The sequence below is a fragment of the Acomys minous genome (assembly GCF_964271855.1).
Source record: "Acomys minous genome assembly, chromosome: 7".
Classification (NCBI taxonomy): domain Eukaryota; kingdom Metazoa; phylum Chordata; class Mammalia; order Rodentia; family Muridae; genus Acomys; species Acomys minous.
Window position 1 is genome coordinate 123,315,982 of NC_140488.1, and position 144,179 is coordinate 123,460,160.

At 40.9% G+C, this 144,179-nt stretch overlaps 3 protein-coding genes and 2 pseudogenes across 8 annotated transcripts; 1 reads left to right on the forward strand and 4 right to left on the reverse strand.

Annotated features, from left to right (window-relative positions):
* Positions 1 to 2,846: 2,846 nt before the first annotated feature.
* Positions 2,847 to 3,211, reverse strand: LOC311601459 (large ribosomal subunit protein eL43-like; annotated as a pseudogene). The gene has a single exon. The product of its transcript is annotated as a large ribosomal subunit protein eL43-like (transcript).
* A 21,254-nt stretch (positions 3,212 to 24,465) lies between these two features.
* On the reverse strand, positions 24,466 to 75,356 carry MBTPS2 (membrane bound transcription factor peptidase, site 2). Of its 3 annotated transcripts, none has more exons than XM_084791129.1 (11): positions 75,217 to 75,356; positions 70,354 to 70,502; positions 67,725 to 67,935; positions 57,470 to 57,573; positions 53,011 to 53,138; positions 41,948 to 42,024; positions 37,296 to 37,476; positions 34,649 to 34,743; positions 33,808 to 34,003; positions 32,501 to 32,576; positions 24,466 to 27,734 (listed from the first exon to the last, which is right to left on the reverse strand). In XM_084791129.1, the coding sequence occupies exons 1-11, from the start codon at positions 75,289 to 75,291 to the stop codon at positions 27,512 to 27,514; spliced, it is 1,515 nt and encodes a 504-aa protein (XP_084647255.1). In that variant the 5' UTR covers positions 75,292 to 75,356; the 3' UTR covers positions 24,466 to 27,511. The 3 variants fall into 3 exon arrangements, with proteins under 3 accessions (XP_084647255.1, XP_084647254.1, XP_084647256.1); XM_084791128.1 differs by having other exon boundaries at positions 41,948 to 42,066; XM_084791130.1 differs by lacking the exon at positions 70,354 to 70,502 and having other exon boundaries at positions 41,948 to 42,066; positions 75,217 to 75,353.
* Positions 47,525 to 53,135, reverse strand: YY2 (YY2 transcription factor). 2 transcript variants are annotated; one of them, XM_084791136.1, is made up of 2 exons: positions 53,011 to 53,135; positions 47,525 to 50,523 (listed from the first exon to the last, which is right to left on the reverse strand). In XM_084791136.1, exon 2 carries the CDS (start codon positions 50,473 to 50,475, stop codon positions 49,351 to 49,353), a length of 1,125 nt encoding a protein of 374 aa, XP_084647262.1. In that variant the 5' UTR covers positions 50,476 to 50,523; positions 53,011 to 53,135; the 3' UTR covers positions 47,525 to 49,350. The 2 variants fall into 2 exon arrangements, with proteins under 2 accessions (XP_084647262.1, XP_084647263.1); XM_084791137.1 differs by lacking the exon at positions 53,011 to 53,135 and adding an exon at positions 50,645 to 50,817.
* Positions 75,357 to 75,480: 124 nt separating the features above from the next.
* Positions 75,481 to 76,182, forward strand: LOC311602707 (translation machinery-associated protein 7-like; the record flags this gene model as incomplete). The annotated part of the gene is made up of 2 exons (XM_084791148.1): positions 75,481 to 75,617; positions 75,952 to 76,182. The coding sequence occupies exon 2, from the start codon at positions 75,988 to 75,990 to the stop codon at positions 76,180 to 76,182; it is 195 nt and encodes a 64-aa protein (XP_084647274.1). The 5' UTR covers positions 75,481 to 75,617; positions 75,952 to 75,987.
* A 36,981-nt stretch (positions 76,183 to 113,163) lies between these two features.
* On the reverse strand, positions 113,164 to 114,530 carry LOC311601286 (NADH dehydrogenase [ubiquinone] 1 alpha subcomplex assembly factor 4-like; annotated as a pseudogene). The gene is made up of 2 exons: positions 114,315 to 114,530; positions 113,164 to 114,049 (listed from the first exon to the last, which is right to left on the reverse strand). The product of its transcript is annotated as an NADH dehydrogenase [ubiquinone] 1 alpha subcomplex assembly factor 4-like (transcript).
* Positions 114,531 to 144,179: the final 29,649 nt, after the last annotated feature.

Sequence of the window (144,179 nt, forward strand, 5' to 3'; positions counted from 1 at the left end):
ACAAAAAACAAAAACAAAACAAACAAAAACAAAAACAAAGAAGCTAAGGTATGGGAAGTTAAAGAATTTTTTTTGTAAAGTTTTATATCTAGATTTGAGGAAATAACATTCTAGCATCTGTGATTTATCTTGGCCAAAAGGAAAGATAATTTTTAAATTTTATTTAATTTATTCATATTACATCTCAATTGTTATCCCATCCCTTGTATCCTCCCATTCCTCCCTCCCTCCTACTTTGACCCTATTCCTCGCCCTATGTCTGTGACTGAAGGGGACCTCCTCCCCCTGTATATGCTCATAGGGTATCAAGTCATTTCTTGGTAACCTGCTATCCTTCCTCTAAGTGCCACTAGGCCTCCCCATCAAGGGGGCGTGGTCAAATATGGGGCACCAGAGTTCAGGTGAAAGTCAGTCCCCACTCTCCACTCAACTGTGGAGAATGTCCTGTCCATTGACAAGATCTGGGTAGGGCTTCGAAATTTACAGCACATACTGTCCTTGGCTGGTGCCATAGTTTGAGCAGGAGCCCCAGGCCCAGATCTGCCTGTCATAATGTTCTTCTAGGTTTCTAGGACTCTCTGGATCCTTCTATTTCCCTATTCTCCCATGCTTCTCTCACCTAGAGGCCCAATAGGATATCCTCCCCTTTGTCTCACTTTCCTGGTTCATGAAGACTTTCATGGGACATGCCCCTTGGCTAGTATCTAGTTATAAGTGAGTATATACCATTTGACTCTTTCTGCTTCTGGGTTAACTCACTCATTATGATCCTTTCTAGTTCCATTCATTTGTCAACAAATTTCCTTGTTTTTAATAGCTGAGTAGTATTCTATAGTGTAAATGTACCACAGTTTCTTTATCCATTCTTTGGAAAGATAATTTATCTGGCTTGCTCCAGGGAAAAAAATAAAGGATAAGACAGGTAGTTGGGGGAGGTCAGAAAGAGAATTTTCCTGTAAAGCTAGTTCAGAGGTTTCACATCTGGGGTATGGCTTCTGACCATGAACATGTCTACAGCCATATCTGTTCAAAATTTTATCAACTCACTAATCTGTGTTAGCTCACTACTATTCACTTTGTAGTCAAAGGTATATTTCATGAGTGGTGAACAATTCCAAATTTATCAACTTTCTCTTCCTAGTTCTAGCCGATAATTTGATAATGGTGGTTATTTATTAAAACTTTCAGAATATTTTATTCTGGCTAGAAAATGCACAAGACTATTAGTATTGATTTGTGTTTCCAAAAATGATTAAGTTCATATAAATATGTAGACCTGGCTAGTTAAGTCAGGAATAAGCTTTTTGTTTTATTGGAGCTGCAAATTATCTTGCTCATAAATCCTGTTGCTATATTTGCTTTGATTATTGGGTATTTTTTCAGTGTACATTCTTTGTTTCAAGAAAATCTTGCACTGGAGTTAATAGCCCAGTAAAACCTTGTAAAACTCTTTGTGGCTCAGCAAACAAGCATTGGCAATGAACACAGGATTAAGTTCATTGTCTATTTCTTTCAACAGTTCCATAAACTGGTGATGAGTTACATCATTTGCACATATGCTGAGCTATTTTAACGATGATGTCCATGATGCTTTTCATAGAGGCTGCGGCAGGGTACTTAAGTCAACTATTTTCAGTATGTATTACGCAGTGATATGAAGTCACCAGAAAAATACCACCCACAATAAAAGTAAAACTGTCAGCTTAATCTGGAGCACCACACATTTTCCATTATATCTAATGGAAGGTTTTGTTTGGTCAATGTAAAAGACTTTAAAATATCTATGCTATAGGATTTTAAGGCTATGACTTAGCATTCTTTGTGAATAGGGACATTCCTTTGAATCAAAACATACCCAGATTATTAATTCAACAATCGCATTTTTTTGTTTTGTTTTGTTTTTTTCGCCACAGCATTTCTCTGTGTAGCCTCGGCTGTCCTGGACTCACTTTGTAAACCAGGCTGGCCTCAAACTCACAGCGATCCACCTGCCTCTGCCTCTGGAGTGCTGGGATTAAAGGCGTTAGCTACCACCATGCCTGGCCTTATTTATTTATTTATTTATTTATTTATTTATTTATTTATTTATTGTTTTTCAAGACAGGGTTTCTCTGTGCAGCCTTGGCTGTTCTGGACTTGCTTTGTAGACCAGGCTGACCTCCAACTCACAGAGATCTGCCTGCCTCTGCCTCCTGAGTGCTGGGATTAAAGGCATGCATCACCACTGCCCGGTTTTAACAATCTCATATATCACATGAATCATCTATAACTCAGAGAAAAGTATTAGAATTAAAAACAAATGCTGAGTATGGTAGCGCACACCTGTAATCCCAGCACACTGGAAGGCAGAGGCAGGTGGATCTCTTTGAGTTCAAGGCCAGCCTGGTCTACAAAGTGAGTCCAGGACAGCCAAGGCTACACAGAGAAACCCTGTCTCGAAAAAAAATTATTCATTTATTATTTTAAGAGTTTTTTTGGGCCTGGAGAGATAGCTCAGAGGTTAAGAGCACTAACTGCTCTTCCAAAGGTCCTGAGTTCAATTCCCAGCAACTACATGGTAGCTCACAACCATCTGCACTGTGATCTGATGCCCTCTTCTGGCCTGCAGGTGTACATGCAGGTACAACACTGTATACATATTAATAAATGAATCTTTTTTTAAAAAAGAATATTTTATCTGTGTATTTGAGTATCATGTACATGCAGCACCCCCAGATGCCAGGAGGGTGTCCGATCCCCTGATAATGGAGATACAGATAGTTGTGAGGCAAGTTGTGGGTGCTGGCAATTAAACCTCAGTCCTCTGGAAGAGCAGCCAGTGCTCTTAACTACTGAGCCATCTCCCCAGCCCCTGTATTGGCAATCTTTTTTTTTACGTTAATTAATCCATTTCTTGCAGGCTAGGCAAGTCTCAAACGGTAGCGCTTCTACTGGTCTTTCAGTTCCTTGAGTCTTCTGATGGCAGACTTCACTGTGACGGCAGAAGTGGTGTTGTAGGTCCAGGCCCCATCAGCCACTATTTTCATGCAGGAACCACACTGCCAGATGCCAACGGCTCATCTCTTCATCTTGATCTTGCCGCAGGAGGAGCAAGTGTACTTGGCATCCTAGATGATTTCAATTTTCTTCACCATTTTCCGGAGGGAGACACCAAAGCGTGTCCTGTCTCTTTTTCCCTGAGGATCCCGACCTTCTTGGTGCGTTTAGCCATCTCGCCGGAACCAAAGCCAGAGCCCGAGGAGCTGCATGGGCAACTTTTAAAATGTTGAATCAGTTCGTCTTAGATCCTATAGAAAATTATTTGGAGGTTCAATTAAAAAATCTTTTGTTTTTGTAAAATATTACACAGTAGGGTGTTTAAAGAATTACATTACTGATAAAACTAGAAGCAGTGCCCTTATTTAAAAAAAAGATGTTCTCAGCAGGCATCCCATTCCAGCGCAGCAAAAAAAACGGAATGTAAGATTGCACTTTTTTTTCCTTTTTCCAAATCTTGCAATTTGAGATCAGAATCTGAAGTTGGTGAACCTGCATACAATTTGTTTCATTCTACTTTAAGGGTAGACTCCATAGAATCAAGTGTTTTCATCACAGCTGGATTCCCACCTTGCCTGCCAGTTGTGAAATCCACTCAGTGAATCATCACTAAATAGATACTTTTCTCTCTGTTCCTATCAAATTCAGGTGGGCATTTCCACAGAAAAGACATAAACCCGAAGTGGAACATTTCAGCTGTGAGGTCCTGCTGGTCCTTACTCTGATATAGAAAAAGAAGTAGCCGAGTGGCGGCAGCGCGCACACCTGTAATCCCAGCACTCGGGAGGCAGAGGCAGGCGGATCGCTGTGAGTTCGAGGCCAGCCTGGTATACAAAGTGCGTTCAGGACAGCCAAAGCTACACAGAGAAACACTGTCTCGAAAAGAAAAAAAGAAAAAAAAACTTTCTAGTAATCAGAACTCAGGAGATCTCAGAGCACAGCCATTGGTGCTGTATATTGGAAATATGTAATATGTTTTTTGTTTTTGCTTTTACGTGGGGTTACACTTAACAGATTGCCTTGAGTCTCAGAAGAAACTTTGGTCTTTTAAACAATCTTGAGATTGATAGGGACTTTTGAAGTTACATTAAATGCATTTTGCATTATGATATGGCTATAAGCCTATGGGGGCCAGGGAGTGGAATGTGGCATTTTTACTAAGAATGGTTCTCATAGGCTCATATTTGAATGATTGGTTCCTTTAGGGCAGATTAGGAGATGTACCCTCACTGATTGGAGGAGGTGTGTCACTGGGGCGGGGCTTTGAGCTTTCTTTCTTTCTTTCTTTCTTTCTTTCTTTCTTTCTTTCTTTCTTTGATATATTTTAGGGGCTGGGGAGATGGCTCAGCAGCTAAGAGCACATAGTGATCTTATTACCTGGAACTCAGTTTTGGGGTAACTCCAACTCCATAGGATCTGTCACTGTCTTCTGGTCTCCCAGAGCTCTGCATTCACACATATATACAGACATACATAACTGAAAATGAAACAGAAAAATTTAACAAAAAATCATTTATACCCCCAAGTGGATAAAGACTTGCTATTGATGTGTGCTTAGTTTGGAATTCAGTTGATTTTCTCTAAATTATACTGAGCTTGCTTTGATTATAGTGAAACACTTTAAGGTTTTTTGTTTTGTTTTTGTTTGGGGGTATTGTTTTATTTGTTTATTGGTTTTTTTTTTTTTTGAGACAGGGTTTCTCTCTGTAGCCTTGGCTGTCCTGCACTCACTTTAATACTTTAAGTTTTATACCTTGTATAAAGACTGATTCTGCCATGTTAAGTAACCCTCCTGATGACAAAACAAACATTAACAGGGGATTTTATTCCTAGGGTTTCTAGAACAAAATCATGTTACTCACACTATGATTATCTGTTATTAAGTTTCTAAAGCAGTAAGTGCAGATTTTCATTGTGTTGATCTCATAATTAGGCTGAGATTGTTTTTCTCAAGAAGGAGAAAATGCAAAGTTCTTTCTCTTCATTGTGGAGCTCAGGGTTAACTTGCATGGGGAGGAGCATGGCTCGATTTGATATGCTCTCTGCCATGTAAGATGCTGTGTTAGGTTATATCTGCTTACTTGCTGTGCTGGGAAAATCCCTTTTTAGTGACAGCCCTACAGATGGCTCTTAACTTTATCCCACTGGAATACATAGGACATGCATAGTGACTAAATTAACAAATAAAGTTGTTTATTAAACAAAAATATTTTCATATCATATAAGAACTGGCAGCCAGCCAGGTGGTGGTGGCGCACGCCTTTAATCCCAGCACTTGGGAGGCAGAGGCAGGCGGGTCGCTGTAAATTCGAGGCCAGCCTGGTCTACAAAGGGAGTCCAGGACAGCCAAGGCTACACAGAGAGACCTTGTCTCAAAAAACAAAACAAAACAAAAATAATTGGCAGCCGGGCTGTGGTGGCACACGCCTTTGATCCCAGGACTCAGGAGGCAAAGGCAATCGGATCACTGTGAGTTCGAGGCCAGCCTGTGCGACAAAGTGAGTCCAGGACAGCCAAGGCTAACACAGAGAAACACTGTCTCAAAAAACAAAAAACAAAAAGAAAAAGAAGAAAGATGAAGAAGAAGAAGAAGAAGAAGAAGAAGAAGAAGAAGATGAAGAAGAAGAAGAAGAATTGTTATAAGTGTGTTGAATACTATTTCTGCTTACTGCTGCTTCAAAATTAGACTCCTACCAGATATTTTTGTAGTTCTGGGGATCAAACCCAGGGCTTTCTATATGGCAGGCAAATACTCTAACAAAGAACAGTGCCTCTAGCCCTCCTCAAGATTCATGTTACTTAACAGATTAAATAAAGGAGCATATGTAATACTGTCATACATTTATGACTTTTGTTTTTTGTTTTTTCGAGGCAGGTTTTCTCTGTGTAACCTTGGCTGTCCTGGACTCACTTTGTAGACCAGGCTCGGCTCGAACTCACAGAGATCTGCGTGCCTCTGCCTCCTGAGTGCTGGGATTACAGGCGTGCACCACCACACTCTGCTCATGAATTTTAACATTTTTAAAAGTATGTGTGTGTGTGTGTGTGTGTGTGTGTGTGTGTGTGTGTGTGTGTGTGTACACAATGGTGCAGTGATCGTGGAGGCCTAGGCAGTATTAGACGCCTGAATCTGGAGTTACAGGCAGTTGACAGACATCTGAGTAGGTGCTGAGAGCAGAACTCTGATCCTCTGCAAGAGTATCAAGTGCTTTTGGGGCTGGAGAGATGGCACAGAGGTTAAGAGCATTGGCTGCTCTTCCAAAGGTCCCGAGTTCAATTCCCAGCACCCACATGGTGGCTCACAACCATAATGAAAGATCTGGTTCTCTCTTTTGGCATGCAGGTGACATGTAGGCAAAACACTGTATGCATAAATACATAAATCTTTTTTTTAAAGAGTATCAAGTGCTTTTAACTGCTGACTAATCCATTTTTCTAGCCCCTAGGATTATTTTTGTTTGTTTCTTTTTGTTGTTTGATGACAGAGTCTCACTATGTTACACTAAATGGCCTCAAACTCAAAGAAATCTGCTGCTTGTGCCTTCCAATTATTGGAACTAAAGACAAGCATCACCTATGAATGGTCTATGGTTTTTTTATGTCCATGTTGATGTATATGCCAACTTTTTTTTTTCAGTGTTGGAGACAGGAACCCAGAACCTGCACATTCCAAACAAATGCTCTACTACTAAACTCCATCCCCAGACTCATATACAATGTCAATCAGCCTGTCTAGAGAATGACTTATAACCTAGATAATCACCAGTGACAAGGTCACACTGGCATTTTAGTCATTTCATATCCATTTGAAGGGCAACCTTGTTGGCCAGATGAAACATCCACACCTTCAACTTTCCAAATAAATTCTTTTTTTTTTTTTTTTTTTTTTTGGTTTTTCGAGACAGGGTTTCTCTGTGTAGCCTTGGCTGTCCTGAACTCACTTTGTAGACCAGACTGGCCTCGAACTCACAGCTATCCGCCTGCCTCTGCCTCCTGAGTGCTAGGATTAAAAGCATGCGCCACCATGCCTGGCCTGCCAAATAAATTCTTTTTTAAAGAAAGATTTACTTGGGGCTGGAGAGATGGCTCAGCAGTGAAGAGCACTGGCTTCTCTTCCTGAGAATCTGAGTTCAGCTCCCAGCACCAACATGGCAGCTCACCACTGCCAGTAACTCCATCTCCCTGGGATCCAACAACCTCACACAGACATACATGCAGGCCAAACACCAATGCACACAAAATAAAAATAAATTGGTTTTTCTAAAGTTTTTTTAATATATAATCATTGTCAATTGTTTTTTATTTGACTTGGATGGTGGGTTGGTTGAGTTGCTTTAGAGCATGTCCTCCTTGGAGTACAGCCAGTTCATTTTTATTAGCCCTGGCAGCACCCAGTACACAAAACAGAACATACTCGCCCACCTTCCAGTTAAGCATGTCCTCCTCCATGTTCGTTCCAAGCATCTGCAAGGTCTTGCAGTCCTTCTTGGCCTGGGAGAGTGCCATGGAGGCTATATAGGTTGCCATGTCCTTGATCAGCAGGCTCCTGAAATCAAGATTCCCTTTGATCGGGTTCCAGTACTGGAAACACGATGTCTAGATACCAATAGCAAATATGGCCAACAGTCCTTGGCAAGGCATGCCTGCTTATAATGAATGGGACTGTCATTCTCTTTCCTGACTCACCTTTAAAGCTACCAAGCTTGCGGAAGCCCTTGTTTTGTTTTTGATTACATGTATGTGTCTGTATGTGGTATACACATGTGTGTACAGTTGCCCTCAGAAGCTGGAAGAAGTCTACACATCCTCAAGAGCTGGGGATTTTTGTAGTTCTAACAGAAATCTAAAATTCTGTTGCCAGCATCCACATCAGGTAGCTCACAACTGCCTGTAACCCTAGCTCCAGGTGATGTGACACCACTTCTGGTTTCTGAAAGCAACTGCACACACATGCACTTATTTCCACACAGACATATGTCCATAAACACAATTTTTAATTTCTTTTTTTTTTTTTTTTGTCTTTTAAGACTGAGTTTCTCTGCATAGTCTTGACTGCTCCAGACTTTGTAGACTAGGCAGGCCTTGAACTCATAGGGATTTGCTTGCTTCTGGTTCCCTGATTGCTGGAATTATAGGCATGCGCAACTGCATCCAGCTATAATTTTTTTAATCGTAAAAATTATTTTCTACCCAGGTGGTGGTGACGCATGCCTTTAATCCCAGCACAGGCAGATCTCTGTGTTTAAGGCCAGCCTGGTCTACAAAGCAAGTTCCAGGACAACCAGGGCTACACAGAGAAAACCAATCTGGACAAAACCAAATTAAAAAATTTTTTTTCCTAATAAACTTACAGCAAAGTGTAGGATAAGTAGCACCAGAAATCCTGTATCTTACTTACATGTCTGCTGCTTGATACTGAGATACTCATTTAATGCGTCTAATCGCATCTAGAAGCACATTTAATTTCCTTTCCAGTCCTAAAAGTTTCTGTCTTTCTTCTGGGTATATTCTTTGGAATTTTGACAGTCAGTCATTGACTTATATTTATTAAATACTGAGGTAAAGCCGGGCATGGTGGCGCACCCCTTTAATCCCAGAACTCAAGAGACAGAAGCAGGCAGATCGCTGTGAGTTCATCTACAAAGTGGGTCTAGGACAGCTAAGGCTACACAGAGAAACTGAGTCTCGAAAAACAAAACAACAAAAAAAGCATTTTCCTACATCCATATAATGTACTTTGATCATACTCACGCCCATACTGACTGGTCCCTATCCCTCTCACACTAATCTCCTTCTTCTCAAGTAGCCCCCTTCTACTTTTTTGGGTGTATTTATTTATGGTTTTTTCTGATGACCCAGTGAGCACAGTCAATTTGTCAGATGCTACATCACAATGTATGTTTTGAGAAGCCAATGGCAGGCACTTCCAATAGACTTCAACGAAAAGTTAAGAAAGTACCTAGCTCAGTAGTGACAGTGCACACCTCTAATCCCAGCACTTGGAAGGCAGAGGCAGGTGACTCTCTGTAAGTTCAAGTCCAGCCTGGTCTACAAAGTGAGTCCAAGACAGCCAGAGCTACACAGAGAGACCCTGTCTCAATCTCCTGCACCACCCCCCACCCCCACCTACCCCCATGCCACCCCGCCGCCAGAAAAGCAGGCAAATCTGAATTTTACATTTTCCAAAGCATTATCTATTTGGATTAGGCAGCAAAATGTATGTTCCTGTGTTGCTGTGACATAGGTCCTTACATTTCATTTCTGAGCGTTGGCCATGTTCTTGAGTTGTTCTGCTTCCCCAAATGTTTTTCTATGCCTTCTGACAAAAAACGAAGTAAGAAAAAACATATTTTCTCTCATCTGCACAACACACAGTGTTTTAGAACCCCCACCCGACAACTTTTTTTTTTTAAGGGCTATTTGAAGCAAAACCTCCGAGTGTGCTCTTGTGTTTTCCTTACCTGAATGATCTTGATACGGCAGTGTTCTCAAATTACACACTAGAGCCTTTGACAGAAAGTTTTAGAGAATTTGAGCTTTTTAATCAGATGATCCTGCTTTCTCCTCAGAAAATAAAATTCCACGGCACCTTGCTAGTCAGAGCAGGCTTTGTTCTGTTATAACATTTGTTTTCTTTTATTTCTCTCTACCCAAAAGGAGACTTTGTGAAAAGAATCTGAGTACAGAGGATGGCATTATAAATGCCTAAATCTCCTAAGAGATTTTTTTTTCTTAAAAAAAATGTCTATTTTGAAAACTACTGTTGGGAGCCAAACCAATTGAATATGTGCTGCCAGTGCAGATATGTTTGCCAGCTCAGTAAGTGATAGGCCAGCATTCGTTTCCTGGGCTTAAGGGACCCTATTTGAGTTTGCTGTGTAGTCAGTGATGGCACTGATCTGATCCTTCTGCTGCCATTTCACAGGTGCTGAAACCACCACCATGTTTTGTGTGTGTGTGTGTGAGACAAACTTTCTCTGTATAATAGCCCTGGCTATCCTGGACTGCCTTTGTAGACCAGGTTGACCTCAAACTCACAGAGATCCGCCTGCCTCTGTCTCCCGAGTGCTGGGATTAAAGATGTGTACCAGCATATCCAGCCAGGATCATATTTTTATTGTTTATTTATTTGTTTGTTTTACGAGACAGGGTTTCTCTGTGTAGCCCTTGACTCTCCTAGACTCACTTTGTAGACCAGGCTGGCCTTGAACTCACAGCAATCCACCTACCTCTACCTCCCAAATGCTGGGATAAAAGGCATATGCCACCACCACCTGGCTCAGAATCATATTTTTTAAAATTATGATTTCTCTTCATGAAGAAAACTTGATTTCACAATATATACCAAGGTCTCCTAAGTAATTCACTCTTTTTTTTTTTTTTTTGGTTTTTTGAGACAGGGTTTCTTTGTGTAGCCTTGGCTGTACTGGACTTGCTTTGTAGACAAGGCTGGCCTCAAACTCACAGCGATCCACCTGCCTCTGCCTCTCGATTGTTGGGTAGTAATTCACTTTTGATCTGACTTCATCTAATCTTACCTCTCTAGGGAACTCATTTCTAAGAATTTAACCAATGAGAGCTGAAAAGATGGTATCCCCATGGCAGCTTACATCCATCTGTATAATTCCAGTTCCAAAGGATATGATGTCTCTTTTGGCCTCCATGGATGCACACACACACACACACACACACACACACACACACACACACACACACACGGTACATAGATACAAATACAGGCAAAAACTCATACACATACAAAATAAAAATGGGGCTGGGTGTTGGTGGCACACACCTTTAATCCCAGGAAGGAAGGCAGAAGCAGGTGAGTCTTGGGGAATTCTAGGCCAGCCTGGTCTACAGAGTGAGTTCCAGGACAGCCAGAGCTACACAGAGAAACCCCACCTCGAACATAATTAAAAAAATAGAATTTAACTGATACATGAAATGAAATTTCCTACCTATGAGTCCCATTTTCTGGAAGTATTTTGATAGCTTCATCAAGCTTATTGTCTCAGGAAATGAAGGTGCTGCTTAGAACACAGAGTTGATTCACTGGTTTTGAAATTTAAATCTGATTTTTTTTATGTCTTTTCAGCATGACACTGTACATAAAACCCATCCCTTTTCAATTAAGGCATTCCTAGATTAAAACGTTTTCTTTGTGCCGGGCAGTGGTGGCACAAGCCTTTAATCCCAGCACTTGGGAGGGAGAGACAGAGGCAGGTGGATCTATGTGAGTTCCAGGCCATCTTGGTCTACAAAGTGAGTCCAGGACAGTCAAAGCTGCACAGAGAAACCCTGTCTTGAAAAACCAAAAAAAAAAAAAATTTTTTTTTTTTTAGGTTTTCTTTGTAACATATAGATCTTGTGGGTAGGCTAGAAAGGAGATGCCCCTTGTTGTGAGGAGGAAAAAAGACACTTTTTACCCCTTCTACACTCAGTTGTAGGGAAAGAAAGTGTAGGCTGAAAGACAGGTCCCAAATTCCAACTGTCCTAATCTCCTTGCTCCAGGTTGAAATCCTAGGACAAGAAGTATGGTTGCTGCATTGCTGAGGAGGCACTAGACTGGAGGAAGGGACGTCTGGATCCTTCTCTTTTGCGTGGAAGAAGGGATATTAACATCTGCAGTTTGCTACCAGGTCAAAGAAGCCAGACCCTATGGCCTGATATAATCATGGACAGCTGCAGAGGGAGGATTGGAACTCCTCCTGGGTTGAGCACTTAACTAAGCCATCCAAATACACTATATACCTACAAAGATGTTTTAAATCATGGACCCAACTGAGGTTAATCCATTGGACTCTAGCCCTGTGCATCCCATTCCCAGCCCACAGCTCAGCTCCATCCCTGGAGGCCTGCAGCCATCCTGGAAAGACAGGTAAGACCTCTATATCCCAGCCCCCTGACGTCTGGGTGCTCCTAGGCAAGCCCAGCAACAGTGAGCTATACCCTGTCCCCTGAAAGTTCCATCTTCCCCAGACCATAGCCCTATCTGCACTCCCAGTGGCCAGCAACCATCAGGCACCAGAAGCTCAGCCTCCATCCCCAGAGGCCTATGGCTACCCAGCACAGATAAAGGTCTGCAGCCATCAGGGACCACTAGAGATAAACCACACCTGCTCCCCAGTGCTCCATTTTCTGGCCCACAACTCAGCCTGCGTTACCTCGTTACCTGAGGCCTGCCAATACCAGAGGCAACCAGGTGGCTAAGGCCAGTGTAAGAACACAAACAAAAGCCAAAGCAATATGGCACCATCAGAACCCAGCTAGCCCAGGATATTATAACACACTGAAGAAGAAAATGACCATAAATCTGATCTTATGAAGATGATAGAAGCCTTTAAAGAGAAAACAAATAGCTGGGTGTGGTGGCACATGCCTTTAATCCCAGCCCTTGGGAGGCTGAGGCAGGCCAGTTCAAGACAACCAGGGCTACACAGAGAAACCCTGTCTTGAAAAGAGAGAGGGGGGGGGACAAATCTCTCTCTCTCTCTCTCTCTCTCTCTCTCTCTCTCTCTCTCTCTCTCTCTCTCTCTCTCTCTCTCTCTCTTCCAGGGCTTCTCTGTGTATTCTTGGCTGACCTGGACTCTCTTTGTAGACCAGGCTGGCCTCCAACTCACAGCCATCTGCCTGCCTCTGCCTCCTGAGTGCTGGGAATAAAGGTGTGTGCTGCCACCACCCAGCCCCAAATAAATCTCTTGAAGAAATAAGGAGAATACACTTAAACAGATGAAGAAAATGAATAGCATCACTCACAGAGTATAAGAGATGGAAGAGCTGGGTGTAGTGGCACATGCCTTTATCCCAGCACTCGAGTGGCAAAGGCAGACTCACTTTGTAGACCAGCCTGGTTTTGAACTCACAGAGATCCAGCAGTGCTGGGATTAAAGGCGTGCACTGCCATGCCTGTTTTATAAGTCTTTTTTTAATTCCAATACAATTATTTTTTGTTTGTTTGTTTGGTTATATTTTTGTTGTGGTTTTAAAGATTTATTAGCTGGGCATGGTGGCTCATGCCTTTAATCCCAGCACTCAGGAGGCAGATTATTATGTATACAGTGCTCTGACTGCATATACACCTACAGGCCAGAAAAGGGCATCAGATCACATGGTTGTGAGCTACCATGTGGTTACTGGGAATTGAACTCAGGACCTCCGGACGAACAGTGCTCTTAACCTCTGAGCCATCTCTCCAGCCCTTTGTTATTGTTTTGTGTTTTTGTTTTTCGAGACAGAGTTTCTCTGTATAGCCTTGACTGTGGTGGACTCCTTTGTAGACCAGGCTGGCCTCGAACTCATAGAGATCCATCTGCCTCTGCCTCTGCCTCTGCCTCTGCCTCTGCCTCCCAAGTGCTGGGATTAAAGACATGCGCCACCACTGCCAGGCTTTCAATACAATTCTTGATTTTTTGTTTGTTTTTCAAGACAAGGTTTCTCTGTGTAGCCTTGGCTATCCTGGACTCCCTTTGTATACCAGGCTGGCCTCAAACTCAGAGTGATTCGCTTGCATCTGCCTCCTGAGTGCTGGGATTAAAGGCGTGTGCCACCATGCCTGGCTTCAATACAATTCTTTACAGACTTTGAAAGAGCAATTCTTAACTTTATATGGAAAAATAAAAAACCCAGGATAAGGCTGGAAAAAGACACGTCTTTACTCTAGATCTTTTGAGCTTGGAAAAAACATGCCTTTATTCCAGATCTTGAGAAGGGAAGCGACACCTTTAATCCAGATCTAATCTAAACCATGTCTTTTGCTGGAGCCCTATAAGGACATACAGGAAGGAAGCTTTTGCTTTTTGCCTGCTTGTTCTCAACCTTGCTAGCACATTCATCCCTTCACTGGCATTAGAGCCTATTTCTTCAGGATTCCAGCATATACTGCAGCCCAGCTGAGACATCCAGCCTCGCAGACTAAGCAACTACTGGATTCTCGGACTTTCCATCCGTAGCCAGCCACTGTTGGATTAATCGAACCAACCACAGCCTGTAAGTCACTCTAATAGATCCCCTTTCTATAGAAAGTTCATTCCAGTGGGGTGCGGTGGTGCAAGCCTTTAATGCCAGCACTCAGGAGGCAGAGGCAGGTGGATAGCTGTGAGTTCGAGGCCAGCCTGGTCTACAAAGCGAGTCCAGGACAGCCAAGGCTACACAGAGAAACCCTGTCTTGAAAAAAAAAAAAACAACCTACCCCCCAAAAAAAGAAAGAAAAAAAGAAAGTTAACTCTGTAAGTTCTGTTACTCTAGAGAAGCCTGACTAATAAAATTACCCACAGGATAGGCTTGCCATTATGGCACTAGTGGGCATCTCTTGCCTTCCAGGTCATATTGTATCCAGGGTCCACAGCTGGGAAAGACTGCTGATGACTTTTCTCTCTAGAAGACTGCATGGTATCTTCCAGCACTGTGAATGCTAGCCTTCAGGGAAGAATCTTTTACCTTGATTTCCCTGTGTCCTACATCCAAAGTGTGTCTGCCTTATCTTTCTGAGGCAGGATGTTTTACTGATGCTAGAGTTCACCTTTACCTAGCCTGGCTAGCCAGTGAGCCTCCCAGATCTGCCAGTCTTCCTTTGTGGCTCTCCATCTTATTTTTCAAGACATGGTGTCTCACTGAGCTTGGAGCACACGGATCTGTTGCACTAGCTGGTTAGCGAACTCTGGGTATCTGCTTGTCTCTGTCGCCCCCTACTTCTGCAGTACTAGGGTTATAGACACTCGCCACTACCATGCCTTGCTTTTTTTGTGGATGGTGAGGATCCAAACTTCTAAAGTTTGTACAGTGCCATGTTTAGAGCCTTGGATCTGACTTGAGGAGGGGGGAGAGGGAGTGAAGAAAAGAAAAAAAAACACAGACAGATAGAGCCATAATGTCAGGACCAGGTACCCCAGAACCGCAACATATTCAGTATATGCAGTCAGACAGAAACACAGGTCATTGTATACACCTGGACAAGGAGGCAGAGTTATTACATACAGGTAAATAAGGAGGAAGGGTTTAGGTATACAGCTAGATCTAGCAGTCAGGTTTAGCTAGCTAATCTAGGTAGGAGCAATATTTGAGCGGTAAACATCCAAGGAGAGAAAGCTATAGTGGATGTTTTCTGCACACACACTATCAACACCCACACTTGGACCAGAGGAAGACATTGTCATTCCTCCATGGATATAAAACTCTGAAGGGATGGTGGTGGATTCCTGTAATCCCAGCACTCGGGAGGCAGAAACAGACAGATCTCCGTGAGTTCGAGGGCAGCCTGGTCTACAAAATGAGTCCAGGACAGTCGGGGCTACACAGAGAAACCCTATCTTGAAAAACCAAAACTAAAACCAAACAAAAACAAAATAAAGCTCTGAGTGCTTTGACATGGCCAGCTCCTGTCAAGATATTTACTCAGGAATTCACTTACTCAGTCAGGGCTTTCTCCTCTCACCAGTTCAGCAAGCACTTTACCCACAGAGTCATCTCCTTAGCTGTGAAATCCAAGTTTATTAAGAGACTTTCCTTGGGGGGCTGGAGAGAGGTTAAGAGCACTGGCTGCTCTTCCAGAGGTCCTGAGTTCAATTTGGAGCAGCCACATGTTGGCTCACAACCTTCTATAATGAGATCTGGTGCCCTCTTCTGGTATACTGGGATATATGCAAGCAGAACACTGTATACGAATAAATAAATCAATCTTAAAAATACATTGAAAAAAGATACTTTCCTTTAGCTATATAATTTATACTGAATTCACATCTACAGTTCAGGTTGGAGTAGGACTTTTGTCAATGTTAGTAAAGTTAAAGTTTACCTTAAAAGAGCAGATACAAAATAATTTCTGAGAAGGGACAGCACACCCAAAAAAGCTTTATGTAAATTCCAATTCTTGGGGGCTGGAGAGATGGCTCAGAGGTTAAGAGCACTGGCTATTCTTCCAAAGATCCTGGGTTCAATTCCCAGCAACCACATGGTGGTCTATAACCTTTTTTTTGTACACCAGGCTGGCCTTGAACTCACAGAGATACACCTGCCTCTGCCTCCAAAGTGCTGGGATTAAAGGCCTGTGCCACCACACTTGGCTCATAACCTTCTATAAAGAGATCTAGTGCCCTCTTCTGGTTTGCTGGCTCACATGCAGATAGAATACTGTATAAATAATAAATACTTCCGGGTTAACTCACTCATTATGATCATTTCTAGTTCAATCCATTTGTCTACAAATTTCAGGAATTCCTTGTTTTTAATAGCTGAGTAGTATTTCATAGTGTAAATGTACCACAGTGTCTTTATCCATTCTTCTACTGAGGGACACTTAGGCTGCTTCCATGTTCTGCCTATTATGAATAAGGCAGCTATGAACACGGTTGAGCATATGCCCCTGTTGTGTGGTGGAGAATTTTCTGGGTATATTCCAAGGAGTGGAATAGCTGGGTCTTGAGGAAGCCTTATTCCCAGTTTTCTTTTTTTCAAACACTTTATTAATTTATTCAGATTATAACTCTCAATAGTTATCCCATCCCTTGTGTCCTCCCATCCTCCCTCCTTCCCACTTTCTTCTTACTCCCCACCCCTATGACTCTGACTGAGGGGGACCTCCTCCCCCTGTATATGCTCATAGGGTATCAAGTCTCTTCTTGATAACCTGCTATCCTTCCTGAGTGCCACCAGGCCTCCCCATCAAGGGGATGTTGTCAAATATGGGCACCAGAGTTCATGTGAAAGTCAGTCCCCACTCTCCACTCAACTATGGAGAATATCCTGTCCATTGGCTAGATCTGGGTAGGGGTTCGAAGTTTACTGCCTGTATTGTCCTTGGCGGGTGCCATAGTTTGAGCAGGACCCCTGGACCTAGATTCGCGCGTCATAATGTTCTTCTTGTAGGTTTCTAGGACCCTTTGGATCTTTCTATTTCCCCATTCTCCCATGCTTCTCTCACCTAAAGTCCCAATAGGATGCCGTCCCCTCTGACCCACTTTTCTGGTAAGTGAAGACTTTCATGGGACATGCCCCTTGGGCTAGTGTCTCGATATAAGTGAGTATATACCATTCGACTCTTTTTGCTTCTGGGTGAACTCACTCATTATGATAATTTCTAGATCAATCCATTTGTCCACAAATTTCGGGAATTCCTTATTTGTAATAGCTGAGTAGTATTCCATAGTATAAATGTACCACAGTTTCTTTATCCATTCTTCTACTGAGGGACACTTAGGCTGTTTCCATGTTCTGCCTATTATGAATAAGGCAGCTATGAACACGGTTGAGCATATGCTCCTGTTGTGTTGTGGAGCATTTTCTGGGTATATTCCAAGGAGTGGAATAGCTGGGTCTTGAGGAAGCCCTATTCCCAGTTTTCTGAGATAGCGCCAGATAGATTTCCTAAGTGGCTGTACTAGTTTGTGTTCCCACTAGCAATGAAGGAGTGTTCCTCTTTCTCCACATCCTTGCCAGCATGTGGTGTCGCTTGAATTTTTGTTTGTTTTTGTTCTTTTATTTTTGAGACAGGGTTTCTCAGTGTAGCCTTGGCTGTCCTGGACTTGTTTTGTAGACCAGGCTGGTCTTGAACTCACAGTGGTCTGCCTGCCTCTGCCTCCCGAGTGCTGGGATTAAAGGCATGCACCACCACTGCCCAGACTGTCGTTTGAATTTTTGATCTTCTGATGGGTGTAAGATAGAATCTCAGAGTTGCTTTGATTTGCATTTCCCTGATGACTAAGGAGGTTGAGCATTTCCTTAAGTGTTCCTCAGCCATTCGATATTCCTCTGTTGAGAATTCTCTGTTTAGTTCTGAGCCCCATTTCTCAATTGGGTTTTTTTGTTTTGGTGGTGTTTAATTTCTTGAGTTCTTTATATATTTTGGATATTAGACCTTTGTCAGATGTAGGGTTGGTAAAGATCTTTTCCCAGTCTGTAGGCTGTCACTTTGCCCAAGGGGCACGTCTCATGAAAGTCTTCACTTACCAGGAAAGTGGGCCACAGGGGAGGGCATCCTATTGGGACTCTAGGTGAGAGAAACATGGGAGAATAGGGAAATAGAAGGATCCAGAGGGTCCTAGAAACCTACAAGAAGAACATTATGATGCGCGGATCTAGGTCCAGGGGTCCTGCTCAAACTATGGCACCCGCCAAGGACAATACAGGCAGTAAACTTCGAACCCCTACCCAGATCTAGCCAATGGACAGCTGTCCCTGGCTGTCCTGGACTCGCTTTGTAGACCAGGCTGGCCTCGAACTCACAGTGATCCACCTGCCTCTGCCTCCCGAGTGCTGGGTTTAAAGGCATGTGCCACCAAGCCTGGCTTTATGGCCAGCTCTTAACACAGAAAAACAGTGAGAATTAGAGCAAAGTCATGTGCTACAACACCTTGCTCCCAAAAGAGTTTTTGTTTTGTTTTTTGTTTGTTTGTTTTTTGAGACAGGGTTTCTCTGTGTAACAGCTCTGGCTGTCCTAGAACTTGCTATGTAGACCAGGTTGGCATCGAACTGACTGAGATCCACCTGCCTCTGCCTCCCAAGAGCTGAGATTAAAGGCATGCACCATCACCACCCAGCCTCCCAAAAGATTTTATTTATTTATTTTTTGTTTGTTTTTCGAGACAAGGTTTCTCTACGTAGCCCTGGCTTTCCTGCACTCGCTTTGTAGACCAGGCTGGCCTCGAATTCACCAAGATCTGCCTGCCTCTGCCTCCCGAGGCCTGGGATTAAAGGCCTGCGCCACCATGCCCGCCACTCAAAAGATATTTTTAAAAAATTTATTCACAGCCAGGCGGTGGCATACGCCTTTAATGCCAGCACTCAGGACCCAGAGGCAGGCGGATCGTTGTGAGTTCGACTCCAGGACAGCTAAAGCTACACAGAGAAACCCTGTCTTGGAAAGAAACAAAACAAAACATTTGCGGGCCAGTAGTGGTGCATGCCTTTAATCCCAGCACTCAGGAGGCAGAGGCAGGTGGATCACTGTGCGTTCCAGGCCAGCCTGGTCTACAAAGTGAGTCCAGGACAGCCGAGGCTACACAGAAAAACCTTGTCTTGAAAAAACAAAACAAAAAAGAATTTTGTGGCCTGGCTGTGGTGGCATTCAGGAGGCAGAGGCAGGTAGTTTTCTTTGAGTTCAAGGCCAGCCTGGTCTACAAAAAGAGTCCAGGACAACTAGGGATCTGTGTAACGGAGAAACTTTGTCTTGAAAAGCCAAAAAGAAAAAAAAAAAGAAAAGAAAAAGAAAAAGAAAAAGAAAAAAAAGTTTATGTATACGAATGAATGTTTTGCTTACATGTATGTATGTTTGCCACGTGCATGCCTGCTGGCCATGAAGAGGGTGTCAGATTTCCTGGAATTGGAGTTATGGATGATTATGAGTCTCCTTGTGGGTGGTGGGAATTAGACCTGGGTCCTCTGCAAGTAGAAGTGGTCTAAACCACTGAACCATCTCTGTAGCCCCTATATTTTCACTCTTGGATCATGTCTTTCCTCCTACCATGACAACCATTGGTGGACCTGAGACTTAAAGGGAAATCATGCAAGGAGGTTTATCAAACCAGGCACACTCCTTTCACTATAGAAATTTCTTCTTTACTTATGTTTAAGAATGTACTCTACCAATATCTGAGGGAAAGTAGGAAGAAGTTGGTGTGAAACCTTTCCCCCTTCATCCTGGTTGCTTTTTTTTTTAGGATGCTTTTTTAAAAAAATCATTTCTTTATTATTATGTATACAATGCTCTGCCTGCATGTGCACCTTCAGGCCAGAAGGGGGCATCAGATCACATTACAGATGGCTGTGAGCCCCCGTGTAGGTGCTAGGAATTGAACTCAGGACCTCTGGAAGAACAGACAGTGCTCTTAACCGCTGAGCCATCTCTCCAGCCCACTATGATGCCTTCAGATGTGAAATAACAATAGCCAACTAAAAAGGGCACATTCAACAAGAAGCTCAGCTGTTCAACCTAAAAAGACCAGAAGGCCAAAGTTATAGTCTAAACAGTGCCATCAGCCAACCAGGCTCTTTGCATCTCCACATGTAGTCATCTTAAACAATTGTTTTTGTCTACTCCTCCCATGGTTTCAGTTATACAAAATGCCTATGAGAGCCAGGTGTGGTGGCCCACACCTTTAATCTCAGCACTGAGGAGGCAGAGGCAGGTGGATTGCTGGGAGTTTGAGGCCATCCTGGTCTACAAAGTGAGTCCAGGACAGCCAAGCCTACACAGAGAAACCCTGTCTTGAAAAACCAACCAACCAAACAATTCCCTGGACACTTCTCTCACTCCCTCCCTCCTCCCCCGATTCCTCTCTAGCTCCTGGGTGTGTGTGCATTCATGTGTGTGAGGACAGGCAAACATATGACATGGTACAAATATAGAGGTCAGATGATAGCACCGGGTGATGGTTGTTGACTTCCAGCTTGTTAGACATTTGTTAGCTACTACATACACCAGGCTAACTGGTCAAAGATTCCAGGGATTTTCCTGTACCTTCTTCCTGTCTATCTGGGATTACTGGTGAGCTGGACTGCATGTACCTAGCTTTACATGTGCACTGGGGATTCAAGCTCACGCTCTCCTGCTTGCACTATAAGCATTTTACCTGCTGAGCCTCTCCCCAGCCTTGAACACATCTTTTATTTTATTTTATTTCTTCTTTTTTTTTTCTAAGACAGGGTTTTCCCTGTGTAGCCTTGAGTGTCCTGGACTCACTCTCTGGACCAGGCTGGCCCTCGAACTCAGTGATCCGCCTGCCTTTGCCTCCCCAGTGCTGGGATTAAAGGTATGTGCCACCATGCCTGGCAACAAATCTTCTTTTCATGAAGACAGAAAAATCTCTTTGGAAGCTTCTAGGGAGAATGCTGCCAAAAAGCTCATTTGGCAAGATTGTACGCACACCTTTAATCCCAGCACTTGGGAGGTAGAGGCAGGCGGATCGTTGAGTTCCAGGCCAGCCTGGTCTACAAATCAAGTCCAGGACAGCCAAGGCTACACAGAGAAACCCTGTCTTGAAAAACAAAAACAAACAAACAAAAACAAACAAACACACAAAAACTCCAATCAAATAAGCAAGATTGTAACATGGCAGGGTTACCGGGAGAGAGAAAGAGTAGCTAGCATTGGACATTTCTGTCACAGGAAGCACATACTATAGAAAAGAAGAGAGAGGAGACTGATTCTCTTGTGTGCTATTCACATTTTTGAAAGACTGTTTCACAGTTTAAAAATAATAACTGTAACTATGAATAGCCAGGTGGTAGTGGCATATGCCTTTAATCCCAGCACTCAGGAGGCAGGTGGATCACTGTGAGTTCCAGGCCAGCCTTGTCTACAAAGAGAGTCCAGGACAGCCAAAGCTACACAGAGAAACCCTGTCTTGAAAAACCAAAAAAAAAGTATGAATAAAAATAACTCCTTAAGACAGTGTATAAAAGTGGGACTTTTAATGTGGATTAAGACTTCTAATTTATTATCCTTGGTTAGTACAGTAGTTTGAACAAACCCCCTGGGTCCAGATCCTCCAGCCTTAATGGTCTTCTTGTAGGTTTCTAGGACCCTCTGGATCCTGCTTTTAACCCATTCTACCTTACCTTTCAACCTACAACTCCTATCCAGATCAAGCCAATGCATAGCACATTCTCCACAGTTGTGTGGAGCGCAGGGACTGACTCTAACATGAACTCTGGTGCCCCCTATTTGACCACTTCCCCTTGGTGGGGAGATGTGGTGACACTCAGAGGAAGAGTAAGCAGGCTGCTAGGATGAGACCTGATAGGGTGTGATCATATGGTGAGAGAGGAAGTCCCCTTCTGTCACAGACCTAGGGGAGGGGAATAGAATGAAAGAGGGAGGGAGGGGGAACCAGAAGACACAAGTGAGGGGATAACAATTTAGATGTAATCTGAATAAATTATTTAAATTTAAAAAAATAATAACTGTAAATGTTGATTGGCTACTGATGGCACATACCTGTTATCCCAGCAGCTGGGAGGCTGAAATAGGAAGACTAAGTCTAGCCATGCTGGGCTACATGAGAGATATTCTCCAAGCAAAATAGAAGCGACCCAAAACCTGCAATATAATCGGCCAAGAGTGCTGAGTTCAACGCAGCTGCCTCTTCCTTATTTTCTGTTAGCCCAGACATATTCTGCTCAAGTCACTAGATCCCGATAGGCCTGTGAACAGCTGCTGTTTCTTAGACATGGCAGTGTGGCTGTGCTGGTGGGAAGGAACCAGAAAGTCTTTACTTTTTGAATGTACGTGAAGGACAGAGCTACAATTTGGATTCAAAATATGTCATTTTACTTTCCTCTTTTTAAACTTTAATACTTAGAATGATTATATGCCATTTCAAATTGAAATTATATGCCAGTCCAATAAGAGCTATAAACCAATTCAATAGGAATTATGGACTATTCCAAAAGCACTTGCTAACAAGCATGAGAAGCCAAGTTAAAACCCTAGCACTCAAGCTGGGCAGTGGTGGCACATACCTTTTTTGTTGTTGTTTTGTTTGTTTGTTTGTTTGTTTGTTTGTTTTTTGAGACAGGGTTTCTCTGTGTAGCCTTGACTATCCTGGATCACCAGTTTGAGGTGCATGCCTTTAATCTCAGCACTCAGGAGGCAGAGGCAGGCAGATCTCTAAGTTGGAAGTCAGCCTGCTGTACAAAGTAAACCCAGGAGAGCCAAGATAACACAGAGAAACCTTGTCTTGAGAAACAAACAATCAAACAAACAAACAAAAAAAAAAACAAAAAGAAGAAGAAGAAGAAGAAAAAGTGAGTCTAGGCAGGTGAGGGATGGGACTCAGGATGACAGTACTTGATTAAATATGCCGAGGGCCTTGGGTTGGATCCCCAGGTTCTTGTACCCCAAATAAAATTAATCCTGAGTTTTTAAAACTGGTATGTTATTACTACATAGTTTGGTTAACATTTTTCTTTCTTTCTTTCCTTTTTCTCCCCACCATTCATTTTTCAGATGAGTTCTCAGGTGGCTCAAGCGAATTCCTGATTCTCCTGCCTCCATTTTCCAAGCACTGAGATTACAGGTGGATGCCACCATTAGCAAAGTACTAAATGTTTTCTTTCAAGAACTCCTAAAAGGAGCTCGGCGTTGATGGCGCACACCTTTAATAAAAATTTATTTATTTATTGTGTATATACAATGTTTTGCCTGCATTAGGCCTGCAGGCCAGAAGACGGCACCAGATCTCATTACAGATGGTTGTGAGTCACCATGTAGTTGCTGGGAATTGAACTCAGAACCTCTGGAAGAGCAGATAGTGCTCTTAACCACTGAGCCATCATTCCAGCCCAGTGCAGGCCTTTAATCCCAGCACTCAGGAGGCAGAGGCAGGTGGATTGCTGTGAATTCGAGGCCAGCCTGGTCTACAGTACAAGACCAGGACAGCCAAGGCTACACAGAGCAAACCTGTCTCAAAAAACCAAAAACCAAACCAAACCAAACCAAAAAACTGGGTGGTGGTGGTGTACTCCTTTAATCTCAGCACTTGGGAGGCAGAGGCAGGCGGATCTCTGTGAATTCGAGGCCAGCCTGGTCTACAGTGCAAGACCAGGACAGCCAAGGCTACACAGAGAAACCCTGTCTCGAATAATAATGATGGGCTGGAGAGATGACTCTGTAGGTTAGAGTGCTTTCTATGCAAGCATAAGGATCTGAGCTCAGACCCTGTCTCCTATATTAAAAAGTTGGGCGTGGACATGCACAGCTGTACTCATGCTGTTAAGGTGCAGATAGGAGGCTCTCTGGCATTTGCTGGCTGCCAGCTAACTTCAGATTCAGAGAGAGACCTGTCTTCAGAGAATAAGATGAAGAGTCATACAGGAGGACATCCAATGTCCGCCTCTGTCCTCTACACGTACATGCAGCCTCCCTTCACATGCATACTTTTGTAATGATATAATGTAAATATATTTATATAATAATATTTACACATATCTGACAGATAGACAGACACACAAACACACAGATGGACTTGCATGTGCGCATGTGCACACACCCCACCACCACCATCAGTATGAAATGTGGCTGTCCTCTTTCCTTAAAGCAAACATTTCTAAAATTATAAACAAAGGCAGCTCACTTAAAAGAGTTCTTTATGAGCCTGTAACAACTGCTATACACAAATTTTATAAGTAGCAATTGAAGGTCACTTTTTAAAATTTATTTATTTAATTAATTAATTCAGATTACATCTCAATTGTTATCCCATCCCTTGTATCCTTCCGTTCCTCCCTCCCACACGCTTTCACCTTATTCCCCTTCCCTATGTCTGTCACTTTTAGAATCAAGGATTTAAGAATAACTAAGATCTTATTCTATGTAAGGGGTTAATTTCTATAGAAAAAAATGTACACCACAAATAAGACAATTGTTTCTTGGCCTTTTGGCTAAGGTCAAATATAAAGAATATGATGATACAGAAGATGATAAACATAAAATGCTGGTTTACATTCATTCTTTTATTGCTAAACATCAATTTATGACAGGCATGATATCAAGTTAAAGGCTAAAAATGAATTACAGCTCACTCAAAAGAGTATTGAAAAAAATCTGTGTGCCACCAGTATGTGGATGCTAAATAAATACCAAGGACACAATGATGACAAAACCACATCACTATGAAGCATATGTTTACAATTTGCTGTTAGCACAGACAATGACCTAGAAGCAGTTATGAAAAGTCAAGTTTAACTATATGTCCCTTCAAATTGAGATGCTAAAGATAATATATATACATTCTTTACAATTACATATGATTAAGACAAAAACCTTAAAACTGTAAACAATGCAGAATAAGAACACTGAGAATAGTTTTACTGTTGAACAAAGCAACAACACGCAAAGACACCTCTTCAAATCACCAACATAATTCATTTTTCCCAATATAATTCATTTTCCTAATTGCTCTACAGAAATCATAAAGATGATAATACACCAGGGACATAAAAACTTTCCAAGTTTTTCTCTTAACGTTGACATATATTTACAGTAAATAGGCAAAAATCCTTTTTTTTTACAGCTTAATAGAGCATGCTTTTTTTTCTACCCATAAATAACACTAATCATCATCCATTCGAGCATATTAAGCACTTCTGCTATCTCATGCACTGTGCGGAGAGGTAAAGCTGGGTGTGAATGATGCAATTGCCATGGTAGAAGAGCCCACAGTGAAGATGAGGAGACAATATGTAACATTTCCTTTCTGTAGCTGTGAGGCCATTCAGATACAAATCTGCTGGACTTCCCCACAATTCAGCTGACAGAGGTCTTCAGCAGCTAACCAGAAATGAGGTTTTGTTTTGTTGTTGCTTTCACCCAGAACATGTTAATGGATAGAATTTTCTCTTCCTAAATGTTTTTTGTGGCCTGTGGGGTATAGGTTAGTGGTACAGTGCTTGCTAGCATATGTGAGGCCCTAGGCTCTATAAGTATCACACCAAACATTAATTGTTTTCTTCAGTATTGAAAAAAAGTATTTACACAAGTACATTTTCATTAGTAAACTGCTTAATGCATGTGAACAAGTTAATTATGTGAGTACTTCATGGCATTCTCTAAGCTTTACCTGAAAAGGTCTATGCATTTTTAGTATGCAAATACATTTTGGTCCTAAGTGACCTTAGAAGACATTTTGGTCCTAAGTGACCTTAGAAGACAACAATGCCATATTTTCTGGGATAAAAACTAGTAATTTGTATGACTTTAGTACTATTAATAACTGATGGCCCATCCTTAATATAATCTCAAAATTATATTCAGTACATGATTCCTATTAAAGAACAGAAGGCAGATTTGTAATAAAGTCTAAAAAATTTCTAAAAATTGATTTCAAAGTTGTAGGCGCTTAAGAGAACCACTGTTCTGAGAAAGGTAACCTGATGAAGTATATCACTTCACAAGGGAGGTATGTGTCTGGCTAGTCATAAATGAGTCATTGCCTTTTGTTACCTCTAATATGTGTTTCATCAAGTGTGGATTTTTCATGACAGAAACAGTACGTGCATATATTCCTAGGACTAACAGCTTTACGCCAACCAGGAGACTCTCCGAATTTCCCAGGGTTGCACTGTTTCCAGCCTCTGGGAAATCTACATTGGTGCAGCCATTCTCATTCTACTACTGGGTCTTTTGTGTGCTCAAGGAGGTAGCTCAGGGGGAGATGGGAAGCAAAGATTAGGTCTTTAGTCCCCCAACAGAGAGAAACATACTAGGTGCTGGTGAGGACTGAGTATGGCTCAGGGTTGAATGTTGTTGCAGCACAAAGGGAAAGATCTACCCTGGAAAAGTTCCAAGCTGCAAAGCTCTAGGAAGTAGTAACTAGATTTGCTCAAGTGCCTGTGATCTGTTGTGAGCTGTTAGAGGACTCAGCTTCGTTTTCAAGTTCACCTCTAACTGCCTGAGCTCACGTGCTGCTGTGGGAGATCCTTCCTGCAGCATACTCTATGAAACAAGGCTAGTGTTTTGTGAGAGTGTGGCGTATCATTACAAAAAAAAAAAAAAACCTGTAATACTTGTGCGACAAAACTGTCTTATCACATCACAGGCCTTATCTACTTTCAATGCTGTCCATTTACTTGGTACCAATTGCACAGAGCTTTTGGTTTCTCATGAACAGATACTTCCATACAATTTTACTGGTTCAATTGTAATCAGACCTTAGTAGTCAGAGTATAGAATAATATGCCATTAAACTTTAAAATAATTTTCCATCAAGATAAAGACAGAGTTATAAAACCAAGATCCCGTGCTCAATTTTCCATTTAACCAAAGTCTAGTCTCCATCATATCTTTAATCACAAGTGTGTGTGTGTATATGTGTGTGTGTGTGTGTGTGTGTGTGTGTGTGTGTGTGTGTGTGTGTATTTGAGACAAGGGTCTTGCTTTGTAGCCAGTTCTGGCCTGGAACCCACTATGTAGCTAAAGATGGATGGCCTTGAATTCAAGATCCTTTTGCCTAGTCTCCCAAATACATACAGGCAAGTGTTAGGATTATAGGTGTACACTGCACTTTTCAGTAAATTTTACTAGGATGGGATATATAGCTCAGTGGTTGAAAGTTTGATTAGCATAAGGCAGGCCCTGGTTTCAAACACTAGTAGAACACACACACACACACACACACACACACACACACACACACACACACACATATTTCCCCTACCAAATTCAGCTTTCCCTTTTACAATTCTAAATATATAGTCACGCAAAATGGTATTACATGAATGAATTTTCATTGGTTTACAAATTGTCCTACACACAGCCAAAGTTTGTACATTCAATCTTTAAAACTATGTGGTCAGGAATAATGCTTTTCTTTCACTCCTTCTGTACTACAGTTTGGATTCTCTAGATATGGGAAGAGCTCAAAGATGTTGGCAAAGATAGTTTAAGGAAACACTTTACATTTCATACCTCGTAAGATTTTCAATGGCAACAGATATTATCATGTAGCTGTACCCCATACACTCTGTTGGATGAGAGCAAATATTACCGTGCTGTAACCATCCAGAGTCCCAGTGTCACATTGGCAGCCAAAAGTACACTGCCACCAAGCAAGATGAAAAATCCTATCAGATCTTTGACATCATTGTCTCCAATCACTGAGGTAAGGGTAGCATCCAGGAAAGAGTTTAAAATCCATTGACCATCCAAGGCAAAGCAGGGCACTGCATTAACAATAGCCAGAGCTCCCGAAAGAGAGATCAGGTACCTGGGTAAAGATCAGTTAAGGAGCTAGCTATGAAGTACAAGTGGAAATCATCTTTTGAGAAGTCAGAAGATCCTGGACTGGAAGGTGAGATTACTGGAGGAATCTCTACTTTAAGTCTCTTAACATTCTTTCTTAAAAACAAACCAACATGACAGGTATGGTGGGCACCTCTAATTCCAGCACTTGGGGGGGCATAGGCAGGTGATCTCTGTGAGTTCGAGGCCAGCCTGGTCTACAAAGTAAGTTCCAGGACAGCCAAGGCTACACAGAGAAACCCCGTCTCAACCCCCCCAAACCAAAACATTCCATTATTATTATTATTATTATTATTATTATTATTATTATTATTACTATTATTTTGGGTTTTTTTTTGAGACAGGGTTTCTCTAACAGCCTTGGCTGTCCTTGACTCACTCTGTAGACCAGGCTAGCCTTGATCCACCTGCCTCTGCCTCCTTAGTGCTTGGATTAAAGGCATTTGCCACCACCGCCCACCTTCCCAAAACATTCTTTTAAAAAAATATTTATTTATTTGGGCTAGAGAGATGGCTCAGCAATTGGGAACAGTGGCTGTTCTTCCGGAGGACTGGAGTTCAATTCCCAGCACCCACATGGCAGCTCACACCTGTCTGTAACTCCAAAATCTGGCACCCACAGACATACAATGCACATAAAATAAAAATAAATTATTAAAAGATATTTATTTATTCTTATGTATACAGTGCTCTGCCTGCATGTACACCTGCAGGCCAGAAGAGGGCATCAGATCTCATTATAGATGGTTGTGAGCCACCATGTGGTTGCTGAGAATTGAGCTCAGGACCTCTGGAAGAGCGGTCGGTGCTCTTAACTTCTTTGTCATCTCTCCAGCCCTGAGATTAAGCTTTTGTAATCCTTTAATGATACAACAAAGAGAAAGGAATGCAGAAGGACTAGGAAATAAAGGGAAAAATTGGGACTGGAGAGATAGCTCAGCAGTTAAGAGCACTGACTGCTCTTCCAGAGGTCCTGAGTTCAATTCCCAGCAACCATATGGTGGCTTACAAACATCTATAATGTGGTCTGATGCCCTCTTCTGGCCTGCAGGGGTACAAACTGGCAGAGCACTGTATACATAATAAATAAATCTTTAAAAAAATAATGAAGGAGAAAATTGCCACCAATCTTAAGTCTTGTGCATGCCAGGCAATGTTCTACCACTGAATTATAATACCGGCCTTGAATTATTATTCTTTTCTTTTCTTTTTTTTTTTTACTTTTTATAGGTTTTTGAGACAGGGTTTCTCTGTGTAACACTCCTGGCTATCCTGGACTTGCTTTTGTAGACCAGGCTGGCCTCGAACTCACAGCGATCCGCCTGCCTCTGCCTCCCAAGTGCTGGCATTAAAGGCATGCACCACCATGCCTGGGTATTATTTTCAATTTTGAGACTAGGTCTTGCTGCACAGACTGGTAATGATCTTGTCCTCAGCCTTCCAAGTGTTGGGATTATAAGCACACACCTACACACTGGTTCCAAAATGACTTCAAAAATATTTATTTTTATTTTATGTGTATATATGTATACATGTGTAAATTGTACCACATGCATACAGAAGCCCATGGAAGTCAGAACAGGTGTTTGGATGCCCTGGAACTGGAGTTACAGATGGTTGTGAGCCACTATGTCGGTGCTGGAAATGGAACCTGCATTCTCTGGGAGAGCAGTCAGTGGTCCTAACTGCTAAGCCACTTCTCAAGCCTCAAAAATTACTTTTTGGAAGTGTATTTCTTTTATTATTGATTCATGCATGTATACCCCTGCACAGGATCACACACATGTGTGTGTGTTTATGTGAGTGTACGTAACTGTGTTGGCCAAAAGAAGAGTCAGATCTTCTGGAGCTTGAACCACTCAATGTGGGTGTTAGGAACCAAACTCAGATCCTCTGAAAGAATAGCATGTGCTCTTAAACAAGGAGTCATCTCTCCAGGCCACAAAATTACTTTTGATTGTTTCCACATTTTATTTTATATTAGGTAATAAAGATTTTTTGTTTATTTTTTGTTTTTTTGAGACAGGATATTTCTGTGTAGCCTTGGCTGTCATGGACTCACTCGCAGACCAGGCTGGCCTCAAACTCACTGTGATCCCCCTGCCTCTGCTTCCAAGTGCTAGGATTAAAGACATGTCCTTTGTTGTATTTTACTATAATCTAGAAGGTTATCAAAAAGTCTTTCTCTAACAAAGTCACAGTCTCCAAGGTACAACCTTGATTACACATATTGTTTAGTAACTGATTATTTGTTTTGCTGTAAACAGGGGAAACACTGAGATTTAAAGTGACAAAATACAGAAGTCTTGCAATTCAATTCTAAATAGTAAGCCAAAATTTGTATTTGAAAGTAATTTATATTTGAAAATAATGTTAAAGATCACAGAATATTTTTGGTTTTTGGTTTTGTTTTTTCGAGACAGGGTCTCTCTGTGTAGCCTTGGCTATCCTGGACTCACTTTGTAGACCAGGCTAGCCTCGAACTTACAGCGACCCGCCTGCCTCTGCCTTCCGAGTGCTAGGATTAAAGGCATACACCACCACGCCCGGCCGAAGTTTTGTCTTTTAATTTGCTTTTTTCCCCCTGAGACAAGGTTTCTCTGTGTAGCCTTGGCTGCCCTAAACTCCTTTGTAGACCAGGCAGGCTGGCCTCAAATGCATCCTGCGCCTGCCTCTGCCTCCTGAGTGCGAACATAAAAGGCCACCACGCCCATCTCTTTTTGTTGTTGTTGTTGTTTTTCCGATACAGGGTCTCTTTGTGTTAGCCTTGGCTGTCCTGGACTCACGGACTCGCTGTCCTGGACTCGCTTTGTATCCGAGGCTGGCCTTGAACTCACAGCGATCTGCCTGCTTCTGCCTCCCTATCCTTAGTTCTGGGATTAAAGGCATATGCCACCTCGCCTAGCATTAGACCACAGAAATTTTGTCTTTTTTTTTTCTTTGTTCCTTTTTTGGTTTTTCGAGACAGGGTTTCTCTGTGTAGCCTTGGCTGTCCTGGACTCACTTTGTACACCAGGTTAGCCTCAAACTTACAGCGACCCCTCTGCCTCTGCCGCCCGAGTGCTAGGATTAAAGGCGTTCGCCACTCGCCCAGCCAATGTTTTGTCTTTTAATTTGCTTTTTTTTTCTCCAGAGACAGGGTCTCTCTGTGTAGCCTTGGCTGTCCTGGACTCACTTTGTAGACCAGGCTGGCCTCAAACTTACAATGATCTGCCTGCTTCTGCCTCCCGAGTGCTAGGATTGAAGGCATGTGCCACCACGCCCGGCCAAAGTTTTGTCTTTTAATTTGCTTTTTTCCCCCTGAGACAGGGTTTCTCTATGTAGCCTTGGCTGCCCTAAACTCCTTTGTAGACCAGGCAGGCTGGCCTCAAATGCATCCTGCGCCTGCCTCTGCCTCCTGAGTGCTAGGATTAAAGGCCACCACGACCATCTCTTTTTGTTGTTATTTTTTTTTCCGATACAGGGTCTCTTTGTGTTAGCCTTGGCTGTCCTGGACTCATGGACTCGCTGTCCTGGAGTCGCTTTGTAGCCAAGGCTGGCCTCGAACTCACAGCGATCTGCCTGCTTCTGCCTCCCTATCCCTAGTTCTGGGATTAAAGGCGTGAGTTACCAGGCCTCAGGCCCTGCTCTTTAGTTTAAGATTTTTTTATTTACAGTGTTTTGTCTACATGTACACCTACAGGCCACAAGAAAGCACCAGATCACACTATAGATGGTTGTGAGCCACCATGTGGTTGCTGGGGATTGAACTCAGGACCTCTGGAAGGGCAATCAGTGCTCTTAACCTCTGAGCCATCTCTCCAGTTCCCTCACGAATGGTTAACTTGCTATTTTAGTAATGGAAATTGATTTGCTCTTCTTAGGTAGTCCTCCCTCGGAACAGTGGCGTGGGTTTCCACAACTAAGACTTATCCTTCAGTTGGGTAGAATTTATTAATCAGCTTAAGTCAGGCAGAATTCATCACCTAATGAGTAGCTGAAGCTTCAGCCTTTATAAATATCTTGTAAGTTAATCTCTTAAATTATATTATAGGTTCTTTGCTTTCTGCACCTTTCTTTTTTATAGGCTTGTTTACATATTTCCATTATATTTCCTGTAAAACAATATGCTTTTGTAGGGCTAGAGAGATGGCTCAGTAGAGCACTGCCAGCTCTTGCAAAGGACCTGGGTTCAAGTTGCAGTACCCACATGGTAGCTCACAATAATTACGCAGCTCATTTCTGATGCTCTTTTCTGGTCTCTGTGGGCACTGCCTGCTCATGACGCACAGACATACCTGAGGTGCACTGGTAGAAGAGCGACCTCTGGAATTCTGAAAAAAAAAAACAAAAAAAACAAAAACCAAAACAACAAAAAAAAAACCCACCTCAAGCTGGTAGAGCAATGGAAATAATTTTTGGAGCAAGGAAGCTCCTGTGAAGGTAGCCTACCATGTCTGTTATGTTTCACAGAGCTTCTGGGGGAGCCAAGCCACTGTGGTGCCCACTGCTCTTCCCACAAGACCATCCTTTCTGTATCTTAACCTCTTTCTATAGCTGATGGACTTTTCTTCACTGACCTTCCCCTCATTATGTAAGACCTGCTCTCTTTCATCTTTAAGGTCTCTTTTTTTTCTGTTGTAAGCAATTAAATGATAAGGCCTCCTTATGCAATGCTCTACTCAGGGTAAAGAGGATGAAGCCACAAACAGCACATTTTTAAAGCATTTTTTTTCAAACCAGAAAGGATACTTAACGAATGTCTCCACAATCACTGGCAGATCTATGCTTAGAAAGTTGAAACGTGGGATAAAACTTGTGATGCTCACTAAAAATGAAAAAGAAGAATAAATATTATTCATAGCAGATATACAGCAATATTTTAAATTTACCATACCATCAAAAATGACACTCATCTATTAAAATGGCTGAGCAAATATTTCCTATATATACCTCATATATACCTTGCTTACACATACACACAGTAATCAGGACCAGGCCTTTAATTTCACTACTAAGGAAGCCGAGGATCTCTGTGAGTCATTCTTATATTTTCAAAGAGATGTATTCTAAAAAGTATTAATGCTAGTTGTTGTTGTTGTTGTTGTTTGAGACAGGGTTTCTCTGTGTAGCCTCACTTTGTCCTAGACTCACTTTGTAGACCAGGCTGGCCTCAAACTCACAGAGATCCCCCTGCCTTTGTCTCCCAAGTGCTGGGATTATAGGTGTGCGTGACCACACCCGGTGTGCCATGCACTTTCATGTATTCTGGTAATGACAAGAGCATGCAGTTCTTGTCATTGGTTTGGAAAGGTGGGATCCATTTCATACACTCTCAGAAAACATCTGAGAGATTCTCTATCTGGCAGGCAAAAATTATAGGGAAGAAAAAAAAAAGTATCAATTTTTCCCTAGGCTGATTTGCTTTCTTCTACTTTAATTCCACTTAATGATTAAGAACATATTAGCAAAACTTTGATAAGGGACTAAATTTATAATAAATGGTATCAATGCAAAAATTTGTGTTGCATTTTTGCATCTGAGAATATATATGACCCTAACATTTTTTCTTTGGTTTTTCGAGATGGGGTTTCTCTGTGTAGTCTTGACTGTCCTGGACTCGCTTTGTAGACCAGGCTGGCCTCGAACTCACAGCTATCTACCTACCTCTGCCTCCCAAGTGCTGAGATTAAAGGCATGCGCCACCACTGCCCGGCTGATCCTTATAATTTTTTAAGAGTTTATCCCAAAGCCAAGTGGTGGTGGCACATGCCTGTGATCCCAGCACTTGGGAGGCAGAGGCAGAGGCAGAGGCAGAGGCAGAGGCAGAGGCAGAGGCAGAGGCAGAGGCAGAGGTAGGAGGATCTCTGTGAGTTTGGGGCCAGCCTGGTCTACAGATTGAGTCCAGGATAGTCAAACTACACGGGGAAACTCTGTCTAGAAAAAAAAAAAAAAACCAAAAACCAAAAAAAACCCCACAACCAAAACCAAAACAATAAAACCAACCAACCAAACAAACAAAAAACCCAAAACAAAGAGTTTATCCCAGTAATACCCACCTGTGTAATGAAGATGCAGTGGGTGCCCTACATATAGCATATCAATTTGTGGTGGATGTTTCACTTTTATTAATCGAGTATGAGTTTCCAAAGATGGTACTATACAGAAGCTTGAACTTGAGCTGCTTCTGCAATCTTTATTGCTTCTACAAACTTGAGTAGCTTCAACTGCTTTCCGGGCAGGTAGACACGTATGCTAAAAATAGAAAGTTAGTCAATGTTAAAAATTATTTATTAACAAGAAACATTTATGTTGTATTTCTTCATGTTTTTTTGTCACCCAGAAGATTAGGAATGACTTTGATATGAATATAAAAGGAATGTTATTAATGCATACCTACTATACATTAAATTTCAACATTCCTTTCCTGTTGAACAGCACATTAAACCACTATTCTTAGATAAAATGTGACATCTGAAACAGAGATTTTACTTAAATCATACAAAGTATATAAAGGCAGAAGGTATTATAGCTTTGTTTTAACTTTTTTTCCCCCCCAAAACAGGGTCTCTCTGTTTTAACCTTGGCTGACCTGGACTCGCTTTTTAGACCAGGTTGGCTTTGAACTCACAGAGATCTGCCTGCCTCTGCCTACCGAGTGCTTTTTATTCGGTTTTTCAAGACAGGGGTTTTATTTGTACTTTTGGCTGTCCTGGACTTGCTTTGTAGACCAGGCTGGCCTCAAGCTCACAGAGATTCGCTTGCTTCTGCCTCCCAACTGCTGGGATTAAAGGTGTGCACCACCATGTAACTTTCTTTCTTTTTTCTTTTTCTTTTTTTGGTTGTTTTAGCTTTATCTAATTATATTAGACAAGTAAAAGTGCCTTGGGAACAACTTACCAAACGTTTATTAAAATTATTTCTGTAGGAAAAGCACACATCTGTAAGGCTGTGATTGTTACAGCATTCAGTAGAACCATCAAGTCGTTTGTATGCTAAAGAGAAACACAGTACTTAGATTCGATTAAATAGAAGTATATTTGTAATAAAAATTCTGCTTTTTAAAGACAAAAACAGTAAGTATAATGATAGATAAACCGTTAACCAACTTGTCGGCGCCGCACCATCCAGTGGAAATAAGACACCAACAACCAGACTTCTCGAGATCTTTACTCAGGATTAAGCTCAGTGGGAATGGCCCCGAAGAAAGGAAGGGCCAAGCTTATGTACAACTCAAGGGCCAATCAGCTCATGCCAGGTGCCACCTCCTCATAAGTCTGCGTCAGAGCAGGACTGCTCGTCATCAGATCACTAGTTACCCTTGCACAGCCTTTTGCCATATAAGGACTTGTTTATTTTCGAGAGCGCTCGCAGTCGGGATGGCGGAAGGCGGAAGCCTGCGCCATGTTAAGGCGCGGCACCTCGCAGCTCTCCACAGTTCCCCCTTTTGTGTTTTGTAGAAGCAGGATGCAACGAGTGTCTTCCAAATAAGGACTTACTTACCTCCACCGAGGCAGCTCTGGCTGCATGCCAGGCGTCATCTTGGGGCGAGGTCCACAAAGGGTTCTGTGGCTCTCCACACCAACTGATAGTACAGTGTCTAGCTTGACAGCTACTGGTTATAGTTTGATTTTATAATACTAAAAAGGTACCCAATTTGAAAGAATAAGGTACTCTCAGGGGCTTGACATTAGTATAGCTCAGTTGCTGAAGTGTTTATGTAGTACATATGGAACTGTGGACTTGATCTCTGGCATCCTATAAGCCAGGCAAAGTGGCACACACGTATGTTTAGAGGTTTGACTTGATTCATGATTTTAGTCAGCACATTTTCAAGCTCATCTTCTAGTAAATATTGACTTCAAAACCAACAGGAGATCCTGCCCCCCCCCCAAAAAAAAAAGAAAAAAGAAAAAAGAAAACAACAACAACAACAACAAACAAAAGGAAAACAAAAAAGCAGCCATACTTATTCCAGGTTAGTTTTCCTTATAAACTGAGCCACCCATAAAGCTAAAGCTAGAGTGAGTGTTAAGTCCTGTGATAATAATTCCAGGTTCTTTCTAAAGTATAGTGAAGAAGGGCCTATCTACTTTTGAAAAGTAACTTTCGGGAGTAAGAGACTCTGACAAACGTTTCAACCTTAAAGAATCAGATGGGTCACTAAAAATAATTAATATTAGTGAATAAGACTAAAAGAAAAATTAATATTGGTGAACAAGAGAATACCAGACACCTGACTTCTCCCAGTCATACAAAACAAAGTTCCATGCAGTACCTGTGAAATATTTTGAAGGAGTTTGGGAAGGAGGGAAGAAGGGAGAAGAGAAAGAGAGTGTGTGTGGGGGAGCAGAAGCTGTAGCAGGAGAGCTGGAGATGAGGAGCTTGCCACTGAAGACAGACTGATGGACCAGAAGCTGCCCAAGAGTCATCAGACAGGCAAGTGCTTGGCTTTTATGTGTTTTGTTTGTTGTTGTTGTTGTTTTTGCTTTTTCAAGACAGGGTTCCTCTGTGTAGCCCTGGCTGTCCTGGACTTACTTTGTAGACCAGGCTGACCTTGAATTCACACAGATCCATCTGCCTCTACCTCCCACCGAGTGGTGGGATTAAAAAAGTGTACACTACCACAACCAGCTTTTATGTGGTATCATTAGAACAGCTCAGAATCTGCCCAACATAATGCCTACCGCTTAAGAATATATCATAGTCTCTCTGTGTCAATTATTGCAGAACTAGCTGGGTAAAGAAAACTGCTGCTGAAGCTGGGTGTGGTGGCGCATGCCTTTAATCCCAGCAATTGGGAGGCAGAGGCAGGTAGATTGCTGTGAGTTCGAGGCCAGTCTGGTCTACAAAGCAAGTCCAGGGCTGCCAAGGCTACACAGAGAAACCCTATCTTGAAAAAACAAAACAAAAACAAACAATCCCACTGCTGAGTTTAATGCCCAGCAGCACAAATCCTTTAGCCAGTTATTTACCCAAATAATGACATAGGGAGACTATGATTTATTTTTATGATGTATTATGTCTTGAGCATAATACTGAGCAATTATTACTCCATCCTAAACCTCCAAACTAGTCTAGCTCTCCCACAGCCAAAATTCCCATCATAGTTCCATTTTTTTTATCCTCACCTGGCTCTAGTTCTCCTCTCTTGATGCTTCCTGCACCTCTCCTTGTGGCTCAACCCCCATTTTCTTTCTCTTTCTCCCGGCCTCGCTAGACCAGAATGTCCCACCCTTTTCTCTCTATTGTTTAGTATTGGCTGGTCAGTATTTTATTAGCAAGGTAGAGAACAAATGATAAGCATATTTACATAAACTTGAGACAGGAGACTTAGAATAAAGATAATAATGCCATATCTGGATTGAAGCCAGACAGTGGGATAGAGAGACCAGTATTTGAATAATACAAAGGTATACTATATACAGTGCACAATAACATTATGCCAACATTTCCCGCTTTAAGTCTAATAAAATGTTTTTTTTTCTTTCAATAATAAACTTCACACAACTTGAAGGATTGTGTTATGTCAAGAAAATGCACACACCTCTTACTGGGAAGCTCAATTGTTGTAATGTTGATGCACTTATGCAGTAGCCAATTTGGGGTTCATATGCAATGGTGTCTAAACATTCATTCCAATCTTGCACGTTAGTAACAGGGCAATCCTGTAGATGAGTGACAAGGTCTCCCACAAAAAGGCCTCTGGGTCCAATGGCAGGTGAGTCCTTGGGAAGAAGGAAAATCAAATCAAACAATGTATAATAGCAAGCTATAATCGATCTAAACTAGCCCTAGTAATAGACACTGCACTAATTAAAAGTAGAACACTTGGGTTTTTTGTTTGTTTCTTTTCTGTCTTTTTTTTTTGAGACAAGATTTCTCTGTATAGCCTTGGCTGTCCTAGACTCGCTTTGTAGACCAGGCTGGCCTCAAATTCACAGTGAATCGCCTGCCTCTGCCTCCCGAGTGCTAGGAGTAAAGGCCTACACTACCATGCCTGGCAAAAGTAGAATACTTTTTAAATACTTTATTAGTTCTTTGAGAATTTCATACACTGTCTTTTGAACTTAGTTACTCCTTGCCCAACTCCCTACAACTACTCTCTCCATTCTCCCATTCCTTTCCATCCAACTTGGACTTTTCTTCAAAGCAGAATATTCTGGATAATGCACAAAATCACTGACCTCTAAACACAAAACATTGCATTCCCCAGTTTGCTATAATGAAGTTTTAATTTTTTTTTTGGTTTTTTTGAGACAGGGTTTCTCTGTGTAGACTGGGTTGGACTTGAATTCAGTGATCTGGCTGCCTCTGCCTCCTGAGTGCTAGGATTAAAGGAGTGAGACACCACACCTTGCTGATATTGAACTTTTTTTTCTAGACAGGGTCTTTCTGTGTTAGCCTTGGCCGTCCTGGACTTACTTTGTAGACCAGGCTGGCCTCGAACTCATAGCAATTAGCCTGCCTCTGCCTCCCAAGCGCGAGGATTAAAGGCAGATAATGAACTTTCAACACCTTAAAAAACAAACAAACAAAAACAAAAAAAACCTATTTGTTGATTTTTTGGGGGGGGGTGTTTCAAGACAGGGTTTCTCTGTGTAGCCTTGGCTGTCCTAGACTCACTTTGTAGACCAGGCTGACCTTGAACTCACAGCGATTAGCCTGCCTCTGCCTCCTGAGTGCTGGGATTAAAGGCAGATGATGAACTTTTAACAAGTTAAAATAAACAAAAAAAACCCCATATATATATATATATATATATATATATATATATATATATATATACACATATTTTTTTTTTTGGTTTGGTTTTGAGACAAGGTTTCTCTGTGTAGCCTTGGCTATCCTGGGCTCATTTTGTAGACCAAGCTAGCCTCGAACTCACAGTAATCCACCTGCCTCTGCCTCCCGACTGCTGGGATTATAGGAGTACGTCACCATGCCTGGCTGTATTTGCTGATTATTAACATTAAAATAACAAAGCAGTAGGATATACAACACAGGGTTAATATGCGCCTGGTCCTGAATTTGATCCCCAGGAGCACAAAAAGATGAAAATCCACAAACACTATGATGGGCTAGAGAGATGTCTCAGTGGTTAAGAGCACACTGGCTGCTCTTCCAGAGGATCCAGTTTCCATTACCAGTAACCATGCAGTGGCTCATGACAGCCATTAAATCAAGTTCCAGAGAATCCAATGCACTGTTCTGGCCTCCATGGTTGCTAGGCACCCAAGCCGTACACAGACACACATACTAGCAAAACACCCATCCATGAACATTAAATGAAGTTTAAAAGTAAAACAAGGGAAGTTTAAAAGTAAAGCAAGGGGTTGGAGAGATGGCTATTCTTCTAGAGGTCCTGAGTTCAATTCCCAGCAACCACATGGTGGCTCACAACCATCCACAATGAGACCTGGTGCCCTCTTCTGGTCTGTAGGCACACATGTGGGCACAATACTGTACAAATAATAATACATCTTTTAAAAAGTAAAACAAACAAACCCAAACTTTTAAACATAAGAACAAGAATTTACTGCACTTGGGAGGCAGAGGCAGGTGGATCGCTGTGAGTTTGAGCCCAGCCTGGTCTACAAAGCAAGTCCAGGGCTGCCAAGGCTACACAGAGAAACCCTAGCTTGAAAAAAAAAAAGAATTAAAAAACCCTCTAGAACCACTCTCCAGTGGATGGCCCCAAAGCCAGAAGTATCTGGATGGACAGCATAAATTGGAGCCCAAGGGTTAGCAAATTAAAGGGAAAAAGGAGAACATGAACTTAAGGGGACTCAAGGGAAGGGAGGTAGGAGTACATCTGGGAGGAGTTAAAGGGAGGAATAAATGTGATCAAAATACATTATATAAACTTCTCAAAGAACAATATATTTAGGCCGGGTGTGGTGGTGCAAGCCTTTAATGCCAGCACTCGCGAGGCAGAGGCAGGAAGATCACTGTGAGTTCAAGCCCAGCGTGGTCTACAAAGTGAGTCTAGGACAGGCAAGGCTACACAGAGAAACCCTGTCTTGAAAAAACAGAAAAAAGAATAATATATTTAAAGTAAAAAAAATAACAGAACAAGTGTGTGCCTAATGAATACAAACCAATGCTGTCATTCTAAAAATAAATAAGTAAGCTGGGTGTGGTGGCACACACCTGTGATGTCAGCACTAGGGAAGCAGAGGCAGGTGGACCTCTAATGAGTGTGAAGATAGCCATGGTTACATGGCCAGATCCTGTCTCAAAATAAATAAATTAAAAAAAATGATCTGTGCAAGCCTTCATGAGAAAACCAAAACAACCCAAAATGCATAGAAACAGAAGCTGAGTAGGCAGCTGTGCAAGCATGAGGACCTGAGTTGGGATCTCCGGGAATCCCACCATACACACACACACACACACACACACACACACACGCACACACATACACACGCACACACATACACACGCACATGCACACACGCACACACACATACACAGACATAGTGGCTTATACCTGTAATCTTTTCTGGTATAATATAGTTTATTTGGGGAAGGGAAGGTGAGAGGAGTTAGGGCCTCTCGCAGAGGGGTAAAGGCAGTTTATTGGACCTGTAGACAGGCAGACAGACAGATGAGACAGAGCCCTGAGGGCAGAGAACGACAGAGGGAGACCAAAAGTGACAGACAGAAAGACTATATTGTAATCTTAGTACTGAGGAGGCTGAGGCAATAAGATCCCTGGTGCTTGCTTGCTAATTAGCATAGAGAAATTGATGGGCTTCAGGTTCAATGAGAGATCCTGTCTCAAAAATTAAGGAGGAGGGCTAGAGAGATGGCTTAGTGTTTTAGAGCACTGTCTGTTCTTCCTGGAAATCCAGGGTTTTATTCCCAGTACTCATATACTGGCTCTCAACCATCTGTAAGCCCAGTTCCAGGGAATCCAAAGGCCTTTTCTGCACATATATATATATATATATATGTGCATGCATATATATGCATATATATATATATGCAAAACATCCATACATAAATATTACAATTTGTAAAAATAATTTTATGTGGGGGTGCACAGGTATGGCAGCATATACCTTTAATCCCAAAAGCCAGGCGTGATGGTGAATGCCTTTAATCCCAGCACTTAGGAAGCAGAGGCAGGCCGATCTCTCAGTTCGATGCCAGCCTGGTCTACAAAGTGAGTTTCAGGTCAGCCAAGGCTACCCAGAGAAACCCTTTCCCAGGAAAAAAAAAAACAGCCAAAAAATGCCTTTAATCCTAGCACTGAGGAGCAGAGACAGGAGGATCTCTATGTGTTTAGTTTCAGGACATCTAGGGATACATAGACTGTTTCAATAAACAAATAGGTAAATAGATATTAGCAGAGAGCATTGAGGAAAACACGTGATGTCAACCTCTGGCTTCCACATGCATCAACACACATTTGCATCTGCACACACACACACACACACACACACATGAACATGGACTACAAATACACATAAAATACTTGCTAATTAAAAATCAAGAGAGATAGCTTAGCAGTTAAGTTCCCAGCACCTATGTCAGATGACCACAGGCAGCTCTAATTCCATCTTCAGGGGATCCTGGACCCTTTGACTTTGCGGGCACTGTAGCACTTCCAGAGGACCCAAATTTAGTTTCCAGCATCCATATCAGGCAGCTCACAATCACCTCTAACTCCAGCTTCAGGGGATCAAACACCCTCTTCTAGAGGGCCTTTGCTGGTACCCACATTATGTGTGGCATATATAAACATTAAATACATTTTTCATAAATTTAAGAGAAACATTTATATCTTTAGTGGACAAAACCAAAAGATAGCTCTTTATATAAATACAACACCAAATATACACAGGCAATTTTCCCTTTGAAAATTGATAACATAATAGTAGATATCAAAATACAGAATTGGCAATAAATTAAAATTTCTACAAAATGTTTTAGCTGTGTAGCCTAGATTTAATCACTCTTACTTCTGAATAGTGCTGAAAATCAGAAATGTAAAAATAAACAGTACATTTAAACAATGAATTTTATCAATAAACCGCATATGAAAAAACCTCTTTGGCTCAGAACAAAAACCAAAAAACCCGATTTTCATCACATAAAAAAAAAAAAAACACTATATTTGTATTTGAAAGGATTTTAAGTGTTACAGTAGAAAATCTGGTAAAAGAACACCCTAGGTGATTCCTTCTTTACCTCTGCAACTTCGGTGATTAGTACCCCAACTCCAGTGTAGTAAAACGGCAAGAGGATTACTGGGAGGAGAACAAGAGCTAAAATACCAAGAAGAGCAAGGACAAAATTATGCCATATACCTGAAAGGAGAGAGAACAAAAGTAAGTTCAACAGTGACAAGAATAATGCAGTTTGCTGGACTTCATAACACATGGGCATCCTGAGAAGACCATAAGTAGACCAGGATTTGTGAGGCAGAGAGATCGACTTATTGCTGTAGCAGACACATGCTTACTAAAAGTCTGCTTTTTTTCAGATACTAAAATCTAAAATGTATATAATACTATAATTATGAAGGCTATGTGATTATGGTTTAATATAAACAAAATCAACACCTAAATATATATATATATATATATTGATTTAAACGTTCTCATGTTCTTTGATAGAAACCTCAAGTAAATACAAATGGAAGTAAGGGTGAAATTAGAAACCAAAATTCTTTCTTATTTTTTTTTAGTTTTTTTGAGACAGGGTTTCTCTGGGTATCTCGGCTGTCCTGGACTCGCTTTGTAGACCAGGCTGGCCTCGATCTACCTCTGCCTCCCAAGTGTGGATTACAGGCATGTGCCACCACACCCAGCTAGAAAGCAAAATTCTTTTTTTTTTTCCTTCTGAGACACGGTTTCTCCATTTAGCCTTGCTGTCCTGTACTTGCTGTGTAGACCAGGCTGGCCCCAAACTCAAAGCTATCCGCCTGCGTCGTCACCCACCCGGCGAAAGCAAAATTCTTAAGGCTGGGTAAAACACTTGCTGTGCAAGCATACGAACTCTAATAGAGGCCCCTAGAATCTGCATAAAGCCACGCAAGCACTGGGAGTGCGTACAAATTCAGCACTGGAGGTGAAGGCAGGCATTTCCTGGAGCTCACTGACTAGCCGTTCTAAAACCGCGAGCTTAGGTTCAGTGAAAGACATTGACTCAGCAAAGGGAAAAAAAAAAGAAAACAACGATATTGACCTCTCTGGCCGCCACAAGTGCACGATAGGGTGAGTGCACCCGTTCAGACACTGCGTACACCACAGACACACAGACACTTAAACTTTTTTGAATTTCCGTGTAGCATCCCGTAAAAGTGACTCTGAAAAAGACACTGCTTTAATTTTTTTGTTTGCTCGTTTGTTTGCTCGTTTTCGAGACAGGGTTTCTCTATGTTATCTTGGCGTCCTGGACTCGGTTTGTAGACCAGGCTGGCCTCGAACTCAGAGATCCACCTGCCTCTGCCTCCCGCTGGGACAAAAGGCATTCGCCACCATGCCCAGCAGATACTGCCTTACTTTTAATAATTAAATCATATGGAGAGTAACATTATCAGGATAATTGGTGCCTTATATCATAAAACACACAAAGAACAACCCATGAAGAAAGTGGGCTTTTTGCATGTATGTGTATATGCCCATACATGTACGTGTGTGTATGAGTGTGGAGGTCTCACGTTAGCATCAGTTATTTTCTTCAGACATTCTGCACCGTTCCCCCTTTTATTTTTTAAGATAGGGCCTCTTGCTGGAGCTCAAGGCTTTTTCTGTGGGTGGTGAAGGTCTAAATGTACATTTTCATGTTTGTGGAACGAACACTTCACAAACTAAGCCCACTTCCCAACTCCAGGTTTACAAGTTACAAGGTATGCAGTCAGATGCAGCAATCTTTTAAAACCCAGTTATATTAATTATATTTAATAATGAGTGCCATAGACATTTCCATACACGTACATAACATATTTTGAACAAATTTAGCAAACACTAAGATGACTCTGTGGGTAAAAGTGCTTTCTGCATGAACTGAGGACCTGAATTCAACACCTAGGTGCCATGGGGCGATCCTGAAAACTGACTTGTGTAAATTGGCATCTACCTCACAGCTCCCATGTACATGTGCCTGCGCACACACACACACACACACACACACACACACACACACAGAGAAAACGTGCTCCACTATACAAATGGAAGTAAAAGGTGGTGTTAGAGGTTTTTGTCTTTTCCCAAGTGGGGCCTGGTGACTGAACTTAGGTCATGAGGATGCTAGCAAACATCTTTAGTCACCAAGTTGAATGTATGTCTCAGTATCGAATTATTTACCAAATACAGTTTACTTCTTTTTCACATTTTCCCACTCTTGCTGTCTCACCGATTCCATGTCTTAGATCTGGTACGTACGAATTATAAACCTAACATTAAAAAATCTCTCAATTAGCCGGGCATGGTGGCACACGCCTTTCATCCCAGCACTTGGGAATCAGAGGCAGGTGGATCTCTGACTTCGAAGCCAGCCTGGTCTACAAAGCGAGTCCAGGACAGCCGGCTGTTACACAGAGAAACCCTGTCTTGAAAAACAAAACAAAACAAAACAAAACAAAAAACAAAAGAAAACCTTTTGATTAGCTGGATGGTGGCGGCACACACCTTTAATCCCAGCAAACAGGAGGCAAAGGAAGGCAGATCCGTGTTTGAGGCTCGGTCTACAGAGTGAGTTCCAGGACAACCAGAGATACGCATATAAACTGTCTTGATTAATGAAAAAAAAATCTTTTATTTTATGTGTGCAAGTGAATCTGTGGAAGCCAGGGATTATAGGATGCAGTGAAACTGGAGCCATGGGGGATTGCAAAGTATGCTATGTGGGTGCTGGGAACTGAATTCGGGTCATCTAGAATAACACGTGCTCTTAAGCGCTCAGGCATTTCTCCGGCCCGTAAACTATTTATAAAGTTCCCTAATAACGATTGCTTAACCTGCTTTTAAGAGGGTTGTGATAAACAGCTTGCTTTTATTGTTTGTTGTGTTGAGCAGGCCCGAGGAAGGTGGGCAGCAGTTGTGGAAAAGAGCTCAAGCATCGCTCCACCAGCCGGGCAGCGGCCGCTCCACCAGCCGGGCAGCGGCCGCTCCACCAGCCGGGCAGCGGCCGCTCCTGCCAAGGTCTACCCTGAAGCCACAATCAGCCTCAAAGGATGGGGGTAGGGGAGGAGAGTGCTGGTTCATCAGACAATTAAAAACAAACAAACAAAAGGGAAGAGGGGGGCAGAAGACTAACAGGCTGAAGTGGTTGACCAAGAAACTAAGATCTACCTGCAGAAAACCAAGAGATCGAAATCGAGAGTCCAGCCTCTGAAATATGAAAACGAAGCCAAGCCCAACAAACCATGCATTATTTCTGCCTCTCTCCTTGTACAATCCAGAGGAATTTTTGTTGTTGTTGTTTTTCGAGACAGGGTTTCTTTGTATAGCTTTGGCCATCTTAGAACTTACTCTGTGGATCAGGCTGGCCCTCGAACGCACACAGATCTGTCTGCCTGTTTCTTTTTTTAAAAAATGGCTTTGGTCCTTGCTTGCCAGAAAATGTGTGTTCTCTAAATCATCTCTAGTCATGGCTTTCTGGCTGGTCAATTTTCCTAACGATTCTGATAATGTGCTGTGGAAAGTAGGAAACGTAAGAATGTGATATATGCGCTGTAAAATTCTGAATCAGTGGAAGTGAAGATTAGGACACTGTTCCGGAAGGTCTTAAGGAAAAATTGCCACAGTTTGAAGCTGGCATGTCATGGGACTAACTGTTTAAAAATAAACGTGATTCATGGTTCTAGAGTTTTGGTACACATGTAAAGAACTGTGTACATGCTGAAATGCCTGATGATCCTCAATCAATAAAATATCATGAAATAGGGGGAGGAGGCACAAAGAATGCCATGTACAAGGGAATGAGAAAGAATTTAGATGCTTTCTTCCCCCCAAATACTATCCCATGCTATCATAAGTTTAGTTTTTGGCAAAAGCAAACAAACAAACAAACAAAAACCCAGGATTTTCCCGTGTAACCCAAGCTGCTGTCAAATTGAGAACCATTCTGCTTCTGATTGTGTGCACTTAATTTTTGGTATGTTTATGCCAGAAATGGTGGCATACACTGAAAATTCCAGCATTCAGGAGATAGGACATCACGAGTGAGGCCAACCTGGCCTACATAGAGAAACAAACCCTGGCTCGATAAATAAATAGCAGCAACAACAAAACTCCTAACAGAAACCCTGATATGGTTAATTGGCTCTGCTGTAGTAAATCCTTCCCACTTTTCAGTAATATACTCATGCTTTCTTACAGTACTTTCAAAGCTTCATTAAAAAAAAGACAACAACAAGAAAAACACAGAGCCAATGACATTGCTAAATTGGTTATGGTTCTTGCTTCCAAACCTGATGACCTGAGTTTCATCCCCAGGTCCCACATGGCAGAAAAGAACAGTTGTCTTCTGATATTTGCATGAATGCCATGGCTAAATAAATAAAATATATAATCAATCTAAACATGGTGAATCATGTCTATAACCCTAGCACTTGGGAAGCTGAGGCAGAATTACTGCAGGTTACAAGCCAACCTGGACTACATTGTGGATTCCAAGGCAGCTTGGGCTACAGAGTTAAGACCTTATCTAAAACACAAACAGAACAATTACAACCAAAGAAAATCCCTCTTTATTTCATGCATCAGAATTTTCTCTGGACAAATTAAATCAGAATACTGCCTCTCCCCTGCCCTGTTGCTAATATGAGAAACAGGCATGGACAAGTGAACAAAAGTGGGGTCACACAATAGCACTGGTTTCTTGACCTTATGGATGACCTTTCCAGTTGTTTTCCACACTTGCAGTTCGTAATGTTACCCTCTAAATTCTGAATTTGCCAATGATGGCTAGGTGAGAGTGGACATGTGTGAAGCAGGCACATTTCATTCATCTAAACAATCTCGTTTATTGATTTGTTTTTGAGGGCATTTCTGAAATACGTTTTACTACTTTTGCTTTCTCAAGAACACAGATTTTGTTTGTTTGCTTGCTTGTTTGTTTTTGAGAGAAGGTTTCTCTGTGTAACAGAGCCCTGGCTGTCCTGGACTCCCATTGTAGACCAGGCTGGCCTCAAACTCAGAGATCTACCTGCCTCTGCCTCCCAACAGAGCACAGATTTAATAAAAAATATTTTCTTTATTATGTATACAGTGTTGTGTCTGCATGTACAACTGCACGCCAGAGGAGGGAACCAGATATCATTATAGATGGTTGTAAGCCACCATGGGTTTGCTGGGAATTGAACTCAGGACCTCTGGAAGAGCAGCGAGTGCTCTTAACCTCTGAGCCATCTCTCCAGCTCTAGAGCACAGATTTTTAATAGTGGCACAACAGACAATTGTCACAGGTGACTGTTCTGTGCACTCTTAGATGCTTTGTTAGCATTCCTGGTTGTTACTGAGCTGATGTCAGTAGCACTTTTCCCTTTCCTTATTTTCTTTCTTTCTTTTCTTTTTGGTTTTTTGAGACAGGGTTTCTTTGTGTAGCCTTAGCTGTCCTGGACTCCCTTTGTAGGCTCTGGCTGGCCTCAAACTCACAGCCATCCATGTGCCTTTGCCCTTTCCTGATTTTCTAGCTACCATATTCACACAAGTAAGCTATTTAAAATTTTTTTCAGTTATTTTATTTTTTTCTATAACATGCAAAATACACATCAAACACGCATTTAATTTAAAGACAAAATATTATCCAATCAAGCACTACTTTTAATTGATCAGACAAAGAAATTATAATCAACAGCAACAGCACTTTAGGTAGTATGCAAGGAGAGGATAAAGTGATTAAAAGATGTTAAAATTGGTTAATATGATTATATCACCTAATGTTTTATATTGTAAAATGCAGCTAAAAGAAACATGCAAAATGTGTTCGTATCAAGGAATGCTGCTAAAATTAAGACAGCAAACAAATCTATAAAATTTCTTTATCAGGATAATATGCATGTATAAAATTACCCATGTAGCCAGGTGGTGGTAGTGCACACCTTTAATCCCAGCACTTGGGAAATAGAGGCAGGCGGATCTCTGTGAGTTCGAAGCCAGCCTGGTCTACAAAGTGAGTCCAGGACAGCCGAGGCTATACAGAGAAATCCTGTCTCGAAAAACCAAAAAGAAAAAAGAAAGAAAAAAAAACCACACAAAAAAACCCCCAAAAACAAAAAACCCCCAAAACCAAACCAAAACAAAAAACCCATGTTTTTAAAGACTCCTTTTTACAAACACCAATGCCACAGAAATCATATATACAATTACTAAACATATTCCTAAAAGCATAAACATGAGCATTTGGAACACACAGTTTAAAAACATAAGTAGTAAGTAAACTTCGTATTTATGAGAATGCAAAAGTCCTATTTTAACAACAGTTGTATAAAGAAATGTAACCCGACATTAATTTCATGAATTATTCTATTGTCAAAACCAAATTTCACAAAAAACGCCACTGCAAAATAAGACAGGGTATCTTAGCAAAAATATGAGGCTCATGAATTAGTTTCCTACTGAAACCAAACATCACAGAAACACCACTGCGGAACAAAACAGGGATATTAGCAACATTATGTTGTGAGGTTCGTGAATTATTCTTCTGTCAGAACTAACTTTTCAATAACACTACTGCAGAGTAACATAGGGCACGTTGGCAATATTAAGTTCGTTGTGAAAGCAAGTCTCACAGAATTACCACTGTAGAATAAAACAGTTCATTTTAGTATATGAAGTCCGTGAAATTGTCTCTTGTCGAAACCAAACTTCAGAAAAACACCACTGCAGAAGACAGGATACCTGAGCAATATGAGGTTTGTGATTTAGTCTCTTGTTGAAAACAAACTTCACACACACACACACAAAATCACACCCACAGAGTAACACAGTGCATCTTAGCAACAGTGAGGCTTATCATTTAGTCTCCTTTTGAAATCAAGCTCCTAAAAAAAAATCTTCAGAGAAAAATAACAGGTCATTTTTAGAAACAATGTGGTTCATGAATTAGTCTGTTGAAAGCAAGTTTCATATAAAATACCACTGTAGAATATTAACGGGTCATTTTGGCATATCTAGTTCATGAAATAGTCTCTTGTAACAACACCACTGTAGAAGATAGGATATCTTAGCAATATGAGGCTCATGATTTAGTTTCCCATTGAAATGAAACTTCTAAAAAAGCTTCATCGCAAAAGAACACAAGCCGTCTTTAGCAACAATATGAGGTTTGTGAATCAGTCTCCTGTTGAAACCAAGCTTCGAATAATATCAGTATAAACCATCTCAGCAACAACGTGAGGTTAGTTAATTAAGTCTCTCTGGCTGAAATCAACGTCACAAAAACACCACTGCAGCACAAAATAGGGCATCTTATCAACATAAAACTTTTTAACTTTTACTCTATCAAAACATAAGCCTCAGATATGTTGAATTCATTTGCAATAACTTTCCTAGAAACTATTCAAACGTGAGGTATATTTATTCCAAGGCACATTACTGTAAAATACTTCCCAGGCTTCAGAAGGATCTTCTCACTCCTTTCAACTAGTCATTCTTGTTCTTAACGTGTGTTAAGATATGCGATTTCAGATTTGTCGACTGAGCAAACTTCTTGTTGCAAGCATCAAATGGGCACACAAAGGGCTTGTCTCCAGTATGGATTCGCACGTGTGTGCGCAAATTAAAATCGAGGGAAAAGCGCCTCCCGCAGCCTTCAAAGGTGCATTGGTAGGGCTTCTCTCCAGTGTGAACCAGCTGATGACGTTTCAGCTTTGAACTCTCAACGAAAGCTTTGCCACATTCTGTACAGACGTGCACTCTAGGCCCATGAATGTGCAAGTGCTTTCTCATAGAAGAGTTATCCTTGAACATCTTCTCACATCCTTTATGAGAGCAAGCTATAGGTCTTGGGAAGTCTCCTTTGGGTTTTTTGGGTTTCATGCTAGTAAATTCTGCCAGTTGTTTCGGATCAGACAGGTCAATGCCAGGTATTCCTTCAGGAGGAAATTTCTTTCCCATCATATACTCAGAATAATCAGGTGGTGAGTCAGCAGCCTGCACTTTGGCCACGGTATCTTCTTTTTCTTCATTAGCCTCCCACAAGTCGAAGGGTAATTCTTCCTCAAGAGCTTCGATTTGTACTTGCTTCTGCAGCCACAGTTGGTCACTTAGGTCGGGGTTTACACCTTCTTCGGCGCTGGCCTCCATAATGGTCGTCAGATCACAGAGATTACTTTCACAGGGGAGGAGCTTATCTTGATCATGCTCGGCCTCCATGAAGCTAGGCAAAGGGGTAGTAGTCGGCTGGAAAAAGTCATCTTGAATAAATGGCACAACCATCTGGCTTTCAAATTCAGAATTGAGTAGTAGGTTGTCTATGTCCTGGATGCCCACCACCTCCTCTCCTGTCTGCAAGAAGAACATTTCCTGATTATGTTCCTCATTCCTCAGGTTGCTGCTCCCACGGGGCTGCACAGTAAGAAAAGGAGAGCGGTAGTGGTTGTCACCATGCACCCAATCGACACCTACATCTTCATACATTTCAACGGTTTGGGTTGCGCTGGTTTCCAAGGAAACTGTCTCTACATTCAGTGGCTGAGGCTCCATAAAATCGGCAGGAATTTCTGCATTTTCTGTGGTGGTGATATATACAATTTCCTCTGAGGCCATGGCGGAGACCCACGTAGCAGTACTGGGTAGCAAGCAGGTGGGCAATGGCTGTGGAGTAGAAAAAAAATCAGGGAAGAAAAAGCACGCACTTGCGTGCTAAATAAAACAAAAACAGAACAACAACAAGAAAACCCCCACACAACAAAACTATAACAATAAAAAGCCAAACCAGAGAGCGGACGAAAAGCAGGTTCTTCGGTGAAAAGCGGGCTCTTCAGTAAAAAGCGGGCTCTTCGGTGAAAAGCGTGCCGTCGTCTGAGGCGGTAAACGGTGTTTCCGGGAGGATCAGACGCATGCGCATTATACGTCACTGTACACGTCACTGTACACGTCACTGAACTGCGACAGACTATTTAAGCATCTTTTGCGCATGCCTAAATGATTATGCAACCTCCAGTACGGCGTGCAGAGCCTGCATGGGCTTTTCTTGCTGTCCTGTCTAGTTACTGACTGAATATAAAATTTCCATCTAGGTTCTTTTTTTATTTTTTGTTTTCGAGACAGGGTTTCTCTGTGTAGCCTTGGCTGTCCTGGACTTCACTTTGTAGACCAGGCTGGCCTTGAACTCACTCAGATCTGCCTGCCTCTGCCTCCCGCGTGCTGGAATTAAAGGCATGCGCCACCACGCCAGGCCCCCCATCTAGATTCTTTATTGAAGGCTCCCTGCATTTTATTTCAGTTGATATTCTGACGTTCCCTCAGCCAATCTATTCTTTTTTAATTTTACACTTTGTGTCTGCATATTATGCAAGAATCCCACCACGGAGCTATATACTCCAAATTCTGTTATAATTATTTATTTCCCCTTATTTAATCACAAAACTTATTAAATATACATGGTCTCATAGATGCCAGGCAAGCACCTTACCAGTGAACCACATTTCAACCTGACTTTTTTTTTCTTGTTTTGGTTTTTCGAGACAGGGTCTTTCTGTATAGCCTTGGCTGTCCTGGACTTACTTTATAGACCAGGCTAGCCTCAAACAAATAGCGATCCACCTGCCTCTGCCTCCCGAGTGTTTGATTAAAGGCCACTACGCCTGGCTTCAACCTGACATTTTAACAGCAGAGTTTTTTTTAAAGATTTATTTTTTTATTATGTATACAGTGTTCTGCTTGCATGTACACCTGCAGGCCAGAAAATGGCACCAGATCTCATTATAGACGGTTGTGAGCCACCATGTGGTTGCTGGGAATGGAACTCAGGACAGTAGAGTTTATTTCATTGTGTTTGAGGTAATTTATAATGATATAGGAAACATATATATTTTGGGTTTTTTTCAGGTTGTTTAGGTTGGCTTATAGTATCACTTGATATAAGGTTTTTTTTTTTGTGTGTGTGTGCTTCATGCTTTCATTCACTATGATCACTTGAAATGTTTAAATGCAGTTTTCAGATCATTTACTGTATACTATTACACTAAAACCACAATTTCTGACTTAATGTCATGTATCTTATTTACTCCAGTAAAAAAGTGAGGGAATCAGTATGCAGACTTACGGCTTTTATTTTACCCATCTCCAATTTTAAAGATAAATATTAATTTTTATGAGTCATTTATTTTATGTGTGCAAATGTTTTGCCTACATGGCCTGTGGATGTCATGTCATTGAGGCCCATAGAACTGGAGCTACAGGACAGCTGCAAGCCACCATGTGGGTGCTGAGAACCAAATCTAGGTCCTCTTTAAGAGTACCTACAGCTCTTAACTGCTAAGGCATTCCTCTAGTCCCTGAAGAAATTTCTATTATGTTATTTATTTTGTGCATGCAAACGTGTCATGGCATGATCATAGAACTGAGGACCACTTCTAGTTGTTGGTTCTCACCCTCCTACTATATAGGACCTAGAAATCAAATTGAGGTCATTAGGCTTGCAGCAAGTGTCTTTACTCATTGAACCACACTGTTGGCCCCCACCTCAATTCTTTTTTTCCCTGGTTAGTCATCTTACATCATAGGCTGTTCAAAATTTCTATTTCCACACAGCTTAGCCTTAGTTATTTCATTAAAGGAGATGTAGGATTGCGGTGGATTTGTCCTATGTTTCTTTAGCTGAGATGGGTCTGTTTTTCCCAGAATTTCTCCCCTATATAACTGTGTATCTCCAGGTGAGTTTTTCTGTCGCAATGAACTCCAACAGAGCTAAAGTTCAGCATCAATTCTTGCATGACATCTTTTCTTCATTCTTGAATTATGACTTATCATGTGACTGACTTTTCATGTTCTCTCTTGACTTTTGCACATTTCCTTATATATTTCAGCTACGTTGTCATTCTTTACAGTTGTTGTTTCAGGTTTTGATCATGCCTCTGCTTCGGTAAATATGCAGTTTTCTCCCCTGCTTTTCTTTTATTTTTTTAATAATTTATATAGGTTTTTTTTGAAAAATTTCTTTTGAGGTAGTCTAGTAAGCTAAATTTATTAACCAAATGTTATTTCTCATGAGAGTACTTTCAATAAAATCACTAACCACAAAAAATTAAAACCCAAACAACTCATAAAAATTTAAAAATAATGAAGTCTTTTTATTACCTGCACAAAATATCCTTAGCTGCTGGACTGGTGATATAAGTTGCAAATGGGTAGTGAACAGATCAACAAATGCTCCAGGATAAATAATGAAGAGAAAAATTCCAAAGCCATTAAATCGAACTTGTTCCCTAAGAAAACATGTTAAAAATCATATTAAGAAAAAGAAATTAATATTATTGTATTTTTCAAGTTGATAATGATGTGATTATAAAAATTCAGTGTAATTCAAATATTTAAAAACAATCTTCCTAAAGAGATAAAGTATATAGTCTAAAAACTGGTAATCAAAACTTTAAAATAGTATAATACAGATTTGGCCTAGGCTCTAGAGAACGCCGAAATGCACTTAAAATGCCAAAATTTTAGGATTTTGCTACTGTGCATATATAACTGAAATTTGGGGTGTGTGTGTGTGTGTGTGTGTGTGTGTGTGTGTGTGTGTGTGTATAATTCTATGAGAAATCAACCATAGAAACTTACACAGTGGAGCTGGGCATGGTGGACCACACTTGTACTCCCAGCACTCAGGGAGACAGAAGCAGGATCTCTGAGTTTGAGGCCAGCCTGGTCTACAAAGAGAGTCCAGGATAGCCAAGGCTACATAGAGAAACCCTGTCTCAAAAAAAAGAAAGAAAGAAAGAAAGAAAGAAAGAAAGAAAGAAAGAAAGAAAGAGAAAAAGAAAAAGAAAAGCAAGAAATTTACAATGTACTATAAACTATTTTCAGAAAGGGACAAAGAGGAATGTATAAGTCAAATAATGATTCAAATATAGTTATTCGCCTTAGTTATTATAAACAAACCTCAAAATTTACACAAGTATATTTATGTTGAGCTAATGTTTATTATCCTAATGCCTTATCCTAAGGCACATGCTTATTATCCTACTATTGGGGAGACTGAGGCAGGAAGACTCTGAGTCTGAGGTAGCCTGGGTTAGAGAAAACTTTCCTTCCTACTACCTCTTCCCCAAAAGAAGTACATTTGAAAGTAGTTAATGGTAAGATAGTCCTTAAAAGGAATAGTTTTTCCATCACTTCATTTTTTACAAATATGTTAATATATTTAATAGTCTCCTAGGACTTAATAGGTACTATGAGGAAAGCATTACTTAATAGTAAATATATAAGACAACTGTATAAATCGTGCTTTGTTGGTAACCAGACTTATAATAAAAAAATTCATAGTTTACAGTGACAGATGGTGCTATGCAGTCTGCTAGGGTAGAAAAGTTATCAATGGTCTTACCCAGCTGCAAATCTTGTGAGATATAGCAACAAGCAGTTGGCCAAGATTGTTATGTGGATAACCAACCACTTTTCTGTTGGATTTAGGTGTGCTCCACAGGATGGAATTCATGCTTGTTAAACCTGGCCAGAGCCCTGTAGCTGGAGAGGTGTGGTGGCCACACAAGAACAGCCACCATAAAGCTCATATATTTAGTGTTTAGTCACCAGTATGTGGAACTGTCTGAAAGGATTAGAAGGAATAGGTAGTGTTAGAGTAGGTGTTGCCTTGCTGTAGGAAGTGTGTCACTGGGGGTAGGCTTAAAGGGTTCAAAAGCCCATGCCATGCCTAGTCTCCTTCTCTCTGCCTGCCTACCAGTTGGTATATAAAGCTCTTAGCTACTGCTCCAGTGCCACGTGTGCTGCGTGCTCCCTGCCATGATGATAATGGACTAACTCTCTAAAACTGTAAGCCAGCCCCAAGTAAATGCTTTCCTTTATAAGGGTTGTCATGGTCATGGTGTCTCTTCCCAGCGACAGAACTAGGGGAGAATCTACTACTATTGTTTTGGTAAACAGATTTAGCATTAACCTGCCTTTTAAATAAGTATCTTATCCATTAGTGCTGTTCTCATTCATTACCAGAGGAGCTTGCTCTTTATTTAATTCTTGCAGTGGGTAACAGATAATATAGACTCACAACTGGCCAAAGAGTAGAGAATAAGTAACTATGGAACGCTCAGCTCTGACCGAGGCGTCGATGTCACACACCCATTCCCTTCAGGCTCAGAGAAAGACTGTGGAAGAGGAGGGAGAAAGATTTTTTTTTGGTTTTTCAAGACAGGGTTTCTCTGTGTAGCCTTGGTCATCCTGGACTCACTTTGTAGACCAGGCTGGCCTCGAACTCACAGCGATCCACTTGCCTCTGCCTCCCGAGTGCTGGGATTAAAGGTGTGCGCCACCACACCCGGCTGAGAAAGATTTTTTTAAGAGCCAGAGTTTGGGAAGGATTACAGCCAAACGCTGTCCTCCACAATGTAAGTTGGGCAGTATACTCATGAACTCACAACAGCTCTGGCTGCCTGCTTAGGACTACAGGATCAAGCTGGATAGGGGGAGAATGTGGGGACCTGCAGCTGTGCTGGTACTGACCATTGCTTCTTTTTGTCTGCAGTTGAAACATTAGTTGTTTTTGTCTGCAGTTGAAACATTGTGCTCCACCGGTTGCCTCCATTTTCCTTGTTTTGGGTCTCATGATTTGGCCCTTGGTTTGCCTCTTCTTGGGGATTTTCCACAGTGCTGTTTGATTGCTGGTTCCTCCCTTATATAAGCAGTTCTGTTACTCCCAAAAATGGCATTCTCTTAGCACGAATGACTCGTTGTGTCGTCTTTTTAATCTACAGACCCTCGCCGTAGCCTAAACTAGTAGCGTGGGCGCTACAGGAGAAGCTCATGAGGACTTATTGGTAGTTGAGGGTTTCTGGAGGTTACCAATGCTCCAGTGCTAGGCACTACAACCATGCACACAGCAGGTAACACTAACTGGACTTAGAGGGTTAATAAGTAGTGGGGGAAGGGACTTGGAAGGGACACATAGGGAACTGAGAGGAGTTGGAGGCAAGGAGTAGGGTATGGACATGATCAAAATACATCATATACATATGTGAAATTCTTAAAGAATACATAGAAATATTATATTAAAAAGTCATCCAAACTTTCTCTCCCTGCTCTGAACTCTTCCCAGAAGCCTCTCTATACTCTCCCCTGTACCTCCAATAAAAACCTCCCTTCCAACCATAAAAAAAGTCATCCAATATCTTTTACAAACATACTGTAAACGATGAAACTATTAATGATAATGCTTCTAGATATAAAAAGCCTAAAGGTTACACATCTAAACATGTGGAAACAAAAATGAGATTTATAAAAAGTAACTTGGATTGGTAAGATCGCTCAATTAGTAAGGCTGCTTGCTACCACATCTGGCATGCTGAGTTTGATCCTAGGAAACTACTTGGTAGAATGAGAGAAATGGTTCCTGAAAATTGTTCTCTAACCTCCACACATGTGACATGTGTATAACCCCCCCCTATATGCACATATATGTGGCAAAAATGTTTTAAGGTAACTGCCTCTTTAAAGCAGTAGTGTGCACACCTGTTCAAACATGCTGTGTTAAGATGAATGTGTATTCTTTTTAGCTAGACTTGTTCATAAGCAACTGGAAAACAATGATGAATCTTTTTCTTTAGAACAGGGATTTGCCTTTTTCCTCGTACATACACACAAAAGATAAAACATTCTTGTCTGTCTGCATGTTTCTGATTATGGCAGGTATGAGGGAATCAGGGAAGTAGTGACCACGGTTGCCTTCTTCCCATCTTATTAGTTAGGTATAATCAGAAATACACATTTAGGTGCTCAAATCCACCAATTCAGGATGATCCCCAAATTTCTAGATAGGCTTAGATAGCACTAAACCCAGCACTTCCAGGATTTTTTTTTCCTACCGAACATGGGAAATGAACAGAAGCAGGAAAGTGTTTCAGCTGATTAAGGTGCAACCATGCACAGTGGCACATGCTTGTTATCCTAATACTTGGAATATTGAGGCAGGAAGACTCTGAGTCTGAGATTAGCCTGGGTTAGAGAAAGCTTTCCTTCCTACTACCCGCCCCGAAATGTGCTGGGGCAGTGGCAGAGGATGGAATTCAGCGAATGCTAGAGGACAGATCAACAAGATGGCTCTGTGGGTAAAGAAAGTTTCTGTCAGTTCTATGACCTGAGTTTGATCTCTGGGACTCACATAGTGGAAGACCAGTGACTCCCAGAAGTTGTTCTCTGACTTCCAGAAGCATGGCACAGTATGTGTGTTGCACACGCACACACGCACACAGACACAGACACACACACACGTAATAAGTAAAAAAAAAATACAAATTTTAAAATAAAAACACTAGATGAAAAACCTTGAAGAACTGAGGTTATAATCATAGCTGCATAAAGCAAAGGACAGAAAGACCTGGAATACAGATGATCACATGATTAGAAGGGCATATCAGCAATCCATTAATTCTTTTATATTCCAAAGTGATAAATGGTGGGTATATATTGAGTAATAGCTACAGAAGAAAGAAAAAAAAACTCGTCAAATATACAAGATCTTAGGAATAAATTATCTTCAATGAAAAGCTTCTTTGCAAGTAGTAGAAAAGAAAAGGTTAAGTCTAATTACCTAATAGCTGCTATACCGTGTCCAATTTCATGTACAACACCACTAATGAGGACTGCAGCGAAGAAGTAAGTCAGCTGATTGACAGGTAAATTTATACCAGGAACCTGTTTATAGACATAACACAGCAATGATTATCAGTGCGGGCATAGCAGAATCCTATTTGTACACCAAGAGGCATGACCTTCACTGTCTTAAAACTGAAATATCCAAACTTATGACCATTAATGATCAATTTTTATTTTTACTGTAATTAAAGAAAAAGCAATGCTTTGTTTTAACCTATGAAATTTCTGTAAATCAGGCTTGCTACCAATTTAAAGGAAACGGAAAGGACCACATTAAAAAGTTACATTGCTAGATTCCTGAGAGCTTCACCATGGCAAAGAATTGGGGTGCCCTGAGTATCAGTCAGAGAAAGCAGGGTGACAATGAAGGTGGCAGTGGCTGATCTATCCTTAATTTAAGGGCTGGAAGCTCAATTTGGAAACTTCTTAAAACTCTTATTCCTAGCCAACGGTAGTGGTGCACACCTTCACTTCCAGCACTCGGGAGGCAGAGGCAGAGGCAGAGGCAAGGCAGATCTCCAAGTTTGAGGCCACCTTGGTCTATAGAGTCAGTTCTAAGACGGCCAGAGTACACAGAGAAACCCTGTCTCGGAAAAAAAAAAAAACTTAGTCATTGTCTTTGAACTGTTATTACAAGATTTCAAGAGCTCATGCTGAGTCATACGAAGTGCCTGGTCAGTTTGGGTGGCCCTTGCCCTTCATTCCATTTACCTTACCAGTTTACAATTAGAAAAGTAGAAGCAAAGATTAATGCATTCATGCAAAGTAGACTCATGGATATATGAAGAAGCAGGAGTTGTTTTACAATTATATAGTCTAAAAATGTTCTATATATAAATACCAGTGCATACATAAGGGAAGATTTCTTTCTTCTGTTCTTTTTATTTTTTCAAGACAGGGCTTCTCTGTGTAGCCTTGACTATCCTGGACTCACTTTGTAGACCAGGCTGGCCTCGAACTCATGGCGGTATCCGCCTGCCTCTGCCTCCTGAGTGCTGAGATTAAAGGTGTGCATCACCACAGGCCTGCGGGAAGATTTCTATTATCCAAGCTGAACAGCAAAACTCTTGGTCTGTTAAGGAGAAAGCCTGAACAATGGAAAGGCCACTGCTCACAGTACAAGACTTGGAAACCAAAAGAAATTCTCTTCATTTATGAATTATCATTTTAATACTAACGAAAAGTGTTTAAAACAGGAAATTTTGGGTCTGGAGAGATGGTTCAGTGGTTAGGAGCAGTACACTGTTGCTGTAGGGGAGCTGGGTTAAACTCTCAGCATCCACAATGTGGCTCATGACTGTCTGTAACTCCAGGTCCAGGGGATACAACATACTGTTCTGGCCTCCATGAGGACCAAGTCCACACAAGTGCACGTAAGTACAAAAACACTTGTACACATAAAATACAAATAAAGAAATATTTAAAAACAAAACAGCAAAACTTACCTAGAAGCCTCTAAACTCGTTCAGTTTGCAAACAGAAAAGAGAACTATTCTCGATCCTTTGCCATATACTTCTAGTCTGTTCCTTTACACCTACTTTCAAAAACCACAATTTTGAAACTTGTTTTTTCACCCATCTCTTCATAAGTACTTTCTAGCTCTGTTTATTTGTCATGTTTTTTGCTTGTTTGCTTTCTTTTCTTTCTTTCTTTCTTTTTTTTTTTTGAGACAAAGTCTTACTATATACACAGCTGAGTCTACCTACTGAGAAAGACACTTCTGCCTCAGGCTCCAGAGAGCTAGGATTAGTATACCATATTGTATATGGCCTAACCTGCTTTTTTTATATATAACAATAATTTTAGGGGGCTGCAGAGATGGTTCAGCTGTTGAGAGTACTTGTTCTTGTAGAGGATCCAGCACCCATTTCTTGGCTGCAAACAATACATAATCCCAGTCTTAGGGAACATAACAGGCATATATGTGGTGTACATATATAAATTAAGGCAAAACAGTCACACAGAACATAAAATTTTAAAAGCTACAGATATTTAGATTTTATGTGTATGAGCAGAGTGGTTTTGTTTGTTTGATTTTGGTTTTTTGAGACAGGGTCTCGCTGTGTAGCTTTGCTGTCCTTGACTCCCTTTGTATACCAGGCTCGCCTCAAACTCACAGCCATCCGCCTGCCTCTGCTTCCTGAGTGCTGGGATTAAAGGTGTGTGCACCACGCCCTTCAAAAAGCTCTTTCATTTGTTTTTGTTTTTCAGTGTATGAGTGTCTTGTATGTATGTATGTATGTATGTATGTATGTATGTATGTATGTGCACACCACATATGTGCCAGGTGCCCACAAGGTTAGAAGAGGGTGTGGGAAACCCTAGAACTGGAGTTGTAGATCATCGTGAGCCACCATGTAGGTTCTGAGACCCAAACCTGGCCCTCATTAGAGCAACAAATGCTCTTAACCTCCCTCTGGGCCATTTCTCCAGCTATACTACCTTGCTTTTAGAGATGAGCTCTCTCACCAGGACCTGGAGTTCAAAGGTTAGGCTAAGCTGCCTGGCCAGAAAGCCCTAAGAATTCCCATCTCTACCTCCTTGCATTAGGATTATTGAATATGTATCATCAGCCTTGTTTTTTTTTTTAAACCAGCACCTCAATATGGTTTTTAATAGGTGGATTATATTTTACAATATTTTGCTTTTTGGTAATTATTTTTATCACCTGATTATTTCATTCTCAAGTGTGAATATGTGTGTGTGTGCAAGTACACATGCCCCTGTACACACATGTCAAAGCAGGATGGTGAATGTCGGGTGCCTTCTTCTATTACTTCCTTAATTGGTGTGTGTGTGTGTGTGTGTGTGTGTGTGTGTGTGTGTGTGTGTGTGTGTGTGTCGGGGGGTGGAGGGGAAGGTTTGCTACAGTGTGCCTGTGGACTGTGCAGGCTAGAGGACAGCATGAAGGAGTTGGTTCGCATTCCCATATGTGGGTCCTGTGGATAGCACTGTGGCTTAGTGGCAGGCACCCTTATCCACTGAGTCACCTTGCTGGCCCCTCAGTACCTCATGCTTTGCTTTGAGACACGATCTCTCACTGACTGTGAGGTTCCACCATTTCAACTAGTCTAGATGTCTCATGAGCTGCTCACTGGCTTACTACCCAAGACTTGCTTAGTCTGCTTTCTTTCTTTTTGGGGGTGGGGGGGCGGTAAAAAATCTGCTAGCTTAGTGAGGTAGCTTTAGTTTCTGGACTATATACAAAATATATATTTTACAACTAAATTGCTAGCTCTTTAGAAACCTCTTTCTCTCTGTGTCCTTTTATCTAGCTAGTCTACCTGTCTCTTGAGCTCCTCCAAGCCAAAGAGGGCTCCTTAGCTCTCTTTTCTAGAATTGTTTTACCTGTGTCCTGCCATCTGCCTCTCTGTTGTTCCTGCAATTCCAGAGGGGAAAAAATCCCTATCTCTTACCTGGAGCTCCTTCCATGAAGGTTCTTCCAAGCCAAAAGAACTCTGCTTTCTTATAGAACCCAGGACCACAGGCCAGAGACGGCACCACCCACAGTGGGCTGGGTCCACCCCCCTTGATCATTAATTGAGAAAATGCCTTAAAGCTAGATCTCTCTTTTGTTGTTTGTTTGTTTGTTTAGACAGGGTTTCTCTGTGTAGCCATGGCTGTCCTGTACTCGCTCTGTAGGCCAGGCTGGCTTTGAACTTTTCATGGTGCCAAGCCTCAACTTTTTTCATGACCCCTTCATTCCTGGGTCTTCAACTGCCACTGAGGCTGAATCTTCACCACTGGCCTCTCTTGGCTTCTCACAGTGCCAGGTCTCAGCTGTTCTCCATGACCCCTCCATGCCTTCAAAACCAGTACCACCTGCGTGACTCTTACACATCACCAAGTATGCTACAACCATGGCCAGTTCTGGAACACAGCTTCTCTGTGTTCTCAGGAAACACTTTCTAGAAGATTTCACCTCAACAATGCTGGTCTCTTCTTAATGCCAAATTCTCAAGCCCCCCTCCCCCCCTACTGCCCCCCCCCCCCGCCAACCAGCATGAGTATCCAAGGAATGCAAAGGTTTCACTCCAGTAACTTTGGTATCTGTTAATCACAGCTGATTCTTCTGCCGCAGCTAACCAGAACCACAGAACCTTAACTCAAAATAGCAAATGTCCCTCTGAAACTTTATAAGCCCCATGCCTTCATCCTCTGCACTGTTCTCAACATTCTTATCTTCCAAGCTCCTACTGAACTCTTTAACACTCAGTGGCTTTTCTAACCCAGTGTTCCATAATCCACCCAAAAACATGGTTAGGTCTGTTACAGCAATACCCCACAATACCGGTACCCTTGTCTTAGTGAAGGTTTCTATTGCTGCAACAAAACAACATGACCAGAATATAAGTTGGGAAGGAAAGGGTTCATTCGGCTCACATTTCCATATTGCTGGAAGTCAGGACAGGACTCAAACAGAGCAGGAACCTGAAGACAGGAGCTGCTGCAGAGGCCATGGAGAGGTGTTGCTTACTGGCTTGCTCTACATGTGTTGTCCAGCCTGCTTTCCCATAGAACCCAGGACCACCAGCCCAGGGATGGCACCACTCACAATAGGCTAGGCCCTCTCCCACTGATCACTAAAAGAGGCAATGCCTTACAGCTGGGTCTCATGGAGAGATTTTCTCAATTGAGGTTCCTTCCTTTCAGAGAACTCTAGCTTGTGTCAAGTAGACATAAAACTAACCAGCAGAGATACCTATATTTTATCAAGCTGCTCTCTTAGAAATAGATAGCTAGAACATTAGGCAAGCTCATTTTATTCATATCTGCAATCTGAGTAGCCTATTCACTATCCAACTGGCCTTTTCCTGATGTTTTCACAAATTTGTTACTTTATTAGGAACAGGGTTAAATATAACTTGGTAGGGAGACTAGCTTGATGTTGAACTTACAGTGATGCTTTTGGCTCTGCCTCCTGAGTTCTGGGATTATAGACAGGCACTGCGATTTCAGCTGCATTCCTCTCTTTCTTACTAATCTGTTAACTATACTTCAAACATCAGGATTAGTACTTTGTAATGTCAGAAATGTAGCCTCCAGTTAATCAACCATATAACTTCCATTTGCTTTTAGTTTCTGATATTAAAAAAAAAACACATAGCAGTATCAAATCTATCAATATTTTAACATTTCCTAAAAAATCAAGACTGAATATAAATGTAAATCATGGACTCTGGGTGATGATGACCATAGATTTAGATTTACCAACAGTAACAAGTGGACCACTCTGGTTGGGGTAGCTGTGTTTGTGTGGGAAGCACACAGGAAACCTCTGTATTTCTTCTCAATAGTGCTACAAACTTAAAACTGCTCTAAAAATAACAATTAAAAATAAGTAAGAAGAAAAATACTGTTTACTGTTCCATATAGTTCTGATGTTAGTTTTATGTCTTCTTCATTCCACTTCATGTAAATTAACAACCTGATTTTTTTTCAAGGACTTTTATGATCTAAAATTTTACCACCATCTCAATTGGACCATGGTTTTGGGCTGCACAGCAGATGAGTTTCACTTTTAAAGCCTTGTAACCAAAGAGAGATCCACAGAATGTGGCTCGGTCATGTTCTAAGTTCCAGTAATTCTGATCGCCTGTTCTCTCATTATGAAGCTCATTTTCATAATCAACATCTTTAATGTGTGTGTGATATCTTCTTATCTGGAATTCTCTTTACTCAGACCTTACTAAGCAGCCTTTCTTCTTCCACAGCGTCCCATTTCTCCATTCCCATGCTGGGTAAAATATCTGCTCAGTTTACTTTTCCTGTTTCTGGTACTTTTTTAAAAAATGGATTCCCTTAAGGTCATCTCTCATGCCATGCCACCTAGCTCACAAAACAGCCTTCACCAAAGCACAGCTTCCCTTTATTTCAAATAACTCACTTAATTTTTTTTTTTTTTGCCACCAGCTCTCTGTTCCTTCTGTACATTGTCTCCTGGATACATTAATAAGTAAATAAGATAAGGTACGAGTCTGAGTTTGCGACTGACTGGAGCAACAGATGGCAGGTCTTAATGGCTGGCAACCATACAAGATGACCATCTGTCTCTGACACAATTGCAGAGTATTAGATGTACTGGAACATTGAACGCAGAACACTCTTTCAACAGCACACAGTGCCAGGGCTGTGGGAATTAATATGGGGCATGGCTTCAGAAAATTCGAGAATAAACAAGAAGTGTGTTTCTTAAGCTCCAGAGACTTATCTCAGAGACAAGAGACAAGGCATTTTAAAAATTATACACAAAAGTACATGGTAGACTATGGGGGCTTCTGGCTTTTTTTTAACAGTTCCAAAAGCACAGGTCACCTAGTATTTTTATGAACGCGGAATAAACTGAGAAGTAAAGAGAAGAATAATTTGTATATATGACAATCTGCCATTAGATCTTGAGCATGCAGACAGGCCAATGATCAGATTTTCCTTAAATGGGCTTCCTCCTCTCTTAATCTCCTTTCTTGAAAACTACTTGTATAACTAAGAGTCATCCTTGAACCGTCCCTGCACTCTCCAGCTTCACATTAAATTAATCACTGTCTGAGAAGCCATCAGCTTCATTCTCTTCACTCCCTTTAAAAATTGAGAATTTCATAATACAAATATTGTGTTTTGATCAAATCCACCCTCCCTTTTAAATCCTCCAACTCCCCCCTTATTCCAACACCACTTTTCCCTCCAAACTTCAAGTGTTCCCCCCGCCTCTCTTTAACCCATTGAATCTTCTTAATGTTACCACTATGTGCATGGGTTCAGGACCATCTTCTGCATGGGTAGCCTCTCAAGGGCCTTCATTCTCTTTGCCACAAATTTAGTTTAGATCCTTGTTACTTCTTTTTTTTAAAAAAATATTTATTTATTATGTATACAGTGCTCTGCCTGCATGTACACCTGCAGGCCAGAAGAGGGCACCAAATCGCATTGTGGATGGTTGTGAGCCACCGTGTGGTTGCTGGGAATTGAACTCAGGACCTCTGGAAGAGCAGTCAGTGCTCTTAACCGCTGAGCCATCTCTCCAGCCCCCTTGTTACTTCTAAAATGAAGCATTCCATCTGTACTCATAAATTATTTCCCTTGTCTTTGAGCTAACTATATTTTGGCCCTTTTTGTACAGAACTCTAATCTATAGGTAAAACAAAAACTTTCTAGAAAGGTCTTTCATGGTCTTGATACTACCTGTATCTCCCATCTTATCGCCTATTTCCCATATTGTTCTCTTATAATTTGCCTACCTTAACTTTAACCATATTCCCTATAAGGGTGGGTCAAAATCATGTATACTTCCTTGAATGAACCTTCCACTCACCTCCCTCCCTTCTTGCTTTTCCCCTTTTCTCTCTCTCTTCCCTCCCCTCAAGTTGAACACAGGGCCTAGCGCATGCTAGTCAGTGCTCTATCATGAAGTTATGCCTCCTAACACTTTCTTTTTTTTTTTCTTTTTTTCTTTTTCTTTTGGTTTTTCGAGACAGGGTTTCTCTGTGTAGCCTTGGCTGTCCTGGACTCACTTTGCAGACCAGGCTGGCCTCGAACTCACAGCGATCCGCCTGCCTCTGCCTCCCGAGTGCTGGGATTAAAGGCGTGCGCCACCACGCCCGGCCTAACACTTTCTTTTACCTTTTACTTTGGGATAGGTTCTCACTATGTTCCACACCGTGGCCTTGAGCTTGCTTTGTAGCCAAGTCAAGCCTTCAACTTGCAATCCTTCTGTCTCAGCCTCCCAAGTAGTTGGGATTATAAGTCTGTACCCCTAGGGCTGGCTTGTATTTGTCTTTTTAAAGGGATACAACATGATGTAGCAAAGATTCTATTGTCACTGATGATGGCTACGCTATTTACCAACTGAGGTCCTGGACAAATGAGGTAATGTCTTTGGGCATTGGCTTTCTCAGGGAGAACAAAATAAACTTCATGAGTGCATTCTGCCTACTGGCCCCGGGCTGAGAAAACAAAATATAACACACAGAGAAACCTCACAGGGGCAACATTACCTATGTTACCTAGGAGTTTATGGTTACTATGATTTTCTTGCTGTGCTCCATGTTACAGTGGTCCTTCTATTCCTAAGGTGCTCGGCTCTCACTGGCTCTCAGCTTCCTTTTCCAGGCTATGTGAACTGTCCTCCTACTTCCGCTCTCTTCTTTCTTAGTGCCGGGTACACCTGACCCTACTTTGGTTGCCACGGCACCCAATCAAATAACAATCATAGCATCTCATTTGCTAGACTAAACATTCCATAAATGTGAGCCCGGGGTTTTGTTTCACAGGTAAATGGGACCCAGTACATGGTCAGTAGGCAGGACACACTACTGAAATGTTTACTGAAGAAAGAAATTGTGTCTTATGCAGTAGCTTCACTGGACAAAGCATCTCAACCTCTAAGAAAGAAGTGTGACCATCCTTTGTCATTATCTATAAGTCACTTGTAAGTTTTTCCACATTGGCCCAACTTAGCAGAAATAGATTAAGATTTCCTTTTATTAAAAAAAAAATCTGGGGGCTGGAGAGATGGCTCAAACGTTAAGAGCTCTGCCTGCTCTTCCAGAAGTCCTGAGTTCAATTCTCAGCAACCACATGGTGGCTCACAATCATCTATATGATCTGATGCCCTCTTCTGGCCTGCCCGTGTACATGCAGGCAGAGCACTATATACTTAAATGTCCCATTAATAAGAACATTATTAAATACAACATTTGTAACTCATGGAATGGAAACTACAAGTATAAAAATGTGATGTAAGCATAAATAAATAATAGTTGAAAAACTATAAAGCAAAAGTGAGCCAATGTTGAGCTCTCTTGCTATAGCTCAGGAGTAAAGCATTCGGCTTGCATGCACATGACACTGTACTTTCGAATCCCAGAACTGCCAAAAGATAAGATATAAGCATACACATGTGACTTAAAGGAAGAATTACTATAATAGCTTACAACCAAAGGAATAAAACCTAGCTTATTTTTTTTAATATTAAGAAATCACAAGGTGGAGACTGGAGAGATGGATCAGCAGTTAAGAGCACTCGCTACTTTTACAGAGGACCAAATTTGGTTCCCAACATCCACATGGTGACACACAACTGTCTGTAACCACATTTTCAGGGACTCCAATGTTCCCTTTTGACCTCTGTTGGTACCAGACATACATACAGACAGGTAAAAGACACATAAAAATAAAATAAATAAAGCTGGTGTGGTGGCACATGCCTTTAATTCCAACACTTGGGAGGTAGAGGCAGGCAGATCTCTGTGAATTTGAGGCCAGCCTTGTCTACAAAGCAAGTCCAAGACAGCCAGGATTACAGAGAGAAACCCTATATCAGAAATCCAACCAACCAATCAATCTTAAAAAAAAAAAAAAAGAAAGAAAGAACCAGGTGTGGTGGCGCACACCTTTAATCCGAGCACTTGGGAGGTAGAGACAGGCAGATCACTGTGAGTTCGAGGCCAGCCTGGTCTACAGAGCGAGTCCAGGACAGCCAAGGCTACATAGAGAAACCCTGTCTTGAAACAAACAAACAAAAACAAAACACTAAAATCAAACCAAAAAGCAAATACCTCATTTAAAAAAAAAAAGAAAGAAAAAGAAACCATGACATGGGTATAGTACTTGTGTTTGAAATCTCAGTACATGTGAGGTTAAGGCAGTACAATATCTCTAAGTTTGAGGGCAGCCTGGACTATACAGCAAGTACTGGGCTAGCCTAGCTTACGGAGTAAAACCCAGTTTGAAAGAAATCACAGTGATAATTCAAAAATGTCTTATATCTTTAGCCCCTAATATAAGCCTTATACTTTTAATTAAAAGAAGAGTAAATTCTGAAAACCATAAAAGAAACAAGGTTAAGATGCAGTTTACTTACATGCTATAGGGATCTCAAGTCAGCAAGCTTACTCCTTGCAGAAATAAGCATCACCCACCTCAAGAAGACAACCTGAGTTAAGGGGAATCTCTAGCTACTGCCTGTCTTACTAGTGGTCCACTTATTCTCTGCTACAGTTATTACCACTGCCATCCAATACTGTGGACAATTTCTGCTAATCTTGTACTAATGGTTTTTGATTAAGTGTGTAATCTTAAAAAGCATGAGATGTTTTACTTTAATGTTTACTTTATGCATGTTAGCTATACTGCCCCAAAATATATGTTTCTGCAGTTGTTTAAAGCAAAAAAAAAAAAAAAGTGTACTTACCACAACTTGCAGCACCTGTTCGTTGTGAAGAGAGGAGGAGGAGGAGGAGGAAGAAGAAGAAGAGGAAGAAGCAGAAGCAGAAGAAGAAGAGGAAGAATAAGAAGAGGGAGAGTCAGCCATCATTTGCGCCAAAGTCTGCATCAGTGTTTTTCCAAGGAGAAAAAAAGAGCTGAACATGGCAATCACGCCAAACACCATTCCAAAATTGAACCTGGCAACAAGAACAAAAACAAACATGTAAGTGTACAATTCTTCATAATGCATGGACTAACAAAGTCACTGATGGGCCACATTTCACAGCTTTTAAACAATTGCTAAAAGGACCAATAGCTCAGCCTTTCCCCCCTATCTAAACAATCTGACTGACTCACAAGCAGTTCTAACAAACTGCACATAATACTCTGACACCTAAAAAAAACCTGAATATCATTCCTAATTTTAAAAAAGGATTGGTGGGGTCCTCTCTACTTGCTCCTTTATATAGCACTGTTTTCTTTGTGTTTAATATAGCTAGGAATGCTCTTAATATTAGGGCATTCATTCATTTTTTTCATCCAGAATATTGTCTGTACTTTATTTTAGCTTTACTTTGTGATAAATTAGTATAAATACCATGGAACTAAAATGTAATAGTTTTATTATTCTGTGGTTTTAATAATAAAAATTACCTTTTATATTCATAAAGTTCTGTTGTGAAATTTAAGGTTGTAGAATCATTTGTAATAATCTTATTTTTGTTCTAATGTTCATAGAATTTGAATATCTATTCAATTATGATTTTTAGATACTATTTTTCTTTGTTTGTTTTTTTTTTTGTTTTTTTTTTTTAGTTTTTCTTCTTCTAGAAAGGGTTTCTCTGTGCAGCCTTGGCTGTCCTGGAACTCCCTCTGTAGACCAGGCTGGCCTTGAACTCACAGTGATTCCCCTGCCTCTGCCTCCCAAGTGCTGGGATTACAGGCATGCGCCACCATGCTGGGCTTACTGTTTTTTCTTATTCAATTTTATTAGTCTTTTTTAAAGAACCAAATTTTAGCTTTGCCTATTTTTATTACTGTACCCTTTCTGGCTGTTTGATTATTTGATTGTTTACATTTAGCTTGAATACATTTGGAGCTTACATTTTACTTACATATGTACTTTAATTCTGAACCATAATACTATGTCTTCACTTCTAATGTTAAAATTGATAACTCCAACTTAAAATTTATAAAATATTTAGGAAGCAGACAGTTAATTCAAAGAGTATTAAAATAGCAACTGTATCATATTTCCAAGGCAATCAAGGGAAGGCGGCTTATTATTTGGAAAGTGGATATTTTCTATATTTTGGATTTTTCAGGTAAAAAGCTTTAAAAGAGAAAATGCAAATTTGAAAAAACTACCCACAGTCTCTGAAATACCTTTTCTATTTTGTCTTTTTCTTTTCTTCATTATTTTCATGTGTGTGTGTGTGTGTGTGTGTGTGTGTGTGTGTGTGTAAAGAGAGAGAAAGAGAGAGAGAGAGAGAGAGAGAGAGAGAGAGAGAGAGAGAGAGAATGCGCTCGCGAGTGATGAGGGAGGGAGGAAGGGGGGAGAGAGAGAGAGAGAGAGAGAGAGAGAAAGAGAGAGAATGCGTTCGCGAGTGATGAGGGAGGGAGGAAGGGGGAAGAGAGAGAGAGAGAGAGAGAGAGAGAGAGAGAGAGGAGAGAGAGAAGGAGGGGAGGGAGGGAGGGAGGGAGGTCTCACTATGTACCCCAGAGTGGCCTGGAACTTGCTATGCTGTCCAGGCTTTCCTCAAACTATCAATTCTGTTTCAGACTTCTGAGTGCTGGGATTCTTAGGGATATCTGCTGCTGTTCATACTTGGAGCTTCACTTTTAACAAAGAGTCATTTAGAGCACATTACTTACTAGCCCCAAATTCTCAGAACTATGAACCTGTTATGGGCACTGGAGAGATGTCTCAGAGGTTAAGAGCACTGTCTATTCTTGCGGAGGACCCAGGTTCAGTTCCTAGCACAACATATTGGCTCACAACTGTCACTCCAGTTTCAGGAGATACAATCCTCTCCTGGCTCCTGTGAGCACTGCATGGGGTAGTGCACATTCAGCAAAACAAATGGAAAAAATAAAAATAAATAATTCTTTTTTAAAAAGAAATCATTAGGATATTAGGTATCCCAAAGACCATGGAAAATACACAACCATACATTTTCATAAGTCAGTCTGTCTGTCTGTCTGTCTATCTATCAATCTAAATTTAGACCTTACCTGGGCCCTCTAGAAGAACAGCAAATGGTTTTAACTGCTGAACTATCTCTCCAGCCTTCTTCATTTTATTTTTTATTTGTTTGTTTGAGACAAGGGTCTCATGTAGCTCAGACTGACGTCAAACTCGAAATCTAACTTAGGTTAGCTTCAAACTCCTGGTCCTCTTGGGATAACAGGTATGCACCACTATGCTCAGGTGCCATGATTTTTAATGTTTGAAAAAGCACAATGATACAAGTTCTTATATGTGTATGTGTCTCTGTGTCTATGACTGTGTGCTCAATAGATCCAAAAACGATAGAAATTGTTAACACGCTATCTCTGATGATCATATTTAATTAAATTACTAATTTAACCCAAAAATTGAAGATGAAAAGTACCATTGGTAAAGCATCCTTGCTTTCCGCCGTCCCCAACTGTAAAAGGCACGATTAAAAACTGAAGTTTGCCATCTTATATGAAAAGGAGAGATGCTCAATCCATTGTTTTCCAGCCAGTCTTCATAAGAATGTTTAAAATACACAGATGACTAAGAGAAAGAAAAGTTCAGCATCACTCAATTTGAAGAATAGATTTATAAGAAAACAAAGAAATAAATAAAGGTTAAAAAAAATAAAGAAAATAAGAACGTTCTAAAAGAAATCAAGATGTTACTGACACAAATGTTTATAATAGTTTTGAGCTGTTTCATGTAACCCAGGCTGGTCTCTAGCTTCCACATAGCTGAAGATGACCTGGAATTTCTGATCCTCTTGACTTTACCTCCCAAGTGCTGAGATCACAGGCATCTGACACAATGTCCAGTTAATGCTGGGGATCCACCCCATGACTTTGTGCATGCTAAGCAAGCACTCCACAAACTGAACTACAAGCCCAGTCCTACTCAAATGTTTATAATCGTAAAGCCTCACATTTATTCTTCCAAGTATTAAAGGTCTTGAATTGACTGGGTAACTGGGTTAGGGTCCAGAGAAATATAACCCAAAAGCAAAATCTGACTCATAGCCTGTAATTTCAGAATAGTTGTTCATTTTTGCTTGAGATAGTGGTTATGACAGTTACTTGCCTACATACTGTGACAAAAAGGAAGCTTTAGGAAAAGTTTAATTTGGCTCACAGTTCCCGGGGATAGCCCATCATAGAGCAGAAGACATGGCACTGGAGACTGAGGAGAGAGTGGCAGAGGCACCTGAGCACATTACATCCACAGTCAAGAGACAGAGGAAGATGAGAGCTGTGTTTATGTGCTTTTGCTGTTTTTATCCAGTCCAGGACCCCACCCCATAGGAACAGTACCTCCCACATGGAGGGTGGGTTTTCTCCCTCACTTATCCTAATCTAGATAACCCCTTGCAGCCACACCATAGAAAATTGTTTCTAGGGTGGTTCTAAATCCCAGTAAATCAACAATGAAAAGCTGCCAGCACAGTGGAGTATGCCTGTAATCCATCACTACAGTGGAGAAGGAAAGGCAGAAGTATGTCTGCAAGTTCACAGTCAGCATGTTTGACCTAGTGGGTTCCAGGCCAGCTAGACTCACATAGAGAAATGCTGTATCAACCAACCCTGTCTCCTCCAAATAGCAAACAAACCTCAAAAATATGTGACAAAGATCCTATAACCTTTAAAGCTTAAAATGCTTACTTATTTCGGGCTGGAGAGATGGCTCAGTGGTTAAGAGCTCCGCCTGCTCTTTCAAAGGTCCTGAGCTCAATTCCCAGCAACCACATGGTGGCTCACAACCATCTGTAAGGTGATATGGCGCCCTCTTCTGGCTTGCAGGAGTACATGCAAGCAGAGCACTGTATATATAATAATAAATAAATAAATCTTTTTTTTTTTTTAAAAATGCTTACTTATTTCCAGCCCTTAAAAAAAAATCATAAAGCTGGGTGTGGTGGTATACGCCTGTGATCCCAGCACTTGGGGAGGCAGAGGCAGGCAGATCTCTGTGAGTTCAAGTCTAACCTGGTCTACAGAGTGAGTTCAGGACAGTCAAGGCTACACAGAGAAACCCTGTCTGGAAACAAATAATCCTGATCTTGTCAGGTAGTGGTGGCACACACCTTTAAATCCACCATTTGGGAAGCAGAGCAGGCCAATCTCTGTGTTCAAGGCTAGCCTGATCTACAAAGTAAGTTCCAGGACAGCCAGGGCTACACATAGAAACCCTGTCTCAAAAAACCAAAACCACCACCACTACCAGCAACAACAACCCCACCCCAAAAAAAAAATCCTAACCTCTGCTAAAAACCATGAAGCCCATAAGAAATATATGCATCAAAAATGTAAGCCACATATGATTTTAAACTGTCTAGTACATTTAAAAAAGAAAGATTCACTTTCATATTTCTAGTCCATAATATTCAAGCTATCTATCATTTTAATGTGTAATCAATGTAAGAACATTGAGACACTTGTTTCTAATATTCTTTGAAATGTGGTATCAAAATTATACTCATATCTCTATTCCAACAAGTTTTTGCAAATGTTGGATAGCTACATACAGCTAATAATTACCACAGTGGACGGCACTGGTTATTTTATTGCCACAGAAAGGAAAGAGGTCTTTTGAGATAATTCGTATACTCCCAGTGGATTCAACAGAAGAACTAGCTTACTTTGAATCACTATTTTCTATTTTCACCTAAGCAAGCCTCAAGTTATGCCAGACAAAGTACAAGATTTACCTAACGTCCTTCCTGGTCTCAGTAGCAGCTCTTAAATTTCCCCAGGGATCACAATGATAGCTGCTTATAAACAGTCACAAGGGTCTGAAGACTTTCAAGTCCTTGGCTATGGTAGATCTATAAGTAACAAGGCAGTTACAGAAAGCCCTGGAAGTACTACTGTATTAACTGATGACCATCTGTATGAAAATCGAGCTGTCTTAGAAGGCTATTTCAGCTCTTTTACCATCATAAAGAAATGACTTGAGTCTGAATGGTAGTGTCTGTAATTGTGTCTACTGTCTTCTGGTAACATGTTAAGTCTGCTTGTTTTCCAGGACTTGAAAAGGAGACTGACACACCTGTGCAGCAGAGGTCTACTGTGCGAAAAACTCAAGGGTAGAACAGCAGACCAAGAGAAGGGGAAAGTTTTCAAAAGTCAAGGTCTTTGGCATTAGAGAGAGGACTTAGCCAGTAAAAGCAGCTGCTCTTCTTCCAGGGGACCTAGATCTAAACCCAGCACCCACATGGTGGCTAAGAACCATCTGTAACTCCAGTTCCAGGGGGATCTTATGACCTCTTCTGGCCCCTGAGGGCACTGAATGTACATAGTGTCCATACAAGCAGACAAAACAGCCATATATACTTTTTTTCAGGCAAGGTCTCTCCACTTCCAGACAGATACTCCGGAGTCAGTGCCATTGCTCAGAGGTTGTGCTTTTATGAAGACAGAGGATGTCCCAGAAATTAAAGCCACATCCTTATCACTCACTTATTTGACTTGGGACTGACTATACAAGTTTGATGAGTTCTATTTATCTGGGCTTTCCCCCCCAACCCCGGGACAGAGTTTCTCTGTGTAGCCTTGACTGTCCTGGACTCACTTTGTAGACCAGGCTGGCCTCGAACTCACAGCAATCCGCCTATCTCTGCCTCCCAAGTACTGGGATTAAAGGCATGTGCCACCACTGCCTGACCAAAGGATTTCTTTTTCTTTCTTTTTTTTTGGGGGGGGGGGGGTTCGAGACAGGGTCTCTCTGTGTAGCCTTGGCTGTCCTGGAGTCACTTTGTAGATCAGGCTATCCTCAAACTCACAGCCATCCACCTGCCTTTCCCTTCCAAGTGCTGGGATTAAAGGCGTATGCCACCATGCCCTGCTATTTTTTTTTTCCATACATGAAACATGAAAACATCGTGACACTTTTTCTCATGAGCTCAATCACCAAATCACTGTGGCCTACACTACTAAGCACTATGCCAAGTCCATTGTACCAGCGACTCTCGGATAAATGTGCACAGAAATCATTGGGGAACCTTGTCAAGATACAAAATGTGATTCTACAGGTCTAAGGTGAGATCTGAGTGGCTGCCATTCTAACAAGTGCCCAGATTATCCAAGTGTTATTGGTCGCTGAACCTCAGATCCAGTATACTATGTAAATTCACTAATATAATCCTCTCCATACATTCAGGCAATGCTTTCCTGTTGTTATCTCGATTTAAAGACAAGAAATGGAGGCACAGGGAGTAAGCTGCCCAAGGTCAGAAAGGTTAGGAAGTGGCAGGCCCTAGCCCTCTGAAGGACTACACTTCATAGACCTGGCATTTCAAAGTTTAAATATGACCAAAAAAAAAAAAAAAAGACAGATACCATTTCATTTTATTGTCTTCTAAGACAAAAATGCCATGATGAATTTTGTTTAAAAGAACACGGCATGAAGGTTTTACTAGTCACGACTGTAATTTTTCAACCCTTGGGAACTTCTATGCTGGTATTCCCCACCCCCACTCCATTCTAATGGTGTCTAAAGCATGTGCTCAGACAACTGTTGAAATCTCTTCTTACCATTTCAACACCCACAACACTTTTTAAAAAATGCACTCTATGCCTGGGGTGTGGGTCGTCACTGTGAAGAAGGGAGTGTAGGGTCTAAATTACAATTTGCCTAGTAGAAAATGTAGCTATAATAAACTCTTGCTACTTAAGCCTGCTACTTTAAAGCACGGTCAGTACAGTCAGCCGGACAAAGGAACTAACTGTTAATACAGAATCTAAGCTTTCCTCCCAGACCTGCCGAATCAGAATCTCATTTTTAACCGGAACCTAGAGTACTCCTGTGTACTTTTGATACCAGCGATTTAAATCACGATTTGATTTCGATTTATCCCAATAGCGGCAACGTCTCCCGGGTATTAACCTTAGCACAAAGAGGGAAAAACATTGCCTTTTCCTAAGCGGATGTTTAGTATCTTTCCTCCTTCCAGCCCTACCTCCCAAGCTCATCACAGGCTCCTCCGAGGAAGGAGCAAAAAAAAAACTGCAGGGACCAGGCGCCCGCACTGCGGCAGCGGTGGCTGCGCGGGCCGCCACACCCCTCCCGCAGCTTGCCTTACTTTATTTACTCGCCGGACGGATGCGCCACGCGGAAGGGTGCACGTAGACACCACCGCGGAGCGGGTTCCAGACGGGCGAGAAAACTTGGCTAGGGAAAGAAGAAAGGCCCTGGGCAACACAGGACCATGCGCACCAGCCTTGAACTCCTCTGGCTGGGGCCTTAGGCCCTAGGCCCTCACCTTCAACACCAAGTCGGCCAGGTAGACTGCAGTCCAACCACCCACCACCACCACCAGCAGCGACACCGGAATCATAGTAGCAGCGGATGGATGGCGGCCCCAGTGTCCTCCTTCTGCGATCCACGATCAGCCGACCGCCAGGCGCCTTACAGCCCCAGCATCCGCGCAGGAACCAAGTTGCTACCGGGTCCTTTGCTACAGTGGCAACGTTTCCCTCCGGACCCTTCCGGGAAGGCCACTCAGACGGTTTTGCGCATGGCCGGAAAAAGCGCGCGGATTTCTTTTCCTGGGACGCTGGAGCTTTTAGAAGCACTTCGCTTTCCGCGGCCGGTCTTCTAGTGATTCATTAGGTTTGACCCTCTCTGCTGTCTGCTCTTCCCGCTCACTGAATTTCATACCCGGTTTGTTGTGCTTTTTAGTATAGCAGGGGTTTGGGGTTATCAGAAATACTGACATTTAAGTTAATCGTGTCTCTTTGTTACTGGTTTATATAGAGCGATGTCGTAATGGAGAGCTCAGTTCGTTTAGGTGTTTTGATAACTAAATATCTGTGTACCTTAACCAAATATGAAACAATTATATCCCAGAAATTTCTTCCCAGCTTCCCTTCCTAGTCATCTTCGTCCCCTGTCCTGTTGTGATTTAAAAAATATATATGTAATTTTGCGCAAACAGAATCCCACCGTTTAAATCTGGATCGTTTCGTGCTATGTTTTGTTTCGTTTTTCTTTTAAGATTTGTCCTCGGCTTAAGGTCAGAGCTGTAGGCGCCATGTCGGGCCGAGAAGGTGGCAAAAAGAAGCCCTTGAAACAGCCCAAGAAGCAGACCAAGGAGATGGACGAGGAAGATAAGGCTTTCAAGCAGAAACAGAAGGAGGAGCAGAAGAAACTCGAGGAGATGAAAGCCAAGGCATCGGGCAAGGGCCCCCTGGCCACAGGTGGAATTAAGAAATCTGGCAAAAAGTAAGCTGTTCCTCATCTCTGAGGGGATGGTGACCCCCCCCCTTCCATTCCTATTTAAGCTTCTGGATTCACTGCCGTAACATCTTTGTCACCTACAGGTAGGATGAAGTTGTATCCTGGAGCCTGTTAAACATCTGGATTCCCTGCCATAATATCTGTGTCACCTACAGCTAGAATGGAGTGTTAATCCTGAAGCCTATTGTACATTGTAATAAACGTTTGTAATAAAAGTAAATACCAATGGCTCATTGTTTCTACTGTTCAGCACTTCTTATCTCAGCTGTGTATTGCAAAAGATTTGTCTGTATTACTGGTTTTTTGTTTTTGTTTTGTTTTTAAGACAGGTTCTCATTTTGCAGTCCTGACCTACTTTTCCTATGTAGACCGGGCAGGGCCTTGTACTCTCAAGAGATCCGCCTGCACTTAGAATTGTGCATCAGAACACCAGGCTACTGGTTTTTTTTTAACCTTTTATCAAAAAACGTGAGGTTGGCACTACGGTTAGATATTGGAGCTCCAGGGCTTACAAAAATGGCTCAGCAGGTAAGGCATTTGCTGTTTAGCCTGACTATCCAGGCCTGGGTTTTGTTCTCCATTAGATATCCATAGGCTCTAGAAAAAGTGTTTTGGGGTTTGGGTATTTTGTTTTGTTTTTGCAAAAGTAGCCTTTGAGTTTCTGTAACGTAACGTAGAAAATTGTTCTAGGATATGTGGTATATGAGCTGTCTACAGTGGACCTAGTTGGAAACTAATCCCTGATTCTTAAGAACAGGTGAATTTTGAAGGCCTTATTTAGGTATATATTCCTGCTAGCAATGTCTCTCCCCCACCTCTGTTATTTGTATATCAGGAATTTTCACTTGGTTCACTCATAATGGAACTACTTTTATGATTAATATAAGAGAATGATAACAGATAATAGGATAATAAGGTCCCAGATGCCAGATATTATGTTATAGAGGAGCTTATTAAATGAGCATGGGGGAGAAGGAAAGGGGTGAGGTACCCCAGAGACAAACAGAAAGAGTAAGTGATGGGGGGGCGGAAAGAAAGAGAGAGAGGGAGAGGTTTTGTCCTTTTACATAGCCCTAGGCAGGGCCACTCCCCATTGCAGGTAAGCAGTGACATCACAGAATGGGACAGAATTCTAACAACTACTAATCTGTAAACCTTTCGACCTTGTGGCATAATGTGGTATTGTATTTTATGTCAAAGCTGTTGAGCAAGTGCTGGAGTAGGGGTGGGGAGTGGGGGGGGGGATGCACCTTATGTTTAGTGACAGGCCCAGGGCACAGAGGTGTTTTCATTAAGTATTCATTACTTGGCAGCATGTCTCGCCAGCTTCAAAACTGACTCTTTCGCCTCTGTTTGTATACATGTGTTTATGTGTTTCTATAAATGACCCGAATTTTCTTTAATGTAGCTTGATATAAGTTATAAATATTTACATTCAAGTACCCAGTGAATTCATAATTTTTTATATTTCCTTGGTGTTGTATTAGCCTTTAAGAATTTCTGTGGTATAAATGCTAGCTAGACATTTACAAAACCATTATTTGAAAATATTTAATTTATTTTACACTTTAAATTAAAAATTTTAACTTAGTAAACTTTAAATAGCTGAATCTTTTAGTACTTCTAGCAAAAAAATGACAGACATCAGCTGAAATGGTAAGTTAAACTTATAATTACTGCTCAAAACTTCACAAAACTAAGTAAATGTGATTGGAATTTTATTTACATATTATTCCCTCCACCCCCCACCTTCCCCCAACCCCGTTCTTTTGTATGTGTTAGAATTTGTACTTCTGAATTTCCAAGTCTATTGGTAACACTTTTATAGTTGATTTGACCTTTGTTGGCTTTGTAGTTTTAACCTTGTTCCTTCCTGGGAGGAGACTATTTATTAATTTAAGAATGGAAATGACTTCTCTTTTTGTAGCCTGGAGCTTTGTCTGGACCACTTACTGGGACAAGTACCAGCTCCTGTGGCTATCTGATAACCCAAAATGCGAAGGAAATGAGTGGATTGTGATTTTTCTGTTCCGTGCTTAAAAACTTGAGTTCTCCATCAGAGTTGATTTTTCCTACCAGGAACCCAGCAGTCAAAACAAAGCAGTGAAGTGAACCCTGCTGCCTGCTGGAATTTAGCAGTGGTGGGAGCCAGTGGGTGGCAGCAGCAGAAGCAAGATAGGAAACAGAAAGGCAGTGAAGAAAGCCCAGGTTAAAGAAGATCAAGGGGTTTTTCAGTAAAATAAACTTGCAAAGCATTTTGGATCCCTGACAAGGAACTGTTCTAAATAAAGGACACATACCTGAGCTTTTATTCATAGACTTTTCATTTCTTACATTACTTTTAAAGGGATGTCAAATATATATTTTGGCTGAGTGCAAATAGCTGCATATTAAAACTTGATGCTTGGTCAGGCATAGTGGTGCACACCTTTAATTCCTACATGTGGGAGGCAGAGGCAGGTGGATCGCTGTGAGTTCGAGGCCAGTCTGGTCTACATAAGCAAGTCCAGGACAGCCAGGGCTACACAGAGAAACCCTGTCTCGAAAAAAAAAATTGATACTTGGCTGAAACAGAATGTCATTATCTTCTAAGTTCTGACATAAGTGTACATGAAAGATAATTTTTAAATGTATAATTTTAAATTAAAGAATTGGTATTTAATGTATTCATATTTTATTTATTTATTTATTTATTTATTTGGTTTTTCGATACAAGTTTTCTCTATTTAGCCTTGGCTGTCCTGTACTCATGTTGTAGTCCAGGCTGGCCTCGAACTCACATCGATCTACCTGCCTCTGCCTCCCGGGTGCTGAGTGCTGGAATTAAAGGCTTGTGCCACCACCGCCAGGCTGGCTTTTGAAATCTTAAAGCCCTCCCCAGTGACACTTACTTCAACAAAGTCATACCTTCTAATTCTTCCCAAATAAACCTTTTTACCAACTGGGAACCAATTATTCAAATATATAAGCCTATGGGGACCATTTTTATTGAACCACCTCAGCTAGTATGAAGCAAAGCTGTTTGTTGGGAAGAGTTTCTAAGATGATGTGGGGAAGGCATAATAAAGGCACACAGGGAAAGGATAATACACAGCCAATTATAGGTCTAGACTTTTCAGGAGAGTCCCATTATATGTCTTTATAATAGTCCTACAAATGATTTTGGTGGCTCCTGATATGCATTGGATAGAGTTACCATTGATAAGACTAAACACAAAGGTTGTATAGGAAGTTTGATTTTGAGGGGTAGAGGGAGGTTTGCATCAGAAGTTTGTTTTTGAGGAGTGTGTGTGTATGTGTGTGTGTGTGTGTGTGTGTTGCATATGTCTTAGCACACACATGGAAGCCAAGGAGGATATTGGATAGCTTGCTCTATTACTATCTCTCACAAAACCTAGAGCTAGACTGGTGACTAGTCAGGCCACAAAAGTCCTCTTGTCCCCATATTCTTGGTAATACAGGACCATGTCCAGCTTCTTAGCTTTTATTCTGGGTACTGGGGATCTAAACTCTGGTCCTCATACAAGCAAGTGCTATTACCCTCTGAGCCATCTCCCAATTCAAGGTATTCTCTTTTTGTTTGCTTGTTTCTTTGTTTTTCAAGACAGGGTCTCTCTGTGTAGCCTTGACTGTCCTGGACTCGCTTTGTAGACCAGGCTGGCCTCGAACTCACAGCGATCTGCCTGCCTCTGCCTCCCGAGTGCTGGGATTAAAGACGTGCGCCGCCACCACCACCCAGCAGATATCCTTATTATAACCAAAAGGTCTTGAGGATGGAGAGTTTCAGTAGTTAAGAACATTTTCTGCACTTCCAGAGAACCTGAGTTTGGTTCCCAACACCAATGTCAGATGTGTTACAACTGCCTGTAACTCTAACACGAAAGAATTCAACACCTTCTACTTCTATGCTCACCCCAAATAATAATAATGATAATAATAAAAATCAATGTAAAGATTGATTTTATTTATAAGATTACCAGAAAATTTCAGAAAACCAATAAAATCATATTCGAGGTCATTTATGTTAGGCCTTAGGCATGGTTCATTGCTACATTAAGATTCTTTAGTGTATGTGTGTGAGAGAGTGTGTGTGTAAAGATATGTGTTCATGCATGACCTGGTGCATGTGTGGAGGTGCTGATCTTTGCATCTTGTTTGAGATGGTGCCATGCTGTTTATCCATGTGTATGCCAGGCTAGCTAGCCTTTAAGCTTCTGGGAATGGGTCTACCAGCTTCAGGGAATTCTCCTGTCTCTATTTTCCACCTCAGCAGAGGAGCTCTGGGATTATAGACAAGTACTTTATCCACTGAGTCGTCTCCTCACATTCCATATTTAAAATGTTTTATTTGAAAATATCTCTACATAAAAAGTATATTGCCTCTGGCTGTTGAGATGATGGTTTAGCTGGTAAAAGTGCCTCTCGTGGAAGCATGAGGGCCTATGTTTGGACCTCTAGCCCCCGTGCAAAAATCTTCTTGTCGCTGGGCAGTGGAGGTGCATGCCTGTAATCCCAGCACTTGGGAGGCAGAGGCAAGTGGACCGCTGTGAGTTCGAGGCCAGCCTGGTCTACAAAGTGAGTCCAGGACAGCCAAGGCTACACAGAGAGACCCTGTCTGGAAAAACAAACAAACAAAAAGGAGGACCTGGGGATGGCGCGGGCAGGAACTCCATAAGAAGACCAACAGAGGGCCGGGCGTGGTGGCGCACGCCTTTAACCCCAGCACTTGGGAGGCAGAGGCAGGCGGATCGCTGTGAGTTCGAGGCCAGCCTGGTCTACAAAGTGAGTCCAGGACAGCCAAGGCTACACAGAGAGACTCTGTCTCGAGAAAAAAAAAAGAAGAAGAAGAAGAGGAAGACCAACAGAGGCAACTAACCAGGGCCCAGAGGGGCTTTCAGAGACTGAAGTGCCAACCAAGGACCATGCATGGACTGGACCTAGGCCTCCTACACATGTGTACCTACTAGACAGCTTGGTCATCATGTGGGTCCCCTAGTAAGAAGAGCAGGGGCTGTCTCTGATATGGATTCTGGTGCCAGGTATTCGATCACTTCCCCAGGTGGGCTGCCTTGCCAGTCCACAGGGGAAGAAGATGTACTCAGTCCTGATGAGACTTGATGCAGTGGGATGGGTAGGTAGGGGGGCTTCCCCTTTTCTGAGGGGTAGGGAAGGAAGGATTGGGGGAAGAGGGAGGGGACTACAATTGGGGTGTAAAGTGAGTAAATAAATAATAAAAAAATATTCCAGAATCCCACATTTTTCCCGGTCCCCTACTCAGTCAACAATTCGCCTATCTTTGAGGAGCAATATACTTTTATTCTTAGGCACAAAGGCTCTAGGGTTAGGGTTAGATAAGTTCTGTTTAAGTTGCAACTCTGCTGTATCTCAGTTGTGCAACTTTGCAAATTACATTTCTGTAGTGGTTAATCTCCACTGTTAGTGTGACTGAATTCAGAATTATCTAGGAGACACACCTTGAGGTGTGTTTGATGGAGTTTCCAGAGAAGAAGACCCACCCTGTATATGAACAGCACCATCCCAAAGGTTAGACTCCTGTTCTGAGGAGAACATGAGGTGAGCAGCAGTGTTCACCTCTTTCTGTTTCCCTGTCCTTCTAGATCTCTTCCTCTCCCTCTCCTTTTCCCTCCCCCTTCTCTCTTTCCTGGAGACAGGGTTTCTCTGTGTTATCTTGGCTGTCCTGGACTAACTTTGTAGACCACACTGGCCTCGAACTCACAAAGATCTGCTTGCCTCTGCCTTCCAAGTGATGGGATTAAAGGCGTGCACCACTATGCCTAGTGCAACTATATTTTCTTGCCACCATAAACACTACCGTACCTTTCCTTTTAAACCATGATTCCCCATAAATCCCTTTTTACTTGTTTTCTGTTTATTATTTTTTTCACAGTAACAAGTAGCTAATACATTTTTAAAGGCATGTTCTTTTTTTAAAGATTTATTATGTATACAGTGTTGTGTCTGCATGTACAACTGCATGACAGTAGAGGGCACCAGATCTCATAGATGGTTGTGAGCCTCCATGTGGTTGCTGGGAATTAAACTCAGGACCTTTGGAAGAGCTCTTAACCTCCGAGCCATCTCTCCAACCCCCCCCCAATACATTTATTTGTAAAATACCTATAAGATAATGCTGTTTTGCCTTAGTTAGGGTTTCCATTGCTAAGATGAAACACAGTGGCCAAAAAAAAGAGCAAGTTGGGGAGGAAAGGGTTTACTCACCTTACACTTCCACAGCACTCTTCATCATTTAAGGAACTTAGGAATTGATGCAGAGGCCATGGAGGGTGCTGCTTACTGATTTGCTCAGCTTGCTTTCTTATAGAACCCAGGACCACGAGGCCAGGGATGGCACCAGGCCCTCCCACATCAATCACTAATTAAGAAAGTGCCCTACAAGCCTGCCTTCAGCCCTATCTTATGGAGGCATTTTGCTAGTTGTGGTTTCCTCCTCTCAGATGACTAGCTTGTGCCAAGTTGGCATAAAACTACCCAGCACATTCTTTGTTGCTGCTGTTTGTTCTGGTTTGGTTTTGTTTTTGCAAGCAACAAATATCACCTATGAAACACTTTTCATGTAGTGTGTGGAATATGGGTTTTTGAAGTTTTTTTTTAATCTTTGTGTGTGTTTGTGCATGTAAATGCTGTGCTTGCAGAGATCAGAAGAGAGCTTTGGATTCCCTGGAGCTGGAGTTACAAGTGTGTACTGGGAACCAAATTCAAGTCATTTCCAGAGCAGTGCACACTCTGAACTGCTTAGCCATCTCTCTAGCCCTTGGAATATGGGTTTTTATTTATTTTTTATTTTTTTATTTTTGGTTTTTCAAGACAGGGTTTCTCTGTGTAGCCTTGGCTGTCCTGGACTTGCTTTGTAGACCAGGCTGGCCTCGAACTCATAGCGATCCGCCTGCCTTTGCCTCCTGAGTGCTGGGATTAAAGGCGTGCACCACCACGCCCGGCTGGAATATGGGTTTTTAATTGGTTCAATTTAAGGCAAGAATGTATTGTTAATGTAATATGAGGATTGTCAAAACAAAATAACAATTTTATTTACTTTCTAATATTTTCTAGTGTGACAATTTACAGAAACATTAGGTTTGAATTTTTATTTGTATCACTTTTGCAGAAAGCATAAATTATGTCAACAAGTATTCACACAGATCATTTGAAAAGTATAGTGTGCACCTTGGCTCAAGCCATTTTGAGTTATAATAACAGAATACAATAGAGTGAGTAATTTATAAAGAACATAAGTTTGTTTTCATTCTGTTATACAAGGCTGGGGTATCCATGATTAATACCTTGGCATCTGGTGAACATTTTCACTTTCTTTTTAAAAGATTTATTCAGATTTACTGGTGTATGTATATATACCACTTGCATGCCTGGTGCCCACAGAGGTCAGAAGAGCGCAAAAGCTCTCCTAAGAGCAGAGAATCAGATGATAGCAAGGCACTATGTGGGTGCTGGGAACCAAATATAGGTCTTCTGCAAAAGCAGCAAGTGCCCCTAATGGTTAAGTTATCTCTCCAGTCCCATAGTGAGAGTCTTGCTGCATTCTAACATGAAAAAAAAAAGCAGAGCTAGAAGGTAAAAAAAAAAAAGGTTGAAATTTCCTTTCAAATGGCAAAGCCCTCATGGCCCAATTACTTCTCTGAATTGCCACAATACAAATAAAATTCTGGCATGCATTTTGGAAGGGAACATTTGTTCAAGTCATAGCATATTTTCTGTGTAAATATTGTATAATATTCTATGCATATTCACAAAGAACATTTAATTCATCCCATTTTAATGGATTTGAGGGAGAACTGCAAACTGGCAAGCAGCTGCACTTGGCACTTACAATTTTTCCATCTACTTATTCAGTTATCTTATCACTCCCACAATTGAAAACTGCTGAATATTATCTATTCAGCTCCAAACCTGCCAAAGGTCAATTTCAATGATACTGATTTCAGCAAATCAAATCAAACAATTCAAAAAGTTTAAAAATGTTTTTAGAGCTCAGCAAAAATTTGGCCAAAGAAAAATGTTCATGCAGGAAACCTGATCTAGTCATTTAGTTTTTCCTTATCCATTGAGAAAATGGAATTTCCCGCCATGTACTATTATATAATTCCAACAAAATTTTCTGTATCTAATTAGCTGTAAAAATAACCACCAGAATGGCAATCATGTGTAGTAAAAAGCATTTCGTCTTTGTAGATGCAAAGAAAAGTTTCATTTATTGTGTATGTGAGTTTTTAAAACATTATCTTATAGTGTACTATAACAGTCTCCTTGATCAATATAATGGCTAAGCTTCTTACATTCTTTTGCAATAAATTTTTTTGTTTTTTGTTTTTTTGAGAAAGGGTTTCTCTGTGTAGCCTTGGTTGTCCTGGACTTGCTTTGTAGACCAGGCTGGCCTCGAACTCACAGAGATCCGCCTGCCTCTGCTTCCTGAGTGCTGGAATTAAAAGCGTGCACCATCACACCCAGCAATTTTTGCAATAATTCTTAAGTGGAAATATACATTAGACTCACCTGAAGGGGCTCAGATCTTCCAAACCTCCCTGGCTTGGACATAAGACAATATGGGAGGCTGAGACTCTTTGTTTATATTTACATACTCTTTAGGCTTCTGTAGGATTTCTCTATTTGCTCACATACCACTTTGCATCATATGAAAACTTTCCTACTACAAAGCACAAGTGCTGGGTAAAATAAAGCAAGCATCCTGTTACCTGGGAATGTGGTTCCATGGTAGAATACTCACTGAGCATGTGCAAGGCCCTGGACATCTCCAGCACCCCCACCTCAAACAAAAAATTATAGGGAGAATCATAGGGCAACTGTAGTTATATATCAGTTATCTATGACTGCAAAATCTGGGGGGAAATCTGTTAGTGTTTAGACTTGATATGGACCCCACAAACTCATAGTTCCTAGTGCAACTGTATTCAAAGGTAAGAGGTGATTGGGTTATTTAAGGCTATATTCTCATCAGTGGGCTAATTCACAGTTTAGTGGGCTATTGGGAGGTGGTGGGCTTTAGGAGGTAGGGCCCATTAGGAAGTAGATCATAGGAGACGTACTTTGCTTGTAAAGCATATATCTTGTCCATAGCTCCTTTTTGTTACTCTGCTTCCCTAATTTCCATGAGTTGAGCAGCTTTGTGCTTATTTATACATGTCCCTCACCATGATGTGCCTCATCAGGAGGTAGAAACAAGAGACATATAGACTGAAACCCAAGAAACTGGAGCCAGTATAAACCTTTCATCTTTTTAAGTTATGTTTTTGTCATAGTGATGGCAAAATGACTAATAGCCTCTTAAGGTGATTTTGTTATTCTGTGAACATCATACAGCATTGGTTATGTACCTAGGATATATATGCTACAGCCCATTGCTTCTACACAAGGCAAGATGATACAATCAAGAAACCAGATAAATGGGATTCATGTGACTGCTGGTAAACTGAGATGCCAGAGTAACACAGAATGCTGTTTTTTTAAAACATTACATGCATGTGTGTGTGTGTGTGTGTGTGTGTGTGTGTGTGTGTGTGTGTGTTTGTGTGGTGTGTAGGCACTTCCACAGTGTGCATATTGAAGTCAGAGGATGACTTATGGTAATTGGTTCTCTCTTTCCACCATATGGGTCCCAGGGATCAAACTCCAGTTATTAGTCTGACTGGCAAGTACCTTTACCCACTGAGCCATCTCATAAGCCTGGCATAGCTTTTTAGTACAACATTTTGTTAAGCACACTCTAAAATAATGACAAAAGAATAGCAGAGTAAGCAAATAAACTAGCAATATAGTCATAATTATCAAATATGTACTGTACATAATTGTATTAATTATATTTTTTGAGATGAGATCCCATTATATAGCCCAGGCTGGCCTCAGCCTTTCAGTCCTGCCTCAGCTTCATAAGTGCTGTGTGTACCCCTTTTCCCAGTGTATGTATTACACTTCTAAGTGATTGACAACAAAGTCTTTTTACACCATTACCACAAACATGTAAGGACTACATCACAATACTAGGCTATAGGTGTTCGTCTCAAATCTAGGACAAATGTCTAACTGAGGTGCCTATTTCACATATCAAAGTGGACCTGGCTTCCAAGATCTCCCAGTGTCCCTCAGTCTCTACCTGTTGCAAAGTAGAGCTGGCATACACCACCCTCTGCCCTGAATTATCCAGGCCAGAGTCTGGGTTGCCCTTACCCCAGCTACCCTTCTCTATATAGTCCGGCCATTTTGGTCAGCAGGTCTGTTTTGTTTAGCCTTTACCCTCCTGGCCTATTGGTATCCTGGTCTCCTGACTCTCTCCTTTCCCCTGACCCAGCTCAGGGTCATATTCACTCTAGACTCTTGCAGATGTCACTGCTTCTGGCTATGCTCTTCCTTGTATCTATGATAAAATGTCTTCTCCACCATACATAGGAGCAGCTGTGTCTTGTTTATTTCTTTCAGTAGAAAATGTCCAACTCCATTATATTCTTATGGGCTCTCTATTATATATGTGGTCCAGAATTGTTAAGGAGAATGCATTATACAGGATGAAATGTTATTCCACAGTATCGGACTTATAGTTCAAGGCTTAAATTAGACCTGGGCTGCTGCCACTTATATCTTCTGCCAGAGGGCAAGAGTACTCCCCTTGAGGGAAATATTTTTCAGTTAGTAGATAAGGCTTAGAGCACAGATTTGATAAAGCATTAGATCTAAGTGTTTTGTATAAATGTGAGACCCTGTAAAGGCTATAGCTGAGTAGAAAGAAATGCTATTCATTAACTGGGGTAGAAAATAATCTTTTTTCTGCTTTTGTTTGAAATTTGATGGAAGATAAAATAGCCACTAAAATGAATACCCTGACATCTTTTCTTAGGTATTTTTGTGGTCTGAATTTATATGACCTGTGTGACCATGCAGCCTTGAGCTGAGAAATTGGTTTTAAAATTACCTTAAGGGCCAGTCGTGGTGGCTCACACCTTTAATCTCAGCACTCTGGAGGCAGAGGCAGGTGGATCGCTGTGAATTCAAAGCCAACCTGGTCTACAAAGCGAGTGCAGGACAGCCAAGGCTAAACAGAGAAACCCTGTCTCGGAAAAAAAATGGCCCCAGGGTGAAACATTTGGAGGGCTCCTGACAAGTTGAGGGACACACTCAAGGCAGACTTAAGTGGAGCTGTAGAGGGACATGGGTGTGATGTAATTTTAAGCCAAGTCCGTGTACTTCTGGTGTAGAGCAGACTTTCTGGCCTTTGGGACCAAGTTCTCCAGGAATTATTTCTGTCTGAGAGGTCAAAGGTGTACCCTGGACTAATAATTTGTTCGGTAGGGTAAAAACAAACAAGAGTAATTACTTCTGACTTTCGAAGTTCCTAGACTTCACATTGCTTTTTTCTGTGCTCTTTGAACTCTGGAGACAGCCTAGATTAGGGACTGACCTTCAGCCATTATCTGTACAGCCTGTGAGTTCATAGGCCCCATAAATCAGACGTCTTGAAGAGGACATAAAGCTAAAAAAGAAAGAAAGAAAGAAAGAAAGAAAGAAAGAAAGAAAGGAAAACTAAATGGGAAGCCATGTACTAATTCTGATAGAAATAATAACTAACAAACAAACACAAACCAGTTAAGATATTTTATAAAAAATAAAATATCTTATACGTTGAAGTTAAAATATTATTACATTGTTTCCTCCTTCCCTTTGCTCCCTCTAGCCCTTCCCACTTGCACCATCCCCCCTTGCTCTCAAGTTAATAGCCCCTTTTTCTTTATAGAAAATATATTATATAGCTATATATATATATTCCTAAATATATAACTACAACCTGCTCAGTTCATTTAATGTTAATTTGTATGTATATTATTTCATAGCTGACCATTTGGTTTTGTATCATCAATTGGGAGGCTCTTTCCCGGGTATCTTAGTTAGGGTTTTATTGCTATGAAGAGACACTGTGACCATTGCAACTCTTTTTTTTTCCCTGAGAAAATAGAGTATTTTTATGGGAAATCTGGTACAGAATGATATAATAAGAGTCTTCCTGCAACTCCCAAATGCCATCATTTATCCATTACTCCCCCCCCCATATCTTCATCTAATTCATCAACACCTAGATACATACCACCAAGGCTGTCTGTCATTTAGAGAATATGGAATCATATTAAAAAATACACAGAGCAGTATACACATTACACAAGCAATATGCCAACTGCTAAATGAACCATGCTTCGCATTCTTTTCTTTTTTTTTTTTTTTTTTTTTTTTTTTTGGTTTTTTGAGACAGGGTCTCTCTGTGTAGCCTTGGCTATCCTGAACTCGCTTTGTAAACCAAGCTGGCCTTGAACTCACAGTGATCCGCCTGCCTCTTCCTCCCAAGTGCTGGGATTAAAGGCATGCACCACCATGCCTGGTTATACTTCACACTCTGAAATCTACAATTTCAGCGCTCAGACTAGAGGCAAGAGGATCAGTAGTTCAAGACTGCTTGCAAGCACCAGAATAGCCTGAACTATATGAGACCATATATAAAAACAAACAAATGCCACCTGGCTAAATGAAGGTATATGCTCATGGAGTTCACTACTTTCATGAAAATTTAAATCAAAGATCAGACTACCTCACAGTTGCCTTGATACAATTATGTAGGGGACGGGCTCTATGTCCAATGTTTAGCCATCTTGTCAGAGCCTAGGTTCCTATTTCTCCAGCAGTCTTTCATTTACCAGAAACCAGCTGACCCTGTCGTGGTTCTGCAGTTAGACACCTGTTGTGGTTTTTTGTGGGGGACGGTCATTCTAAGATCCCCCGAGCTCATAGTAAGAGCTACTCCTTTCTGGCTATAAACTAGCTTTTCCAGTAAGACTACTGGTAAGATCAGATTAAAGGCCAGCTGCCTGCGAACAGCAGTTCCGGGAACATTTTCCTGACTAACCAGATCTTCACAACTTCCTTTTCTCTCTGGAATTTCTCTCTTCTGCAATTATAGCAGCTGTAAAGGTAGACATCTGCTGGAGCATTCCAGAGTTAGGTATCCATAGCAACCCTTCCTTAGGCAAATACCCATGCCTCTGTCCTCTGTGTCTATAGAAACACTGTGAAATTTTTCAATAAATGGGGTTTGATCAGAATCCAGACTTGCTCCCTTCTTCATGTCTGGTGTTCTGTCCCTATACAGGAAAATTCTCCTTCCGAGCATTAGTCGAACTCCAGCAGGCCGGGTCACAATTATTCAATATCAGACATCATAGATGATGCAGACACATTAAAAAAAACATGAGCATGCATTTTCATCCCCAGATAAAATAATATTGAAGGTTTTCACACGACTAGAACTGCCTACCACAATGCCAGCTGTCATGATAAACTACAAGAACAACAACAAAACCACTACAAAACCACTGTGACTCTTATAAAGGAAAATGCTTAATTGGGAGCTGGCTTACACGTAGTTCAGGAGTTTAGTCCACTATTGTCACAGTGGGAAGCTTGCTGGCATGCAGCGAGACCTGGTGCTGGAGAGGTAGCCTAGACTTCTGCATCTGGATTCAAAGGCAGCAGGAAGAGACTGAGCCACTGGCCTGGCTTAAGCACGTGAGTCCTCAAAGCCCACCCTGTAGTGACACACCTCCTCCAACCAAACCACGACTACTCTAACAAGGCCAGATCTCCTAATAGTGCCACTCCGTGTGTGCCTATGTGGGATATTTTTATTCAGACCATCACACTGGGGAAGATGATTTCTCCCAGCTCTCAGAATTTCTTAGTTGCCTGTAGTTATTTTTTTTAATAAACAGAAAGTGCTTCCACTCTGTGTAGGATGTAAAGACTTGCAAGGGATTATGATCCTCTTTGTACTATGTGATCTGAAGTAACTTTCCCTATCCCAGAATGTTGCTGTGTTTTGTTTTGTGTTGTTTTGTTTTGTTTTGAGACAGGCTGGCCTTGAACTCATAGCAATCCACCTCCCTCTGCCTCCTGAGTGCTAGTATTAAAGGCATGTGCCACCATGCCTGGCTCGCTGCTGTGTTCTAATAACCTTTGTAGCAATAAATTCAAGCTCTAGGTTTGACCAAATGGTGCTCTGTGGCTGGAGAGAAAGCTCAGTTGGTAAATCTCTTGCTTTGCTAGCATGAGGACCCAAGTTCAGATGCCCAGAGTCCACATAAAAAGTGGCATGTGTGAGGTAGAATGCAGAGACAGAGCCTATGAGATCTAAAGTTATGTTTTAAGTTTTAATTACTGAGCCTAAGAGATCCATGTAACAAAAATACCTCTAACTCTTAAGCCCCTTGCCCAAGGATAACTATTTCCTGATATGCTGGAGGCTGTTGTTCATATAAGATAACGAGCCACATGTTTTCACTTCCCTAAACAAGTTAGGTTGACCCAACTACACTGGATGTGCTTGATCAAATGTAGCTGGGAGGTACATAGGCAGGAAACACATCAGGATATATGCTTGTCCCTGCTTGGATGAAGGCAGGAAGTACATAGCCTTATGGGTTTGCCTTTATAAGTACCTGGCCAACATAGCTTGTAGTTTGTGGCCATTTTTTTGGGAATCCCAGAATGGAGCAGAGTCAAACATCCTGTACAATATTTAATTAAATCTTGCTTCAAATTTGGCTCAAAATTGTGGTCGTGGTCTTATTCTTGCCCAGTGGGATTAATATGCCCCAAACAAATATGTAAGGCACCTAAGTTGTCCTCTCATCACCCCTCCAAACATACCATTTTTGATCTGTTGTAATTTGAGACTGCTCAGTCAACTAGGGGTTGTAAATATGATTGCTCCATTGACACACGATTGATTGTTTTGTTGATCTCTAGAAAGCCAAGGACTTTTCAAATACTTGTGAGTTTTTCTTTAATCCTTTGTCCTAGAATTACAGACCCACGATAAATTTGGGATCACAGTGTGATGCTACCACCAACCACATCACATTTTAATTTATTTAGCACTGTCTTACTTGCTGAGTTTTTACAAAATGCTTTTGCCTTTTCTGGAGTTCCATATGGAAGGGGCCCCCTGTGGCCTTGATTGCCTCCAGAAGCTTCATGGAAACCCAAGTATCAGTCTCAAACAATCAATGATGTAGCTAGTTTAGTGTGTGCAGTGCCTTTCTGTGTGCTGTCCTGTAGAGGGCTCCTGTCAGTCGCCCAAATCCCTGACACTTCACATCCTGAAATCAGGGTAATAGTATCTGAGTCCATCATAATATTAACATCTTCATCTTCTTTCTTTTCTCCAATTTTGTAAACCTTAAGTTATCTTCTGGTTACTAAAGTATCCCTTTTGACATAGCTAAAGGAAAAAATGGACTGGTTAGGGAGATAAGAATCAAAAGGTACCCACCCATTCTAGTTGTATTTTGGTGAAAATTAATCATAAAGCATAGTGGCAGTAACCATTTGGTCTCTGGTGGGACAGGGTGAATCAGGATCTAGGAAATGAAGGTAACAGATTGCAGCAACCAGGAGCTATATTTAGACCAGAGTGAATTCTTCAAAGTAAATGGTCTGAACTTTGGTTCAGATTCCCCCTTGTGTCTCTTTCAGTGAATAAAACTGTTAGGGCTCTGCTTCCGTCTGCCTACCTGTGATGTCATTGCTTACCTGCCATGAGGCGTGGCCCTGCCCAGGGCCATGTAAAAGAACAGACCTTCCACGAGGTCTTTCTCTACTCCCTCTTCTTACTCTTCCTGTCTTCGGCTCTCTCTCTCTCTCTCTCTCTCTCTCTCTCTCTCTCTCTCTCTCTGGGGTACCCCTCCCTCTTTTCCTTCTCTCCCCATGCTCATTTAATAAACTCCTCTACAACCTAATAATCTCTGGCTGGTACAATATTACCTTATTGTCTTATATCTTATATATTAATCATAAAAAAAAGATAAGGGCTCCTTTCCATATGAAGGAATATATACATCACTAGGAACATTAAAGGCTCACGTTATCCCTTCCATTCCTCTGGCTTTTTATTCTTAGCACAGCCCTTACATCATCCTTTAGTAATTACTTGTTTCCGTGTCTCTCTCTTACCTGTTTTATTCATTGATACATTATGTGTTCCTACAAGAAAATGCCTGGCATGGAGTAGGTGCCTGATAAATATTTGGATTTGTGCTTAGTTTTCCTAAACTTTTGTTCAGATTCTCCCTCCTGTCTCTTTCCAGTCTGACCTACTTTAGTTATAATCCCCATAACTGATAGCTGGATTTTTTGTCTTGTTTTGATTATGATAGACAGTCAATAAGTGGCAGTAGAATGAATACATGAAAATAAATGAAAGTGTACTGGACTGTTAAAAGAACTGTTGAGCTGTAATGTCTTAAATATTATGTTTTTCTTAGGTTTAGAGGAATATAGATTTTATATTAAAAGAAAAAACATAAATTCTATACAAGAAGAATGCTAAAAAAATAATGAGTGCTTTGTTTTTCTTTTTCATCCTTTACTATACATATTCACTTTTATTTCCTCTCTAGACAGACAGAAGCCATCTTCATTTTGGTCTCGCATTGTCAGGGAACCCTGCTGCTAATCATTACTGGAAAGTCCTGATCTCAATGCTGAATAGAAGACTCCCTTTGTTGGTGAGACTTCCTCTTCTCTGCCCAGGGAGCCCAGATCCCCACACCCTCTACCTGAAAAACATCATATATCCTTAGGGAAAGTACAGGTCCAACTCCCTTTCTCCCAATAAGAGCCTGTTCAGCAAGCACCTAAGATTCCTGGAATACCTCTCCATGTAAATGAGACATCTCAGTACCTTAGCCTTTCAGTCAATGACATTTGCCCATCCTGGATATCCCTATACTCCTCCCCAAAGTTCTATATAACCCTTGATCACCCCTAATAAAATTGACCTGCGTCCTCGCAGCTGGTCTCTGAAGATTATTTCCGTTTGTGTTCACAGGCCACTGAATCCCCAGTCCATTGCTTTTGCTCCCTTGTCTCTGAGGACTGGTGGCCAACCACCTCAGGAACGAGGGGGATCTACACTGCATCTCCTCCATCTGGTCTTAGCTTCAGTCTGTTCTCTGTAGTATGCAAAAATAAATGTTTAACGTTTATCTTTTCAGGTCAGCAGGTTAGTGGCACTTTGGTTTACTGGGGCTTAGATCAGTGGCATAAGATCCAAGGGTTCTTTTGTTCAGTGACATAAGAACCCAGACTTCTTGCTAGGTTTAAATCTAGTATAGTACTCTTTACTCCTGATCATACACTGAAGGGGCAGCAACTTCTTGAAGTATATTCTTGTTTAGAAGATTTCAGTAGTGCAAGCCAATCCATGCAGGCTCATTCATGGGTACTGTTGCTAACATTTTACTGGTCAGAGCAAGTCATTGTGCTAAACCAAAAGTTGACTCTAGCCACCATGAAGCCAGGGCAGGGAGTGCTACTTCTATAACTAATGGAAGGAATAATTGGGAACTATGTAGTAGTCCCCTCTTTTTTAATATATTTTATTAATTTATTCATATTACATCTCAATGGTTATCCCATCCCTTGTATCCTCCCATTCCTCCCTCCCTCCCTCCCGTTTTCCCCTTACTCCCCTCCCTTATGACTGTGACTGAGGGGGACCTCCTCCCCCTGTATATGCTCATAGGGTATCAAGTCTGTTCTTGGTAGCCTGCTATCACTCAGAGGAAGGATATTAGTCCCCTCTTGGCCATTGGAGAGACATTGCAAGACTTCCAGAGCATGTCCAAAACTAAATGCTATATGTATATATGATAGAGTTTAATTTATAAATTGGGTATCATAAGAGATAAACAACTGTGATGTATATTCTTCATTGTCAACTTTATCAGATCAGTAAATATCTAGTAGGCATAGCCATCCTTCTGCCTTTGGGCAGAATGCACTCCAAGAGAGCTATGAAAGCACCCCCAAATAAAAGCCTAACTTACTTAAAAGATTATGAGGATTCTTGCCATTTTGTTTTCGAGATACATTTTTATTTTTAATTATGTGTGTGCGGGGAAGCGGGGGGAGGGGGGAGGTGGGCAGGTATGTGTACTGGAGTAACTGAAGTTGTTAACTTTGATGCCACAAAGGGTGTTCGATTTCCTGAAGCTGGACTTCCAAGCAGTTGTGAGTTGCCTGTGTGGGTCCTGGGAACCAAACCTAGGTCCTCTACAAGACTAGGATGTGCTCCTAAGGACTGAGCTATCTCAAAAGCCCCAGCATTTTATTTTGTTACTTAGTTGCACAGTTGTGGAGTATGAGCTTTGTAGATGACAGTGTTGTCATATCTCAATGTTACAAGGCTGGGCATGCTGACTAGAGCACTAAGGATGCAGATGGTTGGGTGAATCTGTGAGGGCATTTTCATGGAGTATTCATGGAGGGTAGAAGACCTACCCTAAATGTCAGGAGCACAGTCCCATGGGCTGGAGTCCTGAACTGAATATAAAGGTCAAATTAGTTTCACCTGAATCCCAGCATTCAGCTTTCTGTGCTGCTTAGTCTTCCTAGATATGAGTAAGCAGCCTCTAGCCCCTGCTGCTGCAGCCTTGAGTTTCTCCCACTGACATAAGCATCTGCATCCTACAATTGTGAAACCAAATAACTCTCATCTCAGTTCTTTTGTACACTCTCAAGAAAGAGAGTTAATGCAATGATCATGATACAGCAGAGCAAATTCAATATAGCTTAATAAAAGTCGCATGAGTCTGGCCTCTACAAATACTGTACTATAGTCACTCTTTTTATTGACTGTGGGTAATTAAATTCTGTACCAACACTAAAAGTAACGGGTAACTACTTTAATCCAATCAACTTTTCCTTCTCAAGCCCCTAAACTGCTCACAATCTGCCCCTCCCCTTTTTCTTTTTCTTTTCTTTTCTTTTTTTTTTTTTGTTGTTGTTTTGGTTTGGTTTGGTTTTTTCTTTTGTTTTGTTTTTTTTTTGTTTGTTGTTTTGTTTGTCTTTGTTTTTTTTTAAGACTGTTTTTCTTGTAGTCTTGCCTGGTTGTCCTGGACTCACTGTGTAGACCAAGCTGACCTCAAACTCACAGAGACTCTCCTGCCTCTGCCTCCCGAGTGCTGGGATCAAAGGTGTACCGCCACACCTGGCACCCCTCTTTTGTTTTTTTACCTCTCTCTCTTTTTATTTTTAAGAGTCTTCCTGTGCAGTTTAGGCTGGTCTTGAACACACTATATAGTCTACTCCTGCCTCAGCCTCAAGAGTGCTAGGGTTTTTATTTAATGAGCATAATATATACAGGTGGAAAAAAGCTAAGACAATGGTTTAGTTTTATAATCCATTGAGAGAAATTTATTTTGAGAAATCTATTGTGTAGACATGTATAGAAATGTCTTCAAATCATTTGAAAATGTGATATTTGCACAGCCCATATATTTTCAAAGGCTGTTTTGCTTTGTGCTGTTTATTTTCATTATATAAAATCTTTCTTTTGTTAGGCTTTTGTGGTCTACAAACTACATTTCAGGATAGCCTAGAGATTTCCCTTGTCATCTGAAAAGAGACTTTTTCCTGTGGCTATAATAAGGCAACCTGATTGCTAATGTTTGCAGCAATTTAAAGGATACATCATGAACAATGATTAGCTCTTACAGCTGACTAGATGCTAAATGACAACAGCATGTCCCCCAAGAGGAAGTGGCAGGTTCTGTCTTTGTAGGCTACAGTGCTCCAAGTTATTTGTTTATGGCCAGAAGACTAATTGTTAATGAATGTGTTTCTGAGTGAAAAAGAGACCCAGATGTTACATGCTAATTTTCTTTTTGAGAGTGTGTCAATTTATGCAATTCTAGCTTGAAGGCTGAAAGAGTCAATCAGTCACACCTGACTAGTTGCTCTGCATGAAAATATGAACAATAACGTTTTCTCTCTGGAATTTGAGGAAGAAAATCTCATTTCTAGAACAAGGACCATTCCTAGTCCCCAGTAAAGTGCAGAGAAGGCCAATTGATTAAGGATTAGAAAGTGATTGGTTGGGTGGTGTGAAGGAGGAGTAGAGTGTTGGGGGAGGAGAAAAGTAATGGAAGAGACACATCTTCCCAGGGTCCCAGCGTATGGATTTGTTTACTTCAGGAGGTAATTGCCAGCTGAGACTCGCACACATTCTTGCATCTCATTTCAGATTTTGATGTTGGAGAAATTATTCTTTTTTTCTGATGAGAAATTAGATTCAAGTTGCATAGGCTTAAAATGTTGTTGCTAGTAATTGGCTAGACTGAAGGATACAGGATTTCACAATTAGATTATCATTTAAGAAGAAACATCTGACTTTGTTTAGAAAAATTACTTGTTTATTAGTCAAAGTGGATTTGCTTCTGAGGCCTAAACTATTTGGATTAATTTCACATAAATGTTTTCTAGGAGCTAGGTTCTTGAATTGAAAGAGAAAAATAAGCCAACATAATAACATATTTAATGAACTGCACAAATAACCTGGAAAATCCCATCCTGGCCAAACATTAAAACAGAAACAACTACTGAAGGAGCAAAAACGGTTTTCATTTTTCCCCAAAGTCCCAATTATTGTAGATTATCATATATAGAGTAGGGCATTTACTTATTTTTCATTTTCTGAATTTATTCTTCTTAATAAACAAGCCTGACAAAATGAGCCAAGTCAAGCTAAGAGCTTATTAATGAAATGCAGGTTTATTGAAAGCAGCTCTTGGCAGCTTCACTAGTTCAAAGGAATGGGTCCAGGGAAGTCCTTGTGCATGGGGAGACAGAAATTTGAGGTGAGGTGAGGAGAATGAATAGGTGAGGACTGCACTCACAGAATGCAGTGAGAGAGGGGGGTGAGAGGGAGAGGGAGGGAAGGAGGGAAGGAGGGAAGGGAGAGAGAGAGGAGAGAAAGGGAGAGAGAGAGAGAGAGAGAGAGAGAGAGAGAGAGAGAGAGAGAGAGAGAGAGAGAATGTCTGGATTATAGAGTGCAGATCTCAGAGAGGGGAAGTCCCCGCCCCTGGCCTGGAAAGTTCAAGGTAAAGGATAGGGTATGCCAGCCATGCCCTGTAACAGGTAGGGACTGAAGGATGCTGGAAGAACCTGCTTTGGTTGTCAACACAGAATCAGTTGTTTCTCAAATGAGATCAGCAATCCGTTTGGCTAGAGTATGTATGTTATAGATGTGTGTTACAGATGCTAAAGCAAACCGTTATGAAGAGAGTTTGTAAATTATACTTTAAAGACAGGGGCAGGGATATGGAGAACCCTTTGGATTTATTAGTCTCTTTCAGATTGTATATACTTCATTCTTTATGACCCTTTATTTTTCAATGATTTCAAAAGTTGTCATGGAATTTTCAACACAGATGTTTGAATGTAATAATGGCAGTGGGACCTTCTCCTTTGCACATTTTGTCATCTACTTGGAAAGTGAACTTGGCAAAGGTGGGAATTTTTCAATAGCCAGATGGAGGAGACCAAACAGGGCAGAGCATGGATGAGGAGGCAAGGTGTTTCCAAAGACAGAATATATAGGATATATAGATATGAGACAGGGTTTATTAGGGTCAGTAATTTTTATGATTATAGATGCTAAGGAGTCACAGAGAAGTCCTCCTGAGTGTGTCTGAAAGCCTTGGAACTAAACATTCATTTGTGTGTATGCACATGTACATGTGTGTGGAAGTCAGAGGACAACTGGCAGGAGTTGATTCTCTCCTTCCACTAAGTAGGTTTTAGGGATAGAACTTTGGGCTCAAGGCATGTTCTGTAACCCACTGAGCCATATCACTGGCCTGAGAAATGATTTCTCACATCCAAGTACTAGCCAAGTGCAGCCCAGCTTAGCTTCCAAGATCAGATTCGATCCGGCAAGTTCAAGGTGGTATGGACATATAGGAAAGATTATTTCTAACACCCCTTCAGTGAATATAAAAGCCCTAGAGCAGCTTTGGCTTTGATCCTCAGCAAAACAACAACAACAACAACAACAACAACAACAACAACACATTACACAAAACCTAGAGAAGATTTATCTGGCTCTATTTGTATAGGCTTCTCCAGAATGCAGACTACTGGGTTGAACCCTTCAATGTTATCTATTCCTAGATTATAGCTGAAAATAGATTTTCACTTACTGACTTAACAATTCAGTTCTTGGTGTGCATGTGGCATGTTTCTGGAGATCAAACCCATGGCCTTGTGCATGTTTGGAAAGTACTGTAGCACTGAGATATCCTCATTGGGACTTGTCATGATATCATCCCCCCTTACAAGTACTCATAAAGAGTAAATATTACTAAAGGAAGTGAAATAGATCACTAAAACTAGTCCATCTCAGGGTAAAGGAGTGCGTATGTGATTAAGAAGTTAAGAATGGCCAGGTGTGGTGATGCATGCCTTTAATCCCAGCACTCAGGAGGCAGAGGCAGGAGGATCCCTGTGAGTTTGAGGCCAGCCTGGTCTACAAAGGGAGTACAGAATAGCCAAGGCTAACACAGAGAGACCCTGTCTCCAAAAACAAAAACAAACAAACAAAAACAAAAACAAAAAAAGTAGTAGTTAAGAATGGGACTCTGGGGCTGGAGAGATGGCTCAGAGGTTAAGAGCACTGGCTGCTCTTCCAAAGGTCCTGAGTTCAATTCCCAGAAACCACATGGTGGCTCATAACCATCTATAATGAGAACTGGTGCCCTCTTCTGGCCTGATAGTTCATAAGCTGGCAGAATATTGTATAAGTAATAAATAAATAAATCTTAAAAAGAAAAAAAGAATGAGACCCTGCAAATGGCATTTCTCCGGTGCTAAGCTGTCTCTGTTGTACTTAACCTAGAAGAACACTAGAGATACCTTACAGGGTTGAACAAAGGACAAAAGAGTATGTCTTACATCTATTGCTATGAATAGGTGCTATGTCCACAGCAACTATTATAAAAGAAAGCATTTAATTGGGGTGGCTTACAGTCTCAGAGGTTTGGTCCGTTATCATCCTGGCAGGAAGCATGGCAGCATACAGGCAGGAAGACATGGTACTGGAGAAGGAGCTGAAAGTTCTACATCCTGACCCACAGGTAGAGGAATCAACACCAGGATTGACACGGGCTTTTGAAACCTCAAAACATACCTCCAGGGACTCACTTCCTCCAGCAAGTCCATACCTACTCCAACAAGGCTACCCTCCTAACCTTTTCAAAGAGTTCCACTCGGTGATGACTACGAATTCAAATTTATGAGCCTATGAGGCCATTCTTATTCAAACCACCACAGACTACTTTCTTACTGCTTCTTGTATTTATGAGCATCAGTCCTTAAACGGCCCTTAAACAGCCTTTTGCTTTGTCAGCGGCAGTTGGTACGACCAAAAATTGTTCCAATTTTCTAGGTGCTATTTATTTGTATTACTATATATTAAATGCACAAGCACGTTCATTATGACATTTCTATGCATGCTTATCTTGTACTTTGGTCATATTCATCTTCCATTACTCCTTTAATTTTATGCCTTTTTCTTCCTAGTTCCCACATATGGGAGAAAAAATATAGTTTTGTTTTTGTGGGACTGACTGATTTTACTTAACACATTGATATTCAGCTCCATCTATTTTTCAAAATTAAAAAAATAGTACTTCTAAGTATTATTTTAGTTTCTCTAGAGTTAGCCTTTCAAGGGCTTCTCAAAGACAGAGTTCGCAGGTCCACAAAATCTTCTACATACCTTCTTAGGCACCAAGCATCAGTCAAACGGATACCTTCCAGGAGCCTGCCTACCCTTCCCTTCATCTTCTTGGTTTTCTCAAGTCTCATTCCTTCCCTTTGTTTCCCAGCCCTGGTAGTGGAGGAGGCTGCCTCCTGCACTTTACTATAGTGGACTATTTCAGTGTTTCTTTTCTTTTTCCTTCTTTCTTTCTTTTTTTTCAAGACAGGGTTTCTCTGTGTAGCCTTGGCTGTCCTGGACTAACTTTGTACACCAGGCTGGCTTCAAACTCACAGAGATCCACTTGCCTCTGCCTCTCAAGTGTTGGGATTAAAGGTGTGTACCACCATGTCCGGCATTTCAGTGTTTTCTTTTTGCTTTCTTGTTAATTCACTATATTCAATTTTGTTTGTTAAAACAATTGGCATGGCTTCTCTATTCTGATGGAATCTTGAACCATTTAGTCAGTGTTTTAAAATAAGAAGAAAAGCAGGGGGGAATTCTAGGATTTTTTAAATTAACATTTTACATATACATTTATATTATTATACATATATAAAATAAACTACATGAGCAAGAAGAATCATGAAACAATCAGGCATTATATTAATGTTACATTCATGGTGTTTTGCCTATTTGCATTTGGCAACCTTGAAGAAAACATCTTTACTATATGGATTTTTATAAAGTGATCTTCAACCCAAAAGATTGGTCAAGAAGGTAACTGCTAGCAGAATATGTCTGTCTTTGAATAGCCCAAGATCTAAAATGACAAGCCCTTTTCAAGTACTTAGATTTGCCCCCAAATATAATTATCCTAATAACTTGACAGCAGGTATTGGAAAAAGCAGTCCCTAAGTATTTTGGGATTGACAGATAGTGAGTTAGCAGGTCTCCATGGATGGTTCCAAGAGCTCCTTCCCTTCTTTCACATACATACCACTGTATTTGGGTAGGCTTACTTTCCCCTCCTTGTCTAATCTGCCTCATATCTGGTTTTATGTTAACAATCTGAGATTCTTTTTACTTTAGTCCATTGTCTTAGTTTTATTTCTCCCTGTGATGGCAAAATCCCCTGACAAAGCTACTCATGAGAGAAAAGGCTTATTTGGGTTCACAATCCCAGGTTTTGGTCCATCATTTCAAGGAAGTGGCAGGCACTTGAAGCACCTAGTCACATCCATAGTTAAGAAAAAAGAATGAATGCATGAATGCATTTGTGCTTGCTAGTGCTCATCTGTTCTTGCCTTAACTCGGTGTATAAAATGGTGTTGCCCACCTTCAGGGTGGGGCCTTCCTACCTCACTTAAGCCTATTATGAAAATCCCTCATAGGCATGCTCACCGACAACACAATTCTCAAGTGATTCTAGGTGGTTTTGAGTTCACAATTAAAATTACTCATTACTGTCATCAAGGATACTAGAAGTTAAGGCATCCTCCACTTAGTATGCTTGTTTTTTTTTTATAGCTTCTTCTCATAAACCAGTCACTGTGCTGGTGATAGCACATTGAGAAGCCAAACGAAGGAGAACTGAGGTATATGGGTCAGCATTCTTGCTGAGATCCTACTAGACAGCCAGAGCTTACCAGCCAGAGGACATGTGGAGCAGAAGACCTGCTCACTGGAAGTACTGGTGAAAGAAAATGGCGTTGCTACTGTTTTTTTTTAAAGATTTATTTATTACATATACAGTGTTCTGCTTGCATGTACACCTGCACACCAGATCTCATTATAGATGGTTGTGAGCCACCATGTGGTTGCTGGGAATTGAATTCAGGACCTCTGGAAGAGCAGCCAGTGCTCTTAACCTCTGAGCCATCTCTCCAGCCCCTTTGCTACTGTTTTAAGCCACCAGATTTTTGGAGTTGTTTGTTTGCAAAAAGAGAGAACTGAAACTGATGGGAAGCCCCGTTCCCAGATATTGGTCACTGAGGAGAAATTTGGCATGAAATTTCTAAGGGGTGGTCAAAGCAACGGAAAAAGAAGAGTCATGCCTGTATCAAGTGGTTTGTTTTAGGCTATCACAAGAAGGCAAACATTTGATTACAGCATCAAAGTTTAATATGGCTCTAAAGTATTTTTGTGGGCTCCTTGGGAGATGGAAGATGAAGCCTTTAGCTACTGAATGGAGGGAGACAACAAAGACAGAATTGCTTACACAGAAATTGATTGCCGGAGTGAATGAAGATAGAGAAGAGAGGGTAGAGCAGAGAATGAGAGACAAATGAGGAACAGGATAAAAGTGAGGCTGACAATGAGAAACAGTAAGGGCAGATGGGCAACACGGCCAGGGACTGGCTTGTCTGAGGAAAGAAGCCTCCTAAGCAATCCTGGTGGCAGAACTGTAGAGATCTTCAGCATGGGTTGCTTAGTGTCTAGTGTTTGTTCTAAACTTTTATGGCTTTTTACAGTGTGCTTAACTAAAAATCACTATAGAAACGAGGGTAAAAGTGAATAAAATGGAAAGAGAAATGCTACATCCACTAAAAAGTATTTATGTGGATGAAAAGAGCGCAGCTGTGAGCCAGAGCCAAATGCTAATTTTCCTCAGTTCTTAACACATCAGTTTTACTGGTTCATTTATTCATTAGTATAGTATAAGATTTTCCATTCTACCCCTTTCCAGGCATTGTGTTGGCATCCACAAAGAAAAGAGGCACTTGTGTTCTTAAGCAAATTAGTACAGTATTCAAAGCTGTTCAATAGTTTGGAAACAAGGTGAAGGCTGGGCATACAGATCCATGGGAGAGTGTTTGCTTGGCATACATGAGGGCTGCAGTTTGACCCCCAGAATGGAAAACAAAAGAGAAAGGAAAACACAGAGACCACTGTGCTCATTAGGGAAAATATTCCGGTTACTATGTAAAAAAAAATAATAATAGAGTATCACTGTTGAGAAGGCTGGTATTAAACACTGAAGGAATGAAGGACTAAGGATGTATTCTGTTAGCTCTGCCTTAACTTTGTAATACATAATCTAGTTTCTTTGCTTTCCCTTCATTCGATGGAAGAAGCAGGGCTGTGTTTCCCACCTGGACAGAGACAAGGTAACAGCGGTAAGAAATTTATTAGTAATACTCAGCAAGAGCCAGCAATTTTAGCAAGAAATTGGCCTGAATCAGGGGCTTCTAGGACTCTGCAGACACTTGGGCAAAGCAGGCAATTCCTCACAGGGGTTGGGAAGGATTGAGGCAAACTTTCAAATCCAAATAAAAGAAGCAAAGGATAATTATAGCCTTTCTCAAATGGACTCTGAGAAAGAACTAGACTACAGTGGGCTATGGGCATTAATTGTATGCAAAAACTTTTTTCCTTTAGCTTCCATTCCAGAATTACCTTCTAGCATGAATTTTGCTATCAACTCCCTGTGGAAGAATTGAGACTAGAATCACTGAAATCAACTTCTTTGTTCTAAAATTTAAATGTAGACTGCCAGTTGAAATATCAGGTTTTTAAATATACTATCTGAAATAAAGTACTTTCTGATAGAGTCAGACAAGGCTTTAGAAAAAAACATTTGGTAGTATGGTGTAGGACCTCTCACCTTCCAAGTTTGAAGGCATTTTCTGAATCATAGAGCCGAGTCCCTTTACTTTATTGATTATGAAAATAAGCTCCGGAAATTGAAGTGAAAAATCCACAATGAAGAGTTTGTTAGGAAACCGGGCACAGTGGCAAATGTCTTTAATTCCAGCACTCAGGCACACAGAGGCAGGCAGATCGCTGACCAGCCTGGTCTACAAATCGAGTCCAGGACAGCTAAGGCTACACGGGGAAACCCTGTCTTGAAAAACAAGAGGGGGGGGGGGAGACAGATTGTTAGGGTGGGGAATGGAGAGATCTCAGCAATTTAGAACACTGGTTGCTCTTCCAGAGGACCAATTTGATCCTTAGCTTCCATGCTGTCCATTTCACAACTACCGGTAACTCCAGCTTCAGGGTATCTGGCACCCTCTTCTGGCCTCTGTGGGTACTTGCATGATATACAGTTAATCTCCTTTCCCCATCTATACAGAATTTAAAAATAATATAGATGTTTAAAAAGGAGTTCGTTAGTGGCTTGGGAAAATGACTTAGTTGGTAAAGTGCCTGCCATACAAGCAGGGGGTCTTGTGTTCAGGTCCTCCCGAATCCGCATAAAAAGCTAGAGGTGGCAGCATGCTACTGTAACCTCAGCCTTGGAGTAGAGGGTGGAGGCAGTTGGATTGCTGAAGCATTGGCCAGCCAGACTAGCTAAATTGATGCGCTTCGTGTTCACTGAGAGACTTTGTCTCAAAATATAAGGCTGGAGAATGGTTGAGGAAAGATTAGCCTTAGGCCTCCTTATGCACCTGCACAAACAATACATATGCCACACACATGTTTACCCCCCCTCCACATACAACTAGCTGGGTAGTAGTGTTGTAAGGGTGTGTTTAAAAACATCTCAACGCCCTTCTGAGAGAGAATTTCAGGACTTGTGGCAAATTACATTTCTATTCCCCTAAATAGTCCCCCTCTCCTCCTTTTAGCGCCTCTCTCTCGGTTTATGATCTTTCTTTTCCTTTCGCCTCAGCAGCCTAAGGTAATAGAATAGCACAGAGCTGTAAAAGACACAAATAAGAAACACACTTTTCTCATTGTAAGCCTGTGAAGTTTTGGAGTTGTTGCCACAGACCACCCTCACCTACTCAGCTTGTTTCTCATTTTTTTCGGCCTTGCTGACAGGCTGTCTTAAAAGGAAGGGAGCAAGCCGGGCAGTGGTGGCGCACGCCTTTAATCCCAGCACTCGGGAGGCAGAGGCAGGTGGATCTCTGTGAGTTCAAGGCCAGCCTGGTCTAACATGCGAGTCCAGGACAGCCAAGGCTACACAGAGAAACCCTGTCTTGAAAAACAAACAAACAAACAAACAAACAAACAAACAAAAGGAAAGGAACATATTATTGTTCCACCCAGAAACTATATTTCTGCTGTGAGCTGCTTATTTGGAACATGCTGCCAATGATCATTGCCCGTGAGCCTAGGAAGCACATCTAAGTGGATCTAAACAACCCGGATAACTGGAACATTAGAGGCGGGAGGTTGCCATTGTTTGTGATCCATCCTCTTACTGAAGGCCACTCCTTCCCCTTCATCAGTGCAGAAAGAACTTCTAAGTTAGTGGCTTTTGGGTTATATCTCAAAATGTTGATTTCTGTCTCAGTAGTGCAGAATAAAGTCTTCATTCTAGATTGCTCATCTTTTACAGTTAAGCGCTAAGTGGTCAAAGAGGCTGAATGAGGCACTTGTTGCTGATTATTTATGTCATTTGTGTCACCCACTGTATGCCATTAAGTTGAGTCAGTTTGAAGATGAGGTAATGGCAGCCCCAGAACTGGACTTTTCATAATGAGAGAGTCATCATTTGGCTGAATGGACTGTGTACCTGCCCTATGATTCATACACCATCCCAAAGCAAATCCTAGACGCCAGACTTATGTTATTTGTTTATGTTGCTAGGAATCAACCTAAGGCCTTGTTCATACTAAGCGTGTGTTCTACTGCTGATCATTCTTCCAGGCCCTAGACTGAATATAGCTTTTGAGCAGTGAGAATTTTTATATTTCCCTAGACAAGAATCAGTGTTGCCTCAGTGTTTTTTATTTTTTTGGTCCAGATTTAGAAGGAGATTCAGCTTCATCATTATAACCTAAAAATTTACTGGTTCATAAACATTCCACATATCATAGCTCAACTCTGTTTAGTAAAGTAGTAAGCAATCTTTGAAAAGATCCCTGGATGAATTCTGTATGTATAAAAAGGCTTCATAAAGTGGATTTTAAATTTGATACTTCACAAGTAAGCAAACGAATAAAAAACTCACCTGTATACAGTCATTAAAACTGATTGGGTAAAGATTTGTGTTCCAGGTACTGATAGAAATAACAGAAGTTATTTCATGTCAGAAGTAGACAAGCAGCCATAAAACTTCTCTGAAGTAACTGCCAGAGAAGCAAGATGTTTTGTTTATATATTTTAAAAAAGCTCCCAAAGACTACAGAGTATGGGAATGGTAAGTGTATGCCAACTGACAACTCCATCCTAACATAAGCCATGTTTGATCTTGCCCTGCCAAAGACATCCCAAGTACAGAGTCCATTTTTCCCCCTGTAGATATTTTAGACACTCTCCACTTAGGCTTTTACGAACACAGCATGTCCCTGTTCGGATAGAGTAGTCCTTACAGCTTAATGGACGCCATCATGAGCTATTGCCATAGAGCTAGGTAAAGGTTCCAGACCCAGGGAGGTCACTGAGAAAAAAGAAAGTGTCCATGGTTCCTCCTCACTTTATCCATAGGTTTCCTATTGCTTCTCTGAGAGGAAAGTTATTTTTGACTATGTGCTATGACCTTTGAAGCTTGGGTATGGAACCCTGACTGTGGTGGTGAGGGGATGAAGAAATGACAGACACGTGGACAATAAATCTAGGGTTACAGCAGGGGTTGTGGAGGGTAAGTGGTGGGAGTATTGTTAGCTAGTCTCAGTAGGTCTCTGTAGATGAGCACTGTCAGGTCCTAAACATCCAGTAGGAGGAAGCAGCGGTTGCTAGTTTTTGCACCCACTAATCGTTTGTCAGTACTTGGAGTAGAGGAAGGTGAATTTCTTAGTCCTGAGTCTGACCCACATAGGGGATAGATTTGGCCAGTTTCCCATGGGTCTGAGGCCTTGGTTTTGTCATGGTTGTGCCCATATCAACAATACACACTCACTCAGGACTTCACTGAGTTTGGGCTTCTTCCTTTCTTTACATCAGTATTTCTACAATTTCCTTGGACAAGAGCAAGTATAGATGAAGAGAACAGATTCCGAAGCCTAGCTTCAAATTCTGGCTCTGCCACTTAATTAGTTGTGTGGCCTTGAACCCATTCCTTAATTTCTCTAGGTCTCATTTGGTAAACAAAGGGCATAGCATTTATTTCTGGCTCATAGCACATGTCACTTAGACATTAGCTGCAGCTATGGCCCACGGTTACACTTACTGTGACTTGGAATTCTGTCTGTGAGGATAGGGCGCATATAGTTTTATGAAGATAGTTGTCAGGAATGTTCACCACAGACACTACTATGTGGCCTTGGTCTTTTAAAGGATTCTGGGAGTGCCAGGATCTTAATGAGTAGTTTCAACTTTGTTCTCTAGGGGCATGCCGTAAGTCCTAGGATGGTAATGACAGCCTTCACCTGCGTAGGGGCAGGGCAAGCCTGGAAGTTCCTAACATGTACGCAGGGATAAACAGCTAGCTGGTGGCCATAGGCAGGCTTCCAGGGCGCATAATATGGATTTTCATATTACTTCTTGCAGGAAGATGGTGTTTTGAGCCTGCAATATTAGATTAACGGGACCGTTCTGTAAACATTTGTCATGGTAAAAACCTTTCTACCATTTAGTCCTATACAAGACTGGCATCCAAGCAAGAGTATTAGAATCTCTGTTGCCACAGGGAAATAGGGGGCAGGGGTTGGAATGGGTCTGGCTGTCTAAGTCTGGTGTCACGCTCGATGGAGAAACTCTGGGCCTCAGCATTTCCTTTCAAGATACAGCCTCTTTTATACTCTGGCAGATGCTGTCACTTCATTATCCACTAATCATTCCTTTTTTCTTTTGCCTACTGCACACTATGAAAAAAAAAACAAAAACAGACAAGTCATATCCTACTTAAACTTGTGGGAAGTGGTATGACACAGTTGTTGTCAAGGGACTATCAGGGTAACTTTTCAGAGAAGTATGTCTCCCTACTGTTAGTTACTTTTCTAATTACAGAACACATGACAGAAATGACTTAGGGGAAGAAACATTTATCTCACTTCAGTTTCAGTTATTTTAGTTTGTCATGGAGCAGAAGGCACGCTGATGAGAGTGTAAGGGCAAAATCTCTTTACATGGCACAGATAAGGGAAACATGTGACAAAATTGCTGGAATAATATATCCATAAGGACTGGTCCCCAGTGGCCTACTTCTTCCACAGAGGCTCCATCTACTAAAGGTTCTGTCTACTGCCTCCTAAACAGAATCACCAGCTGGTCAAACACGGGAGCCTGTGGGACACATTTCAGATTCATACTGTAGCATCCCATTTTCTGCACTTGGGGGCCACAACGGATATTTTATTAGAGAACACACCCAATAACCAAAAAGGCTACTCTTGGAACATGATCCAAGAATGAAGTCTTGTGAGAATCCTGAATGCTTGAGGGGAAAAAAAAAACTCCAAGAAAATAAGACAAGAGTTTCATGACCTCAGTTTCTTCAAAATTAATCATTGTTCTTGGAATGTGTTTTTGTGTTCCTCCCAGGTCTAGCAGGTAGGAGTAAGTTTACTTCAGCTCTCGTATTCATATGGATATATAGAAAATCGTGTTTTTTCCACGTGTGGCTTGTCCTTTGGACTGAACACTTTACTCATGTGATTCTTAACCCTCAGAGTATAAATTGCTTGATGCTCTGAATAAAGCTATTCAGACTTAAGTCCCATGGCTATTGCATGAGACTTAGTCTGTCTCATTTTTAGGCCTCACTCTCCCAGGTTCATGCCACCAGCTAGAACAACAGACTATTCTGAAGAATAGTGGATGTTAATATTGTGGCACATGCTTTTAAGCCCAGTACTTGGGAGTCAGAGGCAGGTGGATTTCTGTGAGTTCTAGGAGAGCCTGGTCTACAGAATGAGTTTGAGGACAGCCATGGCTACACAGAGAGACCCTGTCTCAAAACAAACAAAAACAAAACCAAAAACAAACATACCCCACAAAACTCTGAAATTTCAATAAAATTGCTGAGCTTTTCAAAGAAATGTAAGATTGTGGGTGCAGAGATCACTCAGTAAAAGCTTGCTACCCCACCACAGGACCTGATTTGATTCCCAGGATTCACATAAAAATCAAGGCATGCTGGGTGGTGGCGGCACAGGCCTGTAATCCCAGAACTTGAGAGGCAGAGGCAGATGGATGTCAGTGAGTTTGAGGCCAGCCTGGTCTACAGAGTGAGTTCCGGTACAGCCAAGGCTACAGAGAGAAACCATGCATTGATAAAACAAACAAAAATTCAAGGTGTGGTGTTGTGTACTTGTGATACCACTTATATGGAGACAAAGATAGGAACATCTATGGGGCTTGGCTTGCTGGTCATCCAACCTAGCCTAGTAGTGAGCCTTATGACATGCAAGGGTGACATCTGGTCTCCACATGCATGCATGTGAACACATGCAGGCACATGTGCATGCACACACACACACACACACACACACACACACACACACACACAGACAGACAGGGAGAGATAGAGAGAGACAGAGAGAGACAGAGACAGAGAGACAGACAGAGAGAGACAGAGAGACAAAGAGATTTTAGGAGGATGAGGGAAGAGAATTGCTGCAAGTGTGAGACCAGCCTTAGCCACAATACCAGTCCCAGGCCAATAAGGACATCATAAAGAAACACTGAAAAAACTAATAAAATGAGGTCCTAGGTCTGCTTCTCCCTAGATTTTATTCATGCCTTAAACCATTGTTAGTTGTTTCTCTCCTATAGCCAGTTAACATTCCAAAAGATACCCAAACTGGTGGCTAGTGTCTATACTGAAATTGCTATTATATATCTAAACCAGACCCTTATTTCCATACTGTTCCTGGTCTTGTATTTCTCTCTCCCTGCTGGAGGTAACTATTCTGAACTGTTACTTGAGCCTCAGTTTACCTTACCTATTTCCTTGCACTATGATTCAGAATCTCACTAGTATCTGTCTCTGCGTTCTAGTCACATACTTGTACCCCATTCCACGTAAATGTCTTTTCAAATCCAAGACATTCATATTATTTTGGGGATTTGGGTTATTTTTGGTTTCAACTACTGGCCAATGACAGCAAAGGCATCTCCTTTGGCCCTAGGCCCCACCTGTTTTGCCTAATTTGTACCTCCACAATAAACCTTCGGCTAAGGTGACATCTCAGCACAGCTTGTAGCTGTGCCCATGCTGGTGGGAACACATACAGCCTATCCTATTAAGGCTTTGTGGTGGTGAGCCATTGAATGAGAATAGCTCCCATAGGCTCCTATATTTGAATAATTGCTTCCCTAGTTGGTAGAACTGTTTGGGGAAGGGATTAGGAGGGATAGCCTCATTACAGGAGGTGTATCACCACGGGTGGGCTTTGAGGTTTCAAAAAGCCCATTCCTAGCCCAGAGTTTAGCCTTCCTGCCGCCTGTAGATCCTGATGTAGAACTCTCAGCTCTGTCTCCAGCATCATGTCTGCCTGTATGCTGCCATGCTTCCCATGGGCTTAACTTCAGAAACTGTAAGCAAGTCCCAATGAAATGTTTTCCTTTATAAGAGTTGCCATGGTCATAGTGTCTCTTCACAGCAATAGAAAATTAACTAAGCCAGGTCTCAAATGAAGTCCTCTCAGTTCTGAACACCTTGTTCTGAGCACTTACCTCTCACCCCTTACAAGTTCTCATACTGCTGAGTTGTCACTTTGACCCTGGCCAAGAAACCTGATCTTGATCCCTGCATGGAACCTGTCCACAAAAGTATCTGGGCAAAGAATTCTGGATTCTAAGAGTTGGGAGAATTTGGTTCAAGCCCTATTTCACACATGAGCAAACCAAAGTAGGCTGCTACTGTTTTTTTATGTACATTTATTATTTGTGCTCGAGATGGAGTGTTGACCGTTGCCTGACCCTGCCATTTACTTCAGTAGAAAGTGATTTTTAAACTCACATACTAAACACAACCAGATTATAGGTTATATAGTAAAGAAATTAGAACAGTGAAGGGCATTTCTATAACTGTTCATGGTATCTTTTACATTTTGTGGTTTGCAGACTATGATGAAAATGTACTGGGGCCAATTTTTAGTAAAAAAATGAAAAGAAATCACATTCATCTCCCCACTCAGCATTTTCTAACAAACTAGAAAGAAATTAAGACATTAGAATAAAAGCACCAGACAGTAATCCTGCAAAGCCGTGAGCCTTGCTTTTTTATGTGAATCAAGTGTTAGATCCCAAAAAATCCATTTGACTCCTGGACAAATACCAGAGACACTGCACTCTTGGAGAAGTGACAATGCCATGTACAGAATGGCTGTTTAGAGTTGATATTTTTATAGCTGTGCTAATCTGAGAAAAAAGCTTGAGGAATTAGGGTGTTGCAAAGGCATGAGCCTAGTGGCCCCACATTTTTGGCATGTGAAGGTTCCATCTTTTCAGTTGTTTGTTCTTCCTCTCCTCTGTTTTCAGAAACAGGGACCTTGACTCTTTCTCTGGTTAGTTAGTAGTGATAGTTGGTTTTAAGTGTTGACATAACTCCCTCTAGAATCACATGGGAGCTGAGTCTCAAGGAGAGATGGTAAACATGAGGGTGGCCTGTGAGGGACTCTTAAGTTAATCGATGTGGGAAGAACCAGCCTAAAAGTGGGTGGTACCATTTTCTGGAGCTGGGTCTGTCCTGGGCTATATAAAAAAGATGAACTTAGTGTAAGTGTGTATGTATTCATACTTTCTCTTCTGCTTCAAGTTCTGCCATCTTGACTTCCTTTCACTGACAGGCTCTAACCTGGACTTATGAGCTAAAGGAAAACCTCTCGCCCCTTAATTTTTAAAAAAAAATCTGGTTATTTTGGGGGCTAGAGAGATGGCCTAGAGGTTAAGAGCACTGTCAGCTCTTCCAAAGGTCCTGAGTTCAATTCCCAACAACCACATGGTGGCTCACAAGCATCTATAATGCAATCTGATGCCCTCTTCTGGTGTACATGTAGGCAGAGCACTGTATATATAATTAATAAACAAATATTTTAAAAATCAGGTTATATTATCAAGTCAATAGAAAAAGAAACTAAGACACCTGGTAATTGTGTCTGTCTTTCTGCAGTGCAGCTGTATAGACTCTGAATGAACCGGTAAACTCTCTTTTTAAAGAAAAAAATTAAAATATTTTATTGTGTGATACCACATAATAGAAACCATATTTATATCTATCTAACTTCACAGGAAATGAGTCAAAAATAGCGGTACTAGTGATTCAGGTATTCCTCTTGAAATAAAGGAAGATGGCTTTGACTGAGTTTTCAAATATAATTTTGCACTGATTAGAATTAACATGTTCTCTTAAACTTCTGTATTGAACCACAAATAACTTAACTACAGCTTATTCACTAGAATTAGATATGGAAAAAGCTTGCAAACTTTCCATTCATTTCTTGTCTTGCCCAGTCCATCACCTTGCTGAACTCTTCTCATCTTCTACATCATTTCCAGTGGAGTCTTGAGGGAAATATGTCTGTGTTCCCTTGAAAGAATATGGACAACCCCAATCCCCCAGCTCCGTTCCACTCTTTTGAAATGTTTCTTTTTGGCATAATAAAAATACTAGTAGAACCTTGAAAATCTAAATTTTGGCCTCCTTATATCATCATAAACTACAGACAATTCAGTCATCTGTTCTTTATATACATCTATTTTAACTGCAGGAATTTGTATTTGCTTGGTCCTTTGTCATTTATCTTCACCATTGTCCTGGAATTTACACAAGGCAGCATTATACTTTTAAAGAAATTCAATTCCAGAGAGGTCAAACAATACAGGCAGGAACCCACATACTCCTATCACCGCCTCTGAGTTCTTATTACTGGAGTGTTCTATGCTCCTTTAAGTGAATGAATCAGGAATTTCCCAGGTCCCTTCAGGGATTTTTTTTGAGTTTTTGTTTTTGTTTTGTTTTTTGAGAAACGGTTTCTCTGTGTAGCCTTGGCTGTCCTGGACTTGCTTGGTATACCAGACTGGACTTAAACTCAAGAGAGCTGCCTGCCTCTGCTGGGGATTTATATTATACTTTTGCTTTGTTTTGTTTTGTTGTTTTTTGAGACAGGGTTTCTCTGTGTAGCCTTGGCTGTCCTGGACTCACTTTTTAGACCAGGCTGGTCTTGAACTCACAGAGATCCACCTGCCTCTTTCTCCCAAGTGCTGGGATTAAAGGTGTGTGCCACCACTGCCCAGCTATATTATACTTTTACTAGGCATTTTTTCTCCTAGAATGAAAACACATATAAACATTTGATCATCAAATTTGGATCCATTTATTTTTAGCATTTCATTACATTTTTCTCTCATTCCTAAACTAGAGGAAATTATTTATCTAAATGGTTGTAAGTACTGCCTGTTTCTCGAAAAGCTTTTGAAGTTACCTATTTTTATTTGTCAAAAGAAATAGCATGTTACAGATACCACTAATTCTTGTAAAAGTTATTTCATATTTAAAACTAATTCAAAACATAAAAAAACAAATTCTCTTGAATTTTTATTCTCCAGAGGGGTAATGTGTATTTTTCTACTTTTGTATTCAGCTTCCTCTTTCTTCACTTGGGAGATACAGTCACTACGTCTTCCTGCTGAGCATCGCTTTCCCTAACAAAATGCAGTCTTACCTGAGTTGGGAGGGCTCTAGCTTTCAGTGTCTCCTACAAGTAGCACACCATCCTAAACTGGAAAGGGAAACTTAATATTGAATGACTTGGGCCAACATGATCAACGTGAAAGCTGATGTGTCTAAAATGACACATTACTTCTCTCATTTGTAATAAATTTATACATGTGATTAGCCATGCTGACATATACCCAGGAACTATACATACTTAAGATTTTAAAACAAACAAACAAACAAACAAATAAAAAAGCAACACAACCTTATATGAACAATCCTGAAGAGGTCAAAGAGCTCTCAAAGTAGGGACCTTCAACTCACAGTAACCTGTATAATTTAATACACTAAAAACAAAGACACAGGCTTGGGAGTACACAAGGAGGTTGTTTTGTGATTTCTTCATTTTGATTGTATTGCTTTCCTGTCCTTAGAGGTAAGATTTTGACTTCAAAAGTAACAAAATATTTGAGAAGGGAATTCACATCCTTCAATTCTAAATGGTATTCTTGGATTTTCTCAGCAGTCCATTTTTCCTGGGGAAAGTTTATGGTTACTGAGAAGGGTCAATGCTTCTACAACAGTAATCTTGCCTTTGGGAATGTCCATGATATTTTTATTAAAGTGGCAATCTGAATTTCTTTGGCTCTTGTTGTGGTTCAGTATCTATTACCAGCAAGGAAGGCACTGGATCTTTGGAATTGACATATACATCTTTTAGTAATGGCAACAGCTTGTTATCTTTTCTAGAAATTTCTTCTTTGATTTCTGGATGCTCTAAGGAAACAAAAAGAGGTCATAATAGTTTGTTTTCTTAAAAAGATAGTTTCTCCAAAAATCTTAAATATGTATGACAATGTTAAAACACAATCTTCTGGATAGCTAGGGGCAAACACGAGGGTGAGGTTCTGCATGCACCCTGTGCAGACCCCTGGAGAGCCCACGTTCCCTTGAACTCCAGGATTTGAGCCGCCACCACCACCGGGGGCCTGCCCAGCAACAACCTTAATGTCACTGGAGGACTAGGAAGGGCCGCAGCCACGACTCAGCTACTCGGGCAGGAGGCTACGGGTGGAAGAGTGCTTGGGAGCTTGGAGGGCTTTATCTTGCTGATCTCCCGCTTTGCTTGGCTCTCCAAGTTAAAGTTCGTGAAGGCACAGTCACACAAGCCCACCCACATCTCTACATCATGATGCCCTTGGTGCACCACGCACGTGTCGAAGAGCTGGCGTGGGAGGCCTCTGTGCACAAAGAGCATGCCTGGTAAGGTATGCAGCTGGTACTCTCCTTATGTAAGTTCATCTGTTTTCATATCTCACCACTTTTAGGGGCCATCTTTGTCCATAGATATACTGGAGGAAAAGCGAGCAGAGAGAACTGAAGGCAGAAAGCCTATTCACAGTGACTTATATGGTGCTGGTAATAGAAAAAAATAGTTTAAAAAATTATAGTAAAAACATGCATCACAGTGTCTACCACTTTAACGATTTGTAAACGTACAATTCATTGGCAAAAATGCATCCACAATGCCGACTACCAGTCACCCTTATCTATACTCGGAACTTTCCCATTATAGCCATCATAAACCCGGTACATGCTAAACAGCTCCTTTTCCAGCCTTAGCTGCTGGCACTTCTGCTTTACTTACTACTTCTCTGAATTTGCCTGTTCTAAATATTTGTCTAAGTAGAACCATACCTTTTTTTTTGTCCTTTTGTGTTTGGCTTATTTTTGGTAACATGTCTTTAAGGTTCATCCACACTGTAACACGTATCAGAATGTTATTTATTTATTTATTGATTGATTGATTTTAATGAAGATTTATTTATTTATTACATATACACTATTCTGCCTGCATGTACACTTGCAGGCCAGAAGAAGGCACCAGATCTCATTATAGATGGCTGTGAGCCACCATGCTGTTGCTGGAAATTGAACTCAGGACCTTTGGAAGAGCAGTCGGAACTCTTAAACACTGAGCCATCTCTCCAGCCCCAGGATGCCATTTTTTATAATGGAAAACATACATTCCATTGTCTGGGGGCATATTTTGTTAGATATTTGGCTTGATAGTACCACTATAGACATAAATGTGTGTAGGTCTTTTGGGGTTTCTGCTTTCATTCTTTTTAGAAAAATTTTTATTTCAAGATACTTTATTTTCATTCTTTTTAAAAAATATATATTTATTGTATTTGAGTGCTTTATCTGCCAAGGAGGGCATCAAATAACATTATAGATGGTTGTGAGCCACCATGTGGTTGCTGGGAATTGAACTCAGGACCTCTGGAAGAGCAGGAGGTGCTCTTAACCTCTAAGCCATCTCTTCAGTGCCAATACTTTATTTTCAAAATGGGTCACAACATAAGTTTTTTGGCCCATTCTGCCGATGTAAAAGCTACAAATGCTTGCTCAGCAGCTGAAAGGACACTCGTTAATATCATGTCTAAAAAGTGAATACAAATCCATATAAAACAAGTTGTTTATACGCCCAAGAATGAAGCTGCTGGATGATGTGGATTTTGCATATAAACATGGTGTTGGTAGCACCAACATAGCTGGTTGGGGTTGATAATAAAGGACACACATCCACATCCATAGAATTAAGGCAAGTGTCCAGAGAAGTATCAGAACCACGTACAAGGAGAAGAAAACGTTGGAAAAGTTTACCATGGAGTCTTCCTTTAAGCTACTGTGAGTAAAGCAGGCCCACGGTGAAGATAGGACCTTTAGGAACCTGGTGAACTGTTTCTTTATAAAGAGAATTGCGGTGCTTTGAAAAAATGAGTCAGGGAGACTGAGCACTCAGGAAGGCAACAGCTGTGAGTCTGGAGGATATAGCAGGAGGATCTGTTGTGTCAGGCTTAAATGAAGCCCCAATAAACACCAGGAGCCGATATGGACGCAAACACACAAGGGTCTTTCAAGTTTTTCAGCTTCAGCTGGGCCCACACTATCACTGACACAGTGGATCAGGTGTGAGCCCTGAGTACAAGTAGGAAAGAACTTTTTTATAAATTGTAGTGAGCAAAAAAGCCGGTAAGTGGGTTTCTAGCTTATCAAGCATCCTATTGATTATCTCTTAAACTAATTGATATTCATCCGGTACAAGTCCAGTATCAAACCAGGAATAATTACCTTCTAAGGAATAACTCTTGAGAGATCTGGGGAAGCATCAGAACTTTTAGTACTTTCCTGTTTCCAGACTATTGGACATTCTATAGCTCTGTGCCAAGTGTATCTTTGTGGGTTTTTCTAGATCTGGAGTTCAAGAGTAGGTCACCCAAATATAGAAATGATTTTTTGCGTCTTTTATTTATTTATTTATTTATTTAGTTTATTCAGATTACAACTAAATTGTTATCCCATCATTTGTATCCTTCCATTCTTTCCCTCCCTCCATTTTTACCCTATTCCCCTCCCCTAGGTCTATGACCAAGGGGAACCTCCTCCCCCACTATATGGTCAAGTCTCATCTCATCTACTTATTCTTTCTTTGAGTGGCATCAGGCTTCCCCACCAAGGACAGGTGGTCAAATATGGGGCACCAGAGTTCATATCAGAGTCAGTGCCCGCTCTCCACATAACTGTGCAGAATGTCCTGTCCATTGGGTAAGTCAGAGTAGGGGTTCAGTGTTTACTCCTTGTGTTGTCCTTTGTTTGTGCAGTAGTTTGAGCAGACACCCCTGGGTCCCAATCTACCCATCACAATGTTCTTCTTGTAGGTTTCTAGGACCCTCTGGGTCCCTCTATTTCTCCATCTCCTATATTTCTCTTACCTAGAGTTCCAGTAGGATGTCCTCACATCTATCCCAGTCTCCTGGTAAGTGAAGACTTTAATGGGACATGCCTTTTGGGCTAGTGCCCAATTATAAATGAGTCTTTCTGCTCCTGGGTTAACTCATTCAGTATGATCTTTATAGCAATGAAAGTTTTAAGCAAAATGGAGTTACTTTGGTCTATCAGATCAAGCTCTCGGTCAAGTGATGAGAATGTCATGAAGTATTGGAGTTCACAGGAACCAAGACACCAGAAAAAAAGCAGTGGGGACCTTCAACTAAAAAGCATTGATTTGGGTTTTTTTTTCCTAAGTTGGAAAACATTGTGTATCTTTCTTATTCATGCAGGGAGAAAACCCATGATGGATCCTGATTAGTGAGGGAGTATCCAGATAAGGTCAGACCACACCTGCTTGTGCCAAAGACTTTCTGAAGCAACTTCATTTTGGAGACCAAAAGAAGGAGACAAAAGCTCAAGATGGTCAGTGCTCATAGATGACAATACAAGCAACTTTTACAAAGCATCATGGTTTTCTTACATATTACACCTAAGGGTAGCTATGTTACATGGTCTCTGAGCAAATGCTTGTGTTATGAAACCAAGAAAGACACATCTTAAATTCTAGGTGATGACTACTTCTCAACTACTTGGCTTAAAAATAATTTCAGAGTCCATTCTGGGCCACTGGGATCAGTAATTCCATGAGGGTGGCAAACCAGTTGGCATCTTAATCCTCCTGACATAAACCCTGCTGGGAAGAGAGTTTACACCATATCTTTGGGTTTCTCATTTGCGCAGAGGCAATGACAGTAAAGGTTACCTAGTGATGACAGCCAGAGGAACAACTATATGGGATTCATGTAAGATACGCGATCTCTATGCTCAAAATTCCACAGCCACTCCCCTTTGGGCTCACCAAGCACGGCTACTCAAATCCAGGATGGTACAAAACGGGCTTATCTGGAAACCTCAGGGTTTTTTTTTTTTAAAACAAAGGTGACTTTATTTATTTATTATTTGTTTTCTTTAAAAACATTTTATTTTTGCTATTAATTACTTGCACATAGCGTGTCTGTGTGTGGATTTATGAACCTGAGTGCAGTGCCTGCAGAGGCTACAAGAGTGTGTAGGTGCAGTTACAGGTAATTATAACCTGACCTAGGTGCTGGGAACTGAACCTGGGTCATCTGCAAGAATAATATGTACTCTTGACTTCTCAGCCATCTCTCTGGCTCCCTATTGATTTGTTCCTTTATTTGCATACACCTAGATATTTTTCAGAGGAACCTTCCAGTGAAGATAAGTTCTCTCTGGGACCAGAATTGGTGAAGCACAGCGTAGCCTAATCTGTGAGCTTCACTTGAACTAATGTATACTAAAAATTAAAAATCCATATATAATTACAAAAGACTTTTCTTTTCTACTCTACCTTTACCAGCAAGAGCTATACCACTATATATCATGCAAAATTGCTCCGGATGCTGATTTTTGGCAAAATACATAAACAAAGGAGGAAAATTCACATGAGATAATTTAGTTCACAGTCTATAGAGATTACCCTTTCTTCAAATATTCTAAGGTGAGCCTCTGGACGAGGGACAGAGCTTAGTGCTACAGTGCTTGCTTTAATTTGCAAAAGGCCGGGGCTTTAATCTCCAGACCCACAAGAAAGCAAAAAAATATGAAAAAAAACCTGAAGTAGGTAATAATAATAATAATAATAATAATAATAATAATAATAATGATAGTGCAAGTGTGGCCACTTAAACTCTATGAGAAATTCTACTGCTCTCAGGCATTTGTTGTGTTTAAGATTGATATATTTACTTGTTTATCTGTCAGTCTGTCTGTGTGCCTACTTGTCTGTCTATCCATTTGTACGTTTGTTTGTTTGAATGATTTTATGTGTGGTATATGTGTGAAGGAGCCCATGGGGAAAAGAAGAGTGTGTCATATCTCCTGGTGCTGGGAACCAAACCTGGGTCCTTTGCAAGAACAGCAAGTCATCTCTCCAGTCCCAGTTTGCATCTCTGATGGATTTGTGCATCCTTTCTGTTGATACAATCAAACCTCTTTAATGTTCATGGGTGCTGCTATGAAGCCTTTCCTGGATTGCCTACTGCTCTCATGGGCCTCTACCTTTGAAAATCCAATGTAACTTCTATATTCCTTCTCGTCTGTGACTCTCCAACTTCTAGTATGTGGTAAACTTGTTAAGGGAACATTTTTTTCTTCCACTTTCTGTTTCTCTAGTGTGTGTCTTGCATTTAATATATTAATACATATTTTCAGAAATAATGAATTAATTTATATATTTATTTTAGTACAACTTTTTGGAATTGTTGCTTCAAAAGGTGGTGATGTGTGCCAGAATATCTTGGGAAAATGTTCTTAAGAATCTGATTTAAATTCTTAATGTGTCAATAAATCTATTTTCTCTTAGTTTTCTTGCTAGAAAAAGTACCATCTGCTATGCATTTACTTAGTGAATTAATTCATTAGTTAGATTCCAGGAGCTTCTGCAGTTCCCCTTTTGGCTCAGAGCTGGCTAATTGTCATGTTTTTTTTTAATGCCCCCTTTTACACCTCTCTGTCAGCGTTTGTCTTAGTCACTATCCTGTTGCTCTGAAGAGACACCATGACTAAGGTAACTCTTAGGCAAGAAAGCATTGAATTGGAAGTTTGCTTATAGTTTCAAGAGGTGAGTCCATGGTCATCATGGCCAGAAGCAAGGCAGCTGGCAGGCAGGCATGTTGCTGAAGCAGTAGCTGAGAGAGCCAGAGAGGACAGAGAGAGAGAGAGAGAGAGAGAGAGAGAGAGAGAGAGAGAGAGAGAGAGAGAGAGAGAGATTGGGCCTCATGAGGGCTTTTGAGACTTCGAAGCGCACCCCCCAGTGACTTACCCCATCTAAAAGGCTTATCCTTCCCAAAAGAGCTTCACCAACTAGGGACCAAGCATTTAAAAATATGAGCCATGGGGGCCATTTTCATGCAAACCGCCGGTGTTCTCAGCGGGGAAGTAGGTCAGTATGCTGCCTCAGTGGGCAATTGTCATGGGGACAAGATCATCCAGCGCTCCGCTCCAGAAATGTCTGCAAAGCTGGTAAGTAAGTGTCAGGTGGAGTGATTCTGGGCATGAAGAAAGCCACTTTTTGCCTGACAGGAGAAGACATCATCACGGAGCAAGTTATTAATCATAATAATCTCTTAGGGAGACTGCTGGAGGAGTTAGCGTGAGGAACAGAGTGAAGGACTAAGAACATTCCTCCATTAATCATGATCCCAAGAACAGAACTCCCTCGTGACCCTACTTAATCAAAACAGAACAGCATCCTGCCAAAGTGGCCAATACCCAAACCACACAAGTGAGGTATTTCAAAGTCACAGGCTTTACCTTCCAGAATCAGAAAGCCTATTAAAAATAAATAATGCGCACTTCTCCCTGGCAAGTGCGGAAATTGATACCTCTGCACAAGCCCAGTGCCACACACAGACTTCACCCAGTGTGCTGCCTTCCTCTAGAGGAGCAACTGAAAAGACCTCTTTTAAGCGACCACCTTTCCTTCCTTCCTTCCCATGCCTTGCCTCATTACCCAGTAAGAGAGAGCTGCCACATTTTCCGTCCTCTGAGGCCCACACTGGGGCTGAAAAACATCATCCCCCAAATAGCACATTACACATGCCAGCTGGGATGGGTGGTCTGGGAGCCAATCCAGACTCATGGTTTCTCTCAGCTTCAGCTCCAGTCCCTCAGTATTTCAATTAGCTCAAACAGCTCTTCATTTTTAAGGTCTTTGAGCTCTAGTCTAAGTCAGTTATACTGTTGGATTCATTTTAGAAGCATGGAGGTTGTTTTGAGACATGTTAAGCCACACAGTAAGTGGGCTGGGCCTTGAGCCTAGGCCTTTAATGAACCTACAAATCTTGCCCTTAATTGTTAGGCCACGCCAATCACCAGGTTAAGTGATGGGGATGTAAGGATGAATTAGATTTGTCCCTTGCTCCCAAGACTGAGAGACTTGTGTACTCTTTCTACTTACCTTGAATTTAGATAGAGTGCTACCGGTGAGGTAGAACTTTAGTATCACAGAGTTTAAAATCTTGTTCTGCTTGGGAGGGGTGGGAATTTGGAGTCAGGACTCCAAACTGTAGCCCAGGCTGGCCAGGGATTCACTATGTAGCCCAGGCTGGTCTGAAACTCATGGCAATCTCGCTGCTTCATGCTCCCACCATGTTGTTGATTTCACCAAGAGTTGGATTATCAGGTGACAAAAGGGCATACAAATCCAGTCATTCTGACTCTACAGTCTATAGGCATAAGCAATATACCATATACCTTTCTGCAAATATTTAAACCGAAATTTACCCAAGATGTGATAAGTAAACATATAGTGCTGTTGTTCAGTGTTGAGCGGCTAGCCTGGGTTCTATGTCCAGTGGGCTGGTCCAGACACTGCTTGCTTCTGGATGAGAATGGGCAGACCTTGAGACCAAAGGTCCTGTTTCTTTCAGGAATGGCTAGAGTGATTTAGGGCAAGGCCTGCATACTAGGCGAGGCTCCTGATCTCACTCAGGGAGGTGGAAATGATTTTTCACCCACTGGATGTTACAGTTTAGCTTTTTGAGAATGAAATTGCTGGTATCAGACAGAAGTTGAGACTTGGGAACTCCATAAACCCATGATGACACTCAAAGAGTTAAAGGTCCTTAGTTAAGCTGCTGAACTAAGCACAGCAGAGAAAGCAGGTAGATGTCTGCAGGTGCTTCGCAGGTGGGCAGCACAGTGATAGAGCAAGGTTTGGCAGCTGCCAAGGCACCCTCTGCTATCGCTGCCTTGACTTCCTTAGCAAGTTAAGCCCTGAGTGTCCAGTGGTGATTCTTCGCCAGAATAAATGGAGTCTTGGATGGTCATGGTAGAGGAATGGTGCCAGCACCTAAGAGCAGGCCAGCCAACCTTTAATTATAAACCTTGGGCAGTGGCGAGGGGTTTGAGGGTGAATGTGTCTGATTCACTGGGGCTAGGGGTACCAGGATAGTTAATCTACATACAGTGGCACAGTGCCCCATTTACACGCAGTAGCACCAGGTCCTATCACAAGAAGGAAAACACAATACTTAATTATCCTATGGGTGGGGGAAGAACTTCTAGGTCTGATTAAAGGTCATTTGCTTAAGGCTAAGTTTTCCTCAGCATAGGGTGGGGTACTTCCCCAGGTGCTTGCTAAACAAGTTTTATCAGAAAGGATTGGGCCTATAATCTTCCGTGCTGGCTATGTGACAATCCTTAAGAGTTTTTAGGGTTCAGGAAGGGGACCCTTTTGAGAAAGGGAGTCTGCTATAATAGACTGGGCTCAGTTGGCTGGCCAGATACTCTAGACGTCAACCTTTCCAGCAGAGCCCCACATAGCATAACATTATCACTACTTGAATCAAGTAGACAGCAACACCAGATTTGGGCTGAAATAGTGCTATCAACAAAGGTAGAAAAAGTGAGAAAGCCATTCCATGAGCAAGGCCCCAAAGAACAGGCAGGCACACACATATCCATGTGTATCCCACTCTTATTTTTGCATGTTTCAGTGACTTGGTGGTGCAGACATTGTCAGTCTTCCAAAGCCAGTGGTTTGATTTTCTTCATTTCTAATTTATTTTTGTTTACTTTGAATTGAGGGTTTTGCTTATGTAAAGTACATGAATGTAAAGTAAATAGCTTAATAAATTTTCACATTGGCACATACTATGTGAACACCATCCAGAATAAGCCAAATAAGAGGGTCAGGGGGCTGGAGAGATAGCTCAGTGGTTAAGAGCACTGACTGCTTTTCCAGAGGTCCTGAGTTCAATTCTCAACAACCACATGGTGGTTCACAACCTCTATAATGTGACCTAATGTACACTGTATACATAATAAATAAATAAATAAATCTTTAAGAAAGAGGGTCATTTTCAGAGCCCAACAAGGCTTTTTTAGACCTGCACCTCAGTCAATATCTATGCACCTTGCCCAAGATAATCTGTGTTTTGGCTAGTTGTTGAATTTCAGGAGAAACCATTATACAATGTATTCTTTTGTGTCTTCTTTCTTTTTGTAAACAAAACCTCTCTTAAGATTCCTGCATGGATCTGGGGTGGTGGTGGTACACATGCCTTTAATCTCAGCACTCCAGAGGCAGAGGCAGGTGGATTACTGTGAGTTCGAGGCCTGCCTGGTCTGTAAAGAGAGTCCTGGACAGGCAAGTCTACACAGAGAAACCCTATCTCAAAAAAAACCTCCTGTATGGAATTGTATCACATTAATTTCTTTCCAGACTGTCCAGTTTCCATCATATAAGTATGTCTCCATTCAACCATATATTTTAATATTGACAGACATTTGAGTTGTTTCTAATTTCTAGACAGTATAGGTCATCAATGCTTGTTTTTAGTGGGCACATGCTTTCACTTTAGTGTAGTATACAACAATGTGTGAAACTGTCAAACCAAAAAATAAACATGTGAACATATACACAGAGAAATTCATTTCTGGGGGTATTTGAAGCAAAACTAAAATACAAAAAATGAAAGAAAAAGGAATCACCATGGTGTGGTTCTTTAGGTCCCAAGGTCCCTAGATCATTGGCTGCCGTCTCCTCACCATTCTAATTTTCTTGCAGTTGCTGCTAATGTACAGGGTTTTAGCTATGTTTAGTGATATAGAGAAAAATACATTGACTCCATATTTCTGAGAGGAGTTATTTATGAAATGTGGCTTTTACATGCTGTATTATGATGTTGTATGGGGTTGGCACATTACTTCATGGGGTTCTGTGGTAAGGAAAGTATACAGAGGGGGCTGCTGAATGACTAATGTTAAGGAAACTCGGACCTAGAGTTAATAGAACATTTCCACCTTTGTTGAGTTTCGATATTGGAGTTCTGCCATATTATGGGGGGAAAATGCTGCTGCTGTTTGCTGCTGAACAGATTTTGGAAGTCATTGCTATAAACTATTGAAATGTCCTCAGATTCCAACGTTTTATTTTCCAAACTATGTCTCTCACTGTCTTCTACACCTGGAAAAAGTGCAAAAGTCTTTTGTCAGAACCATGTGTCTGTATTTTTGATTTGGACAACATGGTAGCCATAACCATATGCTATGAAAGCAGAGTCTAGCAAAATATCAGATATTTGCACACCTGACACAGATGGTCTCTTTCTCTCAGCTGCTGGGATGGGGTCCAAGTGCTTAAATATGAGTGCTAGCTGCATGGTCTTATATGAATGACAACACAGACCTTTCAAGTCCTCATCTGCAATAATGGACAATAAAGCCTTATTTATGTGGTAACTTGTCAAATGCTAATAATAGAATATATAAAAGCTACTTAAAGTGATAACCCCTGTAGCCAGTAGCCACATGAGACTATTAACCATTTGAAGTATGACCAAGGAATTTACTTTCACTTATTTGTGTTAAACTTTTTAAAAATGCTGGATGGTGTGGCCCACATCTTTAATCTCAGCACTCAGGATACAGAGTTTTGACATAATATTTTGGATGTCTCAGGCTGGCCTCAAGCTCAGTATGTAACCAAGGATAGCTTCGAACTTTGAATCCTCCTGCCTCCACTCCTTCCTGAGTGCTAGGATTAAAAGTATGCTGGGAAACAGGCACTGTTTGTGTGGTGCTGGAGATGAAAGCTAGACCTTCTTGCATACTAGGCAAGAACTATATAACTGAGCTCTTCTCCAGACCCTCTTTTTAAAGTTGGAGTGTTTGTTTATTTGTTTGTTGAGACAGGGTCTCACTATGTAACTCTGGATGTCTGGAAACTGACTATGTAGACTAGGCTGGCCTCAAACTCACAAAATTGCAATGTATAAGTGTAAAATGTGCCAGAGTGTGAAGACTTAGTATGAAAGATGCAAAATATTGATAATCTTTATACTTACACATAGACTATTTTACATATCCTAAATTAAACATACAATATAGTATAATATTAAAAAGTAATTTTACTCAGTTGTTTTTATTTTTAATGTGGCTAGTAAAAACTTAAAATGAACATATTACTTACATTTTATTTTTACTGGACAGTACTATTGTAGAATAATGCTTACATATGGGTGTAAGTAAATAAATATTATATGATTTCACCTTTGGTGAGGTTAAGTGATTCTTTTCAGTAGTTTTGTCTAATTGTTCTTAAAATATATAAACTATGTCATATAAAATGTCTGAGTGTCCATAGGATATATACATATATATTTGAGCAAACATATACATGTGTGTTTTACCTAAATGATAGCTGACTGAGATATGAGATGTAAACTCCTCTTATAAATCAATGGATACTGGATTTGCTACTGCTAATGAAAATTTAAAAGCCAAACAAACACTATCAGCAATGAGTAAAAGAGTGAAGAACATCCATAAAAGAAGCATTGAGTGGAAACATACGAATCATATGAAAACTTGGGAAAAATTTTTTTGGTAATAAATAAAAATTCATAACAACATTTTTCCTGCTGACATATCCAGCTGTAGCAACGATTCGAAGTGACATTTCATTCTTGGCTTATGTACTTATTTATTTCAAAAACTGTAAAAAGATTTATCTATTTTTATTTTATTTGCATGAGTGTTTTGTATGCATGTATATCTGTGCACTGTATGCATGCAATACCAAGAGAGGCCCGAAGAGGGCGCCAGATCCTTTAGACCTGGAGTTTAAGATGCTTGTGAGCATGCTGGACATTGAACTGGGGTCCTCTAGAAGGGCAGAGACAGAGCGCTCTCTCTCTCTCTCTCTCTCTCTCTCTCTCTCTCTCTCTCTCTCTCTCTCTCGTCAGACAGACAGTACTCTTAAGTGCTGAACCATCTCCCGAGCTCCAGTATTTTTCTTAAAATATACCCCATTTTTAAAACTATAACATTAAATAAAGTGATTTTTAAAGTAACTTTTTTATTTTCTTGTGGTCACATTTCTGCTTTTCAGAAATTAAAGTAAATCAGGAAGTATGATTCTGAGAGAACTCCGGATGGCTGGTTAGCTCCTCTAATGGTGCTTTGAGTTTAACCCATGTGTGTGGTACTATGTCATTTCATATACACACGCATGACTCTTTCCTGGACAATATGATGTATGAATGGAACAGAAATAAATATCTTCTCTGGTTAAAAACAAAACAAAACAAAAACCTCTCTAGCCGGACGGTGGCGGCACACTCATTTAATCCCAGCACTCAGGAGGCAGAAGTAGGTGGATCAATGTGAGTTCGAGGCCAGCCTGGTCTACAAAGCTAAGTCCAGGACAGCCAAAGCTATGCAAAAGCCTCTCATTTTGGTTGAAAAATATAAATATATGTAATCAACAGACCTGTGTGGTTGTGGGCTTAGACTGGGGTGAGTATGCTGTGCGGGGCTCTGGAGTGGAGTCATGGTTGTACAGTGGTAGCTATTGGAATGCCCACTGATGCTTCAGGATTTGCAGTCCACTGTATTTCACAATCCATGAAGCATGTGGAGCCTCAAATAAAATACGGTTTTCAAAGTACAGAGCTTGCTTTGAACCCACAATGGCAAAACAGAATACGGCATTAATACTTGATGTGACCCCTACTGCCAATAAAGGAAAGCTTAGAGGTGATCATTGATGAATTATGCTTCTAAACCACCCAGACAATGGAAGATTTCCTTTTATAGCAGCCAGAATCAATGTGCCTAAAGACTCACTACAAGGTCAAGCTAAAAAAAAAAAAAGTAAATGTATGTTACTCTTTAGCCCATTAGTCCATTAGGAGTATGCATTTTTTGTTAAAAAAAAAAAAAGGCCTTAGAGCTAGAGGATCCTAGTTCAATTCCCAGAACCCACTTGGTACTGGTACTTCACAATCATCTGTAACTCCAGTCCAAGGGAATCCATCACCCTCTTCTTCCCCCTGTGGGTACCAGGTAATCATGTGGTGCACAGACACACATGCAGGCAAACACCCATACACATAAACCAAGAATATGGACGATTTATTTTGTATGCTAAAATATTAATTATAAGAAAAAGAGTTAAGCAAGCCACCAAAAAGTATGAATCAGAATAGGTTTACTCAAAAAATGTGTTTTATATGGCATAAGCTCACAATTTTAGCAGTACAAATATTTCCATTTTAGAATTAGTATAAAATAAAATCTGGAGCTTTTGACTACTTGTTTCTATTTGTGTGTGTGTGTGTGTGTGTGTGTGTGTGTGTGTGTGTGTGTGTGCGTGTGCATGTGTGTGTTCTAGTTTACAGTATGTGCCACAAATATTTTCTCTGATGAAGTAAAACTGGGATACTTGCAGTGTGCTACATGCTGATTTCTATTACAGTCATTGTAATAAGACCCTTGGCTCACTCAGGGCTGATCCTTTGGGCTGCTCCTCAGTGTTTTCCCATCCTGAAACTCCCTTCTAACCCATTTCTTAACAAACACTGGTCAATGCTATTGTTTTCCTGAAAAGCCTTTCCAAATTCAAATCAGAAATTTAATTCCCACTGCAAAGCAGGACAATAGAGATCACGAGCGAGAGTCAGCTTGCCTGTTGGATTTGTCCCCAGTGAGGTTAACAGCAAACCAAGGCCGAGCCATATGTTCTCTTTTAGGCACAGTTGTTCATTAATCTGGCAGATCCTATAAATCAAATGCTTATTTTAAAATTGTTGTTTTGAAGCAGGGGGGTGGGGAAAGTGGGGGCAGATTACCCCGAGGCCAGAATCAGCATGCCAAATCCAATTCCGAAGCTTTCAAGTATAATGTGGACGTTTATTCAATATTCAGCCAATTTTATTTTTCTGTCTCCCCACTTTCCCATTTACTTTGAGCCACTCACAATAATAACAAATATGAGAGCAGTGCAGTGTGCAGGTTAAAAGGACGAGGGGGCAGGGATAGACCGTGCATTTCTAATCGCTGTGTCCTTGCCACCTCCCGAACACTGTCTTTGTTCAAGGCAGTGGCTCTCAGTCTGACTGCACATTTTAATTACACAGAGAATTTTTTTTAAAAATAGAGAATTCCCCTAAACCTCACCCAGACCAATCACATCAGAATTTCAACATGGAGTATGAGTCAAGTTGTTTAGCTAGTTTTAATCTCAGGTAATTTTAAAGTGATGTTTAAGCCAAAATCTGCTTTAAGAGATCTGTTATTGAATTGTCCTGTTTCATCTTATGCATGTGACCACTTTCTTTTGTGTCTTGCTGGCCTGTTTTAATTTTTTTTCCATAGTCACTTCTAAATCTTAACTGTTCCACTCACAGGTGTTGCTTCATGCCTTTCTTTCTAATCAACATATGGGATGAAAATTAAAGTACAAGTCATTGCTTTGGGAGAGAATCCACTGGGGGAGCTGGCAAGTAATAAACACCAGGGAACCCAGCCAATCAGAAGTGTCATATATGCTACTTTTCTCACTGCTGCAAACAGATACCAGACCAAAAAAAGCATCTGAAGAGAGAAAGGGCTTGTTTTGAGACACAGTGCATCATTAGAGGGATGCTGCATCGGTTGGTAGGTCTGGGAGGCTGCTTACTCAGATCGCTGGGTTAAGAAGCTAAGAAAGGAGAATGGCTGTGCTTAGCTGGTCGCCCAACCCCCCTTTCCCTTTTCATTCAGTCTGGGATCCGAACTCAGGTGGGGGTGCCACTCACCATCAAGGTAGGTCTTTTTCCCTTAGTTAATTGTCTCTAGAAAGGCCTCACAAGCACACTCAAAGGTATGACTCATTAATACCCTAGGTATGTATTAATACAATCAAGTTGACAGCTAGAATTATCTATTACCTATTCTCATGGGAACCCAAATAAAGCAACTATTGCTTAATCTTGTTATAGAGATAAAAGGATAACTCAGAATGATGGAGAAGGAACATGGGAAAAGTATTTATCTACCAGTTCTTGCTAGTCATTAGGGGAGGATTACTTCTAGGTGTCTTTAATTCTCTGTTACTTCTAGCTGTAGTGTGCACAGTCAGAGGGGACTTGTAGCAGCCTGAATTAGCCTTTAAGCAAAGATTTACAAACACTGACAGAAATCCAGCTAGTACACAGCAGAGCTAAGCTAGACCATACTCTTGTTGCATCCATAGGCAAAAATGTTCAGATTCAGCACAATTTTTTCTTTTGTATATGCATCTACTCTGTTTCCCTTTACCCTTATATTTTTTTATTATTTTACCTTTTGTGATATCACATCATATTAGTTACATTTTTTTACCATGATAAAATATGATGACCAAATGGAACTTATGGAAGAAAGTTTATTTTAGCTTATTGTTTTGTCCGTTATGATAGAAGAAATACAACAGCAGGCAGCCAGAGCAGGAAGGTAAGAAATCACTTTTAAAAAAAAAGATTTATGTACTTATTATGTATACAGTATTTTGCCTGCATGTGGGCCAGCATGCCAGAAGAAAGCACCAGATCTCATTATAGATGGTTATGAGCCACCATATGGCTGCTAGGAGTTGAACTCAGGACCTTTGGAAGAACAGCCAGTGTTCTTAACTTCTGAGCATCTCTCTAGCCTGAGAAATCACATTTTCAACCACAGACTGAAACAGAGAGAGTATTGGAAATGGGACAAGGACATAAAGTCTCTCAAGATTCCACCTCCTAAAGTTTCTATAAACAAACACCACTGCCAGTAACTGGGGCCAAGTGTTCAGATACCTGAGCCTATAGAAGACTATTGCGTATTTAAACCACTACACATGTTATTTCATCTTTTCTAATATCTCCTTTTTAATTTTTGACATATTCCTTTGTTATTGAGGCCTATTATTCTTTATCTCCTGGGCAAGTCTGATCCACATGACCCCCACCGCTGACACATCTAAACCCTTGCGTGTTTTTAAAACATGTGTCTGATCAGTTAGTTTACTTATTAAATCCTTTATCTCCAAACTCTTGCTTTCTGTGGTGGTTTAAATAGATTTGGCCTCTATAGATTCATGTGTTTGGATGCTTGGCCATAGGGAATGACACTAATTAGGAGATGTGGCCTTGTTGGAGTAGGTGTGGCTTTCTTGGAGGAAGTGTGTCACTGTGGGGGTGGCCTTTGAGGTCTCCTATGCTCAAGATAAGCCCAGTTTGGAATCAGGGCTTCCTGGCTGCCTTTAAATCAAGTTGTAGAACTCTCTGCTCCTTCCCCATGTCTGCCTGTATGCTGCCATGCTTCCTGCCATGATGATAATGGACTGAAGCTCTGAATCTGTAGGCCAGCCCCAATTAAATGTTTTCCTTTATGAATTTCCATAGTAATGGTGTCTCTTCATGGCAATAGAAACCCTAAGATACCTTCTGTTTATCCCATATTGCAAATAACTCACTCATCCTTCAATATGAGCTCAAATATTACTTACATTAAGAAGCTATCATGCAAAACCAAATTAGTCTCCTTTTCTTCAATATCATTATACTGTCATATGCACATTCAATTTATAATATAGAAGTTATTATAAAATTCTAAATATTTATTTATATGATACTTTCTTCACAGAGACCATGAATCCTAAGAAAATAGAAGCCATTTCTCTTTGTCTATCTTCCTATAAGTGGAACTGACTATAAGTTTGTATTCCAAAATGATTTGTAGGATTATGTTAAAGCCACATTGAAGCAAAGTGGTCTCAGAATATGATTTTTTCCCCATGTCTTTCACACTGGGGACTGGACTCAGGGTCTTCCACATGCTAAGCAAGTACTCCACTATTGACTTACATTTCCAGACTATAGCATTGTTTTACAACGATGCTAGTGAAGACATATCTAATGGAGCTAATCATGGGAGATTTTTGTTTGTTTGTTTTATGAGACAGGGTTTCCATGTGTAGCCTCAGCTGTCCTAGACTCACTTTGTAGACCAGGCTGACCTCGAACTCACAGAGGTCCACCTGCCTCTGCTTCATGGAGTGCTGGGATTATGAGCGTTTTCCACTGCACGCAGCAGTCATGGAAATTCTAATGAGAAATGAGTCTTGACAATTGCTGTAATACCTGAGGAATGACAGCAAAAGTTGAAGGGATACAATTATAGTTCACCAAAGCACACCTTTCAGGACAAATACAAGAAGCATGTTAAAAAATCATGTATGGATAATTTTTAGAATGGAATTATATTATATTGCATGATAAGCAATAGACGGTCAATCAAAGAAATAACAGTGTATTAGATGAACTCATTTTTGTGCATGAGTCATAATAAGTTTTAAATCACAATAAAGTAGAGGTTGTAGAGAGAGATATAGGACATATTTAACTGAAAGAATTGCGGGGCTGGAGAGATGGCTCAGTGGTTAAGAGCACTGGCTGGCCCTCCAAAGGTCCCAAGTTCAATTCCCAGCAACCACATGGTGGCTCACAACCATCTATAATGAGATCTGGTGCCCTCTTCTGGTGTGCAGGTGTACATGCAAGAAGAACACTGCATATATAATAAATAAATAAATCTTTAAAAAAAGAATTGCATAGAAGAAGACTCTCCCACAAAAGACTGAAATGAAGCTATTGTTTTAGAAATCTTATTCTTACGGTTTTTCTCTGGAATGTGATATCCTGATTTATCATGAGCTCACCAACAGTTTAGCAGAAAGATGAGCATGGTGGTACAGATTTGTAATGCCAACCCTCTGGAGTCAGAAGCAAGGCTATATTTTCTCACTGATGAAAAAAAAAACTTCTTTTAATGGAAGCTGTTGGACGTTCCCAAAAGGCACGTCCCACGAAAGTCTACAGTTACCAGGAGATTGGGATAAATGTGAGGACATCCTACTGAAACTCTAGGTAAGAGAAATATAGGAGGTGGGGAAATAGAAGGACCCAGAGGGTCCTAGAAACCTACAAGAAGAACATCGTGATGGGTGGATCGGGGCTCAGTGGGGGGGGTCTGCTCAAACTTTTGCACTAACCAATGACAATACAATAGTAAACATCGCACCCCTACTCTGATCTAGCCAATGGACAGGACATTCTCCACAGTTATGTGGAGAGTGGGGACTGACTCTGACATGAACTCTGGTGCCCCATATTTGACCACCTGTCCTTGGTTGGGAGGCCTGATGGCACTCAGAGAAAGAATAAGCAGGCTACCAAGATGAGACTTGATAGCCTATGACCATATAGTGGGGGAGGAGGTCCCCTTTGGTCTTAGACCTAGGGGAGGGGAATAGGGTGAAAGAGGGAGGGAGGAGGGAAGCAGGAGGATACAAGTGATGGGATAACAATTGAAATGTAATCGGGATAAATTAATAAAGTTAAAATTAAAAATTAAAAAAACCGTTTTTTAATGGAAGCTGTTGGGAAACCCTGCTGCTAAAGTCGCAGTCCATCATTACCGGAAAGCCCTGAGCTTGGTGCAAAATGGAGGACTCTCTTTGTCAGCAAAGCTTTGAGGATTCCTGGAATGCCTCTCCATGTTAACGAGACACATCAGTACCATAGCCCTTCAGCCTATGATTTTTACATGCCCTGGATATCCCCACCTTCTCCCCAAAGTGCTATATAATTCTTGTTCACCCCAAAATAAAATTCATCTGCCTCTCTGCAGCTGGTCCCAGAAGTCATCATTTCCATTTGTGCTCATGGGCCTCTGAAACCCCAGTTTGTCAATTCTGCTCCTTTGTTCAGGGGGGACTGATGGGGAGACCCCAGGAATGAGGATTAGCCACAGAAAGGACTTCAGTAAAACACTAAGATACAAACTCCTTCTTTTTCTATTAATGTAGTCAGGAAGAAAGCTGATCAGGAACTTCTCTTTGGATGGAAAACAACAAACTTCACACCAGCTTCAAAGATCCAGTTACAGCCGGGCGGTGGTGGCACACGCCTTTAATCCCAGCACTTGGGAGGCAGAGGCAGGCGGATTGCTGTGAGTTCGAGGCCAGCCTGGTATACAGAGTGAGTCGAAGACAGCCAAGGCTACACAGAGAGACCCTGTCTTGAAAAACAGAAAACAAAACAAAACAGAAATCCAGTTGCAATTAGCATCTCTGAAACCAAACAGTTCACAGTGTTGCCAAGACAGTTCCAATCCTGGGACTTACACATTGCAAATTTGTAGGGCTTTTAAGGTACAAAGTTTCCTCCCCAATAATTTATGTATATTTTTCAAGAGATTCTAGGCATCTATCTAGTGTTTTTTTTTTGTTTGTTTGTTTGTTTGGTTTGGTTTGGTTTTACTACCCTCAAAGAGACAAGGACCCTGAGGGCTTTGTGGAAGCTAGTACAGACTTTGTTTTCTATTGTGTGTATGTATGAGTGAGTGTACAAGTGATTTTTTTTCTTTCTGTCATGTGTGCACGATGCCTGCTAGTTAACATTCTGGCTTCTTAACCTGAGGTTAGTACATGGGTTTAAGAACTTAGTTCTTTCTTTTTATTATCCTCTAGATGAAACTTAGTATTCATTTTACTTATGAACATAGGCAGTGGGCATCAGTAAAGTCAGGCATTGATCTGTAAGTTCATTGCTGTTGGTTATTTCAGTTATGACTGCTTCAGTTACACTATAATTCTTACAGTTACTGAAATATTTGTGCTTATTACTTGTGAATTACAACACTAATTGAAAATATCCCTACATCTTGTTTTTTAATATAACTAAACAAATGCATTTCTTATGTTACAGATTCATTTTTAATACTTTGATGACAATTTGAATATAGTGATTAGACTTATGATTCTATATACATTGCTTTAGACATTTAAAAATGTTCTGAGAAGGGGACATTTATTAGACATAAAGGGACCATGACACAAAGGTAAGAATCATTGGAGTACAACAATTAATAAATGGGACCTTAGGAACCTGAAAATATGTACAACAAAGGACCCCATCATTTGGGCAAAGTGGCAGCCTAGAGAATGGGAAAAGCTCTTTACCAGTTGTACATATAGTATAAATAGCAGGTATTTAGAGGTCTGTAAAGGATTCTATGAAGAAATAAAAAAAAAATGAAATATCAAGAAGACAAATAATCTACTTAAAAATGGAGTACTGAACTAAGGAGAGAGTTCTCAACAAATGAAACACAAATGGCTGAGAAATACTTAAATGTTCAACAGGTTTAACCACCAGGGAAATGCAAATCAAAATGACTTTGAGATTTCATCTTATACCAGCCATAATGATCAGGATCAATAGAACAAATGAGAGCTCATGCAGGCTAGGATGTAGGTAGGGTAAGGGGAACACTCATTTCTTGACAGTGGGGGTGGAAACTTGTATAAGCACTAGGAAAATTTGTGTGGTAGTTCCTCAGGAAGCTGGGAATCAATTTACCTCATGATTTGACTATCCCACTCTTGGGCATATATACTCGAAGGATTCTACATCTCACCATGTAGACACTTGTTCATCCATGTTCATTGCTGCTTTATGCATAGTAGCCAGAAATTGGGAACAGCCTAGATGTCCATCAACTGATGAATGGGTAATTAAAAATTGGTATTGCTCAGCTTAAAAAAATCATAAAATTGAAATTATATGGATGGAACTAGGAAAGAATCATCCTGAGTGAGGTAACCCAAACTCATAAGGACAAGTGGGGTGCGCTTCTCTTCTATGTAGGTATAATCTTGTAAGCCTTGCTATGTGAACTACAATACAAATAACCACAGATGTTCCTTTCCGGTAAGATACCAGAGGGGAGGAGGGGATCTCTCAAGGAGGGTGAAGTAGAATATAGTGTAATGGAGAGATAAAGGGAAACAAGACTAGGAGCACTAAGTAAGGAGTGCAATGGGAGAAAAGGATAAAGGAAGGAAAATGAGGAGAGACAATTAGCACTAAAGGTCATTTGAAAAGGCTTATGGAAACCCACTACTGTAGAAACTTCATAAAATATACACATATGTGAAAGGGATCTAAATGGAGTCGTCAAATGATAGGGGAGAGAATGTCTCAACTAGACATCGTAGGGCACCAATGAAACCTTCAGTGCCAGGAATGGGCCACACCTTGCTGATTCATTTGAACCCTCCTATGAATTTGAGCTGGTTCCTAATGAGAAACTTCACCCATATTGACTAGCATTCATGGTGCTGGAAGGTACTCTGTATGCTTCTGGAGGAAAAAGATATACATAATAAAAGGTAATCATGATAAATATCACCCAGCTATAAACCCTGTAACTTCAACCCCAATCCGCCTATAAGATATACTGGTGCAATATTGGCAAAATGTTGTGAGAGTAACTGTAAGGCTACCCAATAATGGTGATGGCCAAGAGCTCGCCGTGCGTAAATAATTGCTCCTGCGCATGCGCTAGAACCAGAGCCAGCTCAGCATGCCCCTCCCGAATGGGGATATGCTTATGAGCTATCGTGGATGGCGGTTATTAACCAATCCACTCCTATCTGCTAATGAAGTATCTAGCCGCAACCCATGAGGTATCGATACGCCACACAAAGACGGTACTTAAACACGGGCTCCCGGGCATTCAGAGTCTTTCGCGCCAGTTTCAAGGGCGCTCCCAATAAAGCGTGTTGAGAAGAATCCTGGTGTCTGTGTCGTTCCTGCCGGTGGGAGGGCGCAACAAGTAACCAACTACTTTTTGATTATATCTAAGCCCACTCCATGAGATGGAACCCATACCTGATACTGCTAAAGTGGCCAAGGACCTGAGTCTGGATAGGTCATGATCTTAAAGAAAATAAAATACTATTATTCTGCTAAAAGAACATAGCAATAAATGACATAGTGTTGTTCCCATAGTTCAGTGTCTTATTTAGCGATCTTCAGAGAAACTTCTTGCAGTAGTTGGGAACTAATACAGAGACATACAACTGGACAGTGTGTAGAGAGTAAGAGATTTTGCAGCACTCAGTAATAAAGGGACTTTTAAAAAATCAAACTCCTTCCCTCATGGCTCTGGGATCTATTTGGAAGAGGAGGTGGAAAGACTGTAAAAGCCAGAGGTGATGGTTGACTCCAAAGAAACAATCTTCCAGATACAATAAGACTGACACATATATGAACTCATGGTGACTATGGCAGCATGCACATGACCTGCATACATAGGTTCAAACCAGATGGGGTCCCAACACTGAGTGAGGAAATTGGACATAAGGTCTCACCATAAGCAAGAAGCTATTTTCAGTTGATATCTGCTGGCAAATAGAAAGTCAGTTTTCTCCAGTGCAGTGTCACTTTGTTTATAAACCATCCTCCAGGGAAGGCCCCATAAACTGCATGTGAGTTATTTTTTTCTTACTGACATTTTGCTTGTATGCTTTGATTCTTTTTAAAGAAAGGGAGATAAAACAAAGTTTGGTGGGTAGGGAGGTAGGGAGAATTTGGGAAAAACATGATCAAGATACATTGTATGAGAAAATTATGATAAAATGTTGTTGGAAAAAAAGAATTCTTCATCTATACAAGGATTCCCCAAATGAAATATACTGTCGATACACTTATGGTATAGGGCGAAACTTCTAAAGCTTTTTTTCACTCATGACTATTTTTTCCAAGGAAAAAACTAGGTATACAGATAGAAAATAGTTAATACAAGCCAAACATTTCCTGATAATAAATAATAAATATATTTTAAAATAATTTTTTGACATCCATGTAATTTTAATATATTAAAGATTTATATACTAATGTAATTGATATGCATATTTATTTTCATATGAAGAATGAAATCTTGGTCTGGAGAGATAGCTCAGCAGCTGTTCTTTAGTTTCTAGCATTCATATTGGTTGGCACCCTCTTCTGGCTTCTGTAGCCATTCATACACATATATTCATGCATATATATAGTAAATACATTTACTTAATTTAAAAAACCCTAAAAAGTGAATCTAAAAAAGAATTAAATCTTGCCTGAATATTTGATACTTCAGGACAGAAGATCTTTAACATTTTTCATAATTGATCAGTATTTTGATTTTATAATTGTCAATATGAGAATGCCATTTCACACAAATAGGTAATAACAATGGTATAATATGCTTGTGGCCATTTTAGAAATTATTGGTAATTTTGTCCTAATCTGAAGCCAAATTTTATTAAAATACCCAGGGTTTCCCTGTGTAGCCCTGGCCATCCTGGAATTCACTCTATAGACCAAGTTGGCCTCAACCTCAGAAATCCTCCTACTTCTGCCTCCTGAATATTGGAAATAAAAGTGTGGCACCACAGTCCAGCTATTTAAAGATTGTAAAATGAAACTCAAATCAGCAAGTCAAACAGCAGTTGTTTTTTTCAAACAGCAGTTAAAAAAAAAACTGTTGTGTGGACCTGGAGAGATGCCTCAATGGCGGAGAACCCAGGTTTGATTCCCAGCACCCACATGGTGGCTCACAAGCATGATTATCGAGTCTTAGGAGATCTGATGCCCCCTTCTGGAACCCCAGGGTACTGCATGCATACGATGCAGCTATACACACAGGCAAAACATCCAAATAAATAAAAAGAAATACTTTTTAAAGTAAAATTATTGTGCATGTGTTTGAATGATGTGCGTATATGGGCACATATACCGTTTGTAGAGTACGTTCTTCATTTCTATCTTTTCATGGGTTTTCTAGGGATCAAACTTATGTAACCAAGCTTGCATAACAAGTGCCATTACTGTCTGAATCTTTTCAACAATACACAAGCAGCAACTGTTAACTCAACCCTCTTAACACAATACAATCCCATATACAGTTGTCTGGTACTTACATACTGAAGAATGATCATAGGAAAGTATTGAAAGTCTTTGTTTCCCATAATTAAACCATATGTTTCTATAACAGCAGACCATTTTGTCTGTACAGTGAAAACTAACACACAGCAGTCTTAAATCAGAGCTGGGGTGTTTCAGATGGGATGCTGATCATTGCTATTGCACGGTGTGAAGGCAGCATGCACAGTGAAAGTACACAAGCATAACCAGGCATGGTGGCACATGTTTGTAATCCCAGCACTGGGGAGGCAGAAGCAGGCGCATCAATGTGAGTTCACTTCCAACCTGGTCTACAAAGTGAGTCCAGGACAGCCAAGGCTACACAGAGAGATCCTGTCTTGAAAAAACAAAAACAAAACAAACAAAAGCGCAGAAGCTACTTCTTCAGGACCATTGCTGCAGTGATCTCACACCATGCATCATGGATGAATCCTGCCAGAAAATCCTCAGATTCATTATCTATTTGACTTTGAAATAATTTTGGCCTGTTTTATGTTCAAAAATCATTACTATTGCTATTTTTCATGACTTGCCCACGTTTTTATGTGACTACATATTGAGACGTTATTGTACAGAGCAACGATTTTCGTTGTTTTGTTTGTTTGCTTTGTATTTTGAGACGTGGCCTTGTGTAACTCAGGTTGGCCTTGAACTTGATGTCTCTGGGAATTGTTAGACGATACAGATATTGAACTGGAAGGCCAAGAGTATAGGTAACAGGGTTCTGTAGATCAGTGTCTATTTTAGTATAATAGCAGCCTCTGCTACAAGTGAACTAACTCCTCAACCAAACTTACTTAACGAATAGGCAACCACTAGGGGGAGAAGACAGGAAGTAGAGGAGTGATGTGTCGTCTTAACAATAATGAAGATGATTATGAAGGTAGAACCTACTGAGTTTTGAAAGCTGTCATTTGCCTAGTTCTCAGTTCTTTAGGGTCTCAAAATTGGTTTCTCGATGTTTTGTTTAAAAGCAAACAAGAGCTGAAGAGATGGCTCAACAGTTAAGTGTACTTACTTTCTCTTGCAGAAGACGTGGGTTGAGTTCCCTGCTCCTACAAGATGGTTGACAAACATCTTTAACTTCAGTTCCAGGAACTCTGATATCCCTTTCTAGCCTACACAGGCACCAGGTATGCACATAGTAAACATTTGTATGTGTGAGCAAAACAATCACACATACATAAATAAATCAATGAATTAAAATAAAAACAAAATTTCCACCCCTAAGGCCCAATTAAAATGTGAAAGGATAACAATTCTGTTGGTTCTAGTTGAAGGAATGTTTTTGAATGTGTACAGAACGGTACTTGACAGGGAGAGAGTTCAGGTTCATGCTAACATCCTAGTTAAACCACATAATGTAGCTCCAGGGTTTTGATAACAGATGGCACTGTATGGTGAATTCAGTGCCAACTAGTATCTTAGCTTCTTGAAGGGATTTTTTTCCACTGCTGCATATTTGCTATATTCAAAAAGTAAATGGTAACCGAAACCAGCCATGGTTCTCATGCAGCTGTCCCAGAGTTATGTTTCAGTGCTTGTGTGGGCTACATTCGCAATACACTTTGTAAGAGCTTAATATAAATTCTTGGAACTCAGATGATGCCTCTATGTCTATTAAAAGAAGTCAGAACTCTGGGATTTGAGAAGAGGTTGCTTGGCAATAATAAAACAGAATAAATCAAGTCACCTTAACACAAAGCAGTTCTTTGTTCTATGTGACAGTTTGTCAAAATTTAACAGGAAAAAGGGGCTTTTATTTTTATAAAACTAAAAAAAGGCAAGTTGTCACATTGTAGAATACATTTTTCATGCATAAAAGCTCAATTTTATTTCCAGTAATTTGTAACATAGAAAGCAATAAGCAATAATATAATTCTGTATTATATTACTGTATTATTTCAAAAATTGGAAATAAACCATCTTGTGTTTTTCACAAGATAATAAAGAATCTTTTTGAGTTTGAGTGGTCTTTTTCATATGTGAAAGCAAACACCATCATTTCCCACAGGCAAAAAAGAAAGACTCACAAATGAGCAACCTGGAGAAAAAAATACACAACCATGTCTCAGTGTTGGGCAACCTTTTGCCACAAGGGAAAGATGGGAAGATTTGGCCTTTGCAGGCCAGGCCATTTCTGTTGTAACCACTTACCTTTTGTAAAAGGGAAGCAGCCACACACAGGCAGCAGGCAAATGAATGAGCATGGCTCTAGTCCAGTAAAGCTTTCTAAACTCAGGCAGCAGACTCCAGCTTGTCAACCTATGCCATGTATTATCAGAGGGTTCCTTTTCAGATTTACTCAACTGGAGCAAATTCATCCCTGGTGCTGTACACCTGGACGACCACCTGCAGCTGGACAGGTCATAGTCCCTAGGAGAGAACCTATTACTACCATTTTTCTTAGCCAGTATAATTTCTAATATATTTTCCTTATACCCATAGATAAGTCTAGGTCTCATCCCTCATCAAAGAAGCTTCTTGCAACAGGTGGAGACCACTACAATTGGTCAAAATGCAGAGAATAAGTGACAATGGGGTAACCATTGCTAGCTGGTACATCTCCAATACAACCCCTACACCCAAGGCTCAGGAAACATCATGGAAGAGTGGGTAGAAAGACTGTAAAGGCCAAAGGACTACAATTCTGCTGTAAGATAGTGTCTGTAGACATGACATAAGTGCTGCCCCCATGAACTATCAATGATATGGTTGCCCAAGAAGACCTGCATGATAACACTAGTTGACTTGCCAACATGGCTGGAGGACATGTCACAAAGCCCCGCCCCTAGATGAAAAGTCACAGGTAATCAATTGCTGCAGAGAAAGGGAGAATCAGTCATAAACATTGAAAAGACTACAGAATGAGTGTTTCCTCGTGCTTTAAATAATCTTATAAATAACATTTCTTTTTTTCTTTTTCTGTTTTGATGACTACAGGTTCAAATCTTTTTCCATCACTAAAGGTAAGAGTTTTAATGAAAATTGGAGAAGAGCTTCTGTCAAACTAAGTAAGTATGTTGCAGACATGCTACATATATTATTCTCTAGTGCCTGGCAGTGCTCTTGAATTCAGTGCTTCTCCAACCAATCCAATGTACTTTCTGCACTTCCCTGCCCACTCCACTTCACCTATCTCAGTGATGCACTTGATTATTCCCAGCATCTGTTCCATGAACCTTGTATACATTTAAAATCTTCATAGTTCTGAGTAATTTGACATATTCCTAAAGATATTTCAGTTGACCTAAGAATTAGGGTGGAGTAAGTGGCTTTCTTCATGTGTATCTAACTGGTCTATGAGGACCAATATTATCTCTTGCAATACTTTTCTCTGCCTGAGGGTGCTATACAATATCTATGTCCATCTAATAAGGGGCTGCATCCAGCATGGGTGATGGCTTCCCCATGACTATGTTGATGCAACTGGGAAGAATTGCATACAATAGGTTGTATGAAATGGTTGGCTACTCAGATAGGGCCCTATCACTCTCCCCAGCTCCTCATATCTATGAGGGAATGTCAGCCAACAAACTCAGCTGTGAATGTAAGCAGGCACAACTGATCTTGTGAAGATGGTGGCAGTTTAACAGGAGGATAGTACTATATAACACATTGAATGCCCATCACCAAACCCCTACAAAGAAAAAGGACTATTTATGTGAAGGTCACAGTAGACAAAGAAGCAAAAATATAGAATCCCTTGGAAGTCAGACAAGATGCTTTAATGGTCTAACCATCCCCTTGAAAAGGATGAAAGGCTAGTGACCACTTTTAGACCAAGTTATGATTACTGTTGGTCCTTATTCTGGCCGTCTATTCCTAAGCAGAGTATATGGATGGTTATTAAATAAGATCTCTCTCTCTCTCTCTCTCTCTCTCTCTCTCTCTCTCTCTCTCTCTCTCTCTCTCTCTCAGATTTATTTATTTATGTTATTATGTATGTGCCTGCATGCCAGAAGATGGCACCAGATCTCATTATAGATGGTTGTGAACCACCATGTGGTTTCTGGGGATTGAACTCAGGACCTCTGGAAGAGCAGTCAGTGCTTCTTTCTCTGAGCCATCTCTCCAGCCCTAAATAAGAGCTCGAACATCATCTAAGCAAGAAGATATGTACTTCAATGTTTTCCCCATTATTGCACTAAATCTGCCCATTCTTTGGCTTTTGTGTTTGAGAGAGACAAAATACTATTTTAGGGTTTTTTCTATCAAGAGTTAAATCTTTAGTGTTCTGAATTTTCCTCTGAGTGGACATCATTTTCATTGTCCTTAATTTATAAGTGCGTTTTGATCGCCCCCAGTTCCTAAGTTTTTCAAAAGGGAATTTTAGAGTTTTCCAAATAGCTCTGTTTCTTTCTTGTTTTTAGTTTCCAGCCTTTTTTTTTTAGCACCTACCTTGTAAATGGTAAAAACAAACAAATGCCCACCAGAATACACAGCTCAGGAGGACATAGCTCCCAGTGGGGAAGCTGCTGCTGTTGTTTTGATAGATAGGCATGATGTAACCATCAGATTGCCTTCTACATCACTGTATTTATGCTCAGAAACCAGTATTGCTGTCAACGTTAGTCGGCGATACTTCTTTTTGCAGCTGGCAGTGGTTACTGTAGAGATTTATAACTGGCCAAAGTACTAAAAATAAGTGCCTGCTTAATGTTCAGCCTTAAAAAAGACGTCTGTATTAACTTTTCCAAGGCTCAAGGAACACCTCGGAAGAGAGGGTTGGAAGAATGACTCAGTGGGCAAAAAACACTTGCAGCTTAAACCCCATGACCTGAGTAATATCCAGAGCCTGAATACAAAAGCTTGTTGAGGCACAACTGTAATTCTATCACTCCTACAACAAGATGGGGGAGAGAGACAGGAATCTAGTCTAGAAGCTCTCAGGCATGCTATTATTGCTATAGCTTTAGTTGTAAAAGGATGTGTTGGGGTGTTGTGGAGCAATGTCCAGAGGTCATGACATGGCTATCTTTTGGTCATGATATGGCCACTTCACTGTTTAATTTACAACAGTTGTGTTTATTTGAGTAAGACCTGCACAATCTTGTGCCTTTTAGTATCCTGTCACCAAAAAAGAGGAATTTATGAGGCTCTGTCCTTCCCTGAGGATTTATAGGTAGTTAATTATTCAGGAGGGAGAGGCATTTTTTCCCAGTAGTGCAGCAATTATCATATTGTCTGTGCTTTTGTAAATAATCACTGACCTATGTTCCTGTAAGCAACTCTAATGAAACTTATTGAGTCACAAAGAATAAAAGTAGAAGGGGAATTAAGGACAGGGATTAGTGAGGAAGGGGCAGTAGAAGGTAATAGAGGCTAAAATGATCAAAATACATTATATAGGCAAGATAATGTCATAATGAAACCCGTTACTATATATAATCAATATATGCTAATAAAATTAAGAAATATATAACATAACATAATTGCTGCAGGATATTTGATCCCATTGTGAACCCCAAGATTGTGAACTGTAAAAACCTGTTTCTTGTTTGGCATAGTTCAACCCTAACACACACCTTTAATCCAAGAGCTTTCTGTACACAGGATTTAATAAATTTAACCCTTGGTCAAGAGATGGAGCAAGAAACCAGTTGATAGGGATTAAAGCATAGGAGGAACTTTGAGTTGAATGGTATTTAAGACAGAGTGGATAAGAAGGGGCTTTTTGAGCTTTGAGCTAGGCAAGCCTTTGACCTTTGTTTGTTTGTTTGTTTTTAACTCTTTCCTCCTGGGCTGTTAGCTGAGCTAGCAAGCTTTTTGGGCTTTTTCCTTTGAGACATGAGCTGAGTAGGAAGGTCAGCTGGGTGCTTTCTCTGCCTTTCTGAGCTAATAGGTTTCCACCCCAGCATTTGGCTCCTAAGTCTTTATTAGTAATATCGAATGACTAGGATTTTTTTCATTATTTTATAATAACACATAATACTGTGCATATATACACACATATACAAAATCACATATGTGTACATATGTATAGTGAATCAAGTTAGTAACTATAATATAAAAGTATTTTATATAAACATAGCTAGTCATTTTCTGAATTCTGGAAGGATTGTCATAAAAATTCTTTAAAACTAGAGCTCTTAAATTTTATTTTGAGAAGAGCATGGGTTTGAACTAAGGGCCTACACTTGGCCCAACAGTTCAAAGAAATAGAGTTTAATTATAGTAACTGAGCTTTGGTTGGTTGAAGGACTGTAGTCAATTAAGTTATAAATGATTAGCCAGTTAAGCTGTAACCAAGTTACTGGTTGTTTGAGGAGGCTGTAACCAATTGAGAGATTTTCTATTTCTTATCTCTATTTTTCTATACATGATCCTGTCTTTAGAGCACTCAGAAACCTATTCTTGTTTAGGAGCACCTGGTTCTCAAAGTGTGTGTGTTGTTTTGCTTAAATGAATTACACTAATTTTGATTGATTCAAGAAGTTTTC

Coding starts and splice junctions, on each gene's coding strand:
- YY2 (XM_084791136.1), bottom strand. CDS start 50,475: ATGGCCTCAGAGGAAATTGTATATATCACCACCACAGAAAATGCAGAA.
- MBTPS2 (XM_084791128.1), bottom strand. CDS start 75,291: ATGATTCCGGTGTCGCTGCTGGTGGTGGTGGTGGGTGGTTGGACTGCA. Junction 53,139..57,469: donor CACGGTATAGCAGCTATTAG/GTAATTAGACTT, acceptor ATGTTTTCTTAG/GGAACAAGTTCGATTTAATG. Junction 34,004..34,648: donor ATAATTTTAATAAACGTTTG/GTAAGTTGTTCC, acceptor TTCTATTTTTAG/CATACGTGTCTACCTGCCCG.